Source organism: Schistocerca nitens, chromosome 1 (assembly GCF_023898315.1).
Source record: "Schistocerca nitens isolate TAMUIC-IGC-003100 chromosome 1, iqSchNite1.1, whole genome shotgun sequence".
Taxonomy (NCBI): Eukaryota; Metazoa; Arthropoda; class Insecta; order Orthoptera; family Acrididae; genus Schistocerca; species Schistocerca nitens.
In genome coordinates, this window is record NC_064614.1 from 268146273 (window position 1) to 268290451 (window position 144179).

The 144179-nt window shown below is 42.8% G+C and overlaps 1 protein-coding gene, 1 non-coding gene and 1 pseudogene across 2 annotated transcripts; all 3 read right to left on the reverse strand.

Annotated features, from left to right (window-relative positions):
- Positions 1–42171: 42171 nt before the first annotated feature.
- Positions 42172–66420, reverse strand: LOC126247967 (agrin-like). Its single transcript, XM_049948533.1, has 3 exons — positions 66262–66420; positions 43800–44102; positions 42172–42400 (listed from the first exon to the last, which is right to left on the reverse strand). The coding sequence occupies exons 1-3, from the start codon at positions 66299–66301 to the stop codon at positions 42360–42362; spliced, it is 384 nt and encodes a 127-aa protein (XP_049804490.1). The 5' UTR covers positions 66302–66420; the 3' UTR covers positions 42172–42359.
- Positions 66421–78361: 11941 nt separating this feature from the next.
- Trnas-uga (transfer RNA serine (anticodon UGA)) lies at positions 78362–78436 on the reverse strand. Its single transcript has one exon. It is a non-coding gene; the product is annotated as a tRNA-Ser (tRNA).
- Positions 78437–92518: 14082 nt separating this feature from the next.
- On the reverse strand, positions 92519–92636 carry LOC126211267 (5S ribosomal RNA; annotated as a pseudogene).
- Positions 92637–144179: the final 51543 nt, after the last annotated feature.

The following is a 144179-nucleotide window of genomic DNA, read 5'->3' on the forward strand; positions in this document are numbered from 1 at the left end:
AATAGATGTAAAAATGTTCCTCGTCATTTCATTTCAGTAAATATCATAAATTAAGAACGCTACAGTGTAATCATGTTTTCAAGTTTGAGCGTGTCGTATTTGCGATGCTTTCTACAAAGGCATGTCAATAGCGAGGTTAATGTTCTCTTTTTTTCTCCGCCTAATGGCCTTTTCTTCTCCACCTGCGCCTCTGGCACACACTAATGACTTCTTTCCAGTCGACTGTCGCCCATCAGGGTGCCCACGACGCATTACGTGCAGGTGGTCACTTAACTTTCTTACGGAAATATTTACGACAGCAGTTTCCGCTACAGTGGCAGTCTCATATAAAAAATTTCAGAGGTCGAGAATTTTCGTTGCAAATGTTTAGATACAAAATCCTATGAATATAACAGTGTTCAAAACGTTTTCGTCGGCATTGTGATACATTCATGCATTTACACACATTTCATAACTCTTAAAGTACGATTCTTGGTTACCAACAACCTTTTTCAAAAAAACAGCGTCCCTAACCACTACTCATTATTTCTTACCTTATTCGTCGACACTTCTTCAATATTTCATCATCACAGATACGTAGCATAATCAAATAACTCATACAGCATCAGCTTATTGATCATAAACATACCGCAACAGCATAATACACATAGTCATCGTAATAATAATATCATAACACCTCAGTCAACTCTCAAAATCGTCGTAGTTTCCTCCAATAATTTCAAAACCTAAAAAAAAAATTCTCTGCTCATTTCAATAGTGTCATCTACCTCAAACGTACTTTAAAAATCGTGATTCCATACCAAATATATCATTCAAAGCTCTCATAGTATCACAATGGTTCCAAAAAAATATGAACAGTTCACAAAGTACAAACAACATACAATTTCGTAAGTGTGAAGTTATCCAACTGTGTAATTACGTCAACATCTGTCACTGACGTAGTAAAAAAAAAATGTTTCTTTCTCTGTTAAATGATCAGGTAGCTGTGTAATTTATGTGTTAGAGAAATATGGTACCGATGTGTAAAGTTGTATAAGCAAATACCATATTAGCTAGGGCTCCTTGTGCTTGCCAAACACATGGTACACAAAGTAAGCGTGTACCCCCCTGAGGATTAATGTAATTATACCCTCAGGTGTTACAAATTACAGCAATGGAATGAAATGTATCACGGAAAACTTTCTTTGTAATTCAAAAATCTTTAAAAATAAATGTTTTAAGTATAAGATTAATCACTCAAATACGTGTACTGTAGCCCTAAACTGTGTGTCTTGTCGCAACATAATCTCTGTGGAAGTGTCGTAGTTATCGTCCTCCGAAAGCTAAGTTCTGCAGAAGTCAATGTACAGTCGTGGACAAAACGAGCGAGACCCCTCGCCTTTTCGTTATGCTGATCCGCACGGCTTTAAAGTCTGCTACACAGCATAACAGGCAAGGCGACGAAGTGCTACCAACATACTATGCGCAGGCGTGAAATTGACAAACTATCTGAACTTTTTTAGACTGTATTCCATAATTTCTAAGACTATATTAATGCTGATTAGTGTGTTAAATACAACACGTAAACATAAGACAGAACTGAAAGAAGAAACGCTAATTTGTATGAAACGGACGAATAAAAATGAATTTCAGCTTATCCAGGTAACAGACAAAGAACCCCAGACCGTTACGAATTAGCAAAATATTATCCGCATTCGCCCGCGAAACGGTCTGTGTCAACGTTCAGACCAGTCATACTGGATTACCATTGCTGACCTACCATGAAAGTGTGCAAATTTAGCAATGCGTGAAGATTCATAACGAAGTTCACTTAAACATCATTCAGTGCCACACTTAAGTCAATTCCATTATTGACAGAAGCGGAAAAAGGAGGCAGTATCATGTATGAAATTCTACAAGAGTGTCATATTGACATCCACAGAGCGCCAGTACAGAATAAAGGTAGCGATAAACCGTATTGGGGGCGCGAGAATTTCTTAAAATTGCTTTACTGATATTCTACCTGCCTCCATAGAGATTAGAACCGAAAACAAACCAGACCTTCCTTTCACTATGCTAGCAGACAACCTAGGCAAACAGCCCTCTATTATTACCCCAGACATGAACAAGCCGACAATTTCGCAATAAAAATCTGCAGTTTCTGTTGCATAGAGCTTTCTGGACTCAAAAACATGAATTTTCTTCCTTTATGTCACCACTTATGCGACAATCATTCGGGATGATTATCGAAATAACAAATTACTGTTATTAGAGAGTAAATTTTGTAGGATAATTCTGCACCACCCCAGGAAATAAACGGCTACATAGCTGCCAAACGTATTCTGCATTGTTTCGAATTCTCCACTAGACTCGCCACAGCCAGAAAACGTTCATTAGCAGAAGTGTTTCTTAAGCTAGCTAGCAATGAGAATGTTCGTACTTCTAAAACGCGGTGGCATTAATACTGGGATGTGAATTACCACGTGTATAGGCAAATACATTCTATTTGCATTCCTGTAAACGTGATTTGGATCGAAAACGTAGCTACGACTAATATGCTTATGTATCGACAGCAACTAGAACATTTCGAATAAAGAGTAGCGGGTGTTATTTATGCGGCCCTCATCTTCAGTGTTTTCGTTGTTAGGATTTCGTCACCTAAACCGGTAAAAACGGAACCCTACTAGTCTCACTTTCTTGACCGTCTATCGGTCTACCCAACCCTTAAAACCCGTTTACCTCCAGAACGGGTGGACATAATAAGCGGAAATGTATCGCACTTCTTGCTGTAACCGGTCCCTTGCTGGTGTAAAAAAGTGAGCTTCTATGTCAACGCAATCAAAAGATACGACGGTTTATGTAAAGAAAATTTACGCGAAAGGTCAAAAAATGGCTTCAAGAACTATGCGACCTAACTGCTTAGGTCATCAGCCCCTAGACCTAGAACTACTTAAACCTAACTAGCCTAAGGGCATCACAGATATCTATGCCCGAGGTAGAATTCCAACCTGCGACTGAAGCAGCCATGCGGTTCGTCACTGAAGCGCCTGGAACCGCTCGGCCACCGCAACGCGGCGAAACCCTACTCACCTCATGTATAATGATAATATATACTGTCTAGTGAGGATAAACTGTATTCTCCAGCAACTCAGATCGTTTGATCACGGAACTTTTACGAAGCTACATTCAAACTTTGTCGAAGTCGTCTGCAATATCCATTACAAACACCCTAGGAACTTCGTATGCGATATCCACTTCTGAATACGCTGGCAGATAATGCAGTACTATAACAAGTAGGTGGGAACTTATTGTTATTGGTCCATGCATGACACTTTATTTCAATATCACTTTAACGCGCCTAGGTGTTCGTATATGGCTGAAATTAATGAACAAAAAGTAAATAAACAGTAAACAACTTCGATGTTCAGATCAAGTGAAAGTCACATGTCGTAATTACAACATAATTTCGTTGTTACATCTACATGACTACATCAACAGGATTTCTTTGCAATCCGGACTTACGTGCCTGGCAGAAGGTTCGGATTATTTCTCTACCGTCCCACTCATTAACAGTGTGCGGGAAAAGGGACTACTTAAATCTTTTCTTGCGAGCCTTGAATTACATTATTACTATGGTTTCTTCTTGTGTAAGTACCCTAGGAAATAATGTTTTGGCATTCAGAACATATGGTGGTGATTGAAATTTCGTGAAAAGATCTCGTGGCAACGAAAAACGCATATGTTTTCATGAATGTTACCCCAACTCGATTATCAAATCTGGGATCCTCTCTCCCCTATTTCGTGACATTACAAAGCGTGCTACCGTTCCTTGGACGTTTTTGCGTGCACAGTCAATCACGTCTGTCAAGGATATTATAGCAGTGGACGGACAAACGTAGTGTAGGCAGTGTTTTCAGTTGGCCTGTTGCGTATTCTTAGTGTGCGGCCAATAAAACGCAGTCATTCGTTTGCCTTCCCCACAAAAGTATGTTTTCGATCTTTCCAGTTTAAGTTTTACTGGGTACTGAGATGAACTGACAGTGCTTCGACTTGTGTTTTGTCATGTAACCGAAAGTTAATTATTGTTATTGGACGCAGCTTTCGTGTTTAATGTATTCCTCAGTCAACAACAGTAGACTCCTCGTACACCACACATAACTGTTTCAAAGTATTAAATTGTTACTGATCTTACCATGTTGCAGTGGTCATCTTAACTTGCCGTTTTGAAAAAAAGGAAAATATTTTAGCGAAATGTACCAACTAAGAAGCGGAGTATCCAAACAAACAAACGTTTCCGGTTTAAGTAGTTGCAGTAGGTCTACTACACAGTAACGTAAATTAGGAGCAAAGTCCATAAGTAGATCCTCATCAGGAAAACCAGCCCTCATAATGCAAAGTGCAACTACAACAAAGAAAGTTTCCAAACATGTCAATGAGTAGTCGAGGAAAGTGGACGCATTCTGTCTACTGAATCCCAACGCACGCAATTTACGAGGGGGCACGCCAAGTGTCAGACCCCGATCTTGCTTTTAACTACGCTCATTGAAAGAGGGGACAAAATAAGCTTAAACTCTACCGCTTCTGAGAAAACGACGGTCAAAGTGTTCAATGCGTTGTTGCTATAGTGTAGATAACGCTTAGCGATTAAGGATTCAACTGAAGCGGTGGCTCTGCGGCTACCATAGCGACTTCGGAACTTTGCGCTGCGAGTTCGAAACCCGGTTTTTCCTTTTTTCCCCCCTCACTCTCTGAATTATCTACGAATGTTTATTCCAATTTATGATGAAACACTGTTGTCGTTATTCGTCAGTTAATTTACTGTGTAAAGAAATAAGTTAAAAAGGGAACACACAGTGCGTAGTGGGGCGATCACTCTGTTGTAGAAATAATTCAGAAGCCAAGATCGCTTAAATACTGTCTACTGGATAACCGGTTTCAACACACTAAAGGTGCCATTATCGGATCTAAATGTAGATTAACATTGATAAACCATTTGGATATAACGATACATGAGGCAGACGAGATGATTTTATATCAGCTTGTCTCATTCGTTTATTATTTTTTAATTCATTAATTACACATAAAGTTAATTGTCGAGTAATGACAACATTATTTCAATATAAATTAGAAAAAAAACATTCGAAGATAATTCTGATAGAGAGGCAGGAAAATAAAATAATTAAAAAACCCAATATGGTCTCGAACACGGGAATCAATGCTAAGAAGGAACGACGGTAGCCACTGAGCCACCGCTTCAATTGCGTTCTCGGCTGCAGAAGGTATCTACACTAGAGCAACAGCGCGTTGATAACTTTGGCCGTCGTTTTCTCGGAAACGGTCGAGTGTCTGCAGATAAGCCGAAACACAAGTTCGCTTATTTTGTCCTCTCCTTCACTGACAAGGGGAGGCCGCCAATTGTGAAATTCAGATTCGATTCATACTGCGCATAATAAAAGCTCATGGCCAGAGGTGTAATGTGGCAAAGCACCAAGATGCACTTCTCAGCCGTGGTGGAGAAAATCGACAGTTAGAAGAAACCGCTGCGGTGAAATACTCTCTACGATTCATAATTTTCTACAGCGTCGTGGCGCAGCGGTAAGCGCTCGAGTTCGTGATCCGAAGGTCGGCGGATCGCATCTCGCTCCATGCAACTTTTTTTTTTTAGTATTTGTTTTTTGTAATTCAAATGTGTGTATAAACACACACACACACACACATATATATATATATATATATATATATATATATATATATATATATATAATTCCCGGCAACAGGTTGCAACAATTATGCATATAATAAGTTGTTGAAAGTCGTTTGTCGTGGAAAAACTGGCGACTTCGAACATCATTATGTTTTCCGCAAACAAATTTGTATTTCACAAATGTTATTAATTGTCTTCATAATGTTAACCACGTATAGTTAGCGGAAGACGTAGAAACGATATTCCGAAACGAATACGTATAGCGTAAGTCAAACGTTCGAATTAGAATAGAAACCCCACGAACACAAATTTGCTGTGGCAGGTATGAAATATAAACTCCGTTAATCGCTCGTTACACTTGAAGGACAGATGTTGAATGGGCCGAAACGAGCCGCCGCATAACAGCGTAGTTGCCTGCTAACTTCGAAAGAAGGTAGATGCGGTCCCTAGCACAACTTATAACACCGTCGAAAATCAGTGCGGACGTGAGAGCTTTGGTACACCCTGTTAAACAAACGGTAAAATGGAGGCGGTACAATTGGAGAGCGATCCGCCTTCACCAACATGCATAAGCAATTCATTAATAGTATATATATATATATATATATATATATATATTTGAATTACAAAAAAATAATAATAATAAAAAAAATGTTGCATGGCGTGAGATTCGATCCGGCGACCTTCGGATTACGAACTCGAGCGCTTACCGCTGCGCCACGACGCTGTACAAAATTATTAATCGTAGAGAGTATTTCACCGCAACGGTTTCTTCTAACTGTCGATTTTCTCGACAACAGCTGAGAAGTGCATCTTGGTGCTTTGCCACATTACACCTCTGGCCATGAGCTTTTATTATGCGCAGTATGAATCGAATCTGAATTTCACATTTGGCGGCCTCCCCTTGTGAGCAAAGTTTCGGGACAATCAGCCTATGACACTTGGCGAGTTCCCCTCGCTCGTCGAGTCGCTTCTTACGCCCGGCGAGAATTATGTATGCCTCCGAGTAAACTGCGCCACCTGGAAACACGGCGAGCGGGGATAAACACGTTTTCCTTCTTATAAGGCAACCTTCTACAGATAAAATTCATGAAGTGTTCTTCAGGTTGCCTCAGATATTTCAGAAATGTTTCTTGCCTCAGGCCTGCCGCATATGCAAAACGTAAACATTTCATTTCATGTAATATTTATCAGGATAAGACATGACAAGAGTGGACCAGTCCCTTCTGAGAAAAATTAGAGATTTTAAGTTGCTCCACTATGTAATGACACGGGTATGGGCTTGCGATCTCTCTTTTATGCCATCGATTTCCGTGTTACACATACTTGGCCACTGCGTTGTGGCTGCCATCGTGGAGGAGGCAGTCTGTTTCCTGCCAGCGCTGTTTCCGCAGCCAATATTAACCGCGACGAATCATTCAGTCAACGCTAAATGGCCCATCTGGCTGAGGCAGACAAGGGCGCTATAATAGAACTCCATGCAGAGGGATCTTCAAATGCCGACATAGCAAGAACTATGGGTCTTCACAAGTCGACGGTAGCCAGGTGGATCAGACGAAAGGAAGAGAGTGGTAACTTGAATGGGAGGCCTCATGGCCGTCGCCGCAAAACAACAGCAGCTCAGGATCAGCAGATACGCCGTTTCAGTGAGAACCACCCATTTGTCAACGCACGACAAATTCAGCAAACTTTGGGTCTCAATGTTAGCAGTAAGACCGTCACTCCTCGTGTAAGGGAAGGTGGACTGAGAGCAAGAAGCGCTGCTGTGAAAGAGACATTGACTGTTTCCCAAAGAGAAGCTTGCCTTGCTTTTGCTACTGAAAATGGCGACAAACCTCTCCAGTTTTGGAGGCGAGTGATTTTCACGCACCAAAAAGTTTTCTCTACGGCATCATCCGGAAAAGTACTAGTTTACCGGCCTAAATGTGCTAGGTATAATCGAAAATATATTTACAGTTGCCGAAGGAGTGGCAGGTTGTCGGTGCCGGCCGGTGTGGCCGTGCGGTTCGAGGCGCTTCAGTCTGGAACCGCGTGACCGCTACGGTCGCAGGTTCGAATCCTGCCTCGCGCATGGATGTGTGTGATGTCCTTAGGTTAGTTAGGTTTAAGTAGTTCTACGTTCTAGGGGACTGATGACCACAGATGTTAAGTCCCACAGTGCTCAGAGCCATTTGTAGTCGGTAACGGTATGGGCGTGGATATCGGCCGAAGGGTGTGGGCTCCTGTGGGAAGTGGAAGGAAGATTCGATGCGCGCAATTACATATCAATTCTGGAGAACGTGATGTTGCCTGCTGTGGCAGCAAGATTTGGCGATGATCAGATCATGTTCCAACAAGATCGCTCGTCTATTCATATGGCACGTGTGGTTAAGAGGCGGGTCGACGACCATAGTAATATTACTGTAACGGAATGGCCACCTAAAGGAGCTGACACGAATCCCATTGAGAATATCTGGGCAGAAATGGTCAGAGTAATACGAGAAAAGGGCAGTCACCGTCGACTCGCCGACAGCTTTCTGATGTGATTCATGACGCTTGGAATGAGTTACTTGAATCTCCTAGTTATGTGGCTCGAGTTGTGGGCTCAATGCCCATCAGACTTCGAGTTGTTGTGGAAGCCAAAGGAGGCTTCACCAATCAGCTGTTTCAAGCTTTGTTTCTTTCTTCTTCGTCTTTTTTTTTTTTTACTTACAGACGTATATTTTATATAATTTCAAGGAAACGCAGTAAATAGAATGTGGACTGATTTTTGAGGCTTCATTTTGTGACGGCTAAACAGTGCTGCATCATGGGACCCGCTATTTGTCCACATGTGGCTGAACATCAGAGGTGTAAAAAATTTTGAGGTGCCGAAGTTCTCTGGAAGAATAACGTCTTTTAGACAAGGAGATGATTTTTAGTTCATTTCATTTTAACCATTCACACTATGATTTGACATTCTAATCTTTGATTTCATTTTATTATTATGTATCTTTTCTCCAGTGAAAGTCAACGGTAGTAAGTTTCAAGATATGAAGAATAACTGGAAGTTTCTAATTTGTGGAAAGCGTATTTAACAGTTAATATTTTCGACAAATCTGTAGTTATAGGACATATTAAGAAGCGAGTCAAAAATGGCATTGTGGAATGATCAGGTTGGTCTCTAAAGGGTAACGAAGATAAAATAGCAAATATGAAACTATGGGTAACAACTATTGTTGATGGTGAGGAGCCATAATCGATATGTCACTTTTCCGTAATTGTATTTCTGAAGTTTATCGTCAATCCTAGGACTGACACCGATACTCTGTTTTACGTAAAGAATACAACCTTCAAAATTTATTTAGCAGCGCAGAATATTAAATCACAGTTTATAGATCAGGAACCTAATCCAACTGCCTTTAATTTTATTTTCACGGATGACATTGAGACAGTAAATAACAAGAGAAATAAGAAAACTCTCAGAATCAATATAGAGAATTCAAGTATCATGTGAATTCAAAAGTTTGCTATAATAGCGATTAATTGCTTTTTACAGACCCCTTCATGCCTACGTTTTCCGTCAGACAGACAATGTTTGAAACTAGGACTAACGAGGTAAACAATTTTTCCACAAATTGTCAAATTGGAAGTCGGAGAGACAGTTACACAAATTACGATGACAACAAACGTTTTTCAAGTAAACTGATCACAGGAGGAATCCAACGCATTTATTGTGAGTTACATGCACAGTATGTAAACTGGCAACGCCACCAACACACAATACCACTAACAAGGGAACATCCCCATCGCACCGCCCTCAGATTTAGTTATAAGTTGATACAGGGGATAGGCCTTGAAAAACTGAACACAGATAAATCGAGAAAACAGGAAGAAGTTGTGTGGAAGTATGAAAAAAATAAGCAAAATATACAAACTGAGTAGTCCATGCGCAAGATAGGCAACATCAAGGATAGGGTGAGCTCAGGAGCGCCGTGATCCCGTGGTTAGCGCACGCAGCTGCGGAACGAGAGGTCCTTCCGTCAAATTTTCCCAGGAGTGAAAAGTTTAATTTTTATTTTCAGACAATTATTATCTGTCCGTCCGTCTGTCCGATGCGAGGTAACCGCGCCGTAGTATGATGACGCTACACCTAAAAAACATCGAAAGACATGACGTCAGTCGACTATAGCGCACGGAAGAGAGAGTATTCCTGCTAATGAGGCTCCCTGGCTGGCAGTTAACTGTTCGCTACTTTGGACGAGAGTGCATTAAATACGTGCGATGCATTGCGTGGGCAATATGAATCCAGCAAATATAGCTCGTGACTCCAATAACAATGTCAATGAATATTTTCCGAACTGTAAGGCATCGGAAAGTTCCTTAAGGGATCGAACGATTGTCGAACATTTGTATGATTATTTACTACATTTGTTGAATAACAGTACGTGTGGTGATGATTGTCTGAAAATAAAAAAAATCAAACAACTAACCCGAGGGAAGACTTAAACCAACGACCTCTCGTTCTGCAGCTCCTCACGCTAACCACGCGCCCACTGCGCTCCCGTGCTCAAGCTATCCTTGATGTTGCTTATCATGCACACGGACTACTCAGTTTGCTTGGTTTGAATATTTTTTTCATAGGTCCACACAACTTCTTCCTGTTTTTCGAATGATCTGTGTTCAGTTTTCAAGGCCTATCCACTGTGTCAACTTATAACTAAATCTGAGGAGGGTGCGATGGGGAGGTTCCCTTGTTAGCTATGAAACAACTGTAGCAAAACGGAGCATCCTCGTTATCCATGTGATGGATAAGACGACTAATTCGCAACATAAATGTCAATGTAAGCATCAGTTTCTGTTGGAACGTGCTTCCCGGACCAAATAACATACATTTCCTACGTCTTCAATGCGAATCATGTAGCAAATGTAATTTAAAGGACATAAAAATATCGAGTGAATTTACTAAAATAATTATGAACCACTTGAATTTGCATTCAACAGGCAATGTTCAGAAGTCTGGTGTAGGAGTACTGCATGCTCTAATTCGAAACAACAAAAATCAACAGAGTAACTATTATTGAACGTCATCAGGTCACTCATCGAGCATTCCTATGCAGTACTGTTACTGGTGACGTGTTATGATGCCTTTATCGTTAACTTCCTAAGAAGAAATGAAAGGCTGAGCCCCACCAAAAGACGTAAACTCGAGGAGAGAGTTGCGTGAACATATTATTTTACATCTGATAAATCCAAAAGTGTGTTTTGGGCTACGAATTCTGCCCCCAGGGTGTGTGCAACACGGCTGGAATTTGTTGCCAACAACTGAGTCACCTTTCGGTCACAGTGTAAGAAAATCGAGCAACAAAACTACATCACCTGTGCTACTGCATGATAACGCACTATGTTGATTTGAGAAACAAAACTATCCAGGAGATTGATAGGAAAGTCGTCTCTCAGGCACATTTGTATTGATAGGGAAGTCCTCTCTCAAGCACTTGTCCCTCTCGTCATATATTTGTAAAATTTTACCTTTCCCACTCTAGATCGATCAACCGTCAAGGCAATTCATTTCTAGACGAAAATACTTTTAAAACTACTCTGGTTTATTGACATCGTTAGAACAAGTAGGTTTCTACAGGCGTAGAATTTGTAAACAACTTTAGCATTGTCATATCGTTTTAGATATCGTGAAAGAAAATTCTGCTCCTAATTAATTTCTCTTTGATAATTACTGTTGCGTTTAGTAAACTAATGGAAAATGCAATTAAAATATTCACTGTACTAATACAAACTAAAGTCAGCTTAATACAGAAACATCACGACGGCAGTCTATCTTAATAAAGCATTAAGTTTCTGTGAGACAATTGGGCTTATTTTAACACGAATTAGTAGGATATTACAGACTTTACACTTAGAAAAGATCTGTATTTATTTCATTTCCTGTACCATTCGTAAGTGTTATGAAAATGGGGCTTTTCATGGATAAAATTATGTATTCACAACAACAACAAAATGTCGGCAGAAAACAAAAGTGGCATTATGAATCTGGCAGTACCGTAAGGTTTTCACTCTGACACTAAGAGTTACTGAAAGTAGCAAGAAGAATTTTGCTCGAGCGTTGTCTTACGATTCCCTTATTAAGTTTTTATCTGCCTGCTTGTAGCTGTGCTACAAAAGAATTAAAAATCTGGCTTTCAGCAAGTCTCGAAAGGCGAACAAAAGCAGCTTGCACCTGGTTACTAAGCATGTTACCTGGGGACTGGTTTTTTCTTAAAGCGGGAAGACATCCTTTTGTGGTTCAATTGGCAAATGTCAGTCAGACGTGTGACGTTAGTCTAAACGTTTCGGTGTGTTGAATTTGTTCCAATGATTTTTCTACACGTTTTTTCTATCCCAAATAGAGTTGAAGTCTCCCATTAGTATTTTCACGTCATCTTGGTGAATTTTGCTCATGGTATTTTCGAGTGTGTTCCAGAATTTTTCAACATTGTCGGTGTTTTTCTTATTTTCGATGTTGGTGGGTTCAAATGGTTCAAATGGCTCTGAGCACTATGGGACTTAACTGCTGTGGTCGTCAGTCCCCTAGAACTTAGAACTAGTTAAACCTAACTAACCTAAGGACATCGCACACATCCATGCCCGAGGCAGGATGCGAACCTGCGACCGTAGCGGTCGCGCGGTTCCAGACTGTAGCGCCTAGAACCTCTCGAACACTCCGGCCGTCGATGTTGGTGGGGACACGTGCATTGATGAGTGTATATGTTTTACTGGGGCTCTGAATGACCATAGTCATAAGTCGCTTGTTGACGGGCCAGCCGCGGTGGCCGAGCGGTTCTTGGCTCTTCAGTCCGGAACCGCGCGACTGCTACGGTCGCAGGTTCGAATCCAGCCTTGGGCATGAATTTGTGTGATGTCCTTAGATTAGCTAGGTATAAGTAGTTCTAAGTTCTAGGAGACTGATGACCTCCACTGTTAAGTTCCATAGTGCTCAGAGCCATTGGAACCTTTTGATTGTCGATCGGTGTGATTTCTTTGACAGAGTTGATAGATCGGTGTTCGAGAAATGCAATGCCGAAGATTGGTACGCCTTTCGTTACCTTTTGTTGTATTCTGCTCTTGAAGATGCAATGGTTTCCCTAATGCACGGTTTCATTGTCAGTTAGTCGTGGTTCTTGAAGTGCAAGGATGAGAATTTTTTGTCGGTCCATTTCTTTTGTGAGATTATTTAGTTTTCGTGTTTGGATCAAGGTATCGATGTTTACTTTTAAATGCATGTTTTTTGCTTGTAGGGAAATTTACCAGAGATCTTCGATATTCTCTGTCGTGCTAACCTGGACTCCCCAGAATCCGAAAATCCAACTGCCGACTGTCGACAGCCGGGTTGTGTACCACCTGGGATAAAGTTGACTTTGCTTGCATAGTTTACGTTTGCTTGTGTTTCATTGGTTGTGCTTGGGTGATACCAGGACCGGACAGGACCAGAGGGTGTTGAAGCCTTTGAAAGCAAATATTTTCAGCCAAGCTCATTGAGCTAACACGGTGACCAGAGTAACGGTGATTTTCACTCAGACGTGTCTGGATTTTGCGTTCAACGGATTGAGTAGCCGTTCAGGATTGTGTTAGTATTTGGTTCACCCCTAGTATTTGATTTCCTCGGTACCACCCATATGGGGGAGGGTTTCCACTATCCGCCACACGCGATTATTATTATTATTATTATTATTATTATTATTGTCATTATGTCTCAGCAAATCCCATATGGTGTATCTTCCCACCACTGAAATAGATGTGTATTGTTCGATTCAGTATTTCCATCACATAAATGTGGTTTATAATTACGTTACATTGCTACTAGTAGACATATTTCTCACTTTTTCTTAGACAGTTGCTACCTGTTACTCCATCATAGGAATTTATGTGCGAAGCATTGTTGAAATACAGACGTTCAAATTATCCGATTTCTGTAATTTCATTTCGATACCAGATCGTTCTAATCGGATTCAGCCAGGTAGTCTTAATGTGGATATCCGACCACGACTGTCATCATATGATAGACTGTGTAAACCACATTCTTTATCGGACTGTTGAATATAGATCACTTATCTATGACAGGACCTGAATTCTTAAACACTGTGGAAAATAATAATCCGATGTGCTTATTACAAATACGTTATTCCAATATAAATATGTGAACTAACGAGATAACAGTTTATTTACAGGAGCAGAACTAATGTTCAAATGTTCAAATGTGTGTGAAATCGTATGGGACTTAACTGCTAAGGTCATCAGTACCTAAGCTTACACACTACTTAACCTAAATCATCCTAAGGACAAACACACACACCCATGCCCGAGGGAGGACTCGAACCTCCGCCGGGATCAGCCACGCAGCTCATGACTGCAGCGCCCCTGACCTCTCGGCTAATCCCGCGCGGCTACTAAAAGTATACTCGTCCACAAAACCCATGTGGACAATTATCTGATAATCGGTCAAGCTTTGCTTTGTCGCAGCTCTTTAGGACAAAAGAATGGACAGCTCCCTGCTTTTTGCGTTTCCGATAGCGCCTACGATAAGAATCTGGTGTCATATTATGTTTCAGAGCCGTAAACTGTTTATTTTTTCACCTCATACTAAAACAAAAGCTATGATATGAGACGAGGAAATGACTTATATGCTTCTCAGGAACTTAAGTTTTTCGCGTTAATTTTCTCACTTCATTCTAAAACAAGGACGTTAATATGAGAAGAGGAAATGAAATATACGCTTCCAAGACATATTATTTCCTTGTGTGCTACTACTGCATACATGAAAGCCCTGCAGTTAATTTTTGTATGTTGGATAAATTTTGATATCACCTCACATTCCTTTGTGAGAAGGTTCCTATTTTCTTAGGATTCAAATAGAGTGGACATTTCATCACTGGTTAATATTCTCATGACTAATGACATGATACCCGTTGCAATTGCTCCATGGCACCTGTGAGTAGAGTCTCACGTTGGTTACTATAAGAACACGCAGGCAGTGATATCCGCTCACTGCAGTCAGAGCCAAGGTGATTTCTTTCTGTTTATGGCGAAGCGTCTGCTGCAGTGTCCACGCTCAGCCAACATAAACAAATCGCGGCGGCATTGGGCAGTGCTGATCGCTGCGCTTGTCGCAGGCCTCGACAACAAGAGCGCACTCTCTGCTAACGATACTATGGAGTTAATACATCTTACTTAACGTAATATGCAGGACGTGGGTTAGGTGAAAATTCAGTTTGTAACTTCCCATCGCATTAACATACTTTACAGTCATATTTGATGCCCGGTTGTCTGTCTGATGTTAATAGTATTGATTCAGATTGTGCATTAACACGAAAACTCACTCACACACACACACACACACACACACACACACACACACACACGCACACACTCATTGATTCCAGTGAGGGTGACAACTACTGTGTGTTGAACAACACATGCACCAGTCAGTTCCTCAGTTAGCGTCGAGTGGATGAGTTTTTTCAATTACCTTGCATTGCAAGAATTGTATGTAAGAGCCTGAAAGTAAATGGACTTGTATCCTAAAGAGCTGCGACAAAGCAAAGCTTGACCGATTATCAGATAATTGTCCACATGGGTTTTGTGGACGAGTATACTTTTAGTAGCCGCGCGGGATTAGCCGAGCGGTCAGGGGCGCTGCAGTCATGAGCTGCGTGGCTGATCCCGGCGGAGGTTCGAGTCCTCCCTCGGGCATGGGTGTGTGTGTTTGTCCTTAGGATGATTTAGGTTAAGTAGTGTGTAAGCTTAGGTACTGATGACCTTAGCAGTTAAGTCCCATACGATTTCACACACATTTGAACATTTGAACATTAGTTCTGCTCCTGTAAATAAACTGTTATCTCGTTAGTTCACATATTTATATTGGAATAACGTATTTGTAATAAGCACATCGGATTATTATTTTCCACAGTGTTTAAGAATTCAGGTCCTGTCATAGATAAGTGATCTATATTCAACAGTCCGATAAAGAATGTGGTTTACACAGTCTATCATATGATGACAGTCGTGGTCGGATATCCACATTAAGACTACCTGGCTGAATCCGATTAGAACGATCTGGTATCGAAATGAAATTACAGAAATCGGATAATTTGAACGTCTGTATTTCAACAATGCTTCGCACATAAATTCCTATGATGGAGTAACAGGTAGCAACTGTCTAAGAAAAAGTGAGAAATATGTCTACTAGTAGCAATGTAACGTAATTATAAACCACATTTATGTGATGGAAATACTGAATCGAACAATACACATCTATTTCAGTGGTGGGAAGATACACCATATGGGATTTGCTGAGACATAATGACAATAATAATAATAATAATAATAATAATAATAATCGCGTGTGGCGGATAGTGGAAACCCTCCCCCATATGGGTGGTACCGAGGAAATCAAATACTAGGGGTGAACCAAATACTAACACAATCCTGAACGGCTACTCAATCCGTTGAACGCAAAATCCAGACACGTCTGAGTGAAAATCACCGTTACTCTGGTCACCGTGTTAGCTCAATGAGCTTGGCTGAAAATATTTGCTTTCAAAGGCTTCAACACCCTCTGGTCCTGTCCGGTCCTGGTATCACCCAAGCACAACCAATGAAACACAAGCAAACGTAAACTATGCAAGCAAAGTCAACTTTATCCCAGGTGGTACACAACCCGGCTGTCGACAGTCGGCAGTTGGATTTTCGGATTCTGGGGAGTCCAGGTTAGCACGACAGAGAATATCGAAGATCTCTGGTAAATTTCCCTACAAGCAAAAAACATGCATTTAAAAGTAAACATCGATACCTTGATCCAAACACGAAAACTAAATAATCTCACAAAAGAAATGGACCGACAAAAAATTCTCATCCTTGCACTTCAAGAACCACGACTAACTGACAATGAAACCGTGTATTAGGGAAACCATTGCATCTTCAAGAGCAGAATACAACAAAAGGTAACGAAAGGCGTACCAATCTTCGGCATTGCATTTCTCGAACACCGATCTATCAACTCTGCCAAAGAATTCACACCGATCGACAATCAAAAGGTTCCAATGGCTCTGAGCACTATGGAACTTAACAGTGGAGGTCATCAGTCTCCTAGAACTTAGAACTACTTATACCTAGCTAATCTAAGGACATCACACAAATTCATGCCCAAGGCTGGATTCGAACCTGCGACCGTAGCAGTCGCGCGGTTCCAGACTGAAGAGCCAAGAACCGCTCGGCCACCGCGGCTGGCCCGTCAACAAGCGACTTATGACTATGGTCATTCAGAGCCCCAGTAAAACATATACACTCATCAATGCACGTGTCCCCACCAACATCGACGGCCGGAGTGTTCGAGAGGTTCTAGGCGCTACAGTCTGGAACCGCGCGACCGCTACGGTCGCAGGTTCGCATCCTGCCTCGGGCATGGATGTGTGCGATGTCCTTAGGTTAGTTAGGTTTAACTAGTTCTAAGTTCTAGGGTACTGATGACCACAGCAGTTAAGTCCCATAGTGCTCAGAGCCATTTGAACCATTTGAACCCACCAACATCGAAAATAAGAAAAACACCGACAATGTTGAAAAATTCTGGAACACACTCGAAAATACCATGAGCAAAATTCACCAAGATGACGTGAAAATACTAATGGGAGACTTCAACTCTATTTGGGACAGAAAAAACGTGTAGAAAAATCATTGGTACAAATTCAACACACCGAAACGCTTAGACTAACGTCACACGTCTGACTGACATTTGCCAATTGAACCACAAAAGGATGTCTTCCCGCTTTAAGAAAAAACCAGTCCCCAGGTAACATGCTTAGTAACCAGGTGCAAGCTGCTTTTGTTCGCCTTTCGAGACTTGCTGAAAGCCAGATTTTTAATTCTTTTGTAGCACAGCTACAAGCAGGCAGATAAAAACTTAATAAGGGAATCGTAAGACAACGCTCGAGCAAAATTCTTCTTGCTACTTTCAGTAACTCTTAGTGTCAGAGTGAAAACCTTACGGTACTGCCAGATTCATAATGCCACTTTTGTTTTCTGCCGACATTTTTTTGTTGTTGTGAATACATAATTTTATCTATGAAAAGCCCCATTTTCATAACACTTACGAATGGTACAGGAAATGAAATAAATACAGATCTTTTCTAAGTGTAAAGTCTGTAATATCCTACTAATTCGTGTTAAAATAAGCCCAATTGTCTCACAGAAACTTAATGCTTTATTAAGATAGACTGCCGTCGTGATGTTTCTGTATTAAGCTGACTTTAGTTTGTATTAGTACAGTGAATATTTTAATTGCATTTTCCATTAGTTTACTAAACGCAACAGTAATTATCAAAGAGAAATTAATTAGGAGCAGAATTTTCTTTCACGATATCTAAAACGATATGACAATGCTAAAGTTGTTTACAAATTCTACGCCTGTAGAAACCTACTTGTTCTAACGATGTCAATAAACCAGAGTAGTTTTAAAAGTATTTTCGTCTAGAAATGAATTGCCTTGACGGTTGATCGATCTAGAGTGGGAAAGGTAAAATTTTACAAATATATGACGAGAGGGACAAGTGCTTGAGAGAGGACTTCCCTATCAATACAAATGTGCCTGAGAGACGACTTTCCTATCAATCTCCTGGATAGTTTTGTTTCTCAAATCAACATAGTGCGTTATCATGCAGTAGCACAGGTGATGTAGTTTTGTTGCTCGATTTTCTTACACTGTGACCGAAAGGTGACTCAGTTGTTGGCAACAAATTCCAGCTGTGTTGCACACACCCTGGGGGCAGAATTCGTAGCCCAAAACACACTTTTGGATTTATCAGATGTAAAATAATATGTTCACGCAACTCTCTCCTCGAGTTTACGTCTTTTGGTGGGGCTCAGCCTTTCATTTCTTCTTAGGAAGTTAACGATAAAGGCATCATAACACGTCACCAGTAACAGTACTGCATAGGAATGCTCGATGAGTGACCTGATGACGTTCAATAATAGTTACTCTGTTGATTTTTGTTGTTTCGAATTAGAGCATGCAGTACTCCTACACCAGACTTCTGAACATTGCCTGTTGAATGCAAATTCAAGTGGTTCATAATTATTTTAGTAAATTCACTCGATATTTTTATGTCCTTTAAATTACATTTGCTACATGATTCGCATTGAAGACGTAGGAAATGTATGTTATTTGGTCCGGGAAGCACGTTCCAACAGAAACTGATGCTTACATTGACATTTATGTTGCGAATTAGTCGTCTTATCCATCACATGGATAACGAGGATGCTCCGTTTTGCTACAGTTGTTTCATAGCTAACAAGGGAACCTTCCCATCGCACCCTCCTCAGATTTAGTTATAAGTTGACACAGTGGATAGGCCTTGAAAACTGAACACAGACCATTCGAAAAACAGGAAGAAGTTGTGTGGACCTATGAAAAAAATATTCAAACCAAACAAACTGAGTAGTCCGTGTGCATGATAAGCAACATCAAGGATAGCTTGAGCACGGGAGCGCAGTGGTCGCGTGGTTAGCGTGAGGAGCTGCAGAACGAGAGGTCGTTGGTTTAAGTCTTTCCTCGGGTTAGTTGTTTGATTTTTTTTATTTTCAGACAATCATCACCACACGTACTGTTATTCAACAAATGTAGTAAATAATCATACAAATGTTCGACAATCGTTCGATCCCTTAAGGAACTTTCCGATGCCTTACAGTTCGGAAAATATTCATTGACATTGTTATTGGAGTCACGAGCTATATTTGCTGGATTCATATTGCCCACGCAATGCATCGCACGTATTTAATGACCTCTCGTCCAAAGTAGCGAACAGTTAACTGCCAGCCAGGGAGCCTCATTAGCAGGAATACTCTCTCTTCCGTGCGCTATAGTCGACTGACGTCATGTCTTTCGATGTTTTTTAGGTGTAGCGTCATCATACTACGGCGCGGTTACCTCGCATCGGACAGACGGACGGACAGATAATAATTGTCTGAAAATAAAAATTAAACTTTTCACTCCTGGGAAAATTTGACGGAAGGACCTCTCGTTCCGCAGCTGCGTGCGCTAACCACGGGATCACGGCGCTCCTGAGCTCACCCTATCCTTGATGTTGCCTATCTTGCGCATGGACTACTCAGTTTGTATATTTTGCTTATTTTTTTCATACTTCCACACAACTTCTTCCTGTTTTCTCGATTTATCTGTGTTCAGTTTTTCAAGGCCTATCCCCTGTATCAACTTATAACTAAATCTGAGGGCGGTGCGATGGGGATGTTCCCTTGTTAGTGGTATTGTGTGTTGGTGGCGTTGCCAGTTTACATACTGTGCATGTAACTCACAATAAATGCGTTGGATTCCTCCTGTGATCAGTTTACTTGAAAAACGTTTGTTGTCATCGTAATTTGTGTAACTGTCTCTCCGACTTCCAATTTGACAATTTGTGGAAAAATTGTTTACCTTCTTAGTCCTAGTTTCAAACATTGTCTGATAGAAAATGTAGGCATGAAGGAGTCTGTAAAAGCAATTAATCGCTATTATAGCAAACTTTTGAATCCACTGGACACTTGAATTCTATATATTGATTCTGAGAGTTTTGTTATTTCTCTTGTTATTTACTGTCCCAAAGTCATCCGTGAGAATAAAATTAAAGGCAGTTGGATTAGGTTCCTGATCTATAAACTGTGATTTAATATTCTGCGCTGCTAAATAAATTTTGAAGGTTGTATTCTTTACGTAAAACAGAGTATCGATGTCAGTCCTAGGATTGACGATAAACTTCAGAAATACAATTACGGAAAAGTGACATATCGATTACGGCTACTCACCATCAACAATAGTTGTTACCCATTGTTTAGTATTTGCTATTTTACCGTCGTTACCCTTTAGAGGCCAACGTGATCTTTCCACAGTGCCATTTTTACTTGCTTCTTAATATGTCCTATAACTACAGATTTGTTGAAAATATGAACTGTTAAATACGCTATTCCACAAATTAAAAACTTCCAGTTATTCTTCATATCTTGAAACTTACTACCGTTGACTTTCACTGAAGGAAAGATACGTAATAATAAAATGAAATCAAAGATTAGAATGTCGAAGCATAGTGTGAATGGTTAAAATGAAATGAACTAAAAATCATCTTCTTGTCTAAAACACTTTACTCTTCCAGAGAACTTCGGTACCTCTCAAAATTTTTTCAGCTCTGATGTTTAGCCACATGTGGAAAAATAGCGGGTCTCATGATGCAGCACTGTTTAGCCGTCACAAAATAAAGCCTCAAAAATCAGTAAATAAAACTATTCTTGTACAGTTGCTCCGAATCGCATATACCAACCGCCCTTTGCTGCGACAACTACTCAAAGTCTATTGGGTATTTGATTTTGTTCTGCTTTTTCGGGCCTCCTTACCTCTCCTTCTAGCCCAACCTTTGTTCTGCAATTACGTCTTCATCGGGGAGCTTCTCCTCAACATTTTTATTTTGTGCTGAACTGTTTTGTACCCTTCTTGCATACACACGTGTGTCACGTATTTTATAGAGACTGAATGAATATATAAGGTGAGTATTTCTTCTCTCATCAAATTAAATATTACATATCTTGCTGTGAATTAATTTGTTTGTCCCCATTCCACTTATTGCGTTTCCTTGAAATTATATAAAACATAAGTCTGTAAAAAAAAAATCGCGTATAGCCTCCTTTGGCTTCCACAACAGCTGGAAGTCTGTTGGGCATTGAGCCCACAACTCGAGCCACAGAACTAGGAGATTCAAGTAACTCATTCCAAGCTTCATGCATTTGCTGATTTGTCGTGCGTTGACAAATGGGTGGTTCTCACTGAAACGGCGTATCTGCTGATCCTGAGCTTGCGTTGTTTTGCGGCGACGGCCATGAGGCCTCCCATTCAAGTTACCACTCTCTTCCTTTCGTCTGATCCACCTGGCTACCGTCGACTTGTGAAGACCCATAGTTCTCGCTATGTCGGCATTTGAAGATCCCTCTGCATGGAGTATTATAGCGCCCTTGTCTGCCTCAGCCAGATGGGCCATTTAGCGTTGACTGAATGATTCGTCGCGGTTAATATTGGCTGCGGAAACAGCGCTGGCAGGAAACAGACTGCCTCCTCCAAGATGGCAGCCGCAACGCAGTGGCCAAGTATGTATAACACGGAAATCGATGGCATAAAAGACAGATCGCAAGCCCGTGCCCGTGTCATTACATAGTGGAGCAACTTAGAATCTCTAATTTTTCTCAGAAGTGACTGGTCCACTCTTGTCATGTCTTATCCTGATAAATATTACATGAAATGAAATGTTTACGTTTTGCATATGCGGCAGGCCTGAGGCAAGAAACATTTCTGAAATATCTGAGGCAACCTGAAGAACACTTCGTGAATATTATCTATAGAAGGTTGCCTTATAAGAAGGAAAACGTGTTTATCCCCGCTCGCCGTGTTTCCAGGTGGCGCAGTTTACTCGGAGGCATACATAATTCTCGCCGGGCGTAAGAAGCGACTCGACGAGCGAGGGGAACTCGCCAAATGTCATAGGCTGATTGTCCCGAAACTTTGCTCAGTGAAGGAGAGGACAAAATAAGCGAACATGTGTTTCGGCTTATCTGCAGACACTCGACCGTTTCCGAGAAAACGACGGTCAAAGTTATCAACGCGCTGTTGCTCTAGTGTAGATACCTTCTGCAGCCGAGAACGCAATTGAAGCGGTGGCTACCGTCGTTCCTTCTTAACACTGATTCCCGTGTTCGATACCATATTGGGTTTTTTAATTATTTTATTTTCCTGCCTCTCTATCAGAATTATCTACGAATGTTTTTTTCTAAGTTATGTTGAAATAATGTTGTCATTATTCGCCAATTAACTTTATGTGTAATTAATGAATTAAAAAGTAATAAACGAATGAGACAAGCTGATCTAACATCATCTGGGCTGCCTCATGTATCGTTATAACCAAATATTTTATAAATGTTAATCTACATTCAGATCCGATGATGGCACCTTTAGTGTGTTGAAACCGGTTATCCAGTAAACAATATTTAAGCGATCTTGGCTTCTGAATTATTTCTACAACAGAGTGATCGCCCCACTACGCACTGTGTGTTCCCTTTTTAACTTATTTCTTTACACAGTAAATTAACTGACGAATAACGACAACAGTGTTTCAACATAAATTGGAATAAACATTCGTAGATAATTCAGAGAGTGAGGGGAAAAAAAAGGAAAAACCGGGTTTCGAACTCGCAGCGCAAAGTTCAGAAATCGCTATGGTAGCCGCAGAGCCACCGCTCCAGTTGAATGCTTACCCGCTAAGAGGTGTCTACACTATAGTAACAGCGCATTGAAAACTTTGACCGTCGTTTTCTCAGAAGCGGTAGAGTGTAAGCAGATAAGCCGAGACACGTGTTCGCTTATTTTGTCCCCGCTTTCACTGAGCGAAGTTTCAGCAAGATCGGGGTATTTCCTCGGGAACACAGGAAGAAACCATAGTAATAATGTAATTCAAGGCTCGCAAGAAAAGATTTAAGTGGTCCTTTTTCCCGCACACTGTTAATGAGTGGGACGGTAGAGAAATAACCCTAACCTTCTGCCAGGCACGTAAGTCCGGATTGCCAAGAAATCCTGTTGATGTAGTCATGTAGATGTAACGACGAAATTATGTTTTAATTACGACATGTGACTTTCATTTGATTTAAACATCGAAGTTGTTTGCTGTTTCAAAATGGTTCAAATGCCTCTGAGCACTATGGGACTCAACTGCTGTGGTCATAAGTCCCCTAGAACTTAGATCTACTTAAACCTAACTAAACTAAGGACATCACACACATCCATGCCCCAGGCAGGATTCGAACCAGCGACCGTAGCAGTCGCACGGTTCCGGACTGCGCGCCTAGAACCGCGAGACCACCGCGGCCGGCTCGTTTGTTGTTTATTTACTTTTTGTTCAATAGTTTCAGGCATATACAAACACCTAGGCGCGTTAAATTGATATTGAAATAAAGTGTCATGCGTGGACCAATAACAATAAATTCCCACCTACTTGTTATAGTACTGCAGTATCTGCCAGCGTCTTCAGAAGTGGATATCGCATACGAAGTTCCTAGGGTGTTTGTAATGGATATTGCAGACGACTTCGACAAAGTTTGAATGTAGCTTCGTAAAAGTTCCGCGAGCAAACGATCTGAGTTGCTGGCGAATACAGTTTATTCTCACTAGACAGTATATATTATCATTATACATGAGGTGAGTAGGGTTTCGCCGCGTTGCGGTGGCCGAGCGGTTCCAGGCGCTTCAGTGACGAACCGCACGGCTGCTTCAGTCGCAGGTTGGAATTCTACCTCGGGCATAGATGTCTGTGATGCCCTTAGGCTAGCTAGGTTTAAGTAGTTCTAGGTCTAGGGGCTGATGACCTAAGCAGTTAGGTCGCATAGTTCTTGAAGCCATTTTTTGACCTTTCGCGTAAATTTTCTTTACATAAACCGTCTATCTTTTGATTGCGTTGACATAGAAGCTCACTTTTTTACACCAGCATGGGACCGGTTACAGCAAGAAGTGCGATACATTTCCGCTTATTATGTCCACCCGTTCTGGAGGTAAACGGGTTTTAAGGGTTGGGTAGACCGATAGACGGTCAAGAAAGTGAGACTAGTAGGGTTCCGTTTTTACCGGTTTAGGTGACGAAATCCTAACAACGAAAACACTGAAGATGAGGGCCGCATAAATAACACCCGCTACTCTTTATTCGAAATGTTCTAGTTGCTGTCGATACATAAGCATATTAGTCGTAGCTACGTTTTCGATCCAAATCACGTTTACAGGAATGCAAATAGAATGTATTTGCCTATACACGTGGTAATTCACATCCCAGTATTAATTCCACCGCGTTTTAGAAGTACGAACATTCTCATTGCTAGCTAGCTTAAGAAACACTTCTGCTAATGAACGTTTTCTGGCTGTGGCGAGTCTAGTGGAGAATTCGAAACAATGCAGAATACGTTTGGCAGCTATGTAGCCGTTTATTTCCTGGGGTGGTGCAGAATTATCCTACAAAATTTACTCTCTAATAACAGTAATTTGTTATTTCGATAAACATCCCGAATGATTGTCACATAAGCGGTGACATAAAGGAAGAAAATTCATGTTTTTGAGTCCAGAAAGCTCTATGCAACAGAAACTGCAGATTTTCATTTCGAAATTGCCTGCTTGTTCATGTCTGGGGTAATAATAGAGGGCTGTTTGCCTAGGTTGTCTGCTAGCATAGTGAAAGGAAGGTCTGGTTTGTTTTCGGTTCTAATCTCTATGGAGGCAGGTAGAATATCAGTAAAGCAATTTTAAGAAATTCTCGCGCACCCAATACGTTTTATCGCTACCTTTATTCTGTACTGGCGCCCTGTGCGTGTCAATATGACACTCTTGTAGAATTTCATACATGTTACTGCCTACTTTTTCCGCTTCTGTCAATAATGGAATTGACTTAAGCGTGGCACTGAATGATTTTTAACTGAATTTCGTTATGAATCTTCACGCATTGCTAAATTTGCACACTTTCATGGTAGGTCAGCAACGGTAATCCAGTATGACTGGTCTGAACGTTGACACAGACCGTTTCGCGGCCGAATGCGGATAATATTTTGCTACTTCGTAACGATCTGGGGTTCTTTGTCTTACTGAAACAGTTAAGTCATCTCGATAAGTTGAAATTCATTTTTATTTGTCCAGTTCATACCAATTAGCGTTTGTTCTTTCAGTTCTGTCTTATATTTACGTGTTGTATTTAACACACTAATCAGAATTAATATAGTCTTACAAATTATGGAATACAGTCTTAAAAGTTCAGATAGTTTGTCAATTTCACGCCTGCGCATAGTATGTTGGTAGCACTTCGTCGCCTTGCCTGTTATGCTGTGTAGCAGACTTTAAAGCCGTGCGGATCAGCATAACGAAAAGGCGAGGGGTCTCGCTCGTTTTGTCCACGACTGTACTTACCTCATGATAAACAAAAGTGAAATGCTTTGCGTATAGGTATCGTAGTTATTATTCTTATTGGCGTGATGAAGAAAGTACTGTACAGTAACGTATTGTTGTGCCACGAAAAAGGCTGTCTCATTGCTGCTATACCACAAAAGTTACTACTAAAACATGTTTTACTTTCCAGAATAAAACAGAAAACTGTGCAGATATAAAACAGAAACACTGCAAAAGCAACATTGTAAATTGTCACTCATTAGTAGCGTCGTGATAAAACCGTGTAGTTGTCACATAAACTAACCACTGTGTCGTCTGGTATCTCACAGAAAGTACTTTAAATCCAGAATGTATTTTCAAGTAAACCAAAATATTGCATTAAAATCTCATTAGCAGTACTGGTAAATGTTCTAAGTATGTAAGCCTTATAGTCGTTACGTAATCATGCAACTAACAAGCAAGAACGTACACACACAGTAACACTGTGTCGTCTGTTCACTATAACAATGCATTCGTAATTTCTGTTTGAATAAGTTCTCTTGGTTCTTGACTGGATGTTTAACTTCAAACATTGTTGCATGTTAACAGTTTCTTAAGTCTGACAAAGCATACTAGAAATGTGAAGTGAGAAGTTTTATGGCAAAGACAAAGTTAAACAGCAGATTATCTTTCAATAAACGGTTTTACATGCGAAATGTGGTGTAAACCTTTACTCTTCCTAGTACGCAGAGTTTCAACTCCAACGCAGTTATCATGTGGTATACATCAGTAAAGAATACTGGAGTTTTTCTCAAGGTTAGCGCCTATGTTATTTTTCTCTGTGCCAGCCGGCGCACGCGGCTGCCTGTGGTGCGAGTCATTGTCTGCTATCTCTTTGTTGCCGCGCGTCGTTATTGCGGTTAGGAGAGCTAACTTCTACAAATTCGCCTTGCCGAGAGGGCCCAGCTCTGTTTAAATCCCGCCGGTTCTGATGCATTTCAGGTCTGTCGTTACGAATATATCGTCTGTCGTCATGTCGGTAGGTTCCGTAGTTTCTTGTTTGTCGGTCATGTGGTGGAGAATTTCTCCCTGAATCGTAACTGCGCGCTGAACTGTTGCGTCTGAAAGTATTCTGTCTCCCTTGATAATAATTATTGTGGTTCCCATATTGTCTATTTCCCTGATTGTCTCTGTGATAGTCATTACCACGTTGAGGTGATCTTTCCCTGTAATTATTACTACTCTGCCAACGGTTGTCATACGGGTGGTGTCTGTTTCGGTCACGATTTACGTTGAAAGAATAGCCTTGTCGTATATTATTTCTGTCATCGCGGAATTGTGACAGATGTGATCTGTAATTGTTGTGCTCCTGTTTCCGCGATTGTCAGTGTCAATTTCCAGTTCTTGTAACAGTCCCTGAAAAGCTTCAATGTCGTCTTTGCAACGTCCTGCCAAAATAATATGTCGTAAATGTTCAGGCAGTTTGATTAAGCAAATGCGGATGAGTTCTGAGGGGCTGTATGGGTTTGACAGGTACTGATTCTTGTGCAACATGTCTTCAAAATATTTCACAAGACTGGAAAATTCAGATTGTTTGAAATGTTTCATCATTATGATGCTATGTTTTACTCGGTCTTGTGTAGCTGGACACCAATATGCTGAGAGGAAGGCATGATAAAAATCTCCTTCACTGTGACAATCGTGAATGACCGATCGCATTCTTACAGCTGGTTCATTCTCCAAGTAGCCGCACATAAATTCTAATCTGTGCTCTAATGACCAGTTGGGAGGAAAACAATGAGAGAATTGATGGAGCCACGCTTGTGGATGAATGTCGTTGCCAGAATTCTTAAATGTTTTGAATTTACGTTTAGTAATAAACAGCTTATAGTCAAAATCATCGTGTCGGCGAGTATAATATCTGTCATTGTTACGTCGTGTCGGCGGTTCCATCTCAAAATTCGGTGCACCTTGCCAATTTCTTTCATAATTTCCGAAGTGTCCTGTGTTATTATTTTGTGGCTGTTCCGTATTTCTAAGTCCCTCTTCCCGTATTGGAGCGCGAGTGTCCTCTGAAATACGTAATTCTTGTACTACTTGTGCCAACTGATCTTGCACTTCCCGGATTTCTCTTTTGTACTGTGTATTAATTTGATTTTGATTTTGTTTGAATTTTCTAATTTGTTCATACTCTTCAGTGTCAGTGAAGGCTACAGGTGTTGTGTCATTCAGATCATCATCTACCTTTGTAGATAAGTTAGTGAACTGATCTGAAAGTTCGGCTACTTTATCCGATAGTGAAATTATTTCCTCTATATGTTTTTCTGAACCAAGTTTCAGAGTGTCCATTTGTGTTGAAATGGTATCTACTGTGTCCTTTAAGTTTTCCTGAGTTTTTGCAAGTTGCATAACCGTATTGGTAGATGCAACTGAGTCAATTTTAGCTTGCAAGGTCTCATGATTTTCATGAACAATAATTTGCAGTTCTTTTATGGCTGCTTCGTGATTCTGTAATGCATTTTCATGCCGCGAAAAAATAGGTTGAAAATGTTCACAAATTTGTGTTTTTACGTCATTACAGACTTTTTGACATTTCGATTCAATGTTATGTAACTCAGTAGTTAAATCTTCACGTGTTTGTTCAAGCGTGGTGTGAAGATTTTGTTCCATTGCGTCTAACTGTTGCTGTGTTTGTCTCTGGTATTGTTCCATTGTGTCTAACTTTTGAAGATTTTGTTCCATTATGTCTAACTTTTGAAGCTTTTGCTGTGTTTGTCTCTGATTTTGTTCCATTGTGTCTAACTTTTTAAGATTTTGTTCCACTGTGTCTAACTTTTGAAGCTTTTGTCCCATTTCTTGCATTAATTGTAATAACAATGCACTGGTGTCTGAAACATGTTCCTCAGTGCTTTTCGGCAGTGAATTTGCACCGGCAACATTCACATTTTGACAAGCGGAAAATGTGTCTTGACTCATTTGAAAAAACGGTGAGGACGCAAAACCTGAATCTACAGTATTTGCAAAATTGTGTCCTGTCATTTCGGATTCCTGAGGCGAGCTATTGCCGACCGATCGATCGATAATGCTTCCCTGTTCACTACTCGTTTCATTGTCTACGCCATTATTTGACGCCCGCTCCATTTCCCTATGCACAGTTACCAAATTACTACTTTGAACGTCTGTTAATTCATTACACAGTGGTGCTGGCAAGCTACGCTCGTCGTCACTATTATTTCTCAGTTTACTTTGGAGCCTAGTGTTACGTTTTTCACACGCCATTATTGTCACAATATTTCACACGATAACACAAAAAAGCACAATTTGAAGAGCAAAAATAAGAGAACACATTAACATAACACTGAAAATAATATCTAGTTAATTGCAAGCGCAGCTGCAAAATACTTGGTGCAAATCTATATGCATGCCACAACTGTTTTACTGTACAACAATGAAAGGCTGCAACTAAAAAGGAGATTCTCTCTACAATTACGCGCTAGCAATAAACAATAGCTACACTAATTACACAAACTACAAGAAAAAAAATCAGAAGATTCCAGTGAGGTATCCTCGGCTAAGGGTCGACATATGAAACGTCCCCTTTCAACAATTATACACGACTGTCCTTAAACTGACACACAATATTTTTTTAGCGCAACGCAATCTGACTTTCAATAATCTCTACAAGAGAATGGCCCTGACTAACATTAACCTGTACTTTTCACAAATCACTTACCTCACAAAAATCTTCGCTACTCAAGCTACTGCAATACAGCGAGCGCCACTGCTGCCAGCTAAATAAAAGATTCAAAGTACTGAAGGCACTAACTACTGATAGGCATAGTTAGCAAATGAAAGATTTTGATAGAGAACAACCAATGTATTTACCTCAATAGTCATAATATATATAGCAGTTCATGACAAATTTCAAAACTCCGCCATCTCTCTCCCCACATCCACCACTGCTGGCGGCTCACCTCCAACTGCGCAACGCTACGCGCTGTTCACAGCCAGCTGCCTAACACTACAATGGCAGACAACAATGCAAACTAGCCACAGACTGCACACAGCACAGCCAGTGATTTTCATACAGAGAGCGCTACATGGCGGCGGCGTTACAAATATAAGAACCTAAACAGCCTACATATAAGAACCTAAACAGCCTAATTACAATTGGAGTGGTGGGCAATTAAAATACTTGCACCAAGCGTTTGAGCCACAAGCAGAATCGTTTTATAAATGTACACACACATGTTTTAAGTAAGGAAACTGTTGTTGTTGTTGTCTTCAGTTCAGAGACTGGTTTGATGCAGCTCTCCATGCTACTCTATCCTGTGCAAGCTTCTTTATCTCCTAGTACTTACTGCAACCTACATCCTTCTGAATCTGTTTAGTGTATTCATCTCTTGGTCTCCCTCTTCGATTTTTACCCTCCGCGCTGCCCTCCAATACTAAATTGATGCCTCAGAACATGTCCTACCAACCGATCCCTTCTTATAGTCAAGTTGTGCCACAAATTTCTCTCCTCCCCAATTCTATTCAATACCTCCTTATTAGTTATATGATCTACTCATCTAATCTTCAGCATTCTTCTGTAGCACCACATTTCGAAAGCTTCTATTCTTTTTTTGTCTAAACTATTTATCGTCCAAGTTTTACTTCCATACATGGCTACACTCCATTCAAATACTTTCAGAAAAGACTTTCTCACACTTAAATACACTCCTGGAAATTGAAATAAGAACACCGTGAATTCATTGTCCCAGGAAGGGGAAACTTTATTGACACATTCCTGGGGTCAGATACATCACATGATCACACTGACAGAACCACAGGCACATAGACACAGGCAACAGAGCATGCACAATGTCGGCACTAGTACAGTGTATATCCACCTTTCGCAGCAATGCAGGCTGCTATTCTCCCATGGAGACGATCGTAGAGATGCTGGATGTAGTCCTGTGGAACGGCTTGCCATGCCATTTCCACCTGGCGCCTCAGTTGGACCAGCGTTCGTGATGGACGTGCAGACCGCGTGAGACGACGCTTCATCCAGTCCCAAACATGCTCAATGGGGGACAGATCCGGAGATCTTGCTGGCCAGGGTAGTTGACTTACACCTTCTAGAGCACGTTGGGTGGCACGGGATACATGCGGACGTGCATTGTCCTGTTGGAACAGCAAGTTCCCTTGCCGGTCTAGGAATGGTAGAACGATGGGTTCGATGACGGTTTGGATGTGCCGTGCACTATTCAGTGTCCCCTCGACGATCACCAGTGGTGTACGGCCAGTGTAGGAGATCGCTCCCCACACCATGATGCCGGGTGTTGGCCCTGTGTGCCTCGGTCGTATGCAGTCCTGATTGTGGCGCTCACCTGCACGGCGCCAAACACGCATACGACCATCATTGGCACCAAGGCAGAAGCGACTCTCATCGCTGAAGACGACACGTCTCCATTCGTCCCTCCATTCACGCCTGTCGCGACACCACTGGAGGCGGGCTGCACGATGTTGGGGCGTGAGCGGAAGACGGCCTAACGGTGTGCGGGACCGTAGCCCAGCTTCATGGAGACGGTTGCGAATGGTCCTCGCCGATACCCCAGGAGCAACAGTGTCCCTAATTTGCTGGGAAGTGGCGGTGCGGTCCCCTACGGCACTGCGTAGTATCCTACGGTCTTGGCGTGCATCCGTGCGTCGCTGCGGTCCGGTCCCAGGTCGACGGGCACGTGCACCTTCCGCCGACCACTGGCAACAACATCGATGTACTGTGGAGACCTCACGCCCCACGTGTTGAGCAATACGGCGGTACGTCCACCCGGCCTCCCGCATGCCCACTATACGCCCTCGTTCAAAGTCCGTCAACTGCACATACGGTTCACGTCCACGCTGTCGCGGCATGCTACCAGTGTTAAAGACTGCGATGGAGCTCCGTATGCCACGGCAAACTGGCTGACACAGACGGCGGCGGTGCACAAATGCTGCGCAGCTAGCGCCATTCGACGGCCAACACCGCGGTTCCTGGTGTGTCCGCTGTGCCGTGCGTGTGATCATTGCTTGTACAGCCCTCTCGCAGTGTCCGGAGCAAGTATGGTGGGTCTGACACACCGGTGTCAATGTGTTCTTTTTTCCATTTCCAGGAGTGTATATACTCGATGTTAACAAATTTCTCTTCTTCAGAAACGCTTTCCTTGCCATTGCCAATCTACATTTTATATCCTCTCTACTTCAACCATCCTCAGTTATTTTGCTCCCCAAATAGCAAAACTCAACTAAAAAAACCGAAGAGGCTAATACACACTTCCCCGAAGGATATGTATGTTGCAATAGGAACTACCGTCTTGTACTCGTATGCATCTCTCGATGATCACCGGAGTGCCGAAGTAAATGAAAAACTTCTAGCAGAAGTCTTCGGAATAATTTTGCTCCACTCCTAAATCAGATGTCTTATTTATATTTATGAAGGTATTTGGGGCCGTATCAACAACTGGATTCTTCTGCTCAAACGTACGCTACTCAATAGCGGAAATGTAAGGTCTAGGATGACCACAGACAATGTCATTAAATGCATGATTTAAACTTTCAAACGGAAGATGACATGCGAGAGACGGCGCACTCACATCTTATATCTTCCTCGATGGTTCTCTAGCAAGCGCGTCGGTTACATACTGTATTCTTACGTCTGTATTCTTAGTCTGCCCCGCTTCGGTAGGTTAGTAAACTGTCTCCAGATTATGTTAAACTTTCATGGATGAATGAAGTTGTGCTACGGAAATACAAAGAGACACAGTACAACGAATTTCTGTACAAGCTGTGAATGGAAAAAGTTCTGGCTCTTGCCGTTAGCAGTACAGACTATGTCGTATATAATTTCACTACTGAACGATATAACTGATGTCATCAGTATCGTTGATCAGTGTTGTACAGAAAACCCACCACAAAGCCAGGCCTACGTTTCGTGGAGGCACCAGCACGCACGGTGCTGTATCGCAGCTGCCATCTTGATACACACATGTTGTTGATCTTGCAGCACGCCGCATTCAGCGTCAAAGAAGACAGATAGCGAAGAATCTTCTTATCTATGCTGCTGACGCAAGCCGCCGTGTGGTCTTGCGTGTGCTTCAGTACGAGACTTCCTGCACGCGCGCATAAGCTACTGCATCTACTGATAAAGCTGTGACCTCTGTTTCCCAGCGTCTGAGTAGTGGAGAAAAATATAATCGCTCTGAAAGATCACACAGTACACTGAAACGAATGTCTTTCACTCTTAGCCGAATATTCTATGTGTAGTTTTTAAGTAAAAATATTAAAGAAGATGCCTTATTGGGAATGGAACGAGGGTACCTGCTTTTCAGGTAACAGACCGTCGTTAGAGCACTGCTACCAACACATCATACAATTTCACCTTGTCCCATATGATCACTGCGGATTATACCGTTATTAAGAAAAACAGTAACATATCGTTGTTGTCGTAGATGGTTGATGGATGAGTTTTTCTGACGCTGATACTTGTTCTGCCTCCCAGTCTGCGTAAGTCCTAAGGTCTGGGACTTAATCGATCCTAGGATTTTCCTGTCACTTATCGCTTCTTTCAGCTCTGAAAAAGCTTAGCTAATGTGAACAGTCTCAGATTGCACTGTGGCTCGAAGTTCACGAGGTTTGTCGCTACTGCTTCGTTGCATAAAACTTCCTCGTTTTATTGTCACGTGCCATCGTTTTCGACGCAACCCTCCAACGTCTTCGTCAGGAACAAATGACTGTCGTGGCTGCTGCTATGGTGACCATCTATAGGCCATAGACGGCTTGTGACTGGTCATTGTACATCATTATATCACGTCAGTTTCACAATCAGACAGTGAATAATATTTGATGAAACTGAACTCTTGTGCCACGCTTATACAGGGTGTTTCAAAAATGACCGGTATATTTGAAACGGCAATAAAACCTAAACGAGCAGCGATAGAAATACACCGTTTGTTGCAATATGCTTGGGACAACAGTACATTTTCAGGCAGACAAACTTTCGAAATTACAGTAGTTACAATTTTCAACAACAGATGGCGCTGCGGTCTGGGAAACTCTATAGTACGATATTTTCCACATATCCACCATGCGCAGCAATAATATGGCGTAGTCTCTGAATGAAATTACCCGAAACCTTTGACAACGTGTCTGGCGGAATGGCTTCACATGCAGATGAGATGTACTGCTTCAGCTGTTCAATTGTTTCTGGATTCTGGCGGTACACCTGGTCTTTCAAGTGTCCCCACAGAAAGAAGTCACAGGGGTTCATGTCTGGCGAATAGGGAGGCCAATCCACGCCGCCTCCTGTATGTTTCGGATAGCCCAAAGCAATCACACGATCATCGAAATATTCATTCAGGAAATTAAAGACGTCGGCCGTGCGATGTGGCCGGGCACCATCTTGCATAAACCACGAGGTGTTCACAGTGTCGTCTAAGGCAGTTTGTACCGCCACAAATTCACGAAGAATGTCCAGATAGCGTGATGCAGTAATCGTTTCGGATCTGAAAAATGGGCCAATGATTCCTTTGGAAGAAATGGCGGCCCAGACCAGTACTTTTTGAGGATGCAGGGACGATGGGACTGCAACATAGGGCTTTTCGGTTCCCCATATGCGCCAGGTCTGTTTATTGACGAAGCCGTCCAGGTAAAAATAAGCTTCGTCAGTAAACCAAATGCTGCCCACATGCATATCGCCGTCATCATTCCTGTGAACTATATCGTTAGCGAATGTCTCTCGTGCAGCAATGGTAGCGGCACTGAGGGGTTGCCGCGTTTGAATTTTGTATGGATAGAGGTGTAAACTCTGGCGCATGAGACGATACGTGGACGTTGGCGTCATTTGGACCGCAGCTGCAACACGGCGAACGGAAACCCGAGGCCGCTGTTGGATCACCTGCTGCACTAGCTGCGCGTTGCCCTCTGTGGTTGCCGTACGCGGTCGCCCTACCTTTCCAGCACGTTCATCCGTCACGTTCCCAGTCCGTTGAAATTTTTCAAACAGATCCTTTATTGTATCGCTTTTCGGTCCTTTGGTTACATTAAACCTCCGTTGAAAACTTCGTCTTGTTGCAACAACACTGTGTTCTAGGCGGTGGAATTTCAACACCAGAAGAATCCTCTGTTCTAAGGAATAAACCATGTTGTCTACAGCACACTTGCACGTTGTGAACAGCACACGCTTACAGCAGAAAGACGACGTACAGAATGGCGCACCCACAGACTGCGTTGTCTTCTATATCCTTCACATCACTTGCAGCGCCATCTGTTGTTGAAACTTGTAACTACTGTAATTTCGAAAGTTTGTCCGCCTGAAAATGTACTGTTGTCCCAAGCATATTGCAACAAACGGTGTATTTCTATCGCTGCTCGTTTAGTTTTTATTGCCGTTTCAAATATACCGGTCATTTTTGAAACACCCTGTACATAATGAGCCGTTACAGAGACTCTTTCATTACAAAAGTAAGCTCCGCACTAGTTTCATGGACCACTGGAGCCACGAAAAGCTTGTTTCAAGAACTCTCGGAAAGACCTCTGGGACGATCCACGCACACAGGATGGGTGAAGGGCATTGTCCGATTTCAGCGAACCGTGCTCTAATCCCCAGAGGGTTATTTTTTGTTAGGAAGTAAAGACTTTCATAACCTGCCGGACATGAGTTATTATCTATCCCTGAATTACGCTCAAGGGTCATGATACGCAACGGACCGTTGCCAATGGGTAGTTGCTTCGCTTCCAAACCTTGAGTGCGTCTAACCAGGAAATCGGAACCTGGTAAAAGTTACAGCTGCCCATCTAATTGCTTCCAGGGACAAGAAAAATTTTATTTTCATTTTTTCACGTAATTTTTTGACGGAATTTAAGAGTTTAAAATGATGTCATAATTTGCTCTTTGAGAGGTAGAATATCATGTTAAAGTTTGATACAGTAGACAAGCATTACAATGTCTTAAGGAAGTGTAACTTGCGGCGCGCAAACACAAGAACTTTATTCATTCAGTATTTGAGAGTGAGAGCACTTACCGACTTCTGACAAACTTTAAACATGATTTCCAACCCTTACAAAACGTTTTCTCGCTGACGCTCCCTACAGAATGACGAAAGGAAATACGTTTATCGCTTACTACCTTTTTGCTGTTATGGAGTCAGATTTCAGCAGCAGACAGTTTAATTTCTCACTTTTAGTGCCAACATACTTCGCAGAGAATATCTGCATATATCTTTGGATGAATCTGCAAAATTATATCATAATATTTTTAGTCCCATTCATCCAACTACACTTTTTTCACTGATTACCAGTTTTTTAGTAGATATTCGTCTGTGGGTTTGAACGAGTTGTCTAGGAGAAATGATTTTAAATTAGATTTAAAACTTGCTTTGCTACCCGTCAGGCATTTTATGTTATTGTGTTGCTGCACATTGAACACCTTACTGAGCCACTAACAGCTCATTTTTCCCTCTAATGTACTGTTCTTGTCAAATTGTGACAGATTATTTATGACGAATTATATTAGCGAATGTATGAATTGTGACGGCGCAGTTTAAACGCATACCTCCGTGGGTGAAGACTACGTATTATTCTTACTGTTAGCTTTTGTGCATCGATACTTTCTTTCCAAGTGATGAGTTAGAAAATTATTCTGTACGACACAGCTGAGTGGAAATACGCAAACTATGTTTTTAGCATTTCGACCACATCTCACCCAGTTCAGCCAGTATAATTAAAACACGGTTTGCATCCGACCAGAGCCGGCAATTTGTGAGGGACTCTAAATGTCTTAATCAGTATAACTGTTGATCAACATAGTCGCGAATAATTCAGTTGATACTATACCAATGACGTCACCAGACACCAAGTTAAATGCAAATCTTTCATCTTCGGAAGATAGTCTTGGCATGATATCGACGGGATTAGCAAGCGGACGGTTGGCAGGTACGGATTATTTTCAAGGTAGTGCTGTATTGTTTTTATCTGGTCTGAAGGTGGCAACACTGATGGAGCGAGAATGTTCAGCACATTCTCTTGTTGACTATGCATGGAAGCCAAATAAACAAACATTCCGCAAAAGTTCTTGTTTATTACATCCAACCTTAGATATTGTTTCAAACATGAAGCATATCCGCGAACCTACAACGCTGGATAACCAATGAGAGCAAGATAAATTTATCCCAAGCAGTAGCAGATATGGAAGTCTGCATTATTAACGGGGGCTTGCAACAACACCATTCCAAATAATCAGAGCTAGATCTCGGTCTCACCAGAAAAAATTTGAGATCCTGTTGTACATAACTTACCAATTCTACTTAACCCTATTTGGGTTTTGAGCAGTAGCTTAAACATTCGAATTAATCTGGTAATTAGAAGAGCTAATTTAACGTGTCTTTTTATGATAAGTCAGCTTCACTAGCTGCCGTTGTTTGAATTAAAATATACGGTTATTCTACAATCATTAGAACTGCACCTTTCGGTTGTGCAGTGATTTACGGATGACTGTAACCTGTAAAGAAGCCTTACTTTGGTTACGGCAGATTGTTATCATCCAAAACTTTGTTTAGGCTATGAAGTGCATTGCAACTAAAGCATATCACGTCATCATATGGTGCAGTCACTGTTAGATATCTATTATGGACTAAAGCAGCACTGGAGTTCGTTGGCCATCTCCGTAGCGCTCTCGCACAGACTTAACGGTCCCGTGACGCAACACGCCGCCCTTACTTGAATCTTCTATTAATCTAATCGGGTAAGCGTCCTAGACTGATGAACAATACCCAAGAATCGGTCGAACACATGTTTCGTAAGCCACTTACTTCGTGTATCAATACAGTTTCTTCAGATTCTTTTGATAAATCTCAGCTTTGCATCTACTTTCAATGCAATTAGTTTTATGTTGTCATTCCACTGTAGGACACTCCAGATGGTTACATTTACGTATTTAATGGTTGTTTCTGTTTCCAATTATTAATACCGAATAGTGTAAAATGATCAATTATGCAGACTATGATACATTTACTTAGGTTCAGGCTCAACTGCCAGTCCTTGCACGAACTGTCGTTCTTCTGTAGGTCTTCCTGCGTTTCGCTATAGTCAACAGAATCGTTTATGAAAAGCCTTCCACGACATCATTTGCATCTAATGAAATGTTAACGCTCACTGTGGATACCCTCGAAACTACCTTTACAGTTGTTTATTCCATCCCGTTCAGTTAGATCTGTAGACATTTGGAAATCGAGTCACAGGTCTACTACCCGGCCGGTGTGGCCGAGTGGTTCTAGGCGCTTCAGTGTGGAACCGCGCGACCGCTACGGTCGCAGGTTCGAATCCTGCCTCGGGCACGGATGTGTGTGATGTCCTTAGGTTACTTAGGTTTAAGTAGTTCTAAGTCCTAGGGGACTGATGGCCTGAGATGTTAAGCCCCATAGTGCTCAGAGCCATTTGAACCATTTTTGAACAGGTCCACTCCGGTACTTGGCAAGCTCGTATTTTATTGACTAAACGGAAGTGCGAATCATACGAACGGCGTCCGAAGGTCAAACAACACGGAGTCAGCGTTAACGCCGTTGCGCGCGGTTCTCAGTATCTCGTGGACGAACAGAGCGACCTGACGTTCGCAGAGCTCAGTTTACGCTACGTAGACGTTTAAAGAGGAGATTTTCGGTCTCTCAAAAGTCATAAGTCCTGACCAGAAAGCATGTTCCATAACTCTAAAACGTATTGTCGTTAGCAATTTTCGTCTGCGATCTTCTGTTTCCATACCAGTATTGTGGTATGGCGAAGGTTTTCTGGATGCCATGAAAAATGGTGTTACCTTGGCCCCTGCTGTCATCATTCGTTCACCAAGATGTCAAGATTTTCAAGCAATTTTGCTTCATATACACGTCTTCATAGATTATCATGTTATCTCCTTTCTATGTCTGCTGCTACTATCATCCACATCGCTATCGATATGCACTGATTTAAAAAAAATGTTGCAACACTAAGGAACTGTGCGACATAAACGAAAGTCGGTAGGCGTGTTTCTACATCTGAAAGGTGATGTCTATTCCAGTATTGCGCCAGTTGCATAACAATGACGCTAATTGCGTCACTATAAGGATGCAGATTAGGTTTGCTTCAAATACACGCTATAGCGGTCGTGAGCGTTAGTTACCTTTGAGAATGGACTGGTGAGTTGATGTTAGGCAACAATGTCTTTAAGGCGACAAAGACGCCGTTAACAACACCTCACTGAGTTTGAACGAGGTCTTGTAACACAGCTATCAGAAGCTGGATGTTCCTACTGCGTTATTGCAGGAAGACTTGGCAGGAATGTAGCCACTGTACGTGATTCCTGGCAGCTGTGATCACGGAAATGTACGGCCGCAAGAAGACCGGGTTCCAGATGGCCATGTGGCACTACCGAGAAAGAAGACCGTCGTGTGCGGCGTATGGCTCTGGCTCTTCATACTGCATCTGCAGCAGCAAGTTGAACAGCCGTTGACGCCGCTGTGACGCAACGAATTATTACAAATCGATTACATCAAGGACAGCCCTAAGCCAGAACCCCTGTAGCGTGCATTCCACTGACCCCAAACCACCGTCATTTGCAAGTTCTATGGCATCAAGCGAGCGCTCATTGGAGGACAGGGTGAAGGTCTGTCGTGTTTTCTGACGAAAGCTATTCCTGCCTAGGTGTCTTAGTTAGAAGGAGACGAGTTGAGGGCCTGCAACCAACCTGTCTGCGTGCTAGACTGGATCTATATTAGACTGGATCTACACCTGAAATTATGGTCTGGGCTGCGACTTCGCATGACAGTAGGAGCATTCTCGTGGTTATCCTCCTCTCCCTGACTACAAATTTGTGGTTAATGTGGTGATTTGATCCGTTTTGCTGCCATTCTTGAACAGCATTCAAAAAAAAAAAAATTAAAAAAATGGCTCTGAGCACTATGGGACTCAACTGCTAAGGTCATTAGTCCCCTAGAACTTAGAACTAGTTAAACCTAACTAACCTAAGGACATCACAAACATCCATGCCCGAGGCAGGATTCGAACCTGCGACCGTAGCGGTCTTGCGGTTCTAGACTGCAGCGCCTTTAACCGCACGGCCACTTCGGCCGGCACAGCATTCCAGGGTATAGTTTCCAACAGGATAATGGTCGCCCACATACCGTTGTTGAAATCCAACATGCTCCACAGAGTGTCGATATACTGCCTTGGCCTGTTTATCCCTAGATCTGTCTCCAATTTAGCACATTGGGGACATCACCGAACGACAATTTCAGCGACATTCTAGACCAACGGTAACCGTCCCTGTATTGACCGACCAAGTACAACAAGCATGAAACTCCATCGCACAAACTGACATCCGGCACCTGTACAACATAATGCATGCACGTCTGCGTGCTTGCATTCAACTTTCTAGCGGTCAAAGCGGTTAATAATGCACCGGTATTTCATATTTGCAATAGCTTACCTCGCGCTTGCATTAACCCGTGATTTTACAACGTTGATCACTTGAATATGTTACCTAGACAGATATATTCCCGAAATTTCATTATTCTGCATTAATTATTTTTTGGAGTTGCGATTTGTTTTTCCGTCTATGTATATCACCCACTGTAGTAGACTTATCATACGCCCCTGGGACACACCCGAGTGTATCATTACACAAGTCAAAACAGGGATGATAAAAAGCACAGAGAAGGAAAGAATAGAAGCTTTTGAAATTTCTTGTTAGTAAGAATGCTGAAGAATAGATGGATAGATCGCACAACCAGTGACGAGGTGCCGAATCAGTTCGTAGAGAAAACAACTTTATCGCACTTCTTGACTAAAAGAAATGGAAGGTTGATAATACATCCTCACGATCAAGGAATAGATAATTTAGGAACAGAGAGAAATGTGAAGGAATTCAAATTTTAGAATGAGAGCAAGGCTTGGATGCAGTAACCATTTTCACTTGTATGTAGGTTGCAGTTAAGAAGAATTGCAGAGAACAGACTGAAGTGGTGAGCTGCATCGAACCAGACTGCTGCAGGAACAACAACAAAATCTGACTGATTTTAATTGCCCTGGTTTCAAGTACAATTTGTCTGTTGTTGTGGCCGTCAGTCTGAAGACTGGTTTGATGCAGCTCCCAAAGCTAGTTTATCCTGTGCAAGCCTCTTCATCTCTGCATGACGACTGCAATTTACATCCGTTTGAACCTGCTTACTGTAGTCAAACCTTGGACTCTATCTACAGTATTTACCCTCACATGAACTGACGAGTTCTTCCTGCTTCAGGACGTATTCTGCCAACCTATCTCTCCTATCCTATCCCTAGGTTATGCCACAAATTTCTTTTCTCCACAATTCGATTCAGTACCTTCTCATTCTTTATCTGATCAACCCATCCAACATTCAACATACTTTTGTAGTACTAGAAGTCAAAAGCTTCTGTTCTCTTCTTGTCTCAATTGTTTATCTTCCACATTTCACTTATGTGCAAGGCTCCACACCAGACGAATATCTTCAAAAAATCTTTCCGAGCACACAAATTTATTTCCTTTGTTAAAAATTTTGTTTTTCACAAATGCTTTTCTTGTCATAACCAACCTGCATGTTATATCCTGTCTACTTCGACTATCATAAGTTATTTTGTTGCTCAAATAGCAAAATTCATCTACTTCTAGGTCTCATTTCCTAATCTAATTCGCTCAGCATTGGCTGATTTAAATCCCACGTCACTTCTTTACTTTTGATGATGTAAATAACGTATTTTTTAGACATTATCTATTCCGTTCAGCAGATCCTCCTGGTCTTTTGTTGTCTCTGATGAAGTTACAGTATCAATGGCGAACCTCAACTTTTTTTTCTTCTCCCCGAACTTTAATTCTCTCTTCAAATTTCTACTTTGTGTCCTTTGTTGCTTGCTCAGCGTAGCACTGAATAACATCGGGACTAGGCTACTATAGCCCTATCTCACTCCCTTTCAATTATTCCTTCCCTTTCGTTCCACTACAAGCCCTTCATCCCTTTATAAATGGATTGCCGATATTCTGTAAGTTTCCAGAATGAATATTTCAATCTGGGACGGAGGCGGAGTGTGTGCTGATGTGAAACTCCTAGCAGATTAAAACGGTGTACCGGACCGACACTCGAACTGGTTATTCTTAGTGTTTTAATGTCCCTATAATACGTATGGATAAAAGTAACATCGCATTGTACTAGTTTGGGCTCATTGTTGCGAAGGTCCCGAGTTCGAGCCTTGATCTGGCACGCAGTTTTAATCTGCCAGAAAGTTTCGATGTACAAGTTGTATATTACATTACGTTCCCTGTATTTCCATCAGAATTCGAAAGAGTACAACCCAGTCAACACTGTCAGAAGCTTTCTTTACACCTATAGCTGCTAGCCCCTTTCAGCCTATCTTCTATGCTGCTTCATATGGTCAGTACTGCCCCAGGTGTTCCAGGATTTCTGCATAGCACAAACTGATCATCCCCGAGGCCCGTATAAACTTTTTAATACCTATGATTGTTTATTTTGGACGTGTTTCTGTCATAAAATCAGTATATGCAGTATTGGGATAAATAAATAAGCACAATGGCACAGGAAATTTATTTTTTACAGATACAGTAAGTGTAAACAAGATGTCAGAGTTGAAATGCGACGCCTCAAAGAACTGAGTGTGAGGTCGCTGTGCCGGCAGTCGAAGTTGTCAGGTGTTGGCAGCTGACAGAAGTATCCAGAAGTCGAGATGTAGGGGTCGCTAGCCAGCCACACACAGCCCGATGAAGTTGATGGTTACCGCTGCAACACCAGAATATTGTGTCAGTACCAGGCAACACTTCTTGAAGGCTGTTTACATAACACCTTGCTTTTGTTACATGGTAGAAGACATGTATTTTTAAAGGAAGACACTTTTAAATATAATCAATATAGAGCCAGGGGAAGAGGGTCAAATTTGGGTCGGACAGGTAGTTAGTCACGGCCTTTCCAAGGCAGCTTTCTGCCAAACACTTGAATCTAATTAGCGAAATAACGAAAAACCTAAACCCGGATGGTCCGACTGGAATATTAATCTTCATTTTTCCGAATACAAGTCTAGCACCTTAACGACTGCAAACCACTGCAAAGACTTTGAGGCTCAGTGTGCAGAGCATCCCTCCTAAGAGTCACCGCTCGCATTTTCTCTGATCTTTCTGTAGATATTTGCAATTTTGTTTTTGCAATGTGTAGCTGGAGACAGGCCAACCAAATGTGGCTCATCACGTCTTTCATGAGATTCCCGTTGTCAACAGAAGACGTCTATGTGTTTCCCGTTACAAACAAAATGATTTCATCATCATCATTTAAGTATGACTATGCCTTTCAGCGTTCAGACAAAATGATTTTTAAAGCAGAAATGCACGCGCCCATTCGATAGAGCGGACCCACATTAGTCTATAGCGACATTCGTTTTATCGATATGTATTGACAGGAAGAGTAAAACACGAAGAATAACCAGTATTCCAGCAGCGACCGAGTAGCGCTGCTACTGTACGGCGGTAGCAGTCAGCGTGGGCCAAGGTAGTGCCGTCATTGGTGGACTACTGGTTATTCTTTGTGTTTTATTGTCCCTCTTAATACATAGCGATAAAAGTAATGTCGCAATAGACTAGTGTGGGTCCGCTCTATCGAATAAGAGCGTAAAATTCCGCTTTAAAAATCATTTTGTTTTGAAAGTGAAACAAACCGACGACTTCCGTTGACAATGGGCGTCATATAAAAGACATGATGAATAATAATTGTCTGGGCTGACTCCAGGTACACGCTGCAAAAACGAAACTGGAAATACGTGCCGTAGCTTATTACAAAGTCTTGCATCAAACGTCTAGGGGAAATAATCTCCGTCATGGGAAACAAATTTTGTCAGAGACAAAATGGTAGCTGACACACGCCGGCGAAGCTAGGAGTCCTTTAGTATTCGTCGGTCCTATAATGGACGAGATTTCGCTAACTAGGAGGGTCCTTGGTAAACGGGTGTACTGCACACTACCTACCCCAATAGGCTGACAAAGTGATTCCGGACAAGAAACTTTAACAATGAGTGTCTCTAAGATGAGGATTAGGCGGAACTAAAACACCGGTATCGGTTTCAACCGGCCGGTTTTCATCCATCCCTAAGTGAAGCCCGGCACCGAGCGCCTGCGCGGTGTACTGTACTCACGGTGGCCGCAGCGGTTGGCGCACTCGAGGATCTGCGGGTTGTTGTAGGTGACGCCGTCGGAACCGCAGACGGGGTTGTACTGCGGCGGCGCCGGGCAGTCGCAGCCGGCGACGCGGCCGAAGCTGTCCACCGGGACGCCGCCGCCGCCCGCCGCCGCCGCCGTCGTGCTGGTCGTCGTGGGCGGCGTAGGCCGCGGCCGGGGCCGCACCTGCGGCCGCTGCGTCGGCTCCTGGTCCTGGTTCAGCCACCAGGGCGAGCCGTCCCACCTGTTCCAGAACTGCGCGTCTGACACGCTCGCCGACGCTGCAGACAAACCGCTGCTTACTAGCAACCACCGGTCAATTCGCCTTATGGCACAAGCCTGCCCGCTGTTTGCTATTTGATAGGCTTAGATTAGAGATTAGATTCAAAAATTGGTTCCAATGGCTCTGAGCACTATGGGACTTAACATCTGAGGTCATCAGTCCCCTAGAACTTAGAACTACTTAAACCTAAGGACGTCACACACATCCATGCCCGAGGCAGGATTCGAACCTGCTACCGTAGCAGCAGCGCGGTTCCAGACTGAAGAGCCTAGAACGGCTCGGCCACAGCGGCAGGCAGAGATTAGATTATATTGGTACTTGTTCCACAGGTCATGAACACGAGACTTCGTAATGATGTGTGACTTGTCAGTTTAACAAAAGGTTTCTTCACGTGCCGTAATTCAAATTTATTTATTTATATTGTTATTTTTAGTTGTAAGATAATTAATTTATATCAAAAAATTCATCTATTGAGTAGAAGGAGTTCTTATAAGGAAAGTCTTTTAATTTGTTTTTAAATGTTGATTCACTGTCTGTCAGACTTTTGATGCTGTTTGGTAAGTGACCAAAGATCTTTGTGGCAGCGTAACACACCTCTTTCTGTGCCAAAGTTAGATGTAACCCAAAGCTGTGAAGATCAGCCTTTCACCTAGTATTGTAGCTGTGCACATTGCTATTGCTTTGGAATTGAGATGAGTTATTAACAAAAAATTTCGTAAGCACTCGGGTTTCGCCGAGCGACTCCTCACTTGCCAGCAATAAAAAAATGTCTGTCTCAAAATTTCGTCCAGCGAGTACTTCCCGCGTTCTGAGAATTCGCGCCAGTTCGGGTCACTCAACTTGAGGGCCGGAACTCTGTCACCCCAGGCGGCCAGAACTGCAGGAACAGTTCCACCTGTCACTCCTGTTAGGTTGACTACAAGGACCTTCTCGTGTACCGTGGAGGTGCACCGTAGCTCATAGACCGAGTCTTTAAAAAACCTGGGCAGCAGCTGTCCTGCCCATCCCGTTGCAGTTTCTAGAGGTGTAAACTTCGCAAGATTCAATGTAGAGCAGTTAACGTCTTTGGTGGCTAGTGCTTCCCGTTACCTTGGGAACAGCCTAGATTAGCCATACGCGATCACCCGTGATCTTTAGACTTACTACGCACACCGCAGTTATAGTGGTTGCGACTCTACTACCTCTACGTCTGCGGGCCGAAGTGGCCGAGCGGTTTCAGGCGCTACAGTCCTGTCTCGGGCATGGATGTGTGTGATGTCCTTAGGTTAGTTAGGTTTAAGTTGTTCTAAGTTCTAGGGGACTGATGACCTCAGAAGTTAAGTCCCATGGTGCTCAGAGCCATTTGAACCTCTACGTCTGCGCCGCAAGATACTGGCGCTGCATATCTACATATAGCGTGGTAAGCTGTTTTGGCCAACCTTTGTTACTGTTACCGTAAGCGTGAAACAAGGTTAGCTATTTTTGTTACAGTGATATCCGTTGCCGGCCGCGGTGGTCTAGCGGTTCTGGCGCTGCAGTCCGGAACCGCGGGACTGCTACGGTCGCAGGTTCGAATCCTGCCTCGGGCATGGGTGTGTGTGATGTCCTTAGGTTAGTTAGGTTTAAGTAGTTCTAAGTTCTAGGGGACTTATGACCTAAGATGTTGAGTCCCATAGTGCTCAGAGCCATTTGAACCATTTTGATATCCGTTATTTCATTTCTGTGCTCCCTCTGGGGACTGGTTTTTATTCTGAATACTGTTTTTTTGCGTGAACTTGCTACTTTCAGCTTGTTCTACAGCAACTCTATTGTTCGCCAGTGACTCTGTGAGTGATAATTTACGGAAACTAGTCTCTTTTATGTATGCATTTTTGAATATATAGTTCTCCAGATTATCATGACTTTTATTGTCTGTAGGTTTCCTACCGACTCTGTTGTAAATCAGTTCCTTTCTAGGCCATGAACACTTGCTGTAAGGATCAAAGTTTGACGCCTGGAGTAGAAGATCCGCACGTCAGTCATTTGCTAGGGAACAATTTTAGTCGGTGCTTCTTTGGTAATCTGTTACAGTTACGTCCCCCAACACCCGAACGCTACGCTCGGCCACTCCGGCCGGCGGTCCGTCGACAATCTCGGAGCGTGGCTGTAAAAAATCACTTGAAATCATAGCAACGATTCACCCGAAAGTTCCACAGCGCTGCCAGCAGTTCAGCTAATACTATTAATGTGCTTAAGAAGAAAAAAAATTGGGTACGGTGGTCGAGCAGCTCTTCACAAGCCACAAATTCATGTGTTCAGTGTTCATCAGTGACAAGTGTATCATCAGGAGTGCCCCAGGGAAGTCTGATAGAACAGCTACTATTCTCTACATACACTGAAGCGCCAAATAAACTTGTATAGGAAGGCGTATTCAAATACAGATATATGTAAAACAGGCAGAATATGGCGCTGCGGCCGGCAACGCCTATATAAGACAACAAGTGTATGGGCAGTTTTTACGTCGGTTACTGCTACTACAATAGCAGGCTATTAAAATTTAAGTGGGTTTGAACGTGGTGTTACAGTCGGCGCACGAGCGATGGGACACAGCATCTCTAGGTAGGGATGAAGTGGAGGTTTTCCCGTACGACCATTTCACGAGTGCACCGTGAATACCAGGAATCCGGTAAAACATCAAATCTCCGACATCGCTGGGGCGGTAAAAAGATCTTGCAAGAACGGGATCGATGACAACTGAAAAGAATCGTTGAGCGTGACAGAAATGCAACCCTTCCGCACACCGCTGCAGATTTCTATGCTGGGCCATCAACAAGTGTCAGCGTGCGAACCATTCAACGAAACATCACCGATACAGGCTTTCGGAGCCGAAGGCCCACTCGTGTACCCTTGATGACTCCACGGCACGAAGCTTTACGCCTCGCCTGGGCACATCAACACCGACGTTAGACTGTTGATGTCTGGAAACATGTTGCCTGGTCGAATGAGTCTCGTATCAAATTGTATCGAGCGGATGGACGTGTACGGGCATGGAGACAACCTCATGAATCCATGGACCCTGCGTGTCAGCAGAGGACTGCTCAAACTGGTGGAGGCTCTGCAATAGTGTGGGGTGTGTGCAGCTGGAGTGATATGGGACCCCTGATACGTCTAGATACGACTATGTCAGGTTAAACGAACGTAAGCATCCTGTCTTATCTCCTGCACCCATTCGTGTTCATTGTGCATTCCGACAGACTTGGGCAATTCCAGCAGGACAATGCGACACCCACTCTTCTCAGTTTAAACACTTCCTCTGGCCACCGAACTCCCCGAACATGAACATAATTGAGCATATCTGGGATGCCTTGCAACGTGTTGTTCTGAAGAGATCTCCACCCCGTCGTACTCTTACGGATTTATGGACAGCCCTGCAGGATTCATAATGTCCAATCCCTCCAGCACAACTTCAGACATTAGCCGAGTCCATGCCACGTCGTGTTGAAGCATTTCTGCGTGCTCACGGGGGCCCTACACGATATTAGGAGGGTGTACCAGATTCTTCAGCTCTTCATAAATGATCTGACGGAGAGGGCGACAGCAATCTGTGGTTGTTTGATGATGATGCTCTGGTGAACGGGAAAGAATCTTCGTTGAGTGACTGTAGGAGGATACAAGATGACAAAGACTAAATTTATAGCTGGCGTAATAAATGACAGCTAGCTCTAAATGTAGAGTTAAACGTAAGATAATGCAGTTGAGTAGGAAAAACAATCGCGATATGTTCGAATGCAGCATCAGTAGTGTGCCGCTTGACACAGTTGCGTAGATTAAATATATGGATGTAATAGTGCAAAGTGATATCGAATGGAAAGACCATTTAAGAACTGTAGTATGGAAGGCAAGTGGTCGACTCCGTTTAATTGGGAGAACTTTAGGAAAGTGCGTTTATCTGTAAACGAGACCGTGTATAGAACACCCGTCGTGTTCGAGTGCTGCTCGAGTGCTTGGGAACCCCACCAGGTCGAATTAAGAGGAAACTTCGTAGCAATTCAGAGACGGGCTACTAGATTTATTACCATTGTTTTGGATAACACACAAGTATTACGGGGATGCTTCGGGATCCGCAGGAAAAAATTTTGAGAACCGGCTTTTGAAGTTGACTGCAGAACGATTCTACAGCCACGATCGAACATTTCACGAAAGGACCAGAAAAATAAACTTAGACAAATTAGGTTTCGTATGGAGGCAAAAAAAGTCGTTCTTCCCTCGCTCTACGAGTATTTGCGAGGAAATGTTTACTAGTGGTACAAGGTACCCCTCCGCCACGCAACATACGGTGGCTTGCGGAGTATCTAAGTAGATGTAGATGTAGATGGAGGCGACGTTTGAGGTGGTGTGAACAGCGTCGCCACTGGACAGTGAATTATTGGAAAAGCGGGACTTGGAGTGATTAACCAATAAAGACAGTGGTAACCGAATCGAAGGGCATAGGTTTGGCAAATGCACGTAGAACGTTATCCACCATCTTGTATAGCACCAACTGAATTACGCAGGAGGTGGAGTTACGATATGGGGGTATTTTTGTTGGTTAGACAACATTCCATTAGAACTACTGACGGCCTTGGGAGAGCCAGTCCTGACAAAACTCTACCATCTGGTGAGCAAGATGTATGAAATAGGCGAAATACCCTCAGACTTCAAGAAGAATATAATAATTCCAATCCCAAAGGAAGCAGGTGTTGACAGATGTGAAAATTACCGAACTATCAGTTTAATAAGTCACAGCTGCAAAATACTAACGCGAATTCTTTACAGACGAATGGAAAAACTAGTAGAAACCGACCTCGTGGAAGATCAGTTTGGATTCCGTTGAAATGTTGGAACACGTGAGGCAATACTGACCCTTTATCTTAGAAGCTAGATTAAGGAAGGGCAAGCCTACGTTTCTAGCATTAGAGAAAGCTTTTGACAATGTTGACTGGAATACTCTCTTTCAAATTCTGAAGGTGGCAGGGGTAAAATACATGGAGCGAAAGGCTATTTACAATTTGTACAGAAAGCAGATGGCAGTTATAAGAGTTGAGGGACATGAAAGGGAAGCAGTGGTTGGTAAGGGAGTGAGACAGGGTTGTAGTCTCTCCCCGATGTTATTCAATCTGTATATTGAGCAAGCAGTGAAGGAAACAAAAGAAAAATTCGGAGTAGGTATTAAAATCCATGGAGAAGAAATAAAAACTTTGAGGTTCGCCGATGACATTGTAATTCTGTCAGAGACAGCAAAGGACTTGGAAGAGCAGTTGAACGGAATGGATAGGGTCTTGAAAGGAGGATATAAGACGAACATCAACAAAAGCAAAACGAGGATAATGGAATGTAGTCGAATTAAGTCGGATGATGCTGAGGGAATTAGATTAGGAAATGAGACACTTAAAGTAGTAAAGGAGTTTTGCTATTTGGGGAGCAAAATAACTGATGATGGTCGAAGTAGAGAGGATATAAAATGTAGACTGGCAATGGCAAGGAAAGCGTTTCTGAAGAAGAGAAATTTGTTAACATCGAGTATAGATTTAAGTGTCAGGAAGTCATTTCTGAAAGTATTTGTATGGAGTGTAGCCATGTATGGAAGTGAAACATGGACGAAGTGAAACATGGACGACAAATAGTTTGGACAAGAAGAGAATAGAAGCTTTCGAAATGTGGTGCTACAGAAGAATGCTGAAGATTAGATGGGTAGATCACATAACTAATGAGGAAGTATTGAATAGGATTGGTGAGAAGAGAAGTTTGTGGCACAACTTGACCAGAAGAAGGGATCGGTTGGTAGGACATGTTCTGAGGCATCAGGTGATCACCAATTTAGTGTTGGAGAGCAGCGTGGAGGGTAAAAATCGTAGAGGGAGACCAAGAGATGAATACGCTAAGCAGATTCAGAAGGATGTAGGTTGCAGTAGGTACTGGGAGATGAAGAAGCTTGCATAGGAAAGAGTAGCATGGAGAGCTGCATCAAACCAGTCTCAGGACTGAAGACCACAACAATAACAAGCGTGTCATTCCCTAATTAGGCTTAAGAAAATGCTATATGAGCAAGGATATGAACACATTTTACAGCGTTATGCACTCCTTACAGTAGAGGGACAGTTCGGAGATGATGATTATATCATCATGGTGATGCATCCTGTCATTAAGCAGTAATTGTGAGACAACAGTGTGTGGACAACAATATCCTGAAATGGGCTGGGCAACCCTGAATCCCGACCAAAACTCAATGGAATACCTTTGGGATCTGTTAGAACGTCTCTCTCTTTTAAGATCCCTTTGTTGAGCATCACTACCTTCTCTGGTGTCGGCTCTTCAGGAAGACTGGGCTGCCATTCCTCTACAGACATTCAGATAGCTCACTGACAGTTCCGTAGCAGAGTTCAAGCCATCATAGAGGCAAACGATGGTCACCTGCTCAATGTTAATGTCCGCTACTAGGTGTCGCGATACGTTTGATCAGACAGCGTAGGCTACAGGAATTTTATAAAAGTCTAGGGTGTAGCTTCGTAACATATAATTACTGGGTTCATTAAGTACGCTATTGTTGTCACCAGGACCGGTTTCCAGTTCTTAGTGGAAGGAGGCTTTTCCCTGCCCGGAGACAATGCGTGAGACTCCGTGTAATCGTTCTAAGTGGGTTGTAGTTTGAGAATGCTGCGCAGGCTTAATAGTCAGTGATTTTTCCACGGTGGCACTTATTTGCCAGAATCTGTTGGAAATACGCTTAGAAGATCCTCGGCGCAAAGCAGCTCCGTACAGACTTGTGCTAGTAGTGGGAGCGACAAATGACTGAAATTCTGTTCCTGAGGCTGAGTGGCTGAAAGAGTTAAAGGTTAAAATAAATTTCAAGGAGTGGCTACGAGCTCGCAAAATCCCGCAGTTGATCGGCAGCTTGTAACCGCTGGGCAGCCATGCGTAAACTGCACACCACAGTAGTGTCAGGTTGTAACTCCAGCCGTGTGTTTTAAGGCGAAAAGCTGCCGCGAATTTAACAGAGATGTACCTCAGTTCCGATTGTGGAAGACAATGAACATCGTTCCTACTTGTAGGAAATCCCAATTAGTTAGGAAATGAGGAAAGTGGGCAGTTGACACAACTCTAATTAAGACACCTTAAAGTTTAACACTAGGATATGTTCTCCTAGAATTTACATGCAGCAGGGAGTAGCGTTCACTGACAACATAAACTACTGACATACCAAAATTGTAATAAGTGAATACAGGAATCAACATAATTATCAGACGAACTTAAACGACCCCTCGATTTTAAGTGCTGGAAAAAGTTGAATCCCTGTGAGAAATCTAATGTATTACAAATAGAGCTGAACCCATGATGTAGCGATCGATAGATGGTCGTTGCGATGACTGCTTGTAGAAAAGTGCAGTCTCAAGCAACAACGCTACGTAGTCCGCGCGTATACTAGGAAAGGTGGCGAGTATAAGCGATCGACATTTCTGTCCTCTGTTCAACAGAATGAGCAGACAAACTTTAATCTGACCGTAGGCGGTCAGGAATATACCCGTGCGTGTCGGATTCTTCTTGCTGCAACCGGTGGTCCGAAAAACTGGCAAAACTGGGGTGGGGCAGCTGCGCTCTGGGGTTTTATGGCGTTGAGACGTCCACGCCCCGGCACGCTTCCGACCTCAAAAAATAGGACTCACACCAATTCGAAGGAGGGGCAGTGGTCGAGGACTGCCTGCCAGGACTTAGACAACAGAAAACATCTTTTGTCCCCGGAAGTTTCCGAACCTGCCTTGACTACGCCTCCTCAACCAAGTAGAAGAGCTGTTTGAATTTTTGTCTGAATTTATTGGTTGTCGCCATCTTAAGCTGTTAATCAATTCTCTCAAACATCTACATCTACATCTATACTCCGCGAGCCACCTTACGGTGTGTGGCGGAGGGTACTTATTGTACCACTATCTGATCCCCCCTTCCCTGTTCCATTCACGAATTGTGCGTGGGAAGAACGACTGCTTGTAAGTCTCCGTATTTGCTCTAATTTCTCGGATCTTTTCGTTGTGATCATTACGCGAGATATATGTGGGCGGTAGTAATATGTTGCCCATCTCTTCCCGGAATGTGCTCTCTCGTAATTTTGATAATAAACCTCTCCGTATTGCGTAACGCCTTTCTTGAAGTGTCCGCCACTGGAGCTTGTTCAGCATCTCCGTAACGCTCTCGCGCTGACTAAATGTCCCCATGAGGAATCGCGCTGCTTTTCGCTGGATCATGTCTATCTCTTCTATTAATCCAACCTGGTAAGGGTCCCATACTGATGAGCAATACTCAAGAATCGGACGAACAAGCGTTTTGTAAGCTACTTCTTTCGTCGATGAGTCACATTTTCTTAGAATTCTTCCTATGAATCTCAACCTGGCGCCTGCTTTTCCCACTATTTGTTTTATGTGATCATTCCACTTCAGATCGCTCCGGATAGTAACTCCTAAGTATTTTACGGTCGTTACCGCTTCCAATGATTTACCACCTATGGCATAATCGTACTGGAATGGATTTCTGCCCCTATGTATGCGCATTATATTACATTTATCTACGTTTAGGGAAAGCTGCCAGCTGTCGCACCATTCATTAATCCTCTGCAGGTCTTCCTGGAGTACGTACGAGTCTTCTGATGTTGCTACTTTCTTGTAGACAACCGTGTCATCTGCAAATAGCCTCACGGAGCTACCGATGTTGTCAACTAAGTCATTTATGTATATTGTAAACAATAAAGGTCCTATCACGCTTCCTTGCGGTACTCCCGAAATTACCTCTACATCTGCAGATTTTGAACCGTTAAGAATGACATGTTGTGTTCTTTCTTCTAGGAAATCCTGAATCCAATCACAAACCTGGTCCGATATTCCGTAAGCTCGTATTTTTTTCACTAAACGTAAGTGCGGAACCGTATCAAATGCCTTCCTGAAGTCCAGGAATACGGCATCAATCTGCTCGCCAGTGTCTACGGCACTGTGAATTTCTTGGACAAATAGGGCGAGCTGAGTTTCACATGATCTCTGTTTGCGGAATCCATGTTGGTTATGATGAAGGAGATTTGTATTATCTAAGAACGTCATAATACGAGAACATAAATATGTTCCATTATTCTACAACAGATTGACGTAAGCGAAATAGGCCTATAATTATTCGCATCTGATTTATGACCCTTCTTGAAAATGGGAACGACCTGCGCTTTCTTCCAGTCGCTAGGTACTTTACGTTCTTCCAGAGATCTACGATAAATTGCTGATAGAAAGGGGGCAAGTTCTTTAGCATAATCACTGTAGAATCTTACGGGTATCTCGTCTGGTCCGGATGCTTTTCCGCTACTAAGTGATAGCAGTTGTTTTTCAATTCCGATATCGTTTATTTCAATATTTTCCATTTTGGCGTCCGTGCGACGGCTGAAGTCAGGGACCGTGTTACGATTTTCCGCAGTGAAACAGTTTCGGAACACTTAATTCAGTATTTCTGCCTTTCTTCGGTCGTCCTCTGTTTCGGTGCCATCGTGGTCAACGAGTGACTGAATAGGGGATTTAGATCAGCTTACCGATTTTACATATGACCAAAACTTTTTAGGGTTCTTGTTTAGATTGTTTGCCAATGTTTTATGTTCGAATTCGTTGAATGCTTCTCTCATTGCTCTCTTTACGCTCTTTTTCGCTTCGTTCAGCTTTTCCTTATCAGCTATGATTCGACTACTCTTAAACCTATGATGAAGCTTTCTTTGTTTCCGTAGTACCTTTCGTACATGATTGTTATACCACGGTGGATCTTTCCCCTCGCTTTGGACCTTAGTCGGTACGAACTTATCTAAGGCGTACTGGACGATGTTTCTGAATTTTTTCCATTTTTGTTCCACATCCTCTTCCTCAGAAATGAACGTTTGATGGTGGTCACTCAGATATTCTGCGATCTGTGCCCTATCACTCTTGTTAAGCAAATATATTTTCCTTCCTTTCTTGGCATTTCTTATTACACTTGTAGTCATTGATGCAACCACTGACTTATGATCACTGATACCCTCTTCTACATTCACGGAGTCGAAAAGTTCCGGTCTATTTGTTGCTATGAGGTCTAAAACGTTAGCTTCACGAGTTGGTTCTCTAACTATCTGCTCGAAGTAATTCTCGGACAAGGCAGTCAGGATAATGTCACAAGAGTCTCTGTCCCTGGCTCCAGTTCTGATTGTGTGACTATCCCATTCTATACCTGGTAGATTGAAGTCTCCCCCTATTACAATAGTATGATCACGAAACTTCTTCACGACGTTCTGCAGGTTCTCTCTGAGGCGCTCAACTACTACGGTTGCTGATGCAGGTGGTCTGTAGAAGCATCCGACTATCATATCTGACCCACCTTTGATACTTAACCCAGATTATTTCACATTCGCATTCGCTAATAACTTCACTGGATATTATTGAATTCTTTACTGCTATAAATACTCCTCCACCATTGGCGTTTATCCTATCCTTGCGGTATATATTCCATTCTGTGTCTAGGATTTCGTTACTGTTCACTTCCGGTTTTAACCAACTTTCCGTTCCTAATACTATATGCGCACTATTTCCTTCAATAAGCGATACTAATTCAGGAACCTTGCCCTGGATACTCCTGCAGTTTACCAATATTACGTTAACTTTTCCTGTTTTTGGTCTCTGAGGACGGACGTTCTTTATCAACGATGCTGATGTTCTCTCTGGTAAGCCGTCAGGTATTTTATCGTTTCGCCCAAGGGGGGTCCCTCTAACCTAAAAAACCCCCGTGTGCACGCCACACGTACTCTGCTACCCTAGTAGCTGCTTCCGGTGTGTAGTGCACGCCTGACCTGTCTAGGGGGGCCCTACAGTTCTCCACCCAATAACGGAGGTCGATGAATTTGCAACCATTATAGTCGCAGAGTCGTCTGAGCCTCTGGTTTAGACCCTCCACACGGCTCCAAACCAGAGGACCGCGATCGACTCTGGGCACTATGCTGCAGATATTAAGCTCAGCTTGCACTCCGCGTGCGATGCTGGTTGTCTTCACCAAATCAGCCAGCCGCCGGAAGGAACCAAGGATGGCCTCAGAACCCAAGCGGCAGGCGTCATTCGTTCCGACATGTGCTACTATCTGCAGCCGGTCACACCCAGTACGTTCAATAGCTGCCGGAAGGGCCTCCTCCACATTACGGACGAGACCCCCCGGCAAGCACACCGAGTGCACACTGGCATTCTTCCCCGACCTACCCGCTATTTTCCTGAGGGGCTCCATAACCCGCCTAACGTTGGAGCTCCCTATAACTAATAGGCCCGCCCTCTGTGACTGTCGGGACCTTGTCGGAGAATCGGCCACTGGCCCAACAGGCGAGGCATCCTGTGGTGGCTCGGAAACGATGTCATCACCACTAGGAAGCACCCCGTACCTGTTGGAAAGGGGTAAGGCAGCTGCCACGCGGCCAGATCCCACCTTCGCCTTTCGGCCAGGCACGCGCGAGCCCACCACTGTCCGCCATTCACCCTGGAGTGATGGCTGACCGGTAAGATGCTCACTGCCGGAAGACGCAGCGACATCAGGGGTTCCATGTGATTCCAAGGCCACCGAAGTAGGCATAGGTCTCACCACAGTTGCCCCAACGCCACTACGAGCCGACGCCTGCGCCTCGAGCTCGATGAGCCTAACAGACAAAGCCTCCACCTGCCCCCGAAGAGTGGCCAATTCTCCTTGCGTCCGCTCACAACAACCACAGTCCCTACACATGACTATGTTTACCCTACTCTATACGGTGACAAAGTCCCAAGATAATCTTCTGATGAGCTACTCTGATAATCAAGAAACACTCACTGAAATACGAGACGCGAAAACTACGCTAGGTTTTCCCAGAAAAACTATTTAAAAGCTAAGCGCAGCAAATAAGTACAAAATAAATTTCTCTCCTAACGATCAAGAACTGTTAGTTTCTATGCAGAGCAGATAAACACAAATAGAATCCCTTCCTTAGTGGAAGGTCGTAAACAAAATGCAAAATAAACGCTTTATACAAACAGTACTCGCTGCTGCTGGTGCTCTCGCTCTGGCTGTCACAAGACAACTGCTGATTCAAGTGACTAGTGGCTAACGGCCGCGAAACAAACAAAAGACGGTTTTAGGGCGCTTTCTGTTCTAAACGATCAAGAAAACACTAAGAAATCTAACACGAAAACTACGTAAAGTTTTATCAAGAACTGTTAGTTACTATGCAGAGCAGATAAACACTAATAGAATCCCTTCCTTAGTGGAAGGTCGTAAACAAAATGCAAAATAAACGCTTTATACAAACAGTACTCGCTGCTGCTGGTGCTCTCGCTCTGGCTGTCACAAGACAACTGGTCGTATCCGACGTTACATTCCTGAATACTGTTCCTCATCATGTCAGGAATAAATATATTACGCGCTCTTCGAATTTTTAATCAGAGGTAAACTTTTATCCAGGATTCGGAGACTTCAAAATAAAATTTAAAACGTGATAACAAGTTCACCAGTGAACCACCAAGAATATATCCGGACTGGACAATCATATGTAATGATTATTAATTATTTGGGGTTTGTTTCTTTGTTACTGGCCTCTGGTGAACACACAAGTGCGTGACCAGACTCAAGACTAGCCTTACTAGGCCCGATGCGTTGCAGGAGTCAGGGGGATAGGAGGCGGGTCGTTGATCCTCGGTGAACGGTCTCATGTACAAGATCGGCAGCGAGAGAGCCTCACGATAAATTAAGTGCTTTTATCAGTAAAGAGTCAACGGCCGTGTCGAGGTTGATACACCAGTTCCTTCAGATAAGCAACGTCGGGTGCGGGCAGTGCTTAGACAGTCGCTGGTTCGGGTACGCCGCATGCTCCTAACAGTTTTACCACTGCCTTTACGGCAGTAGAGACAGGAGAGGCGATGGCGTAAGACCTTTGTGCCAACGTCCTGGATTATGTGTCAAATGGCTCTGAGCACTATGGGACTTAACATTTGAGGTCATCAATACCCTTGAACTTAGAACTACTTAAACCTAACTAACCTAAGGACATCACACACATCCATGCCCGAGGCTGGATTCGAACCTGCGACCGTAGCGGTCGCACGGTTCCAGACTGAAGCGCCTAGAACCGCTCGGCCACACCGGCCGGCTTGGCGAGGTCTAATATAAGTCAATAAATTACATGTAGTCCCTTGGAAAATAGAAATGTTGTGTTTTGTTAGTGTCCTTTTCACTTTTGAACTCTTATCCTGTGTTGTTTATCGAGTTGATAATCTGTGGTACCTGCACGTGGACCTAGAATCTGTTTGGAAGCTATGTGGTGGCAGTCTGCGGTGCGCGTTTTCCAATCTAGTGGTCGGATCTGAAGGCCTCTGGAAAGTAGTTAGATTTTTACAGGGCGCTCATTAGCCGTACAGGAGTATAGACCATTTTAACCCTGTCTCGTGGTTCGAAGCGGAGATGTGCGACCCTAATTTAGACGGCTTTAACTGTACAGCAGAGGAGAGTTGTCCATAACATCCATCACATGTACAGCGTAGTCATAAACAGTCTGAAAAGCTTGTAAAGATATTGTAGGGTAGATTGTGTTGAGAAATACTTGTTAAGAAAACAGTGCGATATGTTGCGCCGTTTCCGACTTGATTAGCATTGAAGTTAGCCAGTCAGGCCGACGCGGGCGCAAATTCAAGCTGCCCGCCTGAGGCGGTGTCGCCAAACAAGTCTTCGTTTGGTTTCCTAAAACCGAACAAGAGAACGATACAGAAATTGGACATAGGACCGAATCTGAACCAAATGCTGAGCAGTTTCGTGCGCTATCATCTACGCTATGAGAACAACTGACACCAATTGTATTGGGCGGGCAGCTTGAATTTGTGCGGGCAATGACCTGATAGGCTAACTTCTATGTCAATTGTCTCGGAAAAGGCGCAGCGCATCGATTTCTTTTCTTTGCAATTATTTCTCGTCACAGTCTATCGCGCAATACCCTTACAAGTTTTCCAGTCTGCAACTGACCATCCTTTAAATCGAGTCAGACGGGGAAAAAGTAAGTAAACTGTTTGTATTTAAAAATTAATCCCAACCTGTTAATAAATTTATCTCTCTGTGAAAACGGTCAGTGTCTTAATGGAAAAATATTTACGTTCCTTAAGAAACCATTGTTTTACGTAGGTGTGCACCTATTCGTCCGAAGCAAATCGACGTCCTCGAACGTCTTTCTTCGAGCCTCCAAAAATATAGAAATTGCATGGGGAGAGATAGGGACAGTATGGTGGAGGTGCAAGGGCTTCCCAACGAAACTTCTCAAGTGTAAACGAAACAACTGTGGCAACATATCGATGGGCAGACCACCTTTCTGAAAAATCTACATTTAATATCGTGTTGAGAGAAATACATTGTCACATCTACAACATGTCTTAGTTGGCAACTTAAATTCTGGTAAACACAGCAACTTTGTTTAAAAGATGTCTGCGTTGTTTGGGCCTCATTTTACGAATCACAAATTTTCAAGCTTTGCTGATATGGTATCCAACAAGGTGTCCAAGTGGCAACATAAATTCTGGTAAACAAAGTAAGTTTGTTCAAAAACCATCTGCATTGTTTGGGCCTCACTGTACGAATTACAAATATTTCATGATTTGCTATTAAAGTATCTAATATATCATCCATCTTACCATTTTGCCTATACCACGAATTGCGGAAGAAGAAGGAAATTTATCGATTTCTACCACATACCTTGGCGTCATTTTCACAACAATAGGAGGAACGGGTAAAGCATAAGGGAAAATAATACAGAAACGATTTTCTCACCAGCCTTTCAGTTCCCAGATCTAGCTCGAGTTTTAAAATTGTACGGCAGAATACAAAAATTTTTGCATAAGTTCTGATATAGTTCACTTCATTGTTCTCCAGAAATCTGAAACATCCGATGTAAGAAATTCTTGCAAGGACATACCCTAATTGTAAAGCGATTTCTCTCATAATCTAGTGACACTTTGTGGCCACCATGACAAGAAATGAGGTGCAACGGCAAACTCTAACATCTGTAGCTCAAAATACAGTGTATACAGAAGACGCTAGGAAATAGCACGAAGCAGGAATGTAGGTTAAAGCGTACTACGCTTGTCGTCATCATCAAGCCAGTATAATCATGTGACTTACGTATAACGTCGTTTGTATGCATATTGAATTAAGACTGAGTCTTTAATATTACACCTGTTTACTCTGTTTACACACATTTATTTATTAGTAACAGTAAAGGCGGATAATAGTTGCTCCTATGGATGCAAATCGAAGTACATCAAAGGAAGAAAAGACATTTTTGATAGATAATTCCACAAAGAGCAACGTTGTAATTTGAAAATACTGAGATACAACCTAATAAAGAGTTAATATCGTGAGGACTAATTTCTATGTAACTATACAGCCAGATATTTCTGAGATAATGGTTGACTACAATAATTATGTTCTGCGGCTCTGGATGTCCTCTCCACAGATATTCTTGCTCTTTGGTAAACACACAGACATACGTTACTAGGCAGGCAATATCGTATTCAGCACCACTGATGTCACTTTAGAGTATAAAAATGGCGGCCAGCGCAAAGGACTTGTAAGCAGTTGTTTATTTACTGATAAAACAGTCGTAAGAAATCGGGTTAGGCTGATATAACTGTGTTACCGTTGGAGTTTTGACTAAATGGTTAATAGATGCGTCGTGATTGACTGTAATTTCTCATACATCATGTGGAAGATACAAGGAAAGGAACTTGTAACTATGTAAGAATAGCTAAAAACATCTTACGTATTTTTGCTTTTGTGCTGTATGTAATTCTAAATAATTACATTACAGTTTGTCTTATCTGAAACACCGGCATTGATTAAATAGTTTACGTACATTTTACCGGGTTTCATAATTCTAGAATTAACAAACGTAGCTTAATGATGTTTTCTAACCAGTTTCGATCAACTTTGGCTTTTCTTCGAAAAATATGCTCGTTACGAAATTGCTCCTGTAAGTAGAATGTGCTATTTGTCGTTCATAACAAGTGTCTTTATTCATTTGAGTGTTCTTTCGAAAATTACGGTCTTCTGTAAACGTGTGTATACGTACTTTGATGTCTTTCTCCTAATACAGTTCTACAGTGTATATGTTAACCTCAACTAGTACGCAAATATTTGCTCAAATACAGAATTTGATTAGCCTCGTAAAGGCTACAATGACATTTTATTTTAGAAAATCGTAGTAGTCCCATACACAAACGCGCTGACACCGCCATCTTACCTCACCAACGTTAGGTTCCCTAAAAGACGCATCTTTGCCAGTCTAGCATTGTGTGTCTGTGGGTAAAGAGCCTTGTCTACAGTGAATCTGCTGATTCCTTTGCCTCTGTAAAAAGTGACTGGAAAAACCGGGATAGTTGTTGGCTTCTGTTTTCACATTTAACAGAACAACTTTCGATACATGGGAAAATGAAACTATTATAAACCTCAATGTTGTATAACACTCGTAACAAGCACGTTCTTTCTTCAAGGCACAATTGAAATGTGTGAAAATGCCGATTGTGAATAAGTATACTCGTATTCGTGGAGCGGAAATATAAGTCGAAAAGTCACGCTTTTGGAGCTGATGAGAGGACAGAAAAGTGTACTGAATTTCTGCCAATAAACGATAAGAAAATTTGTCATACTCTGCAGAATACAATATTGCTGTAAGGACTTTGGCTTACTTAATGGCTGTATAGTGTAATACCAATAAACTGTTTATAAAACTGGTGACTGTGGGTTTTCCAGAAGAGCTCATTTTTGAGTGAACTAATTAAGCCCTTATTCCCACCTCATATAGACGGATATACTGTTGTTGATTCCTAGTATTACATAACAGTGGTTTGTGTTGTCTACGAGTCGCAGATACCCTCAAAATAAATTTCTGACGAATTTATTGCAAACGCTGGTACCTAGTCGAGCAAATGCAACATTTAACGGTGAGCTGGCCCATAGGGTTCTTTATATCGATGATGTACAGTCTCGCCAGCCGTTCTAGTGAACAATTCAAACTGATGTTACATTGGTTTGGGCATTCAGACTAATTAAGCAATTCTGTAGCTTAAACTAGATAGTTAATAGCTATCGAATTAATTTTCGCCGTTCGTTTATAAACTCAAGTTTCTGTTTAGCTGGGTCATTTCATGGAATAGATAGTAACAAGTACAAAACCAAAAATGCAACTACCCACTGCTTCATACACATACTGTCTGACTGTTGCCTGGGACAATAGGTGACTCTGTCTAAATACTGTACCTTAAATAGTTGCAATCCGAAGGTTCTGTTAAAAGTTTTCGGGTATTTCTACTATGTTGTAAGACAAAAGGCGAAAAACTAAATACACCTCACATTAATTTTTTGGTAACTCCTCTGACTCAGTATCATTTCGCCCGGTAATTAGCCGGAAAGTTCTGAGGCTCTATAACTGACCGGATTTCCAGCAGTCCGCTTAACCTTTTGGAGTAAAAAAAATGTAAATGTAAATTATTGAACAGTATTTCTGTATATACAATAACTTAATGGCTGTGTAAAGTTACAACAGTAACTAATTAATTTGTGCGTACATCTTGCAGTTGTAAGAGGAACGTATACAATTTACAGTTTCTCGTAACACATTCCAATACTTGCTCAAATACGAAAAGGTACATGCAAATTCTGACTGACACGGACACTGATGACGCACGACAAATTTTTAGACCTGTAGTGTACCTGGAAAATCTTAAGAAGTAGTAACAAACTAAACTAGTTGCTTATTGACTTTGATTTCTTAACACTTCAAGCTCTAGCTGTTCTACGAGATGAAAATTATGCACAGCGTGGTATGTGCTTTGGTTCTCTGCAGTTTCTACGGTCGGTAACGTCCACTTCATTACGTAAGATTTGTTGCTGGCACGGTGTGGAGGGGACGAGTAGAGCTCTCATTTTGTCGAGTCGATCAGTTTCTTTATCTTGGATTTCCCATTCGATACGAATTTAAGGAAAATTGAAGCCACGTGTTTGAGATCTGACACTTAACGTAACCTGTCTTATTTAGTTCATTTGGTACCCTGTTCATAACACATTTGGTTGACAGTATTACAGAAAGTCAGTGCAGACGTTGTTTCTTGATCAACTTGTCGACCAGTGTTCACAAGCTTAAAGCTCTGTTGATGCACAGGTACGCCAAAATGAAAGCGTCATCAGTAACACTTGAAAATGGCACAGAAGCCGAAACTGGGCTGTAACGATTTTGATAAATTTTTAATTTTGGTAAACGTTTATAGCCACGGTGGTGGCATGGCTTTAACTTTCAGTCAGTTCTGGCAGTAACAGAAGTTTATAGCTCGAAACTTTGGTATACGAACTTTTCTTTCCACGAGAATCGCAAACACGCACGTAATCCTGCTTCACAGTCGTTGCGGTCTTGTATGATTAGGTGCACGGTTAACATGACGATTAACTGATATTACAACAGGATCAAGACAACACAAAAACCAGTGTCTAGTATACCACTCTCCACACCTCCTTTGACAATTCGTTAACAATTTTGTTATAATCTCTTCACGCACACACGATAATACAGAACTAAATTCACATATCGGTCGATAAGCGTTGTTTAATGAAGCAACCTAGCTTCTAAATAACTAGTTCACAATTTCCCTGAGTTACCGAGAACTAAAATTCACTGTTGTAGAAGACGGTTTTATTAACTTCATGTTCACTACACTGAACTAGTATGGCACTTGACAGGAAAAAATGAGCAAACCGAATTTATAAGAAAGTTCTCGGGCCATACGAGTAGTACTGTAAGCGTATTTCACTGACATTATGTGTACAATAATGAAATATATTTTGTGCTTGCATGGGATGCCTTTTCTGGAATCTGAACTGCTACTGAGAAACAACACATATCTCACAAGCTCTGATCGTGTGAAATAAAATAGTTCATTAATGAGACCCAGAAAGCTTCACATATCGTAGCTGACGTTTAGGTCATGTTTGCTGACTTCAAGACAGTGTTAGGTACACTTTCACACCTATTTTCGCGCCCACTAAACAAAATACCTGAACGGAGGTACGGTTGGACTGAAGCATTCCTAACCAACAGAATTCAGCATTTCTTAAAGTTGTATTCCACAGCCTGTATAAATTATAGAAATAACATTACCCTGCAGGTGGCGTAGCTGCCTCCCTCGCTACCGTTCAGTATACCTGCGCTATTGGTCGCCGAATTTTGCGTCTTCACGCCTGCACGGTATTTTCTTAGACTTGCATAGGAGGCTTCGGTCACAGCCCAGCCCAGCAGTGCTTTCTTCCCACCTGAAGATGGCCATCATTTGCGCAGATGAGACATGGAAATTTCACAGTGGCATCCGACGCCTCGCCCGAGAAGCATAGCTACAGTAACACTATATTTGCTGTATGACAAAACCAATATTTCTGGAGCAGGTGTGAAGCATAAGCAGCTTAGGATGGCACAAAAGATTTTTCCGAGAGACCACAATTTTTGTGACCACTAGCGGGAGAATGGCTGTATTCAACACTTAAGTTCATTGAATTTAATAATCCAACTGCTGAACTCACTGGAGAAAATTTGAGTGGGCTATAGCGCTCATTAGTTACAGTCAGATTTCAAGCAGCTCACGACAAAAACGAACACTCGACAGAAAACATAAAAAAGTACCGTCTTATTTCTTGCTGTATAACAGACTGTCGATCCCCCTGTAAAAGGCTGGATAAATCAGTTCAAAAATCGGAAGAAGGCAAAGGCGTACTAGGACTATGCCCAGGAAAGCACTGTGGTGTTACAAACAGTCTTCGGATTGATAGCTTTTAATGAAATGTTGTTCAATGACGTCAGTTTTAAAAGTACCTGTAGGAATCACTCATTGAGGGTTCCTAACGACTTAATTATGCCTGTACTCGATATCGATACTGACGAGATATTGGTCTCGGGAACTCCAACAACGTACCAAAATCTCTACAGTAGTTCCTGAGACTAGTCCAGACTTACAAAAAGAAGGGAGCAGTGGACTTCAGTTTAGGTATGTAGAGAGAGAAAATTCAATAAAACATATTTTATTTACTTACTACAACATTTCATGTTTGCATGCAGTAATGTTCGTCTATTATGCTTTTGGCGGACGATCAATGCAACTGCGTGTTCAAATGTAAAAAAAAAAATTATATTTCAGATGTTTTTAGTTTACTTGTGATGTGAAACCTTGCTTCTTGCCTAATTTCATGATTCTCAGTCAACAGGGAGTACGTAGCAGATTTCCAGAGTGAGTTTGCGAGTATCAAAACACATGTGACATAAATGTCCATATTTTTTGGCTGTGTTGACTTAGAAGCTTACAATCTCGACACCTCCAAGGGACCACAGACCTAAATATGTGACATAAATGGAACATGATGCGTTTACCCGTTACTGAGAAGAAGTCTTCTTAATAGTCGGACCGTCCGACAGACAAATGGACAAAAACCCATCCTGTAAGGGTCTGTTTTTACCGATTGAAGAGCAGAACCCTAAAAAATGTTTGTTCATTGCGGAAGTAAAAATGTTTCATCCCTAACGATAATTATTGTACGCTAAACACTCCTAAACGCTCCATAAATCTGCAGCCCTCAAAGCTAAGGTTCATGATCTACATCTACATCTACATCCATACTCCGCAAGCCACCTGACGGTGTGTGGCGGAGGGTACCTTGAGTACCTCTATCGGTTCTCCCTTCTATTCCAGTCTCGTATTGTTCGTGGAAAGAAGGATTGTCGGTATGCCTCTGTGTGGGCTCTTATCACTCTGATTTTATCCTCATGGTCTCTTCGCGAGGTATACGTAGGAGGGAGCAATATACTGCTTGACTCCTCGGTGAAGGTATGTTCTCGAAACTTCAACAAAAGCCCGTACCGAGCTACTAAGAGTCTCTCCTGCAGAGTCTTCCACTAGAGTTTATCTAACATCTCCGTAACGCTTTCGCGATTACTAAATGATCCTGTAACGAAGCGCGCTGCTCTCCGTTGGATCCTCTCTATCTCTTCTATCAACCCTATCTGGTACGGATCCCACACTGCTGAGCAGTATTCAAGCAGTGGGCGAACAAGCGTACTGTAACCTACTTCCTTTGTTTTGGGATTGCATTTCCTTGGGATTCTTCCAATGAATCTCAGTCTGGCATCTGCTTTACCGACGATCAATTTTATACGATCATTCCATTTTAAATCACTCCTAATGCATACTACCAGATAATTTATGGAATTAACTGCTTCCAGTTGCTGACCTGCTATATTGTAGCTAAATGATAAGGGATCCTTCTTTCTATGTATTCGCAGCACATTACACTTGTCTACATTGATGTTTCAATTGCCATTCCCTACACCATGCGCCAATTCGCTGCAGATCCTCCTGCATTTCAGTACAATTTTCCATTGTTACAACCTCTCGATATACCACAGCACCATCCGCAAAAAGCCTCAGTGAATTTCCGATGTCATCCACAAGGTCATTTATGTATATTGTGAATAACAACGGTCCTACGACACTCCCCTGCGGCACACCTGAAATCACTCTTGCTTCGGAAGACTTCTCTCCATTGAGAATGACATGCTACGTTCTGTTATCTAGGAACTCCTCAATCTAATCACACAATTGGTCTGATAGTCCATATGCTCTTACTTTGTTCATTAAACGACTGTGGGGAACTGTATCTAACGCCTTGCGGAAGTCAAGAAACACGGCATCTACCTGGGAACCCGTGTCTATGGCCCTCTGAGTCTCGTGGACGAATAGCGCGAGCTGGGTTTCACACAATCGTCTTTCTCGAAACCCGTGCTGATTTCTACAGAGTAGATTTCTAGTCTCCAGAAAAGTCATTATACTTGAACATAATACGTGCTCCAAAATTCTACAGCTGATAGACGTTAGAGATATAGGTCTATAGTTCTGCGCATCTGTTCGACGTCCCTTCTTGAAAACTAGGATGACCTGTGCCCTTTTCCACTCTTTTGTAACGCTACGCTCTTCTAGAGACCTACGGTACACCGCTACAAGAAGGCGGGCAAGTTCCTTCGCACCTGCCACAGCGTATGACCCACGACGTGTGTTATCGGGGATAAGTACCAGCGTTAACGTCGTGGAGACGCCTCGACTTACCGGCGATGAGCAGCAGCAGGCAGAGAGCGGCTGTTGTCATGTCTGCAGTGTGGTGGGTCCTGCTCCTGGCGCGGAAGCCCTCTGCCCCCTTATATCGCAGACGCCGCCAGCACACGCCTCACCTCGCGTGTCGACACTTCCCCTCCCGCTGTTCGGCGCCTTCCGATGCTCCTTCTTCTGCTCTGACGCAACGGCTTTTCCTGGTACGGTAGCTGAATCGCTCTGTCTGCGCTTCTTTTACACTCTGTGACCTTGCTGGGGCCTCTAATGGAAACGACGGCCGTGTTCCACTGGAGCAATGCCTTCTTGGCCTTCCACGAGGTTGGGAGCATCATTTCTGCAACCCAAAAGTAATGTTTTAGTTCACCTGTTAACTTGTAGTCACAATATACACTGCTGGCCATTAAAATTGCTACACCACGAAGATGACGTGCTACAGACGCGAAATTTAACCGACAGGAAGAAGATGCTGCGATATGAAAATGATTAGCTTTTCAGAGCATTCGCACAAGGCGACGCCTATAACGTGCTGACATGAGGAAAGTTTCCAACCAATTTCTCACACACAAACAGCATCTGACCGGCGTTGCCTGGTGAAACGTTGTTGTGATGCCTCGTGTATGGAGGAGAAATGCGTACCATCACGTTTCCGACTTTGATAAAGGTCGGATTGTAGCCTATCGCGATTGCGGTTTATCGTATCGCGACATTACTGCTCGCTTTGCTCGAGATCCAATGACTGTTGGCAGAATATGGAATCTGTGGGTTCAGGAGGGTAATACGGAACGCCGTGCTGGATCCCAACGGCCTCGTATCACTAGCAGTCGAGATGACAGGCATCTTATCCTCATGGCTGTAACGGATCGTGTAGCCACGTCTCGATCCCTGAGTCAAGAGAGGGGGACGTTTGCAAGACAACAACCATCTGCACGAACAGTTTGACGACGTTTGCAGCAACATGGACTATCAGCTGGGAGACCATGGCTGCGGTTACCCTTGACGCAGCATCACAGACAGGAGCGCCTGTGATGGTGCACTCAACGACGAACCTGGGTGCACGAATGGCAAAACGTCATTTTTTCGGATGAATCCAGGTTCTGTTTACAGCATCATGATGGTCGCATCTGTGTTTGGCGACATCGCTGTGAACGCACATTGGAAGCGTGTATTCGTCATCGCCATACTGGCGTATCACCCAGCATGATAGTATGGGGTGCCATTGGTTACACATCTCAGTCACCTCTTGTTCGCATAGACGGCACTTTGAACAGTGGACATTACATTTCAGATTCGATCCCTGCGAAACCCTACATTTCAGCAGGATAATGCACGACCGCATGTTGCAGGTCCTGTACGGGCCTTTCTGGATACAGAAAATGTTCGACTGCTGCCCTGACCAGCACATTGTCCAGATCTCTCACCAGTTGAAAACGTCTGATCAATGGTGGCCGAGCAACTGGCTCGTCACAATACGCCAGTCACTACTCTTGATGAACTGTGGTATCGTGTTGAAGCTGCATGGGCAGCTGTACCTGTACACGCCATCGAAGCTCTGTTCGACTCGATGTGCACGCGTATCAAGGCCGTTATTACGGCCAGAGTTGGTTGTTCTGCGTACTGACTTCTCAGAATCTATGCACCCAAATTGCTTGATAATGTGATCATATGTCAGTTCTAGTATAATATATTTGTCCAATGAATACCTGTTTATCATCTGCATTTCTTCTTGGTGTAGCAAATTTAATGGCCAGTAGTGTACTTTGAAAACATATGAAGACCTTAAAAAAAACTGAATCCATGGGAAACAACAAATACCATAAAAATTTATGAAACACATCAATAAAGAAGAAAGGGATACAGTTAAATTTAAATGTAATGCAAACATCTGACTAAATTACACATTATAAAGAACTATGGTATTAGGTTGAGGCATAAGTTCATAGCGTTTTTTGAAACTTCCTGGCAGATTAAAACTGTGTGCCTGACCGAGACTCGAACTCGCCTTTCGCGGGCAAGTGGCCTACCAACGGTTTTTTTTTCCAGTAATCTTTATCGAAAAAACTAACAGTACATATATATACACTATGCAAGAGGTCTTCAAGGTGCCATTTAAACATCAACAAATGAGTGTTAGTTAAACAAAATATGAGAATAACATTAAATACAACAAAATATAACATATTCTGTCTACTTCCTTTTATTATTATTATATTTTTTTTGTCGATTCATGAGAACGTGGAAAAGGGTGTTGAATCATGTGACAGGTAGTCATGGCACACCCCAACTTTGAGGGGGGGTGAAGGAAGACGCTGCGGAGACAACCGGCAAAAGTTTGTCGGTAAGATGGTTTTCGGGTGAGGGTGCTATGCGCGGTCACAACTCTGTACCAGAAGTCAAGGACTGTATGCGGACCACTTTGAAAGAGGTATTCTAAAGCCTGTCCTCGAAACCAGATTAGGGTACGGTGCTTAGCAAGAGGGTAGTGAAATGTCTGGGGCAACAACAAGAAATTCGGGGTTACCGTCGCTGGTGGGGCACGGAGGTAAAAGCCCACGATTCGTTGGATGAGGAGCCATACGTTTCGATTCAGCGGGCACGTAAGACGGTGCTCGTCGGTGTCTTCGAGCTGAGAGTCAGGGCAGAGTGGGGAGGTGGCCAGTCCTATGCGATAAAGTCGAGTATTAGTCAGGAATTTGCCATAGACTAAAACATACCAGAGTGTAGACACAGACGACGGTAAAAAGGGTGCATGCACACGCCCCCAAACCGTTCGCCAGTTAATGTCAGGGTCCTGTAGCACCATGGGGTTGCAAGGGTTAGACAGCATAAACAAACGATAATAATCTTTTGTACGGGGAGGACGGGTGACTGGAAGATCGGCCCGAACGTAGCTGAATTCTATGAAACAATTGGCGACGTGGTACAATAATGGAGAAATAGGTGCCACATTGATCGGTGGATAGAGAGAAGCTGGTCGGAGGATATCTAAGAGACTGCGTGTTAAGGACGGGACCGGCCCCTGCCTGTGCCGCAACATAGTATGGACAATGAGTGCAGAAGATCGTGCCCGCACGTTGACGAGCCCGAGGCCATCTTTTGCAGGAGGAAGTGTTAGAGTGTTGTAGCAGACTTAGAAAAGTGCCCCTGCGGACACGAAATATCCAAAGGCTGATTGGATGCGGCAGCCAAGGAGTAACGGCATTGGGAGGATCTGGGCGACGTGTAACAGTTTAGGGGCGACATACATGTTGACATAGGACACACATTGGAGTTGGTTTAAGTTACGGTGCACTTGATCGCGGACATGGTGCCGAATCGACTGCAAAAGGCGCCGTAAGCGAGGGCCACTGTGCGGTGTGTGGAGCTCCTAAATTCTATACCCAAGTAACGAAGGGTGGTACTGACTGGGAGTGGGGTCGGCACCACAGCCGGGAGGCCGCGCCCAATGTGCATCGTAGTCAATTTACGGACATTAAGAATGCTACCAGAAAGAAGTCCACACTGGTGGATCCATTGGATGGCGTCATTGAGTTCCGTGGAGGAGCAGGTGAGAAAGAGGAGGTCGTCCGCATACGCCCTGCAGTGAAAGGTGTAGTCACGTCAAGTAGTCACGTAAAGTGAGACCCTGCATTCTACAGGTAAGACCAGTGATGAGGGGCTCAAGTGCCATGGTATATAGTAAAGTAGACATAGGGCATCCTTGACGCACAGGGCGGCGTATAGGAATCGGTTCTTCAAGTCTCCCATTGACTTGTACCATCGAGACCGCGGGAAGGAGTAACCGGCGAATGGCATCGACAAAAAGTAATGGGAACCCCATACGTGTCGCCACCATGAGGAGGAATGGGTGTCGAACGCGATCAAAGGCACTCGTGAAATCGATGGATACCAGGGCTGCACGAAGGCGACAAACCGACGCCAGTGCGATGAGGTCACGGCATTCTCCTAGGGCTGTTTGTAAGGTGGTCCCACAACCACGTGCAGTCTGCTCCGGTGAAAGGACCGTAGGTAAGACGGTGCGTATGCGCGCTGCCAAGAGGCGTGCATAGATTTTATAGTCTGCATTCATCAGTGTAAGGGGGCGATATGCAGAGACATGAGACCCTCTCTTCGGCTTAGGCACAGGTAGAAGAATGCCAGTGACGAATTCAGGTGGAACTGGGAAGGACGGAGTAAAGAGTTCCTGAATCATTTCCGTCCAGCGAGGAAGCATTAACGTGGTGAACGCCCGGTAAAACTCTACGGGGAGACCATCTGGTCCTGGTGATTTGTTCTTGGCCCCCTTGTTGATCGCATCTACCACCTCTTCTGCGATGATTGCAGACATCATGGACGTTGACTCCGCTGTGGTAAGTGTCCGATCAGGGAAAGGACGGAGATCATCAGGAATTGGCCTTGCCATCGGTTCATCATCATAAATTTGGCGATAATGTTCAGCAAAGGCAGACACCACTGTCGCCTGTGTTGTGTGGTGAACACCGTCGGAGGTCGTGATGTTGGGGACGAAAAGTCGACGTCGGCGACTGTGGTCGGATGCGGCATGGATTGTGGATGGTGTTTCGTCGTGGAGGAGGTCCTGTCGTCGGGAACGCACCACGACACCATACAGTCGCGCACGTTGGAGAGAGAGGAGGTTTAGTACGCTGTCGTTCCCTATGGGTTTCAGGTGATGGGGAGAGCGCATCGAGCTCACGGAGGACGGCGTAGTGAAAATTTGTGGTGTCTCGATGCCATGCTGCTGCTTCCTTGCCACATTGCATGAAGACCTTTCTGATCGCAGGTTTTGCACATTTGAGCCACCAATGGAACGTAGATGTGTACTGCCGGAGGCGTCTTTCGCAAGACGCCCATGTAGTGGCAATACATTGTCGGCAGTGTGGATCATTAAGGAGGGAGGTATTAAGCTTCCAGTAACCTCTGCTGCGCCACACTGACTGAGGTGGCAGAGCCAGGGAGCAAATGACGGCGCAGTGGTTCGAAAATGCAAGGGGTCATCGTTCAGCTTGGGCGACGTCGTTGCCAAGGTGGGCAGAGACTTAAAACCGGTCCAGTCTGCTCGCAGAATGTGCTGTATAATGGGTACAACCGGGGGTATTGCCATGAATTTTCTCCCAAACGTCCACTAGATGAAAATCTTCGATTACGGAGAGGAGCGCCGGGAATGGCGAATAACCAGGCATTTGGTCTTGCGGATGGAGGACGCAGTTTAAATCGCCTCCCATGATAAGGCGATCATAGCGTCCAGAAAACAGTGGCGCCACGTAGTGTCCGAAGAAAGTGGACCGCTGCCGACGGTTCGTGGAGCCAGACGGAGCGTAGATATTGATGACGCGCGTGTCGAAGATGGTAACAGTCATGCCCCTTCCACAGGGAAGGATTGTCGTGTCCTTGAGTGGGATTCCTTCGCGTATGTAGAAAGCCACTCCACGCCCTGATTGATCACATGTGGACGTGTATGAGTCGTAGCCGTAGACTGATGGTAGTGTGGCAACGCGTACTTCCTGAAGAAGGACGACGTCGACGTCAGAGGCCCGAAGCATGTCACATAGGAGTTGCAGCTTTGGTGCAGTGCCGATCATGTTGATGTTCAGTGTGGCGAACCGGTACGTTTGTTTCAGTGGTGGTGGACGCGCATCTACCGTCACCAAGGAAAGTATGAGGAGGGCACCAACAGCAAGTCCCGTCCCATCAGCTGCAGTGCCTCGCTTTTGATGTTAACAGGCAGCCTCGTCCGGCGGAGGCAACTCATCCGGAGAAGGGGCCGTATCTTCCTCAATGTCGTCAGCCCATGCTCCTGTGCCGTGAGTCTGTCCAATGTCCATGGGAATTGCATCGTGGTGACAGAGATCTGGAGTTGTTGGCGGGGAGACAGGCGTCTCAACGTGCGTACCGGTCGTTACATTGTGCGTGGCGACCTCCATGGTGGTCCCGTCCTGCGAAACGTCTTGTTCATCGTGAAAGTTGTCCGCCGACCTCTGCGTGGAAACGTCGACTGGTTCGGTGTCGTCTTCGTCGTCGCGGGTGGCGACGTTTTGAGATCCCGTGGGTGAACGGCAGCGGCGTTTGCGCCTACGTGGTGAGCGTTGTTTGCGCACGTGTTCCTCAGTGTCGGACGACGGCAAGGAGGAGCGTCGACCTGGTTGGAAGGCGTCAGTGGGTACAATGAAATTGTCAAACAGGTGTTGTGAAGAAGTACTGTTCTCCTCAGCGTCCGGTGCGGGAGCCTGTTCGGCGGCAAGGCTGTCAGGTGGGACGTCTGCACCGTCTGTAGGTGACTGGGACGGTGGGACGTGCCGATCGGAAGGACCGGGCGACGGACTGAACGAAACTGTAGACGTGGCAAGAGCCGCTGCGTAAGTAACCGGTAGGGCGGTCATCGTGGGTGTGACGGACGCTTCCGACAACGGGAGCTGTGCGACACGTCGTTGAATGCATTCAGACCGTAGATGACCTTCTTTCCCGCAACCGGAACAGGTCCGAGGCTGGCCGTCGTACATTATAATGGCACGGCAGCCTCCGATACGTAGATAGGAAGGCACGTGTTTCTGCAACTCGATGCGGACCTGTCTAACACCGTTTGAAACGGGATAGGTTTGAAATTGTACCCAGCGTTCGGCAACGTGTTCCAGAACGTTGCAATAGGGACGGAGCGCCTCGATGACGACGTCTGCAGGTAGTTCGAACGGTAGTGCGAAGACCCTTATCGTTCGTGTGTCGAGACCTGCGTGATCGACGGTAACGGGTCCGACGTTGCCGTCGGAATGACAGAAGCGCAGTCCACGTTTGCCTCTTGAAGCACCGCGTCACACGCCGCATCGTTGATCATTCTGACGTAGACGGTACTGCTAACTATGGACAAGTGGATACCAATTAGATCCGTTGATGGTATTTTAACTTCATCGAGAATAAATCGTTCTACCTCCAGGGCCTTGGGTGGGGCGAAGTCGGAACAAAAGTTGAAACGTAATGTCTTCTTCCGATAGTTGTGCGCCATGATGGTCTAGAAGTAAAACGGCAACATCGGTCAAAGTAAACACAAACAGACGGTGCGCGCCTCGCCCGCAGCGCTCTGGCGCGTGACCGCCTCGCAGCACTGCCGGCGGCAAACTACTTAACAGAAGCTCTTCTGCGAACCTTGCAGAACTAGCACTCCTGAAAGAAAGGAGTGCTAGTTCTGCAAGGTTCGTAGGAGAGCTTCTGTTAAGTTTGGAAGATAGTTCAAATGGCTCTGAGCACTATGGGACTTAACATCTGTGGTCATCAGTCCCCTAGAACTTAGAACTACTTAAATCTAACTAACCTAAGGACATCACACACATCCATGCCCAAGGCAGGATTCGAACCTGCGACCGTAGCAGTCGCGCGGTTCCGGACTGAGCGCCTAGAACCGCTAGACCACCGCGGCCGGCTTGGAAGATAGAAGACGAGGTACTGGCAGAAGTAAATCTGTGAGGAGGAGGCGTGAGTCGTGCGTGGGTGGCTCAGTTGGTGCTGGCACGGTAGCTCAGCGTGTTCGGTCAGAGAGCCGGTTGGCCTTTGTAATAAAAAACTAAGTGGACGGATCAACCACCGAACTTGAACAGGATGTCTTGCTACGCGGAAGGCAAAGGTCCCGGGTTCGAGTCTCGGTCCGGCACGCGTTTTAATCTGCCAGGAAGTTTCATATCAGCGCACACTCCGCTGCAGAGTGAAAAATCTCATTTTTGATAGTGTTTTTTGTTACGGATATTGATATTCCGACAGCTCGACCAGTTCTCCGCCTCAAAACCACGAAATCGAAAAGTTACCTCAGCGTTGGCATATTGTTGTACACACTGGAGGATAATATATCATTGATATATTATTGATGACTAAATTCTGTGTTATGTGTATATGTTGTATTTATTAAACTTACGGAAAAATGCTGCGGACTTATGCAACCACCTAATACAAACTAGAAGTGGTGGTGGTATGTACCTATGGGACCAAACTGCTGAGGTTATCGGTCCCTAGGCTTACACACGACATAACCTAACTTAAAGTAACTTACGTTTAGGACAACACACACGCTCATGTCCGAGGGAGGACTCAAACCTCCGACGGGGATAGCCGCGCGAACTGTGGCAAGGCGCCTGAGACCGCGCGGCTACACCGCCCGGCTAACTAGATGTCAATCAAGCAGATGATAAAGAACAAGTGCAAGCAATAGACTACATAGAACTGACAGAACTAAAGACAGTTTGTAAAAAATTGTAAAACGTAAGATTTCCAGGGCTAGATGAAGCAAATATCAAATTTATTAAACATGGAACAATTATTTAAGAATTAAGAATGATGCCTCTTTTGGCTAGTTGTTTTAAGAATATGAGGCACGGGAGGAGTAGAAAATATAAAAGTCATTTCAGTATCAAAGAAAGATGAAAGCAGTAAGACGTATAACTACTGTAGTATAAGTATTCCGAAGATTGTATACAAAATCTACAGCAAAATAATAAATGAGAGGATATGAAATATTTCGGATGTAATTTTAATGGCGTAGCAAGCACATTTCCGGAAGGGAAGATCGTGTATAAACGATGTTTTCGCACTGAAACAGATAATTCAGAAAGAGATGAGAAGTTAATCTGGAAACTCACCCAGTATTTGTGAATTATGAAGAAATATTTAAGACAATTCATAGAAATAAGCTACTAGGAATAATACAAGAAAGAGAAATACCTGAACATGTGATCAAGTCACGAAAAGCCTATATACGAACGCTAGAACTAATACAGTTAAAGATATACAAACGAATCAAGGAATAAAACAAGGGTGTAGATTGTCACCAACATCATGCAGTATCTATATAAATGATATGATCCATAGATACTGGAGGAATAAACCTATTAGCAAGGTGTTGTTCGCGGATGATCAAGTTAAATTTGGAAATTTGTGGTGAGTTCCTGCTGAGGGCATCGGTCCCTAGACTTACACACAACTTAATCTAACTTAAACTAACTTAGGCTAAGGACTACACACACACCCAAGCCCGAGGGAGGACTCGAACATACGACGCGGGGAGCCGCGCGAACCGTGGCAAGGCGGATGGTCAAGTTAACACACAAGATGGCGAAGATAAATTACAAATCGCATCATATAATCTAAATGCGAGAAGTGAAAACTACAATCTGACTATATCTATAAATAAAACAGGTAGCTCATTTCAAGCATTTAGGATTTGACATATTATATGATCAAAATATGGATGTACAAAAAACCTAAAACTTATCAGTACTCATGTGGCTCAATGAGGAGAATGGAATAAACAATCTGATAAGTACAGAATGTGTAGTAATGAGATGTAGCAGAATTGAGAACAGCGAGAAACTTAACATCAGGATTGGTTACCACGAACTAGATGAAGTTAAGGAAGTCTGCTAACTAGTCACCAAAATAACCAATGACGGACGGAGCAAGGAGGATATCAAAAGCAGACTAGCACTGATAAAAAGTGTATTCCTGGCCAAGAGAAGTCTACTAGTATCAAACAGAGGTCTTAATTTGAGGAATAAATTTATAAGAACGTACGTTTGGAGCACAGCATTGTAAGTGAGACTTGGAATGTGGGAAAACCGCCACATAAGAGAATCGAAGCATTTGAGATGTGGTGCTACGGAAGAGTGTTGAAACTTAGATGGACTGATGCGGAAAGGAATGAAGAGATTCTCTGTAGAATTGACGACAAGGAGAAAGGACAGGATGAAAAAACACCTGTTACGGCATCAGAGAATAACGTCCATGACACTAGAATGAGGTGTAGAGGGTAAAAACTACAGAGGAAGACAGAGATTGGAATATAACCCGCAAACAGTTGAAGACCTAGGTTGCTATCGCTTCTCTGAGATGAAAACATTGGCTGAGGAGAGGAATTCATGGCGGGTCGCATCAAACCAGTCAGAATGCTGATGATAAAAAAAGATAGAAAGATACAGAAGAACACTTAAGGATAAAACAACGAAAGGGACACCACTGAAATTTTTATAAAGTCATGGTAGTTCCCATTTTATTGTATGGGGCGCCAAGTTGGACGCTGAGAAAGATTTACGGCAACTAGAATCATTAGAAATGAAATTTCTGAGATCTCTGAAAGGCTGCACTACGGAAAACAAAATCAGAAACGAAGTAATATGGGAAGAATGAGTGATGCAACCAATAACCTAAAATGCAGCACAATACAAAGAAAAATGTTCGCGTGTTACCACATAAACTTTCTAAACCAGTGATGGGGCAAGAGAAGTGTGGGAAGACCGAGGATGAGACTGTGAGGCGGGAACAAACCCTAGGCCTAATCCTGGAATGGCTGAAGAAGAAAAACTGAATCAGCCGTCACAACTTTCGCTAACAATACTTCCAGTACCAATCACAGTTCACCAAATCGAACCAGCAGTGGATGCCGAATACACACAACGAAGGGTACAAATTCGTTTCGACCCATTGGAGAGCGTCACGGAGAAGCAGAAAGAAGTAAACAGGCAAAAAGTTGAAGATAGTCGCAAACTATCCCGTGAAAACCTATTTAGTATGTTTCAAGAAACGACTTTAAGCGATGATTATATATATATATATATATATATATATATATATATATATATATATATATATATATATATATATATATATATATATATATATCGTTGTTGCAGTAATGCGAAGAAGGGTTTAGGTTAATTACGGCGCCCACAGAGGGTTTCAACAACCATTTTTATTGCACTGCACACGTGAGTGTAGGGGGAGTACGCCCTAATAGTTGTGCAATAGGCAGTACCCTATAGCACGCACTTCACGGCGGTTTTCATGGTGTGGATGTTGATCCAGAAGAAGATAGCCATCACCTCCCGATAAAGCTTTTGCGAGTCTTTCTGCAACGTTGGAAATCTCATTCAGGGAAGAATAGGGTATCAAGGAAATCTAACGGGTGGTTATAATTAAACTTTCCCTGTTTAACACGTATGACACGGAAACTAATTATCATACGGGCACCAAACTTCGTAGCATTTATGTCAAGGACGTGTGGAAGAGAAATGATCCAGAATCAATTCAGTTTAGACAGTTTTAATGTTCTGCTACAGTACGTCATACCATTATATACCACTACCATTATTGCTACAAAAGGGGCTCAATATGGCACCCATCAGTGTCCAGGAGAATCTGAAAGCGCAGGATTGCATTCTGCATAGCAAAACGAAGCATGTCCGTGGGTATGCGGGCTACCTCTCTTGATATGCTGCGCTTCAGATCAGCACACGTGTCAATATTCCCCTGGTAAACCCTTACCTTCAGGTAGTCCCACAATCAGAAATCACAGGGAGCGAGATCAAGTGAACGTGCCGGCCAAGCATTTGGAAACGACCGGCTGATAATTCGGTCGGCCGGAGTGGCCGAGCGGTTCTAGGCGCTGCAGTCCGGAACCGCGCGACCGCTACGGTCGCAGGTTCGAATCCTGCCTCGGGCATGGATGTGTGTGATGTCCTTAGGTTAGTTAGGTTTAAGTAGTTCTAAGTTCTAGGGGACTGATGACCACAGATGTTAAGTCCCATAGTGATCAGAGCCATTTGAATTTGAGTTCTCTAGTTGATTCGAACTTCATCACGCTCCGCACAGCAGATGGACAAAGAGGACCCTTCCGTAATCCTTTCAGCTGGAGATATTCTCGTAGTGCAACTGCAGCATTACTGGTTTTGATAATAGACCTTCAACAATAATACCCTGGTCTTTTATCCAAGCTCATGTTGACACGTCAACAAGTGCACTGGGGACTGGTCAGGTGTGTCAGACTATGAGTCACGATGACTGATCACGACAGCTTGTGGTCATAGTTGGAACTGGACGGTGGCGCTGTGGGGCATGGAAATCATGCACCCCATACTCTGGACATTAATGCTACCAAGTTTGGTATGCGTACGGTAATTAGTTTCCGTGTTATAATGTGGTAAATACGGAAAGTTTAATTATAACCACCCGGTGCTATCACATGTAGCTACGGGACATTCTTCCGCAACATAGGGTAATGTGTCCAGAATGAGATTTTCACTCTGCAGCGGAGTGTGCGCTGATATGAAACTTCCTGGAAGATTAAAACTGTGTGCCGGACCGAGACTCGAACTCGGGACCTTTGCCTTTCACGGGCAAGTGCTCTACCAACTGAGCTACCCAAGCACGACTCACGCCCCGTCGGCACACCTTTACTTCTGCCAGTACCTCGACTCCTACCTTCCAAACTTTACAGAAGCTCTCCTGCGGGCCTTGCAGAACTAGCACTCCTGAAAGAAAGGATATTGCGGAGACATGGCTTAGCCACAGCCTGGGGGATGTTTCCAGAATGAGATTTTCACTCTGCAGCGGAGTGTGCGCAGGGGAGCTTCTGTATAGTTAGGAAGGTAGGAGACGAGGTACTGGCAGAAGTAAAGCTGTGAGGACGGGGCGTGAGTCGTGCTTGGGTAGCTCAGTTGATAGAGCACTTGCCCGCGAAAGGCAAAGGTCCCGAGTTCGAGTCTCGGTCCGGCACACAGTTTTAAACTGCCAAGAAGTTTTAGAGTAATGTGATTCAGTTGAGTTATTTGTTCTTTCTATCAGTCTACAGTTTATTGAAAGCACTGGAGCTACATACAGTCGATAGCTTCGGAGGGAATACTCTTTGTTCATAATACGCTAAATTTTCACGTAATAATGGTGGATTCTGCTGCAACACAAGAGTCGCTTTCGGTTCCACAATAAAATTGCTTGAAATTATTTGTCTCTTTTCATACGAGCCATTTGAATTATACAGGGTGAACATTAATAAAACCGACAAACTACAGGGACGGATTCCTGACTGCAAATGGAGGAAAAAATGTCCTATGAACATGTGTCCGGAAATGGACGGTGTGCGTGCAACGAAAACAAACCACCCCGGAGCACAATACAAACAGCTGCATCGCCTCTACATCACAATAAATGTTCTAAGTAGTCTTCATGGCATGCAATGCACGCGTTCACACATCATGGACTGCTGCATTATTTCGCGCGTTCCGGCATCTCTCCGAATAGCGTCACAGACATAGAACGCGATCCTCGAAATCTTCCGATCCTCCAAGTCTGGTGTACACACAGTCCACCGCCTGCCTGCACGTTTGTCTGTCTGAAAGGACCAATGATCACTAAACGCCCTAAGAGGGCTTGAAATGTTATGTGATGTAGTTGGTGTCTATGAAGTTACTTGTTTTGATATAGCCTTGCTGTGTCTCGCCAGTTTGCGTCTGTTTGGCCGTACACAAATACCATATCGGCTTGTTCCCGGCATGAATAACGGACCATTCTGTTGCGTACAGTATGCTTCGCCAATCACACAGCCTACGGTTTACAGTTACACACAAGGAGCACACGTCATGTGGTCAGAGGGACTTTCACTCGTCAGCGCTGCGTACCGTGACAACGATGCATTTCCGGCCACATGTTCATAGGACCTTTTTTCCACCATTTCCAGTCCTGCAGTTCATCGGTTTTGTCAATGTTCACGCGGTATTTGTACCAGCTCTAATCCTGCGATTCAAGATTTCATTTGTGCATTGACATCGAAGGTACAAAAGTGTTGATTCCACTGGACGCACACGCAACTTCGTGTCATTGGGGAGCACCAGTAATGAAACAGTAATTTACTAAACACCAACGGCAGAACTTGTAAAGGCTTGGCGCTGACCATTTTATACTGATTTTGCACACGAAATTAAGATGCAAAATAATTCATTGCATATTAATAATGAGGGCTTGATGGAGTTAATAATAGTATTTGTTTACTTTTCTCAGAATCGACGTCGTTTTTCATGTGGTATGGAAAACTGTGTTAAACACTTCTTACGAATTTTGCGCTTCTGGTGCATACTCACCTCTACAGCAACTATGGAAGTATGTGTGCTCAAGAAACCATGGTTACTTAGGTAATTTACATACACATACCACGTGTATATGAGAAGAATTGTACCAAAAATACCATTTAGTCAGTTATGTAGTTTACTACACGTTAAGATTAAGTGCAGTAAGTTCTTGTATTCATTTAGGCACACGTTTCACTTAAATGTATTATTTATTTAGACGAAGAATAACAAGTGTATTAACTGAAGGAGGCTGAAAAATGAAAATGCTTTGTGAAAAATGACTAGTTACATGGAATTATTGATTGGAAAAGTTTAACTGATAAGAACATTGTGGTACATAGCGTTCTCAAACCCAATGCTGTGAAATTGTCTTTCAACGTGAATAGTAAAAAATTAATAAATTTTCTGCATACTGACGACTAAAATAAACACACACACATCAAAAAATGTTTTGCATTACCTCGGTTCCGAGAGTTCCGGAACCTTTACAGAAAATTGGAACAGAGATCAACATGAACATCATATCCGCACTGCCGGCCGCGGTGGTCTCGCGGTTCTAGGCGCGCAGTCCGGAACCGTGCGACTGCTACGGTCGCAGGTTCGAATCCTGCCTCGGGCATGGATGTGTGTAATGTCCTTAGGTTAGTTAGGTTTAAGTAATTCTAAGTTCTAGGCGACTGATGACGACAGCAGTTGAGTCCCATAGTGCTAATAAAAAAAAAAAATATATCCGCACTTTTTATTGCTCATGAAAACCACACATTGCATGTTGTACCACCATACAGCGAGACCTTCAGAGGTGGTGGTCCAGATTGCTGCACATCCTCTTGCATTGATGGGCGCCATATTGAGCCCCTTTTGTTGAAGTGGTTGTTGGGCCAATCTGTACCGTGCGGCATGGTGTCGTGGTTGCAAAGATGGGCCACGCCTTGGACGTCGGGAGTGAAGTTGCGCATCGTACAGCATATTGCACACAGTTTGAGTCGTAACATGACGCCCTGTGGCTGCACGAAAAGCATTATTCGACATGGCGGCGTTGCTGTCAGTGTTCCTCCGAGCCATAATCAGTAGGGAGCGGCCCTTGGGCGGCCTGAGCAAGGCACATCAACGACAATTCCCGTTTCTCTGTATTTCCTCCATGGCCGAACAAGATCGCTTGGTTCACTCCGAGACGCCTGGACACTTCCCTTGTTGAGAGCCTTTCCTGGCACAAAGTAACAATGCAGACGCGATCGAACCGTGGTATTGACCGTCTAGGCATAGCTGAACTACTGACAAAACGAGCTTTGTACCTCCTTCCTGGTGGAATGACTGGAACTGATCGGCTGTCGGATCCCCTTCGTCTAATAGGCGCCGCTCATGCGTGATTGTTGACATCTTTAGGTGAGTTTAGTGACATCTTTGAACAGTCAAAGGGACTGTGTGGGAACCTGGGTGATGCAAAACTTTCTTTGATGTGCGTGTATTCAAACAGCTGTATGGATTATTTAGAAAGGATTTGTTTAATCATTTAGAAAAGATTTGTTAAACTATAACAAAATTGTATAAAACATGTCTCCTTTAAATTGCTACAGATAAAGCGACATAAGCTGTAGAAAAGTCTCTTGTACAGGTAGGTGATTAAGACGATGGATGCATGCTTGTTCTCAAGTTAAATATAGTTTTGGTTTCAGTTCCTTTCTCTAAATCTAAAATCAAACTCCGCGATCAGGCCATGAAGGCCACCAGCTTTCGACGGCCCGCCGTGTCATCCTCTGCCACGTGGCATCGGGAGGACGCAGTGTGGCAGAGCATGCGGTCAGCACGTCGCGCTCCCGGCCGTTGTCGGCTTTCCAGACTTTTTATTCGAGCTCCTCAGCCCCCTCCACGAGGCTAAGCGCACCCCGTTCCATTCGTTCCATCAAGGAAAAATCCATGGCAGTATCGGTAGTCGAACCCTGGTCATCCACATAAGGATCAGATGAGCTGACGACTTTTTTTCCGATCTGTTGCTTCGTCGTTTTTCGTCGGTGACTCTGTACAGATGTCACATGATAGATTTCAGATTTCATGAATGAGCCCTTCTCTGAGGTTATTACTACCGTACACGCACAGCTACCGTGACCGCGTCCACTTGGCTGCAGAGGAGGACTCCGTAAATCACGACAGTGAAAATTCTGTGACAGTTCGGCTTATAAGGGGGTAGTTGACCCATATGAGGTTATTAACATTTTTAAACATTGTCTTTCCATAGTGAATGAAATTCAAAAATGATCTAAAAACACAATTAACATATGTACAGTGACAGAATATTTATTCGTACTGCTAACAAACAAATCTCAAGTAGCAACATCAAAAAAGTTAAAAGTAAAGAAACTGATGGTGTAGGTGGTGGTGGTGGTTAGTGTTTAACGTCCCGTCGGCAACGAGGTCATTAGAGACGGAGCGCAAGCTCGGGTTAGGGAAGGATTGGGAAGGAAATCGGCCGCGCCCTTTCAAAGGAACCATCCCGGCCTGATGGTGTAGGTGCAGTATCTCCACATCAGATGGCGATTGATTAATTCAGTCTTTGGAATAGTCGAATGTTGTCAATAACTTGTTACATCGCGGTTGTGACGAGAAATCAGCTACTGTTAAATCCACAACTGAAATAATGTATATTAGAAAACAATTATCAGACTGATTTCAATAGAGAATATAAACATTACGAATCAACCACAGCGTGGTATAACCAAGTGTTGATTCACCGGCACCCAACAGCGAACATCGTGACTCGCATAAAAGAAACGCTAAATGAACAAAGAAAAGACTTTGGTTTGCTAATCGACCTTTGAAAGGTCTTTTTTGTGGGGTACTATTTGTGGAAAAGGAAGAGCAACACGTTGAATTCTTAACTTAAAATGTACATTTCTGAGGTAAATGTGTACTGAGAACTCCAATTGTTAAAGTATTGTTCTCTCAGTGGAGGACAATGACAGCAGTTTCCACCATTCTACAATAGGAAAATTATATGCCGTAAGTAGTAAGCGTGGATGTGACGATGTAACCATACGTCACACTCATCTGTTCGTTAAACTTCAGTTACTTACGTAACGCAAGAGTCTTCTCAGATGTCTCCATCACTACTTGTTTGTTATCCATTGTCGTCTGACGTGCTCGAAGTTTCGGATCCTGTTGATGAAGAAAACATTAGCAATCAACGGTGTCTGGATTCCCTGCTACTCATGCGTTTTAGTAATGACTTGGCAGTCAATATAAAAAGTAACCTCAGACATTTTGGAGGTGGTGCTGATATATATAATGAACTACTACATGAGAAAGAGCTCTACACATATTCACTCACCCCTTTATAAGATTTAGAAGTAGCGCAAATACTATGGATTTGGTTTAAATGTTCAGAAATGTATAACAATGCATTCCACAAACGTCGTATATTATATTTGCAGTATCAGTGAGTCACAACCGTTACAAGTCAACTCATACAAATTTCTGGGGGGTAACAATACATAGAGATATGAAACAGAGTGAACAAAAAGGAGCTGTTGTAATTACAGTTGGTGGCAGGCTGCGCTTCACTGGTTGGATACTGGGAAAAGTAACACAGTATGCCAATGAGATTGCTTACTGAAAGCTCCTGGGACCCATCCTGAACTATTGCTCAAGTGCTTGGACTCATAACAAATGGGGCTGAGGGGAGTTAATCAACACACACACTAAGAATGGTGGTACGAACAGTTACAGAGTCATTTCACTCGTAAAGAAATCAGGGGGGGTTGCTGAAAAACCGGATTCGGAAGACATTTGAGGATAGAAATCAACTTTTCTTCGGGGGCCTAATTACAAAGTTTCAAGAACAGTACTAAACTAGGAATCAAGGATTATGATAACAACACTTTCGTAGAGACTGTGGGGACAAGATTAGACTAACTACAACGCTAAGAGGTATTTAGGCACTCCAGTGTGCTCTCTATCTGCATACTGGTAGGAGTTACCCCAGTATGGAACGAGTTCTTCCAGATGACATGAACAGCACAGGCTGCAACAGACTGCAGATGGTGGCTGTTGTCAATATCAACAATGTGTGTCGCTTTGGATCGGAAGACATTCTCTCTGTTTTCGGGTGGCTAGCTGAAGTGGTGAAGAATGCTAGTCTTGCTTGGGAGATGAAAGCACAGCTCATCATCTGTAGCATCGGCGACAGAACCGATTGCGGACCTTTGGTGCAGAGTCGAGTGGATAGGCTCAGACGGCTCTGTAGGTTGCAGATTTCTCGATTTACGCCATAGGGTGGTCGGGCTTCAGGTTCTGCTTAGTAGGTGAGGGTCCACTAGACACAGGAAATGGCTGCTCGGATAGCGCCGCCTGTATGGAGGGGACTGGGGGGGGGGGGGGGGGGGTTCAGGTTAGAGGGTCTCGGGGACACACAAAAAGGTCTCAGAGGGTGCAAGTCGAACACAGGAAGAGGATAGGCATCACAACAATCCGTACTGTAAATCGTCGTAGCGGTGATAGGAAAGAACCAGAGCTGCAAGTGCTAGTAGAAAGCACTGCATCTCAAATCGTTGTAGGCACGGAAAGTTCGCTAAAGCCGGAGATAAGTTCAGCCGAAATTTTTACAAAGGACCTAACGGCTTCATAAAGGATAGATTAAATACAGTAGATGATGACGTGTTCGTTACTGTTAGATGTAGTTTATTTCGTAGGGAAATTTAAGTAGAGAGTTAGTATGGGTAGAGGTTGTACTTGAAAATCGGAGTAAATTAATAATTGGTTCCCATTAACTGGCCCTCATATTCCGAGGAATCAGTTACTGAATTGTTAAAAGAAAACTTGAGTTCCGTCTCAAATAGCAGTTCACAAATGGTTTGGAAAAAAATGTCTGTTTCTTGCAAAAATGGCAATTGTCTCTAAATCATAATGATGTGGATGACTTTACACTTTTACTTATTCAAAGTATGTCAGTTCAGCTAAATACCTAGGAATTGAAGTTACGAGCAACTTACATTTGAGCGATGATTATCTATATCTATGTTGTGTGGACGCAAACCAAAGGCTGCGTTTCATTGGCAGAATGCTTAGAAGATTCGACAGGTCTATTAAAAAGACTAGCTTGTCCGTCCTCTGCTAGAGTAGTGCTGTGTGGTTTGGGACCCTTATCAGATAGAATTGTCGGCGAACATCGAAAAATTTCATATAAGGACTGCTCGTTTTAAATTATCGCGAAACAGGCGGGAGAGTGTCACGGATATGACAAGCGAGTTGAGGTTCCAATCATTAACACAAAGAAGTTTTTCGTTGCGGCGATATTATTTCACGAGATGTGAATCACCAGCTTTGTTCTCTGAATGTGAAAACATTTTATTATCGCCAGCGTACACAGGGAAAAAGCACCATCGTAATAAAATAAGAGAAATCGGAACTCGTACAGGAAGATTTAAGTGTTCATTTTTCCCATGCGCTGTTAGAGAGTAGAACGTGAGACAAACAGCCTGAAGGTGGTTCCGAACGACCCTCTGAATTTCAGAATAATTATGCAGATGTAGATGTAGCTTCATTTATTTTCAGAAGTAGCACCAGATTTCTTGGTCGTCTCAGTAGATTTCCTTCTTGCGTTGGAGTTCTCATAATTTGGCATATTTGCGACGAAATGTAAACCGTTATCTTCCAAATCTTGAAATTCCTCTTTAAAAATATTGGAAAACACGTACCGTATTTTCTTAGCGGGCGCTTTTTCTGCATTTCTTCACTCGTTCCTTAATCTGCGTATCTGCTTGGTTGGTTGGTTTGGGGAAGGGGACCAGACAGCGAGGTCATCGGTCTCATCGGATTAGGGAAGGACGGGGAAGGAAGTCGGCCGTGCCCTTTGAAAGGAAACATCCCGGCATTTGCCTGGAGCGATTTAGGGAAATCACGGAAAACCTAAATCAGGATGGCCGGACACGGGATTGAACCGTCGTCCTCCCGAATGCGAGTCCAGTGTCTAACCACTGCGCTACCTCGCTCGGTCGTATCTGCTTCATCATGTGGACAAGGACGTTGCTGTTCACTCATGAATTTGCCATTTGCAATTTTTACTCCTATCAGAATTCAGCACAACCAGGTCGTACACTCTCCATATTTTCTGTGCACCCGATGGCGATAACCATCGTTGAGAACTTACGGCTTCCCTTTCGTTGTTGTAATTATTTCCGTTTCTCACAGCGATAGAACACAAGTAGCTGAGGCTTACGAAACTCATGGGCACTACCTCACTACCGGCCACAATACATCCGCTGCTGGTGAACGGCTGGTGTAAATCAGCAGTGGGGAAAGGCTCTGGTCGCAGAACACTCGGTACTAAACCACTTGGTCGGAAATAACACTGCCCTGTGGTATCTACAAAGGATCGGAAATCATTCATGCCCTCTGTTAGAGAAACAAGAAAGCCGTGGATAAATAAGGGAATTTAAATCTCATATAACAGGAAGAGGGAAAATTATGTAAGGGCTAGAGTAAGTCAAGATAACGTTACTTGCTCACTAGAAAAATTCTGTAGAGTTTTAAGGAGAGTCATTAAAATGTCCAGAAGTATGCATGGCCTGACAGAAATAAATAATGTAGATAACATGCTTAAAACTATGTGGGACAATGTCAAACGAGAGACAAGTCAGCCAGTCAGTGTACAAGACTCCATAACAATTAAACTAAATGACAATGTTGTGGCTGATAATTCACAAGCTGTAAGTACTTTTAACAGTCGCTTTCTAAACGTAGCAGCAAATATAGAATTGCGTGGTTCAGTTGAAGAAGCACGAGAATATATTAAAAATCTCATTCCACAAAAATTTAAGCAACAGGAAGTAGCATTACTGTTCTTCTCAGACATTGATACGACTACAAAAATCCTAAAAAACTAAATCTCTTGCGGGGTTAATGGAATTTCAAACAGAATTATGGGAAGTCGTACCAGATTAAAAGAAAATTTCTTAGTGATATATGCATTGCATCACTGCCAAAGGGAATTTTTCCAGACGGTTAAAATATGCAATTCTTAAACTGCTTCATAAGAAAGGAGACAAGTCAGACGTAAACAATTATCGTCCAGTTTCCTTACTGACGTCTTTTTCATAGATATTTGAAAAAGTGATGTAGTCAAGAGTAGTCGCACACTTAAGTGCAAACAATTTACTTAGCATATCACAGTTTAAATTCCAGAAGTTTTGCTCGGCTGAGAATGCTATTTATACACTGACTCAATGTGTAAATCATATTACTCTCTTAGGAAATCTCAAGTCTTATGGAACTGATGGCTTTACACACAGATGGTTTGAATCATACTTGACAAACACAATGCAAAAGTCTGTGTTGAATAAGTCAGACAACCTCAGCAAGATAGAAAATTGGAAAAGAGTCGTAAAGGGTGCCCTACAGGGTTCAATTTTGGCTCCACTCCCATTCCTTATGTATATGAATGACCTTCCATTTAATATTCAACAAGCAAAGGTGATACTTTCTGCAGACGATACAAATGTTATAATAATTCCCATTAGAGAGAAAGGAATAGAAGAGTTGGTAAACAATAGTTTCCAAAGAATTGTTAAATGGTTCTCTGAAAATGGACTTCCCTACATTTTTAAAAAGTATACTAGATTGACTTCTCTACAACAAATAGAGTCGTACAAATAATTTAAGTAGCACATGAGCAGGAGTCAGTAAGTAGGGCACACTGTTCCAAATTTCTGATCGTACATATTGATGAAACCTAGAACTGGAAAAAGCATATTACTCAGCTTCTCAAACATGTAAGTCCAGCTACGTTTGTTTTTCGTACAATTGCTAAACTTGGAAACAAGCATATCAACGTCCTAAAATATTTTGCATGTTTCCGCTCAATGATGTCTTGCGGAATAATTTTCTAGGTTAACTCACTACTTAGAAAGAACGTATTTATTACAAAAAGTGAGCAATATGATATGTGATGTTCACCTACGGATGTCATGAAGATACCTGTTCGAGGAGCTAGGCATTTTAACTGCGCCGTCACAACCCACATATTTGCTTCTGACATTCGTCATAAAAAGCCCATCACAAGTTGAGACGAACATACCTGCAACAAGTAGAGGCAAAAATGACCTTTATTCCCTATAATCAAAACTATCAGTGACTCAGAAAGGAGTTAAATATGCAGCAATAGCAATTTGTGATCATTTGTGATCTGATGGGTAGCGAAGCAAGTTTTAAATCTAATTTAAAATCATTTTTCCTCTGTTCCACTGACGGAATGCCACTTAAAAACTAATAACTGGGAAATGCATCTAACTATCGAAACACCACGTTCGGAAAACCCACGTAGCCCATCACAGTGGTTTTCCGACTGCGGATGTAGTTGTATATTTGACCTACAAGAGGAGGAGCGGTATTAGTGTACAGTAAACTGATCTCCAGAATATCACAGTGATAAGCTTGGTGGTACGTCAATCTAATGGGGATGTTGAATTTTACGGTGCTCCTCGGTTATACGAGGGCAGCGAGGGACCGTTTTAGATAAAAATTCGATTATTTTTCGACATATTACCCGTATACATTGCCTTAAGTTTTCTATTTTGGAGGATCTCAAAAACACCCAGCTACCTTAATCTTGGACTCAAGCCTTTTTACGACATGCAGCGTATCTCAGGAGGAACGGTCGGTATTCAGGAAATAGCAGGACTGACTTTCGGAAACAAGAAACTCAAGTAAACATGGATTAAAACGCATACCTGAGGTGTTATGAGCCCTTCATCATCTTCGATATTGTGAAACGAATCTGTTACATTGCAAGCTCTTCGCTTTCCATGTTTTAGGTGGAGGTATTATGGACAAAAACAAGAAGAAATTGTCCAGAAACTTCCTGGCAGATTAAAACTGTGTGCCGGACCGAGACTCGAACTCGAGACCTTTGCCTTCGCGGGCAAGTGGTCTACCATCCTTTTTTTTTTTACTTTATCTCATTTTGCTCGTTTTCGTTCGTTGTATCTGGTCTGGGCGGACGTCGAAAGACACCCGTTTCAGTTCGTTGTTGATCCATTAACTCAGTTTTTTTTATTACAGAGAGCAGCTAGCCCTCTGACCGAACACGCTGAGCTACCGTGCCGGTTTCTTTTTTTCTTTTTTTTTTTTTTTTGTTCGTTTTCGTTCGTTTCATCTACTCAGTGCGGACATCTCAAGACACCCGTTTCCGTTCGTCATTGATCCATTAACTCAGTTTTCTTTTTAAAATTACAGAGGGCAGCTAACCCTCTAGCCGAACACGTTGAGTTACCGTGCCGGCACCATCTGAGCTACCCAAACACGACTCACGCCCCGTCCTCACAGCTTTACTTCTTCCAGAACCTCGTCCCGAGTTCGAGTCTCGGGCCGGCACACAGTTTTAATCTGCCAGGGAGTTTCATATCAGCGCACACTCCACTTCAGAGTGAAAATCTCTTTCAAGAAATTGTCCAGTAAATATGGGCTCTAAAGCGCATACCTTAAGAGCTACGAGAACTTGCTCGTCTTCACTACTGTGAAATCAATATCCTGAACTGAACAAGCTCTCATAACTCTCAAGGTACGTATTTTAGGCTGCATTTTTACTAGACATTTTTGTTTCGAACGATCGTTCCAGACATGTCCTTGAATACTGGCCGTTCCTCCTGGGACACCCTGTATATATTCCTAATCATTACAAGCCTGGTTTCTTGCGTATAGCAATGGCAGCTGTAGTCTTCACACGTTTCTGAATCGAGTGTAGTTTATGTTTTTTGTTGTTTTATGTCCCTTGTAATTCCTCTGTACTTACTGAATGTTTACAATCTGCAGGTGGCAGTGTCGCGGTCCTCCGTCCTTTCGAAGAATGAAGTTTTCTGCCTGTTCTCGCAGTTGTCCAAGTACCCAGGTACTTGATTTCCGTAAACGTTTCCTTCCGTAAGAAAAAGAAAGGGGACTGTAGCAACAGAATCGTGTAAGTTATGAAACGTAAACGTCGACGCATAACTCATCTGAGACACATCTAACTTTCGGATGGCTAACTCTTGTGGGGACTACAACGTTGAGAGCGCTGTAAGTCTTTTCAACGAGCACACGAGGGCAACCTGTGGATTTCCCCTCACATAAACAGCCAGAAACTGCTGGTGTCATCGCCTAAAGCCGTCCTCTCATCGGCCGTGGAAAAGGACGTAGACGAGGAGCTGGTGACGTCACAGCGTGGAATTCCACGTTCCACTACAATGCAGAGCGTGAAACGAAGAATATGGCGCGTCAGATTTTTGCCTCGAGGAGAGGCAGGTGTGCACTCAGATGCGACATCGTTTTTACGTCACAAGGAGAAGGAGTCACCATATTGCATTAAGTTGAGCTACGTTTTTGCTGTGTTTTCTTTATCACAGAGTTCGTGGTATGAATATAAGCTGGTTCAAAGAATCTGCAAAATTAGGAACTCTCGAATAAGCGTCATTCAAGCTAAAAATTTTTATAATAAAATGACAGTAAATTACATATCGCTAGGTAATGGCTTACTGTTGTTGAATGCTTTTAATGTTATAATTTCTTTTGTACTAAATTATACCGTTTCGATGCTACGGCACAATGGTGTGGCACAATTTGCATATTAAATGACAAATGCAGAAAATTGTAGATAAAAGCTTTAGACAGTGTATGTCGTACACTGATGCTCAGATGTAACGTCGAAGCTGCAGCGCACTTGTTAGCACTGTGAACTGTGAATAGAGCGATAGGAGGTTCGTGTCCACTAATTCTAAATTTTTTTCGAATTTTGTTTTCTAAAATTTCTGGCTCTTTCATATTCATTAGTAGAAGTATAATCTCAAAAGCCTTCTTATTTATTATAAATAATACATTAGCTGCAATTCTTGATGCAAAGGGAATATTTCGTCAATGGCTAGAAAGCTTACGTGACTACCAATATATGTTAAAAAGTAAACACAAGTTACGAGCCGAAAGCTTTTGCTATTATGAAACTTTCTGTAAAATATATGTATACCTATATCTGGGTTTAAATAAGTCTCCTCTTCCATTCGCATGAAATTACGGAACGAACTTCGTGTTGAACTCTGTGTGATGAATTACGTTATTCCATAGTGTTGGTAATCGATGCAACATCGAGAATATGGGTATTAAGCATGCGTAAACTGACATTAGGCACTATACTTTAACAAGATTCAAGAAGGATGAAGAGGAGATCAGTGTTTAACGTCCCGCCGACAACGAGGTCATGACACAAGTTCGTGTTAGGGGAGGATGGGGAAGGAAATCGGCTGTGCCCTTTGAAAGGAACCATCACTACATTTGCCTGAAACGATTTTGGAAAATCACGGAAAACCTAAATCAGGATGGCCGGGCGCGGGTTATGAACCGTCGTCCTCCCGAATGTGAGGCCAGTGTGCTAACAACTGCGCCACCTCGCGCGTAACTATAATCAATTAAAATCCGGAAATCGGCTGAAAACTCAGTTGCGTCAACGTTTGCTGCCTCGTCCCGTGTAAGGACGGCTTAATGCTCTGAGCTGTAGGAAGTGCAGTGCTATGTTCGCATCGAAAATCACGCCGCAGATTTGTAACTGAATTCCACCAGTCAAAACGGAAAACGGAGAACGCCCTTGGCTGCTTTGTCATACATCTCGACTCGTCGGACATTGGCTAATCAAAAGACGAGCAGCAGATAGTATGGATTTCTTGTAGAGCAATCGAAAATGGCATGAAAAGGAAACAGCAGACTGAGTCCGTCTTGAACGACATTTGCATCGATGAGACGTTAAACAATACATTTTCGGTTTAAAAAAGCATCCGTTAGAAAAACACAAAAATTTAAGAAGACAGTTTATATTATGTAAGTCGCGACACAGTCAAAAAGAAAAGAAAAAGGAGTCCTGTAATTTAACATTAGTCAATGCGGCGCTGCATCCGTCGACATGCAGTTTTATTTCTTTCATGTTCTGGTGCTACTGCTGAAATTAGTTCGCTATGTTTATTTGCAGTATGACACGACACGGTAACAGTCCGCAGAAACAACGTTTCCTTCATTCATTGTTTTCATAGAACGGTGCGAAGCATTTGCGTGACACACTTGTGTTTACTTCATGAAGCAGTCACGAACGGATGGAATGCAAATGTTTGTTACGTCACCTTCACGTCGCAGCTACCTCACTTTGACAAGAATGACACCTCTTCGAAATGGTCTGTTTTTTTTCCGTCCGAAAAGGCCATGGAAGGCCCAACGGTACCGACCGGCCGCCGTGTCATCCTCAGCCCAAAGGCGTCACTGGATGCGGATATGGAGGCATGTGGTCAGCACTCTGCTCTTCCGGACGTTTTGTCAGTTTCTGGGACCGGAGCCGCTACTTCTCAATCATGTAACTCCTCAGTTTGCCTCACAAGGGTTGAGTGCACCCTGCTTGCCAACAGCTCTCGGCAGACCGGATGGTCACCCATCCAAGTGCTAGCCCAGCCCGACGGCGCTTAACTTCGGTGGTCTGACGGGAACCGGTGTCACCACTGCGGCAAGGCCGTTGGCCCAAATTGTCTGTTACTCCCATAAAAATGGTACAGTATATTTGGATTCAAAATAATAAGAACAACTACATCACTCGCTACAGGCTACGTACCTCTCTCGTAAAATCGAAATATTTCGTTCGTGCTTCTCAGTATCTTCCATGTCTGTAGGAGCCCAAGGTCGAAAGCAAAGAAATAAAATCGAAATATTTCGTTAGTGTTTCTCGGTATCTTCCAGGTCTGCAGGAGCCCAAGGTCGAAAGCAAAGAAAAATATATATAACTCCTATTAGAAAAAAGTCTTTGTTATAATATGGCAGCTATAAGCATTAAAAAATTACTGTAATACGTCAAAAACCTCTAGCGCTGCATGACTACTCTGCAATTCATATTTAAGTTCTTGGCAGAAGGTTGTTCGAATCACTTTCACACCGTTTCTCTACCGTTGCTCTCTCGAAAAGCGCGCTGGAAAAGTACACTTAAATCTTTCCGCACGAGCTCTGGTTTCTCTTATTTTATTACGATAAACATTTATCGTTATATAGGTGAGCATCAACAGAATATTTTCGCATTCGGAGGAGAAAGATAGTGATTGAATTCTTGTGTAAAGGTCTCGCCACAAAGAAAAACGCTTTTGATTTAATGATTGCCACCCCAACTCGGGTATTGTATCGGTGACTCTCCCCTACCCGTAATAGTAAAAAACGAGCTACCTTTCTTAGAACTTTTTTCATGTTCTCCCTGTCTTATGTGGTAAGTGCAGCAGTACTCTAGCAGAGGACGGGTGAACGGAGTGTAAGCAGTCTCTTTAGTGGATTTGTTGCATCTTGTGTTATGCCAATGAAGCGCAGTCTCTGGTTTACCTTCCCCCAACATTATCTATGTCATTGTTCCAATGTAAGTTATTCGTAACTGTAATCTCTAGGCGTTTAATTGAACAGACCGTCTTTAGATTTGTGTGGTTTACCGTGCAATGGAATTATAACGGATTCCTTTTAATACTCGTGTGGGATGACCTCACATTTTTCACTATTTACTTTTTGGACATACAGATATCTTGTCCAAATATTTCTGGAATTGGTTTCAATCTTCTGATGATGGTAAATTTGAGACGGATGCTCAGCTACTCTTCTAAATCATTTATAAGGATTAGAAACGGCAGAGGACTTTTAACACTTCGTTGGGGAAGACCAGACAGCACTTTTGTTTCATTCGATTACTTTCTATAAGTTACTACGGACTGTGGCCTTTCTGGCAGGAAATCATGAACCCAGTCGCACAACTGTAGCGATACTCGACAGGCACGCAGTTTGCTTAGAAGCCACTTGCCAGGAACTGTATCAAAAGTCTCCTCAAAATCTAGAAATATGGAATCAATTTGAGATCCGTTGTCGATAGCACTCACTATTTCATGAGAATAAAGAGCTAGATGTGCAGCACACGAGCGATATTTTCCGGATATATTCCGACTATGTGTCAATAGATCGTTTTCTTCTAGGTAATTCATAATTTTCGAACACAGTATATGTTCCAAAATCCTTCTGCAAATCGAAATCAGTGAGATGGGTCTGTAGTTCAGGGGTTTGCTCCTACGTCCTGGCCAGGGGTGTTGTTGTACACTACGAAGAGCACGTTGCGTCGCCGCAGCTGTATGTGGACGTGCAGTGTCCTGCTGGAAAAGCACATCACCTACCTATCGAAGAAATGGCAATGGTACTTGGATAACAGCCTGTGCAGTGAAGCGAGCATTGGGTATTTTACCCGACAGAAACGCCGGAATACTGACTGCGATTTGTATCTTATGGCCCTCGACACCATGAAGCCTCGGGTGGCACCTGTGTGTCGTGGGAGAATGCACTCTGGAATAGGCAATTCACCAGGACCACGTCACACACGTGTGCGTCCTTCACTCGCATACGGACAGATTCTACTCTTATCACTGAATACAACAGAGTGCCATGTCACGCTTCAGCCAGTTATTTCACGACACCAGAGTAGTCATGCTTGGCGATGTCGTGGTGTTAGTGGTAACCTGGCCAGAGGGTGATCTTAATGCTGCTGCAAGCAGTCGGTTCCCAATGGTCCCTGATGTCTCGGCAGGACAGTTATTCCCAGATTTTATCCCTGACTGAGGATCTGTTGGCCACCGGTGCTCGCTGCGTCGATCTTGAGCGTCTGTATTACACGGACATCTGAAACCTGACCTACAAGTGTGGAATGTTCCAAAGAAAGCAGCCACACACTGCTAATATATTGTACCCAACTTGTGCAGCAGTCATTAGATATGTCCATCCAGTTTCCCGCAGACCCCATTCAAATGAATGAAGCAGTTCAGTAGAAGATCGTAATCGTCGGTGGAGCATCAATTTGAAAACACTGTTTACCTCTAAGGTCGGCGTAGTCGCTGTCTACATAGTCCAAATAGAGGGTGTACAGACCAACCTTCTGAGCGCCATCTGATCGCTGATGACCGTGACAAATGAGCGTTCGTCAGTCTGGGACTGTTGACATAGAAAAGAATAAATTCCTCTCCTGTGGCAACTTCTTCATCTCAGAGTCCTCAATTATTCGCTGTATGTATTCCAGTCTCTCTCTTCCTCTACAGTTATTACCTCCTACAGTTCCCTTTAGTATCATGGAAGTTATTGCCTGTTGTCTTAACAAATGTTCTATCATCCTGTCCCTTCTTCTTGTCAGTGGTTTCCATACATTCCTTTCCTCTCCTATTCTGCGCAGAACCTCCTCATTCCTTACCTTATCAGTCTACATAATTTTCAACATTCATCTGTATGAAACACATCTCAAATGCTTTGATCCTATTCTCTCCTAGATTTCCGGCAGTCCATGTTTCACTGCCACACAATTCTGTGCTCCAAATGTACATTCTCAAAAATTTCTTCCTCAAATTAAGGCTGTAAGCAGGCTGTTTAGGTTTTTTTATTGGTAACGCCACCTCTGTATGAAAATCACTGGCTGTGCTGTGTGCAGTCTGTGGCTGCTTTGCATTGTTGTAATACTCGCCATTGTAGTGTTAGGCAGCTGGCTGTGAACAGCGCGTAGCGTTGCGCAGTTGGAGGTGAGCCGCCAGCAGTGGTGGATGTGGGGAGAGAGATGGCGGAGTTTTGTAATTTGTCATGAACTGCTATATATATTTGTACTATTGAGGTAAATACATTGTTTGTTCTCTATCAAAATCTTTCATTTGCTAACTATGCCTATCAGTAGTTAGTTCCTTCAGTAGTTTGAATCTTTTATTTAGCTGGCAGTAGTGGCGCTCGCTGTATTGCAGTAGCTTGAGTAGCGAAGATTTTTGTGAGGTAAGTGATCTGTGAAACGTATAGGTTAATGTTAGTCAGGGCCATTCTTTTGAATGGATTTTTGAAAGTCAGATTGCGTTGCGCTAAAAATACTGTGTGTCAGTTTAAGCACAGTCGTGTATAAATGTTTAAAGGGGACGTTTCATATGGCGACGTAGAAAGCATCGCAAAAACGACATGGTCGAACTTGAAAACATATGATTACACTGTGGAGCTCTTAATTTATGATATTTACTGAAATGCCTAATGAAATGACGAGAAATATTTTTATGTCTATACACCTGATTATGACTACTGTCTCTCTAGTTGAGAGATTTTTCTACTAACTTATGAAATGCCTCATGACTACTGAATGATGTTCTTATGCTTTACTTTGTACTGTAAGTAGGCTGTTTAGGTTTTTTTTATTGGTAACGCCACCTCTGTATGAAAATCACTGGCTGTGCTGTGTGCAGTCTGTGGCTGCTTTGCATTGTTGTAATACTCGCCATTGTAGTGTTGGGCAGCAGCAGCTGGATGTTAACAGCGCGTAGCGTTGCGCAGTTGGAGGTGAGCCGCCAGCAGTGGTGGATGTGGGGAGAGAGATGGCGGAGTTTTGTAATTTGTCATGAACTGCTATATATATTATGACTATTGAGCTGGCAGTAGTGGCGCTCGCTGTATTGCAGTAGCTTGAGTAGCGAAGATTTTTGTGAGGTAAGTGATTTGTGAAAAGTACAGGTTAATGTTAGTCAGGGCCATTCTCTTGTAGAGATTATTGAAAGTCAGATTGCGTTGCGCTAAAAAAATATTGTGCGTCAGTTTAAGGACAGTCGTGTATAATTGTTGAAAGGGGATACCTCACTGGAATCTTCTGATTTTTTTTCTTGTAGTTTGTGTAATTAGTGTAGCTTTTGTTTATTGCTAGCGCGTAATTATAGAGAGAATTTCCTTTGTAGTTGTAGTATTTCATTGTTGTACAGTAAAACAGTTGTGGCATGCATTTAGATTTGCAGCAAGTATTTCGCAGCTGCGCTTGCAATTAACTAGATATTATTTTCAGTGCTATGTTAATGTGTTCTCTTATTTTTGCTCTTCAAATTGTGCTTTTCTGTGTTATCGTGTGAAATATTGTGACAATAATGGCGTGTGAAAAACGTAACACTAGGCTCCAAAGTAAACTGAGAAATAATAGTGACGACGAGCGTAGCTTGCCAGCACCACTGTGTAATGAATTAACAGACATTCAAAGTAGTAATTTGGTAACTGTGCATAGGGAAATGGAGCGGGCGTCAAATAATGGCGTAGACAATGAAACAAGTAGTGAACAGGCAAGTATTATCGATCGATCGGTCGGCAATAGCTCGCCTCAGGAATCCGAAATGACACGACACGATCTCGCAAATACTGTAGATTCAAGTTTTGGATCCTCACCGTTTTCTCAAATAAGTCAAGACACATTTTCTGCTTGTCAAAATGTGAATGTTTCCGGTGCAAATTCACTGCCGAAAAGCACTGAGGAACATGTTCCAGACACCAGTGCATTGTTATTACAATTAATACAACAAATGGGACAAACACAACAAAAGCTTCAAAAGTTAGACAAAATGGAACAAAATCTTCAAAAGTTAGACACAACGCTCGAACAAAATCAGAAACAAATGGGACAAAATCTTCAAAAGTTAGACACAATGGAACAACACCAGAGACAAACACAGCAACAGTTAGACGCAATGGAACAAAATCTTCAAAAGTTAGACTCATTGGAGCAAACTCTTGAACAAACACGTGAGGATTTAACTAATGAGTTACATCACATTGAATCGAAATGTCAAAAAGTCTGCAATGACGTAAAAACACAAATTTGTGAGCATTTTCAACCTATTTTTTCGCGGCATGAAAATGCATTACAGAATCACGAAGCAGCCATGAAAGAACTGCAAACCATTGTTCATGAAAATCATGAGACCTTGCAAGCTAAAATTGACTCAGTTGCATCTACCGATTCGGTTACGCAACTTGCAAAAACTCAGGAAAACTTGAAGGACACAGTAGATTCGATTTCAACACAAATGGACACTCTGAAACTTGGTTCAGAAAAACACACTGAGGAAATGTGTTCACTATCGGAGAAAGTAGCCGAACTTTCGGATCAGTTCACTAACTTATCTACGAAGGTAGATGATAATCTGAATGTCACAAAACCGGTAGTCTTTAATGACACAGAAGAGAGCGAACAAATTAGGAAACTGAAACAAAATCTGAATCAAATTAATACGCAACACCAAAGAGAAATCCGCGAAGTACAAGATCAGTTGACGCAGGTAATACAAGAATTACATATTTCAGAGGACACTCGCGCTCCAGTACGGGAAGAGGGACATAGAAATACGGAACAACCACAAAATAATAACACAGCGCATTTCGGAAATTATGAAAGAAATTGGCAAGGTGCACCGAATTTTGAAGTGGAACCGCCGAAACGACGTAACAATGACCGATATGCGACTCGCCGACATGATGACTTTGACTATAAGCTGTTCATTACTACACGTAAATTCAAAACATTTAAGAATTCTGCCAACGACATTCATCCACAAGCGTGGCTCCATCAATTCTCTCATTGTTTTCCTCCCAACTGGTCATTAGAACACAGATTAGAATTTATGTGTGGCTACTTAGAGAATGAACCAGCTGTAAGAATGCGATCGGTCATTCACGATTGCCACAGTGAAGGAGAATTTTACCATGCCTTCCTCTCAGCATATTGGTCTCAAGCCACACAAGACCGAGTAAAACATAGCATCATAATGATGAAACGTTTTGAACAATCTGAATTTCCCAGTCTTGTCAAATATTTTGAAGACATGTTGCATAAGAATCAGTATCTTTCAAACCCATACAGCCCCTCAGAACTCATCCGCATTTGCTTAATCAAATTACCTGAACATTTACGGCATATTATTTTAGCAGGACGTTGCAAAGACGACATTGAAGCTTTTCAGGGACTGTTACAAGAACTGGAAATTGACACTGACAATCGCGGAACGCGAGAACAGGAGCACAACAATTACAGGTCACATCTGTCACAATTCCGCGATGAAAGAAATAATAACTGGAGGCGACAAGGCTATTCTCACAACACAGATCGTGACCAAAACAGACACCACCCTTATGACAACCGCTGGCAGAATAATAGTTACAGAGAAAGATCACATTTCCGTAGTAATGAATATGACAGAGATAACCATAGAAACAGACAATATGGTAACCAGAACTATTATTATCAAGGGAGACAGAATAATTTCAGACGCAACAGTTCAGCGCGCAGTTACGATTTAGGGAGAAATTCTCCACCACATGACCGACAATCAAGAAACTATGTAAACTACCGACATGACGACAGACGATATATTCATACCGACAGACCTGAATTGCATCAGAACTGGCGGAATTCAAACAGAGCAGGGCACTTTCGACAACGAAAATTTGTAGAAGCTAGGTCTCCTAATCCCAATAATGACGCGCGCCAACAAAGGAACAGACAATGACTCGCACCGCAGGCGGCCGCGTGCGCCGGCTGGCTCAGGGAAAAATAACATAAGACGCTAACCTTGAGAAAAATTCCAGTATTCTTTACCGACGTATACCGCATGATAATTGCATTCAAGTGAAACTCTGCGTACTAGGAAGAGTAAAGGTTTACACCACATTTCACATGTAAAACCGTTTATTGAAAAATAATCTGCTTTTTAACTTTGTCTTTGCCATAAAATTTTTCACTTCACATTTCTAGCATGCATTGTCAGACTTAGAAACTGTTAACATGCAACACTGTTTGAAGTTAAACATCCAGTCAAGAACCAAGAGAACTTATTTAAACAGAAATTACGAATGCATTGTTATAGTGAACAGACGACACAGTGGTCAGTTTATGTGACAACTACACGGTTTTATCACGACGCTACTAATGAGTGACAATTTACAATGTTGCTTTTGCGGTGTATCTGTTTTATATCTGCACAGTTTTTCTGTATTATTCTGAAAAGTAAAACATGTTTTAGTAGTAACTTTTGTGGCATAGCTACAATGAGACAGCCTTTTTCGTAGCACAACAATACGTTACATTATAGTACCTTCTTGATCACGGTAAGGTACGTAATAACTACGATATCTATACACAAAGCATTTCACTTTTGTTTATCATCAGGTAAGTACATTGACTTCTGCAGAACTTAGCTTTCGGAGGACGATAACTACGAGACTTTCACAGAGGTTATCTTACAACATGACGCACAGTTTAGCGCTACAGTACACGCATTTGAGTGATTAATTTCGCACTTAAAACATTTATTTTTTTAAGATATTTGAAGTACAATGATACAAGGGTTTTCCGTGATATATTTCATTCCATTGCTGTAATCTGTAACACCTGAGGGTATAATTACATTAATTTTCAGGGGGGTACACACTTACTTTGTGTATCATGTGTTTGGCAAGCACAAGGAGCCCTAGCTAATATGGTATTTGCTTATACAACTTTACACATCGGTACCATATTTCTCCAACACAGTATTACACAGCTATCTGATCATTTAACTGAGAGAGACAAACATTTTTTTTTACTACGTCAGTGACAGATGTTTACGTAACTACACCGTTGGATAACTTCATGTTTACGCAATTTCACAGTTGGGTAACTTCACACTTATGAAATTGTATTTTGTCTATACTTTGTAAACTGTTCATATTTTTTCGGAACTATTGCGATACTATGAGACCTTTGAATGATGTATTTGGTATGAGATCATGATTTTTAAGGTACATTTGAGGTAGATGACACTATTGAAATGAGCAGAGAATATGTTTTAGGGTTTTGAAATTATTGCAGAAAGCTACGACGTTTTTGAGATTTGACTGAGGTGTTATGATGTTATTTTTACAACGACGATGTGTATTATGCTGTTGAGGTATGTTTATGATCAATAAGCTGATGCTATATAAGGAATGTGATTACGTGTTTATATGTATATGAATAATGAATAGAAGTTAGGGACTATGGTTTGTGAAAAAGGTTGTTGGAAACCAAGAATCGTACTTTAAGAGTTATGAAATGTGTGTATATGCGTGAATGTATCACAATGCTGGCGAAAATTTTTTGGACGCTGTTATATTTATAGGGTTTTGTTTCTACAGATTTGTAACCCAAATTCTTGACCTGTGAAATATATTTATATGAGACTGTCACTGTAGCGGAAACTGGTGTCGTAAATATTTCGGTAAGAAAGTTCAGTGACCACCTGCACGTAATGCGTCGTGGGCACCCAGCTGAGCGGCCAGGTGTGCCAGCCGCCTTGAGAAAAAGCCATTAGGTGGTAGGAAAAAAAAAGGGAGGCCATTATCCTCGCTATTGACGTTCCTTTGTAGAAAGCATCGCAAAAACGACATGGTCGAACTTGAAAACATATGATTACACTGTGGAGCTCTTAATTTATGATATTTCCTGAAATGAAATGATGAGAAACATTTCACATCTATTGTCTTTCTAGTTGAAAGATTGTTTACGGCACTATGAAATGCCATATGGCTAGTGAATGACGTTTCACGCCTTGCTTTGCTCATTTCGTTTAATATCTAGTTTCTAGCTGCACTGCAGCATTGGTTAAAATAAAATTTTATAGATGTACTAATACAAATATTTTCTGTCTACAGATCGAGTAAATAATAATTTTTTTCAAAAAAATGAGGGAGCACAAAAAGACATTTACCTTCACAGGAACTGTATACATAATTTTCTTTTCTAGTACTTAGTAATTTTTTGTATAATTAGCTTTTGTGGTGCACCACTTTAATTACATAGACATTAAGGTGTGAATAGACATTTCCCTTGTCTGTGTTGTTATCTTTAATGTACTATTTTTTTTGCTTGAGCTATGTCATGTTTAGGTATAAGATATTTCATTTTCTGCTTCTGCTTGCCATGCATAGTGCTACTAAATTTCACTGTATTCTGTTAAGCTAGTTTTACTACTGATTTATTTTTCTTGTTTGCTGCTCATTGCCTTATATTAGTTGTAATTTATGCTCCTTGCTTTGCCTTTTGTATTTTTTATCATTGCTGTTTGTGTTAATTGTTTTCTGCTGCTGCATTGCCTCGTTCCTTAATGTAGCATCTGAGCTCAGTAGATTTAAGTTAGCTTAAGAGGGCGTAGACTATATAAGAGAACAAATTGTGATGAATTGGAAGAAATACATTGAAAATCTATAAGAAAATGGTTTGGCCAAAACAGTATTTTGAAAGAGGATATGAACCAAAAAAAGTAGGGTTTAGGGACAACAGGTTTAGGTAGGATTTTCTTGGAAATAAATGATGAAGTAAGATAATGGAAAATAAATAATGAGGTAAGAAATATGTGAACATATATATATATACAGAAAGCATGCTTGAATAGGATTTTTTTGGTGGAAACAAATGTGGAAATAAGACGAAAGATCTATGGAATGAAGTTTTGGGTTGGACTGCAGCACCAAATATCACACTGAAAACAAACCCTGTCCTGTATTTTTGTGTTATTACACCATTGTGTATTTGTCTTTTTCCTGTCTTTAAGTGTTTAGCTAATAAGATTTATGTTGTAGAATTTTTCTAATACTATGTCATTTACTTTGTAAAGATGTTTAGACATTACTTGTTCTGTTTTGTTTTAATGCTCATGGGTGAAGTTGATGTTTCGAAAGTTACTCTGATCTTTCATGTATGTACTCATGTCATAATTCCTGTAACACTGATGTATATATTTTTATTCTTTTGTAAAGCCTGTATTACTACAAATGTTATCTGTATTGTTATGTTCTTTAATGATGTATTTTGTACCTTTGTAATTGTATTCTCATGTTATAATATTGTAATTGACACCAATTCTTCAAATTAAGTATCATTTCACTGCACACGTTTCTGTTGGTCATAGTATATGGACAATATGTGAGAAGTACGGACTGTTAGTGTTTGCACGTGTGTTAATAATTCAGCAAGGGACTGGATAACAGCATTGCTGGTTCTAAGGACAATTCCAAAAACTTTGTGAGCGCACAAGTGGTGGTTATGGACTTGCTCTATTATCCGCAAGACTCTTCAATGGTGATTGTGCATCTGCACAGTCACAACAGATGGCTGCTGGCCATCTCTACAAGGACTACAGTGGGTCTACATCTTTGATGATCCATCAATACCATTATCTCTACAAGGACTACAGTGGGTCTACATCTTTGATGATCCATCAATACCATTATCTCTACAAGGACTACAGTGGGTCTGCATCTTTGATGATCCATCAATACCATTATTTCTACAAGGACTGCAGTGGGTCTACACTTCTGGTGGCCCACCAATACCGTAATCTCTACCAGGACTACAGTGGGTCTGCTCTGTGAAGACCTACCCACCAATACTCTTCAAAACTTCGACTGACTCCGCTGTGGGTTTGCTCTGTTGTGGCCCATTACCTGTCAGCATGTCAAGAGTCAGCACTGTCTTTCCGTTGGAAGGACAACACTACTTCTTCAAGACTGCATGGAAATCCACTACTTCCGTGTGCATTTTCTTTTACTGCTCAGACTTTGAGAAAAACACTGCAATGTGATGAATGATCAGGACTGTCTTTATGGACTGTGAGAAAATTTTAGATTTTGACCAACATTGTGTGCATTTGATTTCTTTGTTATTGTAATTACGAAAAATTTTTTCAAATCTGTATTGGCCACTGCCCAAACCAATTTGTAAAATTTTTTGTGGGGAGCATGGGGGCTATGTAAGTAGGCTGTTTAGGTTTTTTTTATTGGTAACGCCACCTCTGTATGAAAATCACTGGCTGTGCTGTGTGCAGTCTGTGGCTGCTTTGCATTGTTGTAATACTCGCCATTGTAGTGTTGGGCAGCGGCAGCTGGATGTTAACAGCGCGTAGCGTTGCGCAGTTGGAGGTGAGCCGCCAGCAGTGGTGGATGTGGGGAGAGAGATGGCGGAGTTTTGTAATTTGTCATGAACTGCTATATATATTATGACTATTGAGCTGGCAGTAGTGGCGCTCGCTGTATTGCAGTAGCTTGAGTAGCGAAGATTTTTGTGTGGTAAGTGATTTGTGAAAAGTACAGGTTAATGTTAGTCAGGGCCATTCTCTTGTAGAGATTATTGAAAGTCAGATTGCGTTGCGCTAAAAAAATATTGTGTGTCAGGATAAGCACGGTTATGTATAAATTGTTCAAAGGGGACGTTTCAGTACATTGTTGCTTATTTCATTTGATATCTGGTTTCCAGCTGTGTTACAGCATTAGTTTTATAAAATAAACTTAGATGCATTTGCTAATGTGAACACTTTCTGTCAACAGATCTATTAAATAATTATTTTATGATCCACATTCTTCGAAAAAGGAGCTCTTGGAATGGAAAGAACAATAAGAAGGGGCTGATAACAATAACTGCATATATAATTTTCTTTTTAAGTACTTGGTAATTTTTTGTAGAATTAGTTTTTGTGGTGCACCACTTTAATTATTTAGACATTAAGATGTGATTATACACTCCTGGAAATTGAAATAAGAACACCGTGAATTCATTGTCCCAGGAAGGGGAAACTTTATTGACACATTCCTGGGGTCACATACATCACATGATCACACTGGTAGAACCACAGGCACATAGACACAAGCAACAGAGCATGCACAATGTCGGCACTAGTACAGTGTATATCCACCTTTCGCAACAATGCAGGCTGCTATTCTCCCATGGAGACGATCGTAGAGATGCTGGATGTAGTCCTGTGGAACGGCTTGCCATGCCATTTCCACCTGGCGCCTCAGTTGGACCAGCGTTCGTGCTGGACGTGCAGACCGCGTGAGACGACGCTTCATCCAGTCCCAAACATGCTCAATGGGGGACAGATCCGGAGATCTTGCTGGCCAGGGTAGTTGACTTACACCTTCTAGAGCACGTTGGGTGGCACGGGATACATGCGGACGTGCATTGTCCTGTTGGAACAGCAAGTTCTCTTGCCGGTCTAGGAATGGTAGAACGATGGGTTCGATGACGGTTTGGATGTACCGTGCACTATTCAGTGTCCCCTCGACGATCACCAGTGGTGTACGGCCAGTGTAGGAGATCGCTCCCCACACCATGATGCCGGGTGTTGGCCCTGTGTGCCTCGGTCGTATGCAGTCCTGATTGTGGCGCTCACCTGCACGGCGCCAAACACGCATACGACCATCATTGGCACCAAGGCAGAAGCGACTCTCATCGCTGAAGACGACACGTCTCCATTCGTCCCTCCATTCACGCCTGTCGCGACACCACTGGAGGCGGGCTGCACGATGTTGGGGCGTGAGCGGAAGACGGCCTAACGGTGTGCGGGACCATAGCCCAGCTTCATGGAGACGGTTGCGCATGGTCCTCGCCGATACCCCAGGAGCAACAGTGTCCCTAATTTGCTGGGAAGTGGCGGTGCGGTCCCCTACGGCACTGCGTAGGATCCTACGGTCTTGGCGTGCATCCGTGCGTCGCTGCGGTCCGGTCCCAGGTCGACGGGCACGTGCACCTTCCGCTGACCACTGGCGACAACATCGATGTACTGTGGAGACCTCACGCCCCACGTGTTGAGCAATTCGGCGGTACGTCCACCCGGCCTCCCGCATGCCCACTATACGTCCTCGCTCAAAGTCCGTCAACTGCACATACGGTTCACGTCCATGCTGTCGCGGCATGCTACCAGTGTTAAAGACTGCGATGGAGCTCCGTATGCTACGGCAAACTGGCTGACACTGACGGCGGCGGTGCACAAATGCTGCGCAGCTAGCGCCATTCGACGGCCAACACCGCGGTTCCTGGTGTGTCCGCTGTGCCGTGCGTGTGATCATTGCTTGTACAGCCCTCTCGCAGTGTCCGGAGCAAGTATGGTGGGTCTGACACACCGGTGTCAATGTGTTCTTTTTTCCATTTCCAGGAGTGTACATTTCCCTTATCTGCATTGTTATCTTTAGTGTACTATTTTTTCTGCTTGAGCTTTGTCATGCTTAGGTATACGTTATAGCATTTACTGCTGCTGTTTGCCAGGCATAGTGCTACTGAATTTTAATTTGTGTTACTCTGCTAAGCCAGATTTATTTTTCTTGTTTGCTGCGCATTGCCTCATATTAGTTGTAATGTTGAATTGCTTGGTAATTTAGATTTACTGTAGCTTGCTTTGCAAATTTCCATTTTTTTATTGCTGTTTGTGTTAATTGTTCTGTGCTGCTGCATTGCCTCGTCCCTTAGTTTAGCATCTGAGCTCAGTAGATTTAAGTTAGCTTAAGAGGGGGTAGACTATAGAAGAGAATGAGTTGCGATGAACTGGAAGAAATGCATTGAGAAGTTATACGAAAAACGTAAAGAAAGCAGGTATAGGTAGGATTTTCTTGAAAATAAATAATGAGGTAAGAAATATGTGAACATATAAATACAAAAAGCATGCTTGGATAGGATTTTTTTGGTGGAAACTAATGTTGAAATAAGACGAAAGATCTATGGAATGAAGTTTTGGGTTGGACTGCAGTACCAAATGTTACACTGAAAACAAACCCTGTCCTTTCCTCCTGTGTTATTCTGGTATGTGTTTATGTACCCTTGTGTATTTGTCTTTTTCCTGTCTTTATGTGTTCAGCTAATAAGATTTATGTTGTAGAATTTTTCAAATACTATGTTATTTTCTTTGTAAAGATGTTTAGACATTATTTATTCTGTTCTGTTTTAATGCTCAAATGTGAAATTAATGTTTCGGAAACTATTCTCATTATTTTATATATTCACTTATGTCATAATTCCTGTAACACTGATGTATATGTTATTTCGATTCTTTTGTAAAGTTTGTTACTACAAATGTTATCTGTATTGTTATGTTCTTTAATGATGTATTTTGTACCTTTGTTATTGTATTCCTATGTTATAAAATTGTAATTGACACCAGGTCATCAAATTAAGAAACTTGTAAGTTCCATTTCACTGCACACGTTTCTGTTGGTCATGGTATATGGACAATATGTGAGAAGTAGGGACTGTTAGTGTTTGCATGTGTGTTAATAATTCAACAAGGACTGGATAACAGCATTGCTGGTTCTAAGGACAATTAAAAAAACTTTGTGAGTGCACAAGTGGTGGTTTATGGACTTGCTATATTGTCCGCAAGACTCTTCAATGGTGATTGTGCACCTCCACAGTCACAACAGATGGCTGCTGGCCATTTCTACAAGGACTACAGTGGGTCTACACCTTTGCTGACTCACCAGTACCATTATTTCTACAAGGACTGCAGTGGGTCTGCACCTCTGGTGGCCCACCAGTACCGTAATCTCTACCAGGTCTACAGTGGGTCTGCTCTGTGATGACCTACCTACCAATACTCTTCAAAACTTCGACTGACTCTGCTGTGGGTTTGCTCTGTTGTGGCCCATTACCTGTCAGCATGTCAAGAGTCAGCACTGTCTTTCCGTTGGAAGGACAACACTACTTCTTCAAGACTGCATGGAAATCCACTACTTCTGTGTGCAGTTTCTTTTACTAATGAGACTTTGTGAAAAAAAACTGTAATTACTACTGTTATGAATGATCAGGACTGTCTTTATGGACTGTGAGAAAATTTTAGCTTTTGACCAACATTGTAACAATAAGTGTGTGCATTTGGTTTCTTTGTTATTGTAATTACGATTATGAAAAATTTTAACAAATATGTATTGCCCAGTGCCCAAAACAATTTGTAAAATTTTTTGTGGGGAGCATGGGGGCTATGTAAGTAGGCTGTTTAGGTTTTTTTATTGGTAACGCCACCTCTGTATGAAAATCACTGGCTGTGCTGTGTGCAGTCTGTGGCTGCTTTGCATTGTTGTAATACTCGCCATTGTAGTGTTAGGCAGCTGGCTGTGAACAGCGCGTAACGTTGCGCAGTTGGAGGTGAGCCGCCAGCAGTGGTGGATGTGGGGAAAGAGATGGCGGAGTTTTGTAATTTGTCATGAACTGCTATATATATTAGTACTATTGAGGTAAATACATTGTTTGTTCTCCATCAAAATCTTTCATTTGCTAACTATGCCTATCAGTAGTTAGTTCCTTCAGTAGTTTGAATCTTTTATTTAGCTGGCAGTAGTGGCGCTCGCTGTATTGCAGTAGCTTGAGTAGCGAAGATTTTTGTGAGGTAAGTGATCTGTGAAACGTATAGGTTAATGTTAGTCAGGGCCATTCTTTTGTATGGATTTTTGAAAGTCAGATTGCGTTGCGCTAAAAATACTGTGTGTCAGTTTAAGCACAGTCGTGTATAAATGTTTAAAGGGGACGTTTCATAAGGCCTTTGTTTGATACTACTGGACTTCTCTTGGCAAAGACCGCTCTCTTTGCCAGTGCTAGTCGGATTTTGATGTCCTCCTTGCTCGGTCCATTTTTCTGCCTTGGTAGGAGAATTCCTTAACTTCATCTACTTCGTACCCATCAGTTCTGCCGTTAAGTTTCTCGCTGTTCGCATTTCTGCTACCTCTCACTACTTTTGTCATTCTTCGATTTATCCTCAGTCAATATTCTGTACTCATTAGACTGTCAATTCCCTTCAGCAGGTACTTCTTCTTTACTTTCACTGAGGGTAGTGGTGTCGTCAGCGAATCTTGTCACTGATATCCTTTCACCTTGAATTTTAATGTCACTCTTGAACTTTTCATTTATTTCCATCAATGCTTCTTCGATGTATAGATTGTACAATAGGGGTGAAAGACTATACCCCCGTCTCATACCTTTTTTAATCCTAGCTCTTCGTTACCCGGTTCTCCCTATAGCTTAACCGTATTTTCTTCAGAATCTCGAACATCGTGCGCAATTTTAACTTGTCGAACGTTTTTTCCGGGTCGACAAATCCTGTGTCTTGATTTTTCTTTAGTCGTGCTTCCACTATCAACCACAACGCCGAAACTGACTCTCTAGTGCCTTTACCTTTCCTGAAGCCAAACCGATCGTCATCTAACGCATCCTCAATTTTTCTTTGCATTATTCTGTAAATTATTCTTGTCAGAAACTTGGATGCATTACCTGTTAAACTAAGTGTTCAATAATTCTCACACCTTTTCGGCTATTGCAATCATCGGAATTGTGTGGATGATATTTTTCCTAAAGTCAGTTGGTGTATCGTCAGACTCATACATTCTAAACATCAACTTGAATAGTCGTTTTGTTGCCACTCTCCCCAATAATTTTAGAAATTCTGATGGAATGTTGTCTATCCCTGCTGCCTTATTTGATCTTAAGTCTTCCAGAGCCGTTTTAGATTCTGATTTTAATACTAGGTCCCCTATATCTCCCATATCAACTCCTGTTTCTTTTTCTATCACATTACACAGGTCTTCACCCCCATAGAGGCCTTCAATGTACTCTTACCACCTATCCGCCCTCTCTTCTGCATTTAACAGTGAAAGTCCCATTGTACTCTTAATGTTAGCACCCTTGCTTTTAATTTCACCGAAGGTTATTTTGACTGTTCTGTAAGCTGTGTCAGTCCTTCCGTCAATCATTTCTATTTCGATTTCTTCACTTTTTCATGCAGCCATTTTGCCTTAGTTTCCCTGCACATCCTATTTATTTCATTCCTAAGCGACTTGTATTTTGGTATTCCTGAATTCCCGTGACCATTTTTGTAATTCTTTCTTTCTTCGATTAGCCGTTCGCCAGTTACCCACGGTTTCTTCGACGTTATCTTCTTTGTACCTATGTTTTTCTTTCCAACTTCCGTGATTGCCCATTTCAGAGATGGTCCATTTCAACTGAATTGTGTACTGTGCTATTCATGATCGCAGTATCTATAGCCTGAGGGAACTTCAAGCGTATCATAATTCAGCCTGCTCTTCATCACTACTAAATAGTGATCTGAGTCTGTGTGTGCACCTGGATACGCCTTACAATCCAGTCTCTGATTTTGGAATCTCTGCCTGACCGTCTTGTAATCAAACTGAAATGTTCCCATATCTCCCAGCTTTTTCCAAGTATACCTCTTCCTCTTGTGATTCTTGAATAGAGTATTCGCTATTACTAGCTGAAATTAATTGCAGAAATCAATTGTCTTTCTCCTTTTTCATTCCTGGTAACATGCCCATATTCTCCCACGAACCTTTCTTCTGCTCCTTCCAATACAACCTCACTCGAGTGCCCTATGACTATTAGATTTTCATCTCCCTTTACGTACTGAATTGCCCGTTCAGTAGTATCCTCATATACTTTATCTCTTCATATTCAGCTTGTGACATCAGCATGTATACCTCACCTATCGTTGTTGGGTTTGGTTTCTTATCGATTCTGATGAGAACAACCCTATCACTGTACTGTTCGCAAGTAACACACTCTCTACCCTACCTTCCTGTTCATAAGGAAACCTAATCACGTCATACAATTTTCTGCTGCTGTTGATATTACCCTATACCCATCTAACCATACATCCTTGTCTTATTTCCATTTCACTTCACCGACCTCCGCTATACCTAGACTGAGCTTTTGCATTTCATTTACATTCGTTTCTGATTCTTTTTTTAAGTGGCAGGTTATTGATAGATGTTCATCAAATACCGGACGCAGACACAACGCAATAAACACTGTGCTTGACAGACAGGCTTATTATTAGCACTAGCTGCTATCCACAGCTGTGCTCACATCAGTAGTTTTGGTGAGTAAGTAAGTTACTGTACGAGAAATAACATCAGCTGCCCTCACGTGTCTGCCTGCTCGGGTACGCATAGCTCGTGATGTGCACTCCGCTCTCTCCCCTGCCATTATGTCCCAACGCACAATGCTTCTGGATGCGCAGGATCACTACCGAGCAGTCCGTGCAGAGGAGCATCAGCAGCAGCGCATGTCTATGCACTGTGCTATTGAAGTAGCTATTGATTATACAAAGTGTACGTTATGCAACATATAGTGTGGAAGCGTCAATTAAACACAGTGAAGATTGTGTAAGCATTGTACTCATAACTTGATTCGTATCACAAAGCATATGTAATCTAATAAATGCTTTTTCAAATACATGATAAAAATAAAAATCACAGAGTAAATAACTTTCTTTAAACATGAAATACCTTCCTTAATTCACGTATTATTCATCAAACCAATAAGTATCTTGTACTAAATACTTGCTAAGTAGACTTTGTTCTTCCTCAGGTTTCAAGGTAATGCCATACCACATTTCATCGAAATGGTTCGGCGGGTAGGTCTTGAAAACGTAACATAGTTATTTTCGCATTTATGCTATTATTATAGATTTATGGTAAATATGGATAAAACTTTCAATTACGATATATACAGACAGTTTTTGATGGAATAAATTCCCTACGGTTAAAAGAGGTGCCTTGCTCTTTAAAAGGGATCGGGAATGGCAGGGCCGTCCCTTTCACCACATAACGTGGATTTTGCTCACAACTGCCCTATCAATGTGACTTCCACTTATCTAGAAGGGAGGACTGGGGTTCAATTTGACGGCCGGTGTGGACGAGAGGTTCTAGGCGCTTCAGTCTGGAACCGCACGACCGCTACGGTCGCAGGTTCGAATCCTGCCTCGGGCGTGGATGTGTGTGATGTCCTTAGCTCAGTTAGGTTTAGGTAGTTCTAAGTTCTAGGGGACAGATGAACTCAGATGTTAAGTCGAATAGTGCTCAGAGCCATTTGAACCATTTTTGGGGTTGAATTTCATACAGATAACCACATACAAGAGTCGTCGGCGCATGAGAAAGGATTAGGGCCTGGCGCAAGGATCGTCTAACTGATTGCATAAAAAACATTCACCACAATCAAACAAAAGCTACTCATTGGATTTACAATTAATTTTGTTACCTTGTTGTTGTTGTTGTGGTCTTCAGTCCCGAGACTGGTTTGATGCAGCTCTTCATGCTACTCTATCCTGTGCGAGCTTCTTCATCTCCCAGTACCTACTGCAACCTACATCCTTCTGAATCTGCTTAGTGTATTCATCTCTTGGTCTCCCTCTACGATTTTTACCCTCCACGCTGCCCTCCAATACTAAATTGGTGATCCCTTGATGCCTCAGAACATGTCCTACCAACCGATCCCTTCTTCTGGTCAAGTTGTGCCACAAACTTCTCTTCTCCCCAATCCAATTCAATACTTCCTCATTAGTTATGTGATCTACCCATCTAATCTTCAGCATTCTTCTGTAGCACCACATTTCGAAAGCTTCTATTCTCTTCCTGTCCAAACTATTAACCGTCCATGTTTCACTTCCATACATGGCTACACTCCATACAAATACTTTCAGAAATGACTTCCTGACACTTAAATCTATACTCGACGTTAACAAATTTCTCTTCTTCAGAAACGATTTCCTAGCCATTGCCAGTCTACATTTTATATCCTCTCTACTTCGACCATCATCAGTTATTTTGCTCCCCAAATAGCAAAACTCCTTTACTACTTTAAGTGTCTCATTTCCTAATCTAATAACCTCAGCATCACCCGACTTAATTCGACTACATTCCATTATCATCGTTTTGCTTTTGTTGATGTTCATCTTCTATCCTCCCTTCAAGACACCATCCATTCCGTTCAACTGCTCTTTCAAGTCCTTTGCTGTCTCTGACAGAATTACAATGTCATCGGCGAACCTCAAAGTTTTTATTTCTTCTCCATGGATTTTAATACCTACTTCGAATTTTTCTTTTGTTTCCTTTACTGCTTGCTCAATATACAGATTGAATAACATCGGGGAGAGGCTACAACCCTGTCTTACTCCCTTCCCAACCACTGCTTCCCTTTCATGTCCCTCGAGTCTTATAACTGCCATTTGGTTTCTGTACATATTGTAAATAGCCTTTCGCTCCCTGTATTTTACCCCTGCCACCTTTAGAATTTGAAAGAGAGTATTCCAGTCAACATTGTCAAAAGCTTTCTCTAAGTCTACAAATGCTAGAAACGTAGGTTTGCCTTTCCTTAATCTTTCTTCTAAGATACGTCGTAAGGTCAGTATTGCCTCACGTGTTCCAACATTTCTACGGAAGCCAAACTGATCTTCCCCGAGGTCGGCTTCTACTAGTTTTTCCATTCGTCTGTAAAGAATTCGTGTTAGTATTTTGCAGCTGTGGCTTATTAAACTGATTGTTCGGTAATTTTCACATCTGTCAACACCTGCTTTCTTTGCGATTGGAATTATTATATTCTTCTTGAAGTCTGAGGGTATTTCGCCAGTTTCATACATCTTGCTCACCAGATGGTAGAGTTTTGTCAGGACTGGCTCTCCCAAGGCCATCAGTAGTTCTAATGGAATGTTGTCTACTCCGGGGGCCTTGTTTCGACTCAGATCTTTCAGTGCTCTGTCAAAATCTTCACGCAGTATCGTATCTCCCATTTTATCTTCATCTACATCCTCTTCCATTTCCATAATATTGTCCTCAAGTACATCGCCCTTGTATAGACCCTCTATATACTCCTTCCACCTTTCTGCTTTCCCTTCTTTGCTTAGAACTGGGTTTCCATCTGAGCTCTTGATGTTCATACAAGTGTTTCTCTTATCTCCAAAGGTCTCTTTAATTTTCCTGTAGGCAGTATCTATCTTACCCCTAGTGAGATAAGCCTCTACATCCTTACATTTGTCCTCTAGCCATCCCTGCTTAGCCATTTTGCACTTCCTGTCGATCTCATTTTTGAGACGTTTGTATTCCTTTTTGCCTGCTTCATTTACTGCATTTTTATATTTTCTCCTTTCATAAATTAAATTCAATATTTCTTCTGTTACCCAAGGATTTCTACTAGCCCTCGTCTTTTTACCTACTTGATTCTCTGCTGCCTTCACTACTTCATCCCTCAAAGCTACCCATTCTTCTTCTACTGTATTTCTTTCCCCCATTTCTGTCAATTATTCTCTTATGCTCTCCCTGAGACCCTGTACAACGTCTGGTTTACTCAGTTTATCCAGGTCCCATCTCCTTAAATTCCCACCTTTTTGCAATTTCTTCAGTTTTAATCTACAGGTCATAACCAATAGATTGTGGTCAGAGTCCACATCTGCCCCTGGAAATGTCTTACAATTTAAAACCTGGTTCCTAAATCTCTGTCTTGCCATTGTATAATCTATCTGATACCTTTTAGTATCTCCAGGGTTCTTCCATGTATACAACCTTCTATCATGATTCTTAAACCAAGTGTTAGCTATGATTAATTTATGCTCTGTGCAAAATTCTACCAGGCGGCTTCCTCTTTCATTTCTTAGCCCCAATCCATATTCACCTACTACGTTTCCTTCTCTCCCTTTTCCTACACTCGAATTCCAGTCGCCCATGACTATTAAATTTTCGTCTCCCTTCACTATCTGAATAATTTCTTTTATTTCATCATACATTTCTTCAATTTCTTCGTCATCTGCAGAGCTAGTTGGCATATAAACTTGTACTACTGTAGTAAGTGTGGGCTTCGTATCTATCTTGGCCACAATAATGCGTTCACTATGCTGTTTGTAGTAGCTTACCCGCATTCCTATTCATTATTAAACCTACTCCTGCATTACCCCTATTTGACTTTGTGTTTACAACTCTGTAGTCACCTGACCAAAAGTCTTGTTCCTCCTGCCACCGAACTTCACTAATTCCCACTATATCTAACTTTAACCTATCCATTTCCCTTTTTAAATTTTCTAACCTACCTGCCCAATTAAGGGATCTGACATTCCACGCTCCGATCCATAGAACGCCAGTTTTCTTTCTCCTGATAACGACGTCCTCTAGAGTAGTCCCCGCCCGGAGATCCGAATGTGGGACTATTTTACCTCCGGAATATTTTACTCAAGAGGACGCCATCATCATTTAATCATACAGTAAAGCTGCATGCCCTCGTGAAAAATTACGGCCGTAGTTTCCCCTTGCTTTCAGCCGTTCGCAGTACCAGCACAGCAAGGCCGTTTTGGTTATTGTTACAAGGCCATATCAGTCAATCATCCAGACTGTTGCCCTTGCAACTACTGAAAAGGCTGCAGCCCCTCTTCAGGAACCACATGTTTGTCTGGCCTCTCAACAGATACCCCTCCGTTGTGGTTGTACCTACGGTACGGCTATCTGTATCGCTGAGGCACGCAAGCCTCCCCACCAACGGCAAGGTCCATGGTTCATGGGGGGGTTTGTTACCTTAAGAGGAGCATTTTCAGTAGGGGACCTTGCAATGCCAGCATTTCCTTGATATCTCTATAAATGGGGTTAACACTTTTCATTGAAAGTCGCATTAAAAGCACAACAATTTATTATAAATCGAAATCACTTATACAAACCAATTACAATTATTGAGTATACATATTTTGTTACCTATGGGTGTTAATACCAGAGGGGGGGGGGGGGGGGGCGGGCGTAGGGGAGCTTGGCCCAAATTCAGCAATCACCCACAGTACTAGCGTTCGAAATGGACAAGGAGACGTGGGAACTGACCATCCACAACAGAATTTACTCTAATAATTAGTGAAAGGTAAGAGACGGAATCCAATAGCAAATACGTAAATATACTGAAACGGCAAACTATGATCTACTTGTCGATGCAGGTTATTAAAGCGGCCTCCCGTCCGTAAACTAATAAAATTCATAACAATCATTCTGCAACACTTTGATTTATGAATACGAATAACAAGAAACGCGGGACACGCCACTTCTGGTTCAATTTAGATATCGTGTGCAGAACTACTCACCACGTGTTCTCACATGGGCGACAAAGAAGGGAAAACCCAACACACGAAAGGCCGTTATGGAATGTTCACTAACATCACGTAGCATTGGAGAAGGAAAGACATTCGCTGAAGGCGAAGCGGTTACAAGGCGAGTTGAATTATACCGAACGTGGTGACTGAGAGTCCAACGTATGTTTTACATACTGCAACTGACCAGGCTCTGACGCCAAGTCCAGAAACAAAATAGCAAAATGAGGAAGAAATAAAAGCAATGAGGCGCAAATCCTCCCAAAATTAAAGATTACCTAACACTTTAATAAGTATTCGCGAGTCAATCGACTTCTGTACCTAGCAAGAGCACGCATGCTTACCAGCTTGCTACCGCCTTCTTCTGGATCTCGCCACCGACTCCCCACGACTGCTAACCGCCGACCGGCCGTTGCTCCAGCGGAGTCGGGGCTTGTGAGGGCGGAGTGACTTGTGATTGGGAAGAATTTAGTCAGGGAATCGTCAGGGAGGACTCTTTACAGAGTCAAACGTGCAGGAGAAACTTAATTTTAGGTTGGTACTACTACTTAGAAGAATAAGAAGAAGGACTCCTTTGGCTTCTCCAAGTCTTTCAAACTGCCGGCTTATGCTTCCAAGTTAAAAGGTAGCGCGGGAAAAGGAAAGCAAACATAGCTAACTGATGGAGACTGCTGAATATGGAAATAAAATAAAAGTACCTTGCTCCAATCGGCTCTTCAGTTTCATTATGTTGTCATAGTGAAAAAATCAGCAGAATAGCAGGCAAGCTGCTGCCGTATTAGTAATGAAAATAATATGACTACAATATCGTAAATCGTATATAAGTGAAAGAAGTGCGACATAGATGCACGTCTTTCACGGTGCCCGACGTTATGTTCAAGTTTCCTCTGAAAAACCCATGAAAATTCGTCCAGTAGTTTTGTAGATTAGTCTCTTCACGCAAAGAAGCAGGCAAATATGATGGTTTTAGATAAAACTTTAAATCACGATACCCTTTTATCCGTGATCCGGTTCTGATGAAACAAAGCCTATCTCGTATCCGAAGCTATACTCAAGTTAGCTGCGAAAACCCCCTGAAAATTCGCCTAGTAGTTTTGGAGAACCATGTTCAAACAGACAGACAGGAGCGTTTTACAAATTTATTTTTAGTATAATTTGGAAATTTGTGGTAAGGTCTTTTGGGACCAAACTGCTGAGGTCATCAGTCCCTAAGCCTACACACTACCTAGTCTAACTTAAACTTACATTATGGACAACACACACACCCATGCCCGAGGCAGACGGCCGCTGTGGCCGAGCGGTTCTAGGCACTCAGTCCGGAACCGCGCTGCTTCTACGGTCGCAAGTTCGAATCCTGCCTCGGGCATGGATGTGTGTTATGTCCTTAGGTTAGTTAGGTTTAAGTAGTTCTAATTCTAGGGGACTCATGACCTCAGATGTTAAGTTCCATAGTGCTTAGAGCCATTTTAAACCATGTCCGAGTCAGGACTCGAACCTCCGACTGGGGGAGCCGCACGGACCGTGACAAAGCGCCTCAGACTGCGCGGCTTTTTAGTATAGATCGCAACGTTGTAGTTTAATGGAAGAGTCTCCCAGTAGAATTCATTCGGAGCTTACGGACAGTTGTTTCTCCCTTTCGCTGTTAGTGAATACAGCAGGAAACGATAATGCTACAAAAAGTACCAAATGGTTCAAATGGCTCTGAGCACTATGGAACCTAACATCTGAGGTCATCAGTCCCCTAGAACTTAGAACTACTTAAACCAAACTAACCTAAGTACATAACACACATCCATGCCCGAGGCAGGATTCGAACCTGCGACCGTAGCGGTTGCGCGGTTCCAGACTGAACCGCCTAGAACCGCTCGGCCACACTGGCCGGCCACCAAAAGTACCATCTGTTACACACTATAAGGTGAGTTGCGCAATGCAGATGTAGATGTAACTGCAGGAGTTGAAATTTCATGCTGTAACAAACCCACGTCTCGATCACTCTGCGCCACTTGAACACCGAGCGAGGTGGGTACCACATTGTACTCGCGTTCGGGGGGATGACGGTTCAAACCCGCGTCCGGCCATCCTGATTTAGGTTTCCCGTGATTTCCCTAAATCGCTTCAGCCAAATGCCAGGATGGTTCCTTTGAAAAGGCACAGCCGACTTCTTTCTCCGTCCTTCCCTAATCCGATGGGATCGATGACCTCGCTGTTTGCTCTCCTCCCCCAAATAAACCAGCCTACCCACTTGAACTCATTTACTTGCCAATATTGGGACTTTATACGATCGCACGACAATATTGCTCTTGCTTTCACCCCCTCATACCGTTACCGAGCGAGATTACGCTGTGGTTAATGACGGTTCAAAATCCAGTTGCAAGTTTCCCGTAATTTCCTTAAATCGCTTAAAGCATATGCCAGGATGGTTCCTTGGTTCCTTTCAAAGGGCACAGCCGATTTCGTTTCCCATCCTTCCCCAATCCGAACTTGAGATCCGTTGTAACGACCTCGCCGTCGACGGCACGTTAAGTAATACACTCCTGGAAATGGAAAAAAGAACACATTGACACCGGTGTGTCAGACCCACCATACTTGCTCCGGACACTGCGAGAGGGCTGTACAAGCAATGATCACACGCACGGCACAGCGGACACACCAGGAACCGCGGTGTTGGCCGTCGAATGGCGCTAGCTGCGCAGCATTTGTGCACCGCCGCCGTCAGTGTCAGCCAGTTTGCCGTGGCATACGGAGCTCCATCGCAGTCTTTAACACTGGTAGCATGCCGCGACAGCATGGACGTGAACCGTATGTGCAGTTGACGGACTTTGAGCGAGGGCGTATAGTGGGCATGCGGGAGGCCGGGTGGACGTACCGCCGAATTGCTCAACACGTGGGGCGTGAGGTCTCCACAGTACATCGATGTTGTCGCCAGTGGTCGGCGGAAGGTGCACGTGCCCGTCGACTTGGGACCGGACCGCAGCGACGCACGGATGCACGCCAAGACCGCAGGATCCTACGCAGTGCCGTAGGGGACCGCACCGCCACTTCCCAGCAAATTAGGGACACTGTTGCTCCTGGGGTATCGGTGAGGACCATTCGCAACCGTCTCCATGAAGCTGGGCTATGGTCCCGCACACCGTTAGGCCGTCTTCCGCTCACGCCCCAACATCGTGCAGCCCGCCTCCAGTGGTGTCGCGACAGGCGTGAATGGAGGGACGAATGGAGACGTGTCGTCTTCAGCGATGAGAGTCGCTTCTGCCTTGGTGCCAATGATGGTCGTATGCGTGTTTGGCGCCGTGCAGGTGAGCGCCACAATCAGGACTGCATACGACCGAGGCACACAGGGCCAACACCCGGCATCATGGTGTGGGGAGCGATTTCCTACACTGGCTGTACACCACTGGTGATCGTTGAGGGGACACTGAATAGTGCACGGTACATCCAAACCGTCATCGAACCTATCGTTCTACCATTCCTAGACCGGCAAGGGAACTTGCTGTTCCAACAGGACAATGCACGTCCGCATGTATCCCGTGCCACCCAACGTGCTCTAGAAGGTGTAAGTCAACTACCCTGGCCAGCAAGATCTCCGGATCTGTCCCCCATTGAGCATGTTTGGGACTGGATGAAGCGTCGTCTCACGCGGTCTGCACGTCCAGCACGAACGCTGGTCCAACTGAGGCGCCAGGTGGAAATGGCATGGCAAGCCGTTCCACAGGACTACATCCAGAATCTCTACGATCGTCTCCATGGGAGAATAGCAGCCTGCATTGCTGCGAAAAGTGGATATATACTGTACTAGTGCCGACATTGTGCATGCTCTGTTGCCTGTGTCTATGTGCCTGTGGTTCTGTCAGTGTGATCATGTGATGTATCTGACCCCAGGAATGTGTCAATAAAGTTTCCCCTTCCTGGGACAATGAATTCACGGTGTTCTTATTTCAATTTCCAGGAGTGTATTTCCGCCTGCCCATTTCGTTGGACGGCGCTTCACAGACTGCTCTTGCCGTCACACTGAGCGTTCCGGCCACACGTGAGACGCCACTGTTGGCCTCTCGTGTGGGTAGTCTCTTCGATTTTAATCACTTATTGCTTGTGAACTGCTCTACAAACCTTCCAAATTTGAATTTATTCGTACCTCTCTTTGAGAGAGATGCAATTTACACAAACATATGGTATTTCTGTATTTTCATTTAACATCGGTTGCACAGTGGAGAGCTCACCGCGCAGCCGAGGTGTCTGGAATGCATACTGTGTTCTACTGGTACAAGTGTAGCAGCAGCAACAGTGACAACGTAACATCGCTACGCAACACAGTACGAGCAGACTGGTTTACCTGGCCGCCGTAACCGGTCACGGCCGACTCCATACGTCACAGCCTGGAATGTCGTGGAGGCCCCACCGGCGGGAGTTTACCGTGCACAGCGTATACGGGCTGAACTGTCGCACGAGCTAGTGATCGGGTTTTGAGGAAGAAGTTTCTGGGAATGATCGTCAGGAACTGAACATTGTATGCAGCTGATTCACGGACTGCGTAAATGTACTGTAACAAAAGGATGCTACAATTAAGTTTAAGGAAAAGAAAAGAAGAGGTCCTCCTCAGAATAGGCCTTGGAAACGAATAAGTGAAATAACTGACATGATATGTTAGGGAACCGTGGTGGGGAAAGCTGCACCAGAAGACAGAGATTGCAAATAAACCGAGGACGTGGGGTGTATGAGCTACCCTAAGGTTAAGAGATCGGTAAGAGAGAGGAAGTTGTGGAGGGCAGTACGTAACCACTGGGAAGACTCGTAATTACCCAATAAGTTAACGGCCGCGCCGAGGTGGATACACCAGTTACCGTCAGATCAAAGAATTTACGAGGCCGTCCGGAGTGGCAATCGGTTGGATATGTGTCCGGGTACGCCAAGCACTGTTGGCAATTTTCTCCTTTGCCTTTACGGTAGAGGTGACAGGACGGGTGGTGGCGTAAAATCGCTGATCAGTCCGATGTCCTGGGTTAAATGCCAAACCCCTCCGTAGTGTCCCATGAAGTGTGTCCATGCGACACTGTTGATGGTGATCCGACCGTGGGGGGGGGGGGGATGTTAAGCTCAGCGGCCGCCTTGGTGATCTTCGAGAGGAGTAGGCTATCTGTCGGCACCTGGACTTCACGCTCTCAATTCTCTCATCATCCCCAACACGGGCACCATACACACTCAAACCGATGCAGCTCCACTTACGCACACAGCTCTCATACTTCACTAAGTAAATGTGGCGGCAGGCTCGAAGGATAGAGCAAACCATTCAAATTTGGTGGCTGAAACTGCCCTTTGGCGTCTCCCGGTTGTTTATGCCACCAGCATTACTTTCACCGCACGAAAAATGGTAGTGAGGCACCTTCGCCAGCCGCGGTGGCCGAGCGGTTCTAGGCGCTTCAGTCCGGAACCTAGCAACTGCTACGGCCGCAGGTTCGAATCTTGCCTCGGGCATGGATGTATATGATGTCCTTAGGTTAGTTAGGTTTAAGTAGTTATAAGTTCTAGGGGACAGATGACCTCAGATATTAGGTCCCATTTTGAACACCTTGTTATCGTCCATCATCAGACACGGCTCTGACTTTCCCCATACTTGATGAATAATTTCTGGAATTTTATACCAACGAAATTTGAGACAGTTTCCTACATTTTGTGGTCATTTGGTACCATAATGATCCATTCTCAAACTACTTCACGTACTATAGTGTGACGCGCGGAAGTGGCCGCACAGTTTGAGGCGCCACGTCACGTATTGCGCGGCCCGGCCCCTCCCACCGGAGGTTCGAGTCCTCCCTCGGACATGGGTGTGTGAGTTGTTCTTAGCATAAGTTAGTTTAAGTAGTGTGTGAGTCTAGGGACCAATGATCTCAGCAGTTTGGTCCCTTAGGAATTCGCACACATTTGAACATTTGTACTACAGTGGAGCAGGGGCATATGACACACAGATGTGCTCTGCCGTCAAATAGCATTAACTGAACTACAAAAGAAAAGTTGCAACAATATGATATCTACAGACTGATCTAAGACCGAATTTAGAGTAAGGTACTTATTTTGAGATTGTACTGAGCGAAACATCCAGACTGAAATTGTAAGAATCAAAAGACATGAAAGGGAGGCAGTATTTGAGAAGCGAGTGGAGCCTTGTGGCGGTAAGGAAGGAGGATCAGAGTTTCATGTTCTGCCGGCAGAGCTGTCATTAGAGAAAGGGGAGAAGCCCGGTTACGAAAGAATGCGGAAGAAAATCGGCCGAGTCATTTTCAAAGGAACTATCTCCGGATTTATAGGGAGCCATTTAGGTAAATGGAACAGCTAAACTGCATGGCCCGGCGGGGATTTGAACCATCGTCCTCTGAATGCGAGTCCAATATACTAAAAAGGGATGGATCCTACGCCCAATGTTATTCAGTCTGTGCATTGAGCAGACTGTGAAGGAAACCAAGGATTTATCTCGAAAGGTTCAGGGAGAAGAAATTAAAACTCTGAGAATGAAATTTTCATTCTGCAGCTGGGAGTGCGCTAATATGAAACTTCCTGGCAGATTAAAACCGTGTGTCGCGCCGGGACTCGAACTCGGGACCTTCGCCTTTCGCGTACTCTACCACAGAATATTTAGCCGCGAAAGGCAAAGGTGCTGATTTCGAGTCTCGATCCGGCACACAGTTTTAATCTGCCAGGAAGTTCCAAAATTTTGAGGTTTATTGCTGGCCTATAATTCTCTCAGAGATTGCGAAGAACTTACAAGACTGGTTGAACGGAATGGATGAAGTTTTGAAAATAGGTCTTAAAATGATCTTCATTATCATCTTCACTTCCAGAGATTAGGCTAACTGCCGGCTCCGTTTCGAAACATTATTGTTCATCCCATCCCATTTTGGGCCTACCAGGATTTCTTTTTCTTCTGGGACCGTATCTCATCAGTTAATTTGTCAGCTCCATTTAATTCTGTAGTGATTCAGGGAATGAAGCCATAGTAATTTTAATCTATCATCCTTCATAAGTTTTCATGGTCATCCGAATAAAACTTGAATATTCATCGTATCTATAACAGTTTAGGATTTATTGTTAAAGTGAAATTAACATGTTTTGTAACAAAACTTGAATGCTAAAATCTGAACGCTTTGGTCGATATTCACGATTGACGTTTCATATAGAATCGCATCATTAAAATGATAAATGTTGTAAATATCAACTTTGCAACTTTATTTGTTTAAAAGATATACTGAATTTAAATTATCAGTATTTTTCAGTTAAGCATCAGATAATTATTTCCTCCACACAAAATGGTTCAAATGGCTCTGAGCACTATGGGACTTAACATCTGTGGTCATCAGTCCCCTAGAACTTAGAACTACTTAAACCTAACTAACCTAAGGACACTACACACGTCCATGCCCGAGGTGGGATTCGAACCTGCGACCGTAGCAGTCGCGCGGTTCCGGACTGAGCGCCTAGAACCGCTAGACCACCGCGGCCGGCCTCCTCCATACAAAACACATTGAACGATGACAGCATGACACCTTATTGAATGACTAGGTAATAGAATATTTATTTAAAGTTTAGTGCATAGTAGCTACTTTTGTTCTTTATTTATTAGAAACCACATTGGTGCAGGGCTACTGGACGTGACATTCAAAGTTAAGAAGGAAATTGTATTGGTTTTATGTAAAAGAATTTAACGTTAATCATGTAATGGATATTATTGTTACTTTATTTATAACGTGAAAGTGGTCAAGCTTTGATTATAAAATATGTTAAAATGAAAAATAATGTAGAATAAGCTGTAACCAATCAGATGGACGGCTTCAGGAAAGGGAACTGCCCTAGTCAGTTGAGCGAGGATGTTCGGCGTGCGGGAAAAACGGCCGGGGACGGGCAGAGGGACGGTGCTGGTGCAGAAGCGAAAGCGGACAGTTCAGTTTTGGTCTAGAAACCAAAGGGTGCAGTTCGGATTGAGACACGAAAGAGGACAGTCAGTCTTTAGGTAGCCAGGAAGTGAAATGACTTAGAAAATTTCGCGTTGTGTGGTATCACAGGACTTAGTCTCTGAACGGTGAGCAGCCGCGCACCTGGTGTGGTTCAAATGGCTCTGAGCACTATGGGACTCAACTTCTGAGCTCATTAGTCCCCTAGAACGTAGAACTAGTTAAACCTAACTAACCTAAGGACATCACACACATCCATACCCGTGGTAGGATTCGAACCTGCGACCGTAGCGGTCTCGCGGTTCCAGACTGCAGCGCCTAGAACCGCACGGCCACTTCGGCCGGCGCACCTGGTGTGAACTTCTCGCATAGTTAACGAGGTGGAGTAGTGGACTTGTAATTCGCGATGAGATTGTGAATGATCGAATTCTGTTAAATGGATATGTTCTCGAGTGTAACAGTATCTCTAAATATGACCATTTTCGCTATTAGTTTCCTTTCTCAATAAACATTATTCCAACCAAATCGCAATGTGTGGCCTACATCATTTATGGGTCGTTAAATTAGTTCCCTATGTAATTATTTCTGTTATTATAGTGTTATATTAACCTTGTGTTTCGCAAACTTGCCATCAGCTAGACAATTTAACCAAAGGGTCACAAGTGTCTAATTTAAGGCGTGTAATGCAACCCGTAGACGAATTTGAGCCAAGACATTTCGACGAAGAGGAACCGCATGTGAGCCTGAACATCTTTGGGACGTTAACTCGCGAGGTAAAGGAAACCATATAAAAATTTGGAATAGTAATTAAAGTTCAGGGAGAAGAAATAAAAACTTTGTGGTTTTCCAATAAGATTGTAATTCTGTCACAGACAGCGAAGGACTTCGAAGAGCAGTTGAACGGAATGGATAGAGTCTTGAAAGGAGGATATGAGATGAACAGCAATAATAGCAAAACAAAGGTAATGGAATGTAGTCGAATTAAATCAGGTGATGCTGAGGGAATTAGATTAGAAACCGAGACATTAAATCAGCTGGTGAGTTTTGCTAGATGGGTAGCAAAATAACTGACGATGGCCGAAGTAGAGGAGATAAAAACGCAGAGTGGCAATGGCAAGAGAGGCCGTTTTGAAAAGAGAAATATCTTAGCGTCCAATATTCTGAAAGAATTTGTCTGGAGTGTAGCGTCGTATTGAAGTGAAGCGTGGATGATAAACAGTATAAAAGAAGACAAGAGAATCTTTTGAAATAGTGTATGATGCTACAGAAGGATACTGTAGACCAGATGGGGAAATAGGTTAACTTTAGGAACTTTAGCAACCACCGTAACGAAAGAGCGAAAGAAATGAAAACCCTCGGACGCTGCCCCCCAATCTGATGCTACAGCTGGTGGAGCCCCATGAACAATTACGAAAGACGAACATAAATGTCGTCGTAATGTTTCAGTTGAGTAAACAGATGCAGCTGCTTATTATGTACTGGGTTTTGAATTGCGGCTTGTGTGATGTCATCGATGGTATTCTAGCGATAAACTGGGGCAAACACTGTTTCTCAACGTCAGAACCTGATACAAACACACAGAAACATTAAAACATGCTGTGAAGAGCAGAGTGGTACCTTAGCGTGTGTGCCACTTTCTGCCGCTGATAAACTGAGCTTATCATAAAATCGCAGTGATAATGCCACACGGACTACCAACATAGTAATAAAACGAACTTTACAATAAAACTTTTATATGTGCGTCGTGGTTACGTTCTGTCGTAATTTACTAACAGTCCATTGTAGTCACGATTGGAAGTTTGTCATGAAGGCATTAAACACTTGTTGAACACCATAAGTTGCTGATCTCTCTGGACAATATCCGTACCTTCATTAACCTCGTCATTCGAATTAGTGGCACGAATTAAAAATTATGTGAGTTCGATCGCGTGGTAAATCTGGGATTTTCCTCTGTATACACCTGACTTTTACAACTAGAAATTTTTCGTACACGACCTAATCATAAAGTTTTAATTATCACCTCGGAAAAATAATTATTTTGCTACTTTACGGGCAACAGCAGGGCGATGGACTATCACCTGTTCTTTTCAAACTCGCATTAGTGAAGGTAATGCGAGAGATGTAATCTAATGAACTCAGAGCAGTCCTGACCTACAGTCTGGAACCGAGCGACCCCTACGGTCGCAGATTCGAATCCTGCCTCGGGCGTGGATGTGTGTGATGTCCTTAGGTTAGTTAGGTTTAATTAGTTCTCAGTTCTAGGCGACTAATGACCTCAGAAGTTAAGTCGCATAGTGCTCAGAGCCATATGAACCATTTTTGAAGTCCTGACCGGGGATGTGAACATCAAGTACCTCGGTTATGCCGATGACATAGTGCTACTATCTGGGTCGCAAGAAGAATTAGGGGAAATAGCTGATATTCTGTAAACAACAGCGAGGAAAATTGGACTTCAGATCAATCGTGACATGACGGAATACATAGTTATACAACGTAGACATAATGAAACTCAAGAACCACTTTCGCCCTTACAGACAATTGAAGGTTCTTATCGTCAAGTCAGGGAGTTCAAATATCTGGGCGCAGTATCCAGAGATGAACCATCCAGTAAATCGAAATACAGGCAAGACTACAGGCAGGTAATCGCTGTTACCACGGCCTTAATGCTCTCCTCAGAACCAGAAGTTTGTCAGGACATTTCAAAATAAACATCTACAAAACACTCCTACAGCCAGTAGTAATATATGGATGTGCCGGATGGAGTACAACCAAGCAAGACCTGAACAGACTGATGATTTTTGAAAGGAAAGCGCTTCGGAAAATTTTGGACCAGTTTACGATAACGAGAGCCAAAAATGGAGGATTCGTCACACTACAGATTTGTATGATATTTACAAAGAGCCGAACACCGTGACTATAATGAAGACATGACGACTCGAGTGGGCAGGGCATGTTGCTCGAATGCAGGATAACCGATCGCCGAAAACTGTACTCAACACCAAGCCAACCGGCAGAAGGCCCATAGGTATACCTAGAACTCAATGGAGTGATTGTGTATCCAGAGACCTTCAGAGAGTGGGACAGCTAGAAGGATGGCAGAAAGGAGCTGAAGACAGGCTGAAGTGGAGGCACCCTCTCAAAGCAGCGTGCGGTCCGTTGGACCTGATCGCGTAAAGTAGTAATAATAGTAGTTTAGCGGTACAAATACTGCTGTTTGTAAAAAAGTTATACGCTTCGAAGCCGGCCGAAGTGGCCGTGCGGTTAAAGGCGCTGCAGTCTGGAACCGCAAGACCGCTACGGTCGCAGGTTCGAATCCTGCCTCGGGCATGGATGTTTGTGACGTCCTTAGGTTAGTTAGGTTTAACTAGTTCTAAGTTCTAGGGGACTAATGACCTCAGCAGTTGAGTCCCATAGTGCTCAGAGCCATTTTTAAACGCTTCGAAGCAATGGTCTGCAGCACGCCGTGAAAAGATAACGTGTAGAATAGCGGAACAGTAGTAAGTGATTTATGTAAGATGCACGTAGGCCCAACAGCGTCCTCTTTTGTGTGACCGGACAAGTCAATGTTGCGCAACGCTCAGTTGCTGAGCTATCATACGAAATGGAAACGGATAACAAAGTGCCACTATGCCTCTCTGACATCAGAGGGTGGAATATCAGCATGTGAGTGCGTTCGAACGGGGCAGATGATTGGTCTCCTTGGAGGCGAGTCTGTCGTACTCTAACACTGCGGCTCGCACAGGGCACGCTTCTTCAACAGTGAGGCGTATGTGGAGCCAGAGGAGAGCAGAGGGCGGTACACAGTGCCCATGGTACTGGATGTCACAATGTGACCACAGCGCGAGATGACCTCCATCTTGTCCGTTTGGACGTAATGTACAGAACAGCTTCGTCAACAGTCTTGGTTCGACGTTGGATCACTGCAAAGGGTGTGAATATGTGCGACGACACTTCGACGGCGTGTTCTGTGGGCTGGACTGGTGGCACGCACGTCATTGCCTCGGCTTCCAATGACCAGAGCCCAGCGACGCCGCAGACTGCAATGGGCACGTGAACGCCGAGACTGGTGTGCTGAGTGGCAACATGTAGTGTTTTCGGACGAGTCCCGCTTCAACAAGTCCTGAAGTGATGGCCGCATATGCGTTCGACGCCGCCGTGGTGAACGCTATCGGATATACTGTATTGTTGAGCGGCATAGCGGACAAACGCCAAATGTGATGGTTTGGGACGCCATTACCTGTAACACGCGGTCTCGCCTCCTACGTCTTGAGGGCAATCTGGACAGCTGCCGCTGCACCAAGGAGGCTTTGAAGCCCGTGGCACTGCCTCTCCTGCAGGCCTTTCCATACGCCATATTTCAGCAGGACAAGGCCCGGCCACTTGTGGAGAGGAATGTGCAAACATTCTTTGAAGAACGACAGCCCTGGTCTGCTTGTTCGCCTGACGTGTCGCCCCATCGAACATGTCTGGGATATGGTGGGTCGGCAACTCGTTCGTTCAGGTCCTCCCGCTGTCAGAGTCGATGCTCTGTGGACGCGCCTACAAACCGCATGGCAGAGTATTCCCCAGCAGCATACTGAGATGCTCTTTGATTCCATGTCACGACATCGAGCGACTCTGTTTTGCAGCATGTGGTGGCGCTACGCCATATTGAATTTCCACCGTCACAGCGCATGTTCGGAACTGTAATGCCAATCATTCGTGTAGTACCATGTCCCTAACCGGTGGAATAAACTTCCCTGTGATCACATCTCCTAGTCTTGGTGTTTCACTGTTTCCAACAGTAGAGTTCAAAATGGTTCAAATGGCTCTGAGCACTATGGGACTTAACATCTATGGTCATCAGTCCCCTAGAACTTAGAACTAGTTAAACCTAACTAACCTAAGGACAGCACACAACACCCAGTCATCACGAGGCAGAGAAAATCCCTGACCCCGTCGGGAATCGAACCCGGGAACCCGGGCGCGGGAAGCGAGAACGCTACCACACGGCCACGAGCCGCGGACTAACAGTAGAGTAGCTGCTGTCCTGGTACATTTTGAAATGCCTGCGCCACCCTACCGTAGCACGCCACTAGAAGCACCATAATAAAGTGGTGCAGTATTTAACTGAAAATGGGTTGCGACTCTTTTTTACCACCACCGGCGGCGTGATACGGTACTGTGGCGCGGGAACTTCAATGAGTACCAGGACTACATATACGTAAATAAAAACTAAAAAATTATTTTTGTAGGGTATAATTATAACTTTATGACTACCTCTTGTGTATGCAGAAATTTGAAGTCGTATTGTCTCGCTATAATCCCGACTTCTGAGTCAGTTTGCGGTTTTCATGTGGGAGAAACACAAGGACACACTAACTTCAGTGTCTCCGTGCCTAGTAAACGTTGCCGGCCGGTGTGGCCGAGCGGTTCTAGGCGCTTCAGTCTTGAACCGCGCGACCGCTACGGTCGCAGGTTCGCATCCTGCCTCGACCATGGATGTGTGTCGTGTCCTTAGGTTAGTTATATTTAAGTAGTCCTAAGTTCTAGGGGACTGATGACCTAAGATGTTAAGTCCCATAGTGCTCAGAGCCATTTGAAGCTAGTAAACGCTGAAGTTGTCAAACCAATTTCTTGTTCACGGTAGCTTTCGTGTGTATCTCCATTTATGTAATAATTGCTGCAGTACTCGGAGTTGCCCGAGATGTCAGAGATGTATAATACCTGCCACGCAAAGTGATTGGCCCGGTGCCTTGATAATACTCACGATGAATGTGACCTGAATGAGAAACTGCAGTCGCTTTAAATTGATGGGCCATCTAGTGACTTCTGATGGACTATTTCTAATTTAATTTATACTAGTAGTAGCAATTACAGTCACTGTACCACGATATATTTCGTTTCCTATGCATTTAAATTAATTTATTAATTTTCTTCATTGTTTCATCTGAATGTAGAAATCTGAAGTAAATCGGCCAAACACTTTTCGAGATGTTCGGTACAGACATTGTTACCAAACATCTCCAAAAGTACTCGGCCGATTTACTTCAAAGTTCTTAGCTGATTTTCTTGGCAGATGAAACACCAAAGAAAAATTTATGTATATAGCGTATGTTAAAAAATACAGCCTACGTCTACCCAAGTTTTCAATGGGGATACTATAGAAATTCGAAGTAAATCGGCCAGTTTTGAGAACAACCTTCCCCTATATAATTACATAAATATGTTTCAAGTCAGATTACGCAGTCTTATATAGGCGGTGATCCTCCTCTTGTCTCGAAGGTAAACCATGCAAAATTTCATCAAGATGGGAATAAAACTGTAGATCTGTATGAATTACTAACAAACAGACACTCTTCTTTATATATAGAGATTTATTTGCCGTTGCCTATGAAATAACAGAATTATCCTAGAATGTCTACTTTTATAGACTTAAATGGGGATGGCAAAAACAATAGGAGTCGAACATTCTGCATCACGGGTAAATCTCAGTGGAAAGACTCGTGAAGATCGTGTTGTTAGCCTATCGTACGTGCTTTTGAAGCACATAGCAAGGAAGCTAAGAATTATTCTCTTCTTTTATTTGTATGTGTAAACGGCTCACTACTTTCGTCTTTGATCCATTGGACGAGTCGGCACTTCTTTGTATAATATTACGTAGATGATTAAGAAAAGCGCTTTTTTGTAAAATATCTGTCGTTTGATCGAGAAACCGAAGTAATATTATGTTTATCATGTAGATAATCTTACTTGAGAGGGCCTGCTGCATACGTCTACAAACAGATACGCAGTTGGCGAACCACTACGTGCTGCACGTAATAATGTAGTCCACTATGTATCGTCATCAATCAGTAGCTTCTCGCTCCCTTGTTGGACGGTCAGAGAATGATTGTTCTTCATCTTTAACTATGATCCCCACGTACGTTCTAGGAATTCCAAAACACATAGCTTTTGAAGGTGTAGTTACAGATCTAACAGTAGAATTCCTTCGAGATCTTCCTTCACCATAAAGCTTAGTAGTGCTCAAGAAGGCGCTTCAAATCATCTGTAAGGTCTCCTTTACAGTGGCTTCACACTATCTTATTATTCTGTTAATAAACCTGGAGGCGGGTGTCCTTCAGTAGTTCCTCTTAAAGAAGGTTATCTTGTGAACTGCTGCCTTCTCTGTTCCGCAGGGATTTCATATTATTCCCTAATTATCACTTTTCTTCTAACTTTATTCAGTTGTATGTGCACAGTCGTATTTGTCGTGGGATGAAAGCCTCGTAAAATTTTTTAAATGACTTCATTTTCGCCATCGACTGTACTATTTATTACAATATCCACTGTTGCAATTAAGACCTTAGGTCATTTTCAAGTTGTTACAGTTGCAATCAGTATGTACATTTATTGTTATCTTCACGTATTGTCGGCATAGTTATTCCCCGTGAGCGACCTGCAGACTACAGTTGTAACATGGAGCAACATGGCCAAAAGCGACTTCGATGCGGACACCTAGGAAACAGATCCATTGTCCTAACCACCCAGCCGCCTCGTTTGTTCTCTAAGTGAAACATCCTGACAGCGCTTAAAGTAGTTCGAAAATCTATTCAAGTTTTCCCCGCTCTCGCGGTCTATATATTTCAGCGTGTATACTTATTCCTACAGATGAGGTATGCTTTTTCTGTAATTATTGTGGAATATTTCTTAGTAGATAAGCCTGACGCTTGATATTGAATATTCATGCGGATAGTGACATTCATGTTGTCAGTATTTCCGACATCTGTACGTTGATGAACGTTATCGTAATATACATTGACGTGCGAGGGTTGAAAAAATTTAAAGATAAAGGATGGGATGGTGCCGACAAAATAGTTGTACAAATTGGCCACATTTAACTTTGAGGGAAAGTAAGGAACTATTTAGCTAATTGCAAATAACAATTGTCCAGAGTGCCCCTTGAATAAATGTGGGTGATTCTACATGAGGCTGAGAATGTTTCTACGGTATAAACATTCCATGGTCCACTCGTCTGAAACATTTTTCTCGTGTTTCACAACAACAGGTAAGAACAAATTAATCATTGCCAAGTTACCTGCTTCTTTGCCACCATCAGTTTAATTTAGTACTAGAAGTAACACACTGTCGATGCCAAATCGAAACTGTTCCGTTTCCTTGGGTATTCTCTCCGCAACAGACGCGTGTTATGAAAAAAGAAATGTTTGCGAAAACTAAAATACCACTAATTTCCGACAACATTTCGGAGCTTGCTCAGCTATATGTTTGAGTATTTTGATATAGGGACCCCTGGTCACTGATGGCTCATTACCGATTAAATGCATTTCGTTTGATTTCTTACCCGCATTTATATTTCTGTAAGTATTACACTGAAAACGTCTACACGACAGTAGAAATTTCGACGGTATGTGCTAAGTGTCTTGTTTTGAATCAAACCTGTTCGATTCACTAGCGGTTCTTGCTAATAACAACAGCAATGGGTACCTTATTGATCGCCCTCAAGCTTGCGGACACTACCGCTTTGTTCGATCTCGGCTTTGTTTTTCCAGGAGTGTTGGCTGCACGTTAACAATAAGGCTACGACCCCAGGTACGTTATTTCCTGCGGGATTTCTAGCAGCCTGAGTAGCCACACTAGCAGATTTTCACATGGTCTTGAGTCTATCGTATGCTCCTGACCAGAACGCTGTTATGATATGAATATGGAGTATGTAGACACTGAGTTCTTAATTCTGGAAGTGTAAAAATATCGATGTATTTATGATATGAATGCATTTTTCAAGGGCTTATAGACAGTCGAGGAACAGGAAATGTACTCCAGACCCTTTACAACGGGAAATTCTCAGGGTAGTGAAAATAACTTAGGTCGACCTCCTCAGAATGCAGATCCTGATGGAATATTTTTACTGTCCCAGATTCGAGTGCTCAAGGAACTCAGCGAAACAGACGAATATGATTTTCAAGCGAATTTTTTGCAATTAGTGCAGTCTTATTCAGAAAAATCAGTACCTCCCCAGCACAATCCAACACAATTTTATTTGACACCCTCCGTGCTAACCATGTATCGTGCTCTAACCAAACTGCAGAAATACAACAATTTGCAGCCGAGATTAATGTGGTATCTGAGTGGTATGCTGACAATTGTGTCATATCATTTGTCTGTTTATATCCCTAATATGATAAATGTCATTGTAATAAATTTTGTGACTGTATCCATTTGATTCTGTGTGTTAATAAAACTTACCTTAAAGTAAGTGCTAGTCTCTCTTCTAGACTAACACAAACCGTGATGACTGTATTTGTTTTAGAAGTATCACTTTCCACCATACATAAGGTTTTTTTTCAATTAACTGATATTAGATAATATTTTTAAAAAAATTATCTGGATATCCCTTTAGTTCCTAATTGAGGAGAACGAACTTTCCCTTTGTTGATCTGTCAATATAGGGTGCTGTCTTTCACTTCTACGGCGACTACAATGAACGAGTGATAAACACTGTGAGAAAATTCAATTATTATCTAACGAAAATCTGTCCACTGTTGCTCTCAAGATGTTGCTTTTCACGGCCATCTGAGTGCTTCTACACAGTTTCTCCTGCTTTATGTGACTGGCACACTTGCTGAAAGTCCAGCCGCGGTTTTATTTTTCAGTTTAAATTCTGCTGGAAAAAAAGCAAGTGGGACCGTAGCCTTAATACAAAACAGTGTGGCTAGGTGTGCTAACGGGGAGTTAGCCGCTAGGCATCTCGCATGTGGGCTCACTGAAGGCGGCACAACGACGCTAGTTTGAGAGGGTCCCGCTTCGTCAGCCGCAGCATAGTACTTTTGCATCACCTTGAGTGTTGGTTCAAATGGCTCTGAGCACTATGGGACTTAATTCTAAGGTCATCAGTCCCCTAGAACTTAGAACTACTTAAATCTAACTAACCTAAGGACACGACACACATCCATGCCCGAGGCAGGATAGCGGTCGCGCGGTTCCAGACTGTAGCGCCTTTAACCGCTTGGCCACCCCGGCCGGCCCTTGAGTGTTATTGCATTATATTTTTGTGACTGCATGTTATAAGCTTTTGCACTGGTGTGAAAACAGTTTTACAGGAAAAAAGGCAGTCCACGTAACAAACCGAATAAATCATAACAACATTACTACTCTGTAATGAGCCATTGGTGATCACAGGCCCCTTATATCAACATATTCAGAAAATTTCCTTAAACAACCAAGAAAATTGGTTGTTGGATGTCGGATTCACTGTGCTTACTTAACAGATATAAAATAGGGTTTGACTGACTGAGATTTGCATTGCATCGCTCATTATTTTTTTCTGTGCTGTAATCAATAAGACGCCCAATGAATGTTTGTCAGTGTACGAAGCAGCCAGAACATCATGACCACCTACCTAATAGCCGGTATGTCCACGTCTGGCACGGATAACAGAGACGACATGTCGTGGCATGGAAGTTATGAGGCCATGGTAGGTCGCAGGAGGGACTTGGCACCACGTCTGCACACAAGTCACCTAATTCACGTAAATTCCGGGAAAGGGGGCCATGAGCTGCGACGCCAAGTTCAATCACATCCCAGTGGGTTCGATCGGGTTCAGATCTGGCGAGGTGGGAACTAGCACAGCAATTGGAACTCGCCGTTGTGTTTCTCGATTCACTCCATCACACTCCTGGACTTGTGACATGGTGCACTTTCTTGTTGAAAAATGCCACGTCTCTTGTGGAACATGTGTACGATACTCCTTCGCCGTCACTGTGCCTTGCGCGAGCTCCACTGGAACCATGGGTGCCCACGTGAATTTTCCCCAGAGTATAACAGATCCGCCGCCTGTTTCTCTCCATTTCGCAGTACAGATGTCAAGGAGCTGTTCCCATGGAAGACGACGGATTCGCGCCCTCCCATCGGCATGATGAAGAAGGTATTGGGATTCATTCAGACCAAGCAACGCTCTGCCACTGCGTCTATGTCCATTGCAGAAGGTCACGTGTCCATTTCAGTCATGGTTGCCGATCACGTGGTGCTGACATTGGCACATGCTTGAGTAGTCGGCTGCAGAGGCCCATCACTAGGAACGTTTGGTGCACTGTGTTTTCAGACACATTTATATTCTGCCCAGCATTAAAGTCTGATGTTAGTTCCGCCACAGACAGCCCCCTGTCCTATTTTACCAGGCTATCCATCCTACGACGTCCGACATCTGTAATGAGGGGTAGCCGCCTAACCTCACGACGTCTGGACGTGGTTTCACTTTGGTATCGCCACATGTTGAAGAAATTCACCGCAGCACTCCTCGAACACCCGGCAAGTCGTGCAGTTTCCGAAATGCTCGTGACGAGCCTCCGGGCCATCACAATCTGCCCTCGGTCAAACTTAGATCGCGCACTTTCTCCATTCTACACACGAATGGCATGTTCACTGATGCCACATGCACCGTGCTTGTGTCTGACTAGCAGTCATTCCGCTCTCTTAAAGTCTGTATCTTTTCACAATCTCTCTCGAATTGATTAAGCATGTCAGCATGAGAATGCAACGACCGTATGTCCTAAAGTGAGCTTTCTAGCACTGCTTATACGGGACGCCACCACAAGAAGCTGTTCAGTTTAAAATAGACTTCTGGAAATTCGTGAACGATTTCGCAATGGCCACGACGGCCAAGCCAACTAGATGCACTGGTTAATAACCTAATGTGACCAATTGAAAATGTTTTCAGCTGCAGGAAAAGATCTTCGTTCATTTTGGTTTTCACTGAACAGACGTACGAACAAAATGGTTCAAATGGCTCTGAGCACTATGGGACTTAACATCTGAAGTCATCAGTACCCTAGAACTTAGAACTACTTAAACCTAACTAACCTAAGGACATCACACACATCCATGCCCGAGGCAGGATTCGAACCTGCGACCGTAGCAGTAGCGTGGTTCCGGACTGAAGCACCTAGAACCACTCGGCCACAGCGGCTGGCAAAGTACGAACACCTTACGGTAGACGATAAGGCGCAATAGATGTCCGATAATTGTGATGTTATTCATGAATGATACTCTACTTTTACGTACGTATTATTGACGCATCTTCCATTATTTCACGGTGTAACCACCTTTTACATTCGTAAGATTTTCATTCGTAGCTGAGTGCAAGTTTGGAAAATCTTACTACTGCAAATCCACGAGAGGCAGTTACGGCCCCGCCAACATAAAAGAACCTGATACGAACCCTACAAAACCGGAAGTAATCGTCATAGTACAGCACCGTCGCTCCAGTTCACGTCTAAGGAGGTCTCTTTCTGACGTCGTACTAAATAATGTGTTAATCCCTCACAGTTTCTCATTTAGAGAGCAAGCTGTAATACTGAATTAAGACATAAACCGAAGTGAAATTACTTTATCTGTGTACCGCAGTGTACAATGTATTGGGTGTAACAAAAAGGTACGACCAGACTATCAGGAAACATTCTTCACACGTAGGGAAGGAAAATGTGTTACATGGATATGAGTTCGGAAACGCTTTATTTCCCTGTTAGAGTTCAGTTTCTACAACTCTTCAAGGCATTAATCATCTACTTTGAAACGAAGCGTTATCCGTGAACATCACATTTCAGCTGAAGTGGGAGTTGAACGTTGTTGAATGAACCATTCGCAGTTTCTCCAACTCTTCAAGGCATTAATTATCTAATTTGAAACGAAGCGTCATCCGTGAACATCACATTTCAGCCGAAGTGGTAGTTGAACGTTGTTGAATGAACCATTCGCAGAAGTGTACTCATGCAGGAAAATCAGCACTGATAGTGCCTGCATATGGCACGAATAAGAAAAAGGTACAAAATTTGGTGATAGCGTTAGTAATTCTGTAAATACTTAGCTGATTAGACACACATCTTTGTGAAAAATGTTTATGGGACTTGGATCTGTAAGGGCACTATATAATAATAGCATTTTCATAGCATAATGATATGGATTCTTCATCTGGTGATAAAGTAACATAAGCCTCAAGTAAGATGAAATTATTCTTTCAACTTGTTTGTTACGCAAGCGCAAGGAACGTATTGAACCAAGGAGGTTAGGAAAATTACGTACCTATAACAAAAATAACCATTTTAAAAATAACTTTGGTTCAGATACCAAGTAAACTGTTCATGTTCAAATACAACATTATAAAAAAAAGAACTGAATGACATTAATTTAACAGTACATTATAAAATACTTATTCTTTCTAAACAATATCACCTCAGTTATTGGTGAAACTGCCGCGATTACATACGTAAATATGTCCCACTGCAGATTCGTTTTGGTAGAGTTCACGGTAAGGAGTGATGCAGAATGGTCATTGCGCCATTTCTTTCCAGTTTTTCCTCTTCCGTCCGTTGACTACAGACCTCCACATGTGCCCCAAGTCCAGTCGTCATTATTGGAAATATTATTTTTTTAACATTTCTACCTTTCGTTTTCTTCGTTACAGAAAGTACAGCTCAATGTGGAACAGTGTTTCCTTTTCCTTTACTATTTCGTGAACGACTCAGTGCACGAGCTTTTGCTTCGTATCTTCTTATGAGCCTAGCCATTGGGTCAACTGTCCTTGCTCTTGTGAACTTCCTCCGTACATATTCTGCTGGAGTTATTACAATACCATTAAGAGGAGATAATAATGAGGTTGCTGGAGTTTGTGGCATTTCAGTAACGTCTGCCTTAGTACTCCCTTTGGGTGAGCTACCTGCGTCAGGAACTCCTGGATCTGATGGTGGGTCAGGACGCTCACTGAGCTCGGTTGGGGCCAACTTTTCTCGGGTAATGGCATTTCGATCCAAGGGCGCTATTCCGCAACACTTCAAGTCATTTTTTATGTTTTTTCTCTGACAAAGATTCTACAAAAGGCATCTTGAGGAGATATTTTCTCTGTTGAGTTTCTTGCCATATAATCGAGCAGTTCATGCCTCCAAACGCTCTGAAGTGCACTGTAAATACGACGTCCAGAGGCTACAGCAAGTGTGTCGTGTGGTAAGGGAAAGTAAGTTAATAGATATCATTTTGGCTAGCAAACACAAATAGGGCAAATCAGGGTGATATGGTGAACAAAAAATTTGGGCCTCGTACAAGACAAGAAATTGTTTATTTAAATAAAATAAAAACACTTTATTTCACAAAATACATAAGTAAGACATTAACAATACCACATCCTCTTTAAGGCACTACAAAAGTTAAAAAGAACAATACTTATTTTTATCAATTTCACCTATACGGGTGAAATGGCGAATGCCCTTTGGGTGAAATGGTGAACTTATTTCCCCTGCTTTCTGCCACATACGTCACACATAGATTCGTATTTTGAACAGTCTTCATGCAGCCATCGTTGGCAGCTAATACATTTGATCCAATGCACATCCTATTTAGTGCAACTGTACAGTTCACCGCACCCTACACAACACTCTTCATCATCCGCGTCGTCATCATCGACTTCGAATTGGATATCCAGCGACGAGTCGGATTCGGTGTCAGTGGTAGACGCTTTTCGTTTCTTATGTTGCTTCTTTTTGACAATTCCTTTGGTAGTCTCTTTGGTTACGGTTTTCCTTTGGTTACGGTTTTTCCTTTGGTTACGGTTCCTCCTTTGGTCCTCTTTTTACCATTTACTCTGATCTTCAATGACTCATTTTGTCGTTTTCTGTTTCGCAGGTTGTCGATGTTTTCTGGGGAAGTCAAAACCTCAGCTAAAGCTCTGGACTTTTTCCTTGGAGATGCAACTTTATCTAGGATTGGTATCGGCGAAATATGGTCCAAGAGTTTGCCAGGTGTTATTTGAGATTCTTCTGTTGCCGCTGTCGAGGTCATATCTGTTGCTTCTGACGAAGACTGCATGTTTTCCTGTGGATTTTCCGCCCGTTGCGAACAGCCCAGTTGTGGTGAAGCTTGTGTGTGTTCAAGTCCCTGATTGTTATCTACGTCTGCAGTTGCTTCTTCCGAGGGATTAGGTATCTCCTGCCAATGCGAACAACTTGGTTGAGGTGAAGTAGGACTGTTTTCATGTCGTTCGTTGTTTTGCTGATGTTGATCTGAAGCTGATGTTAAAAACGCGTATTCGGGGATGACATCAGGATTAAACGGGATGACTCCTGTGCTTCTGAACCCCGATATTGCATTCTCTGTCGTAGCTGCTTGTACCCATGCCTTTGTAAGCAGTCCTCCGAACACTTGTCTGGAAATTTTTCTACTTGGATTCATTTTAATTTACAAATTGCAAGCATTGTAATAATAGGATTTCAGAGCTTTAAAAAATGCACCGTCTAGCGGCTGCAGATAGTGTGTGGTGTGGCTGGGTAGACAGCAAAATTATGTTTTTTTTCTTCTGCACACTCTAATGTATCCACACTGCTGCAGTGAGAGCTATATCCAAACAAAATAAGCACTACTGTTCCCTCAGATTTTTCTCGGTGCGAAGTGGTTACTTAGCCACAGAAGAAAAATATCAGTTGTTACTTACGTCGACTTTTGTGACTTGAAAATCGTGGATCCCAGCGGCATACCGTCCTTGTACTCGGCCTTTTCATTTTCATTTTTGCCCTTCAAAACACAAGCTTGGGGTAAAAACATGCCCTCTCCATTGCAGCAAGCGATTACAGATATGGTTTCACCCTTTTCACCGGATGTTATCGGTGGAACGCTCTTAGATCCCTTTGCTGCCAACACGTAACCTGGTCTATTATTCAGCTACGTTGAATATATTTCCCGGCTTATTAAGAAGGTTATACTCTACCAAGATGTTCTGCAGCAATGAAAAATAGTCTGAAACGTTTGTCGTACTTAGACCCCTTGACCGTGCTTGTGAAACTCCTTCCGATTTGCGGATTGAGAGTTCTGGATTTCTTTTCAAGAATAAATGTAGCCAGTCCATTCCAGCAATTTCCTTTTCTCGGTTAAATTTGTGATTTTGGTTATATTTCTCAGCTTGTTTATATGCCATGGTACTTACTTCTGTCCTTGTCGGTGCAAATGCGTAGTTTTGTAAGTTTTAAGATATGTTTTACCAACTTTTTCTCACATTCTTGTGTTAGTACAGGCGGCCCACCCAAAGGTTTTTTCGTAGTAAAGCCCCCGTTTGCTAATCGTCTCTTCAGCGTTGACCGTGGAACGTGAAACTCCTTTGAGGCTTTATTCAGGCTCATTCCATTTTGCACCGCTTTTACGGCATCGTGAAGTTGCTAGTCCGTCCAATCAGCACGGCTGGATCCTTTTTGTCTTTTGTAAAATGTAGGCAGCTTTGCCTGGAACAATGGCGGTAGTTAGAACATTTACTTTTTTATTTACTGACAAACCAAACTGTACTCGCCAAAAAATATAAAAACTAATTTTTAAATTGACGATTGTATTGAGACGTCGGATAAAAAAGAATATAACTCTCGCATGGGATAGGAAACACATGTCATGACTTGTCAAAAACCCTGGTTGGTATGTACCTAAATAAAAGCTTTACACTTTACACATAAGAAAACTCCTTCACCGTATCACCCCTACCCGAGTTCACCATTTCTCCCATTTGCTATGGGTGAAACGGTGAATAGCACGGCAAGAAGTTCAAAAACACTAGACGCAACGATTTCTAGGTTATGTAGTACATAAGCAGTACAAGAAGGCAGAATATAACAAAAATACACCGCGCACTACGCTACCTGAAGTAACATCTGCAAATCCATGCAGCATATAAAAATTATTTAGCATCGAAAACAGTTTTGTTCAAAGTACTTACGGTTTTTAAAACGGGGCTGGTTTTCAACACGTGCACACTGCACAGATGATCAGAGACTGTTGGCATGCAGACATACAGAGACATGTGTTTAACCAGTAAAGAATTAAAGTAATTCACCATTTCACCCGATTCATCATATCACCCTGACTTACCCTATTTGTGGAGAAATACACCGACGGAAAAGAAATCACATCAAGAAGGACATCTGCGACTTGATGAAAGTTGTAGGCGTGTTTCTACATCTGAAAGATGACGTCTATCCAGATTTCACGCTAGTCACACAAGACCAGCGCTGGTAGCGCCACTATGAGGAAGCTAGTTAGGTTCGCTTTAAATACACGCTGTAAGGATCGTGAGCGTTAGTTACTGTTGAGATTGAACATAGCGAGTTGATGTTACTCAAGAATGTTTTTTAAGGCGACAAAGATGCCATTATCAACACCTCACTGAGTTTGAAAGAGGTCGTTTAATAGGGGTATAAGAAGCTGGATGTTCCTTCTGCGATATTGCAGAAAGACTTGCCTACAAGAATGTAGCCACTGTACGTGACTGCAGGCAGCGATGGTCACGAGAATGTATGGTCGCAGGAAGACCGGGCTCCGGACTGCTACTTGACTTTACCGAAAGTGAAGACCATCGTATTCAGCGAATGGTTCTGTCGCATCGTACTGCATCTGCAGCAGCAATTTGAGTAGCAGTTGGAACGACAGTGACAATATGAACTGTTACAAAACTGTTACTTCAAGCACAGCTTCAGTGGCGTCAAGCGAGATGTCATTGGAGGACAGGGTGCAGGTCTGTTATGTTTCATGATGAAAGCTGCTTCTGCCTCGGTGCCAGGGATGGCCGTGTGTTGGTTAGAAGAAAGCCAGTTGAAGCCCTGCAACCTACCAGTCTGCGTGCTAGATACACTAGACCTACACTGGAGTTATGGTCTGGGGTGCAATTTTGTATGACGGCAAGAGCACTCTCGTTGTTATCCCACGCATCCTGAATACAAAATTATACGTCAATCTGATGATTCGACATGTTGTGCTGCCATTCATGAACAGCATTCCAGGGGGTGATTTTTTAACAGGATAACGCTCTACTAAAAACATTCAAACCCCAAGATCACATAAATATTTCTTTATTAAAAACAAACGGGTTCGACAGAATTACCTGTCATCTTCACGACTTAAAAAATCTTTTTGTTATGTAACATATTAATTTTAAGTTGCACCTCATGCCAAGTTGTCATCTGTGAACGGTATACATATGAACTTGCTCATTTGCACAAGGTGCTTCATGCTTTGTAAATATTTTTAAAATATTTTAGTTATGACACACCTTTTATAATGTGCTGTTTTTTTTATTCACATGACAACTTGGCATGATGTCCAACTTAAAATGAACACGTTTCGTAACAAAAAGATGACAGGAACGTCTTTCGAAACCGGTTGTTTTAACTAAAGAAATATTTATAAGATCTTGGCTTTTGAATGCTTTTAGCAAGTAAAACAGATCGCACACTCTGTCTTCTCAAAATGAGAAAATTCAGACAACGATAACGCTCGGCCACGTACCGCTGTTGCAACGCAACATGCTCTACAGCGTGTCCACATGTTACCTTGGCCTGCTCGGTCGCCACATCTGTCTCCAGTCGAGGACATATGGGGCAGCATCCGACGACAACTCCAACATCCACAAACGGCATTAACCGCTCCTGTGTGTCTAACACCATTATCGATTGTCAGCAACTGGTACAGTGTAAATTTATTATGAAGTGTTTATTCTGTACGAGTTAAGGTCTTTGAATTGTTGGAGGGAAAGGGAAATTTGCAATCTATGATTTGCTTAAGTTAATAGTGTACTTAAATAATGGAATTTTATAAAATATGTTTGTTTGTAAAAACAAAATTGTATGTAGAAAACTGTATCCTACTTAGGGAAATTATATGATGTAACTTAAAAGGCGTACAGAACCCCCTCTATTACGGAAGAGGCTTGACGCGCAAGAAAAGGTGCAAGTGGCGGTCTATCTGGGCGGCAAGAGAGGAAGCACGATAGGTAGTCAGTAGCCAGCTGTCGCATAGTCAACACCAAAGGTGCCAAGTGAGGCGTTCTGTAACCAAATCTGTAATGGAATGACCTCGGTTGTCGTTCCGGCTGTAAAAAGGGTGCTATAAAGATGATGAATATGCCGCCAGAAAGAATTAAATAGAGCTTAAAACCGCCAGAAGGAGACCTCATAGCCACCACGTGCTTGCCACCAATGTTGCGCAACTGCTTCAACAACTTTGGAAAACAGATATGTATGTCAGTATGAACCAGTGTGCTTTTTCAATAATAATCAGTGATGCAAAATAAGTGTTTAAACTTTGAACTGCCCTCCTCATGATACCAAATAGGGTCCTATCCTAAAAGTGCTAAAAACCGAGTATCCTAATTATAAAGAAATGCTAATTTGTTTCCATTTAAATGTGCATAAGTTCAGTTTTAAAGCATATAAAAGTTGCTAGTTGAATCACTTGTTCCACAAGTAAAAAGAGAGGCACATAACATTTAACTGATTAAAAGTTTTAATTTGCTGCGAACTGCTTTAATTTGAAAGTACCACAGTTTTAGTAGTAATGAACATAAATGTGATTAGTTGAAAACACTTGCTTCACAGGTGGTGTTATGAGGCACTGATATTTGATCCTATTTGAAACTTTTCAATCTGGGTTTTGCAAATGAATCTGAAACATTACTACATTGGAGTGAATTTGAAATGTGTTATTTCAGCGTCATATCATTTGCATTTGTGATGTGTTATGAGTGTTAGCCAAATTTGAACTCTTGTCAGGTGCTACTTAGTCTCGTGTTGTCTTTGGAAACATTTTTTGTGGTGCAGTAGTTAAAGGTTAAGGTGATTGTAGTTAACAGGGGTAAAGTCTCTTTTACATTTCTGTGATTTCTAATTTACGCTGTTGATAACTACTGCTACCCACGGTGTAGTTTGGTCGTTATAGGTGTTCATTGCATTTTACTAGGAAAGAATTAATGAGAGTTCCTTTTGCAGTAGTATATATAAAGCCTGTTGAGAATAGTGGTTTCACATTCTTATGCCTAACTAGGCTGGCGACCGTTTATTATTTCATTAACAAAAACTGTCACTTCTTTCTTTATTGTCTGAATTTTGGTCTTCCTGTTGTCTACTAATTGCCACCCTTACAAAGTTCTCGTTCGATACCCTCTATCCGTTAGTTAATGCACGGTAAAACTTTTCAGAATTCCTCCCAGAGGGTAAAGCTTACTGCACGTTGAGGTCATATTTGGCACATTTAACATTCCGTGGTAGAGATATACTTGGCTTTCCTGTGACAGAACTAGAAGTTCGGTCATTAGGAAACAGGTAGAACGCAATGCCAGTAGCGTTATATGTTGACCGGTTAAGTGCAACAGGCCTGGAACTCCAACCCACAAATTGACATGCGGCACCTGTACTACACGATGTACGCATATTTCGCAAGCTTACATTCAACATTCTGGCGGTTACACCGGTTATTAATGTGCTAGCATTTCTCATTTGTAATGGCTCATCGCGCGCTTGCACTAACCTGTGATCTCGAAATGTTCATCACTTAAATATGTTACCTAGACAAACGTATTCCCGATATTTCATTACTCTACATTAATTATTTTTGGGTGTTGCCTTTTTTCTGTCAGTTTACGTTCTCCATGCGAATTCATCAGTAAAAGCACAGATTTCACTCTGTTAGATTTAAGGAAAAGTTTAAATCATTCTAAAAATAGTTCTTTTGTAATCCACCCCATTTGAAACAGACGAACCTGTGTGTTCGTTAGACAGTCGCTCTTGTAATCTTTATTCTACCGAGAATCTTTGAAAATTATACATGAGGATATCCAACTGCCATTA

Bases quoted from the DNA above. Each gene is read 5' to 3' on its own strand.
- LOC126247967 (XM_049948533.1), bottom strand. From the start codon at position 66,301: ATGACAACAGCCGCTCTCTGCCTGCTGCTGCTCATCGCCG. The intron at 44,103-66,261 runs GTAAGTCGAGGC...GTTTGTCTGCAG, and splicing joins CCTGCTGCTGCTCATCGCCG to CGTCGGCGAGCGTGTCAGAC. The intron at 42,401-43,799 runs GTGAGTACAGTA...CTGGTGTTGCAG, and splicing joins CGCCAACCGCTGCGGCCACC to CGGTAACCATCAACTTCATC.